The sequence below is a fragment of the Budorcas taxicolor genome, chromosome 14 (genome assembly GCF_023091745.1).
Source record: "Budorcas taxicolor isolate Tak-1 chromosome 14, Takin1.1, whole genome shotgun sequence".
Classification (NCBI taxonomy): domain Eukaryota; kingdom Metazoa; phylum Chordata; class Mammalia; order Artiodactyla; family Bovidae; genus Budorcas; species Budorcas taxicolor.
In genome coordinates, this window is record NC_068923.1 from 14,277,120 (window position 1) to 14,381,003 (window position 103,884).

General features: G+C 58.3%; 3 protein-coding genes across 10 annotated transcripts; 2 read left to right on the forward strand and 1 right to left on the reverse strand.

Annotated features, from left to right (window-relative positions):
• Positions 1-17,924: 17,924 nt before the first annotated feature.
• On the reverse strand, positions 17,925-21,170 carry GRINA (glutamate ionotropic receptor NMDA type subunit associated protein 1). The gene is made up of 7 exons (XM_052651794.1): positions 21,033-21,170; positions 19,654-20,041; positions 19,461-19,573; positions 19,193-19,393; positions 18,948-19,076; positions 18,706-18,849; positions 17,925-18,626 (listed from the first exon to the last, which is right to left on the reverse strand). The coding sequence occupies exons 2-7, from the start codon at positions 20,015-20,017 to the stop codon at positions 18,477-18,479; spliced, it is 1,101 nt and encodes a 366-aa protein (XP_052507754.1). The 5' UTR covers positions 20,018-20,041; positions 21,033-21,170; the 3' UTR covers positions 17,925-18,476.
• Positions 21,171-23,949: 2,779 nt separating this feature from the next.
• PARP10 (poly(ADP-ribose) polymerase family member 10) lies at positions 23,950-30,773 on the forward strand. The gene is made up of 10 exons (XM_052651831.1): positions 23,950-24,305; positions 24,383-24,637; positions 24,708-24,944; positions 25,020-25,594; positions 25,715-25,936; positions 26,055-26,151; positions 26,341-26,982; positions 27,071-27,204; positions 29,944-30,115; positions 30,206-30,773. The coding sequence occupies exons 1-10, from the start codon at positions 24,128-24,130 to the stop codon at positions 30,550-30,552; spliced, it is 2,859 nt and encodes a 952-aa protein (XP_052507791.1). The 5' UTR covers positions 23,950-24,127; the 3' UTR covers positions 30,553-30,773.
• A 1,691-nt stretch (positions 30,774-32,464) lies between these two features.
• PLEC (plectin) lies at positions 32,465-85,014 on the forward strand. 8 transcript variants are annotated; one of them, XM_052651983.1, is made up of 33 exons: positions 32,465-32,666; positions 62,295-62,356; positions 62,646-62,660; positions 62,744-62,833; positions 63,635-63,712; positions 63,793-63,885; positions 64,700-64,866; positions 65,493-65,608; positions 65,681-65,787; positions 65,868-65,987; positions 66,066-66,161; positions 66,349-66,476; positions 66,707-66,800; positions 67,258-67,412; positions 67,488-67,758; positions 67,847-67,924; positions 68,013-68,174; positions 68,326-68,430; positions 68,616-68,711; positions 68,914-69,039; positions 69,976-70,128; positions 70,206-70,360; positions 70,440-70,566; positions 70,733-70,916; positions 71,003-71,160; positions 71,268-71,446; positions 72,210-72,348; positions 72,449-72,805; positions 72,881-72,964; positions 73,120-73,224; positions 73,335-73,433; positions 74,224-77,604; positions 77,700-85,014. In XM_052651983.1, the coding sequence occupies exons 1-33, from the start codon at positions 32,471-32,473 to the stop codon at positions 83,910-83,912; spliced, it is 13,689 nt and encodes a 4,562-aa protein (XP_052507943.1). In that variant the 5' UTR covers positions 32,465-32,470; the 3' UTR covers positions 83,913-85,014. The 8 variants fall into 8 exon arrangements, with proteins under 8 accessions (XP_052507943.1, XP_052507944.1, XP_052507947.1 ...); XM_052651987.1 differs by lacking the exon at positions 32,465-32,666 and adding an exon at positions 34,186-34,326; XM_052651989.1 differs by lacking the exon at positions 32,465-32,666 and adding an exon at positions 56,699-56,848.
• The last annotated feature ends 18,870 nt before the right edge of the window (positions 85,015-103,884 follow it).

Genomic DNA, 103,884 nt, shown 5'->3' on the forward strand with positions numbered 1-103,884 from the left:
GCAGGCATGACAGCCCATGCAGAGGCCCTGGGTCTGTGTGCTCCACGGAAGGGACCGCAAGAGGCTGGCTGAAGTGATGGGCCGGAGCAGGGGAGCTGCTGTGTGTGCGGAGGAGGACAGAGGGCCCAGACTGTGATCAGGCCTGGTGGCCGTGGGGCTGTTTATCTTCATCCTAAGGGCCTTGTGAAAGCTTGAAGGGCTTTAAGAAGGGAGTGTGGGGATGGACTGGAGAGAAAGCCGCTGAGTCGAACACAGTAAGGAGGCTGCCACAGTTACCCAAACAAGTAACGCAGGTGGCTTGAACACGGGTGGCGCCAAGGAGCAAAGTGGATGGGGCTGAGAAAATTTCGGTGGGTACTGGGTGGACTGGTATCCAGCATGGGTGTGAACAGGGACAGCACCACAGTTGCTGGTATGTGTGCTAGGGCCGCTGGTGACACCAATCGAGAGGGAACAAGACCAGGTTTAGAGCAAAGACCCCGAATCAGGTTTGGAAGTGCTGCTGAGAGTGGGTGCCGTTGAAGCCTCCAAGGAGTTCATTCAAGGAGGCAAAACTTCCTGCTCCAGTCCCACGGGAGAACCTGCGGTGTATGCTAGAAAGATATCATTTGGGGTTCATCAGCTTTTAGACAGCAATTGAAGCCACGGGAGTGGGTGAGGTCACCCAGAAATCAGTAAGTCAGAAAGGCAACAGGCTTTAGGCCTCCTGTGCCTCAAAGAGCAGCACAAGCCTGCAGCGAGCACAGGACAGAAGTGCCGCGGGGACTCGCACTCCCCTCAGGCTCAGCAGGAATTCTCTGCAGACAAAACTTCAGTGTTTTCCCACTCACTTATGCTGAGTCAGACACCCTCTGGTGTTGGGCCACTGGCTTTTGCACAGTTTGTCCCCATTCAGATTTACCTCATTAGATTCTGCTCTGTGTGCCAGCTTGGCAAGGCCCTCAGGGATCTTTGCTCCCATCTTGGCTGAGGATGCTTTGTAGGTTTAACAAGCTTCCTTTTAAAGCCATCTTCTCAAGAAGATGGTTGAAGAACAGGGGGATTTATTTAACCTGGAGCCTTCTGTCTGCACCCCCTTCACTTCCCATACCTCTTGTGGGGAGGGGTCAGTCGCATGTGGCCAGCGCACATCGAGCAATACCAGCCACGTGATCATTTCAGTCCTGTTTAACCGCAGGGTCTGCGAGCTTGCAGTCACATGCTGGTGCTGATGGGGAGCTCCTGGGAGGGATCTGCCCAGTCTGTGCCCTAGAGGGTCAGCTGGCTTCTGACTACCAGCACCCTCCAGTACTGCTGACAGTCCTAACACCCCCCACCCCAGGCAGATGGTACAGACACCTCCTCCTCTGGGCGAGGTGCCGAGGCACCACCCTCCAAGCGCCTGGGCTTTTCAGGTCCCTACGACCAGCCCATGCTTCCTACTTTTTCTCAGCTGTCAGACAGGTTGGGGTTTGGGGCAGACTGCCGAGTCTGGCCTGCTCTTCCTGCCTCCAGCCTCAGCCTCTCTGCACAGCTGCCAAGAGGTCTTTCTGACCCTCTGTTGGATGCAGGCTCCACTTGGGGAAGACAGGTGCTGTTGTGGGAGGACGAGGGTCACAGCACATACTGCTCTGCCCCCCTGAGCGCAGGACAGGGCCCAGAACACAATAGGTGCTCAAGAAACACACAAACTTTTTTCCTCTTTTCTCAAAGAATTCCCACCATAGAGCTGGAGAAGGCACGTTGGCTAGTGGTAGAAGCAGGCCAGGTGCTAGCTGAGTGTCTGAGGACGAGCCTCTGGGTTTCTGAGGGAACGGCTGCCCTTCCCTGCCTCTAGAGGCCTGGGGAGGCAGTGGCCTGGGAAGAGCAGGGGACCCTGCGCACCAGCCTGGGGTCCTGCCAGCCAGAGTCGGGGAGAGAGCCTCAGAGGAAAGCCTCTCCAGGTGCCAGTTAGAGGCAGAGTGTTCTGGGAATGAGACCTTGGTCACCAACGCGGGTCATCCCGTCACCCCTTGTAAAGAAGGGAGTTAGAGGCCAGGACGGGCAGGAGGGCCCTGTCAGGCCCTGGAGCCCGGCAGCATCTCCTGCAGGGCCCTCTGTGCCTTTTACGAAGCATCATCTGAGGGCGGCCAGGAGGAGGAGGGCGGGGCAGCGTTACAGAGGGGAGGGGCTGGGGACCAGGCTGCTGGGGATGTGTGTGGTTGGGGTTCAGGCCCTCGGACTCCAAAAGCCTCAGCCCAGACCTGTGTCACTCCTCACTCTGACCCTCGGTTGATGTCTGCTCCTACTGCAGACCCCAGCGTGGGAGCCCGCCTCAGGTCCTGCCGTCCGCAGCATCAGAGTGACTGCGCCAGGCCTCGGCGTGGCCGCGTGGCCCCAGCGGCCCCCATCTGGGTGCCTCTATCCCTTCATCTGTCCTGACGGGCGATGTGCTACCTCCTCCCCCTGCTGTGTGAGGCCCGAACGAGGTGATGTGTGTAACACAGCAAGGGCTGTGTCTGGCGCAAGGGAAGAGCTAACTGCATTTTCTCATCAGCCCAGAGATCTTGACAGCCTGTCAGATGCCAGGCACGTTGTGGGGATAGCAGGGAGCAAACAAAGAACCTCTGCTCTCTCTGGCTCCATTTCCATGGCCAGGAGCTGCCCAGGGCAGGGCAAGCCTGAAGCTGGAGGGGGAGGGGGAACCCCAGGCTCCCTGGCCCTGTTCCTTGACTGGTGGGCACCCTCAGAGCCTGGGAGGGGAGACAGAGGGGCGTGGAGGTGGGGGACCCTAGCCGAGGACCGCCTGCCAGTAAGAGTAAGGGGTGACTGTGGACATGCGGCCTGTTGAAGCCTCAGCCCCCAGTCAGCCAGCTCGTGACGCCGTCTCGTAAGGCTTCTGTCAGGACCGTGCGTTTGGTTATCTGGTCCACTGCCGGCATCGCCACCATCTCTCACCGCTGCAGGGAACCCAGCAGAAGCCTGCTGCCTGCTGGCAAGCGCGTGGGCTGCTGACTGAGAGAAGGAGGTGAGGGTGGTGGTGATGCAGGGTGGGAGGAGTGATGTGGGGAAGGCTGAGCAGGTGGAGATGAGGCCTGCAGTGCAGAGAGGTCAGAGGGCCTCTCTGACAGGCAGCTCTTGGGAGGAGACTGGAGGCGGATGTGGGACAGGAAGTGAGGGTGTTGAGGGCAAAACCTTCCTGATGGAGGGATGGCCAGTGCAAAGGCCTTGGGCATGCGAGCAGCTGTGGTGCACTTTTGAAGACCAGCCAGCAGGCCTGCAAGGTGGAGGGGAACGAGCCCTGAAGACAGAGGTGGCCACGTAGAGACAGAGACGAGGTGTCGAGGGGAACACAGGGACTTTGGATCTTACACCTGGTGAGATGCTGAGGCTCGGAGGGTTTTGAATGGAAGAAGGAGCTTAATAGACAGTCCACATGATTATATGACCTGGGACTGGGGCTGCAGGACCCTCGTCATTGTTAGGTCCTCGGGCCCACTTCCAGCGCTTCCAGAGCTCTAAGTGAGCCCTGCAGAGCAAGTTCATGGGCCCTGCCTGGCCCTGCCACCTCCCTCGCTCCTCAGCCTCTGGGTAAAGTCCAGACGTCTCCGCCTGCCTGCACCTCCCCACCCGCACCTCACACACACCGACTTCTGCTTGCCACACGCCTCCCCAGCCCTTGCACAGCTCCTGTGAGCCATGTCCATCCCTGCTCCGGGTGCCTCTGCGACAGGCCCTGGCCAGCCCTGCAGCTGAGGGCAGATCCTCTCCGAGCCCTCAGCTCAGCCCAATCTGAGTAGAACCATCGGGGGCCTTTCATCAGGAGTCTCTGTGAGCTGGAGGGAAGTGACAGGGGACAGGGCCGCCTGGTTTTAGGCCTGAATCTGGAGAGCAGTGTTTAAACCTTCACTCGCCTTTGACCAGCTAGCTGGGAGAGACACCATGAGGTCATGGCAGGCAGGGCTGTCACCTTGGGAAGTGAGTTTGTCTTAAAAGTCAGATGACGCAGAGGTGAGGTCAGGGCCTGCATGTAGGGCTCGACATCTGGTTGCGGTGACAGACTTTGGACACTTGGGGTCTTCATCTGCCTATGCTCAGGGCTCGCAGAGGAATAGCTGCTGTAAGGGGAGCAACCTGAGGCCAGCAAGCACACACCAGGCTGCTCTGATAAGGTCACCAAGCTGAGGGTCAGACAGTGGGATTGACACAGGATTAGAGCCCAACCCAGGGGCACTGGCCATCCCCGTCATCTGCCACTCAGGCCTCCTTGCCCTTGGCCTGGAGGCGTCCCCAGCTCCCATGCTGGCAAGTGAGCCCTGGGTGAGGCTCTGGGTCAGAGGTCAGCTTGTTCAGCGTCACCTGGGCTCTGGCTGGATCTGGGTGGCACACTTGCCCCTACTTCTTCCTGTGATTTTTTTGGCCAGCCCTTACTGCCTGCTCCAGTATCCTTGCCTGGAAAATCTCGGACTGAGGACGGAGGAGCCTGGTGGGCTGCAGTCCATTGGGTCACAAAGAGTCCAGCACGACTGAATGACTAACACTTACACTTACTGCCTGGTCCTAGGAACATGTCTCTTCTCTCTTCCCTTCTGCAGTGGACGAGAAGTAAAGACTTTCCCAAACCAGTTTCCTCAGAATCTGCCATGGAGTCCCGGGTTTGTGACCTGAGCCCCTTTCTAGAGCTAGGCTCGTTTGCTTGGTGATGATGACGGACACCTACTTAGGCTGATCAGTGTTCATCCTCCCTGCTCCAACCCTCTCTCCCTAGCATCTTCCACCACAGCGCTTCTGGCCAACATCCCTCAGGTGGGAGACTCTGATCCCAGGACCCTGTTCAGCCTGTGTGGGTCCTTGAGCCACAGCCTGAGGAATTTCATGATACAATTTTATGATGTAGTTGTTGTTGTTATTAGTCTCTAAGTTTTGTCAGACTTTTTTGCAACCCTATGGATCACAACCCACCAGGGCTTCTCTGTCCATTGGGTTAGTACCCTTGGTTCAGCTGGATCTCTTAGTCTGTGGTGTTACTGAAAAAATCTGGTTATAGGAGGGAATCCTAAAAAAATACAGTTTTGCTAAAATGCTTCTTTTGAAAATGTGAATTTGTTTCAACATGATTGATATATTTGGGAACAATTTGAACAAAGGCAGATTTATTTTTCTCTCTTTTTGGCTGCACTGTGTGGCACGTGGGATCTAAGTTCCCTGACCAGGGATCAAACCCATGCCCTCTGCAGTAGATGCATGGAGTCTTCACCACTGGACCTCCCGGGAAGTCTCAAACTTCCTTTGTGTATGTGCAATTTTGTTTGTGAGAAATAGGTGAAAATAGAAAGTAAAAACTGCACCCAGCTGAATGGACCACAACCACCTAGAGCTGTGCAGGACACACACCTCAGACATCTGCCAGCTGCTTCAGTTCACCAACCAGCACCGTGCTGAGCCATACCCCTACATCTGTGTTACAATTTCCCATCCGATTTCAGACACTTCACAATAACCCACAAGCCACAACCTTTCCCCCACCCACTTCTGTAAACTGGCTTCACATCTTCTTCAAGGTAAACCCCACATTTATTGTAGTATTCCTGTATTTCTTAACCACGTAACGTAAGTAAACCTGTGCTGTCATTTTTATCATGTTGTTAAGACTTTTCGAGTGTATCGTTGGTGACATTTCTGCGTACTGTGCTTCTAGCCCCGTTTTCCTCAGAAGCTTTGTGGTGTTTCTTGTGCTGGTTGGACACGGCGGGGCTGCTGGTGGACTCTGGTGGTTCCTCAGCCCCTGGAAGCCACGGCCTGTGAACTGGCACTCAGCATCCTGCCTGCTGCCTCCCGCCGTCTCCGGGATGGAGTGCTCCTCCGGGCGGCCGGGACACTCTCCCAGGCCCCTTGAGAGAATCACCGGTGGGAGGACTAATTCTTTTTCTGGGGGTGTCACCTGCACCTTGAGGGAGCCCTCCCATTGCCACCGTGCTTCCACACTGGACCCAGACAGCGCTGTGTGCTCTCTAATGCACAAGGCACCCCAACAAGGATGAGATTTATTGAGCTGTGTGCCATGTACCCTGCTGGGCATCAGGTGACTGTGGTGGCACCACATACATAATGGAAAATTACAGTAAGTGGGGCACACAGACCAACAGGCAGACAGAGAGCACACGGCAGGCGAGGTCTTAACTGGGGACGCTGAGGCAAAGGCCGTCTGGCCCTGGTGGGGCGTCAGGGGCTCATCCCAGAGGAATGAGTTCTGAAGATCTCATCTCTCAGAAGGAGCCAGGTTAGTGGGCTGTTGGCTAGGGGCAGGAAGGGGAAGGTGCAGAGGCCTGGAGTCCAGGCAGTTTGGTGCAGCTGAGGTGTGCAGAGGAGGAACTGGGGGGTGCTGGGGGGTCACCAGGGGCAGACCACTCAGGGCCCTGAAGCCCCTCAGAAAGCATGGACTTTATCCTGGGTTGTGGGGGATGGGGAAGGCTGTACCTTTGAAAGTGTGTGTGTTGGCTTCCTCAGCTGTCACGTGGACAGTGTGGTGTCAATACCAAAATGTTGAGCCCTCCTGGGCTGTGCTAGGCAGTCCAGCACCACATTTGTTCTTCCCAAACTGGGAAATGTCCCTGTGAGAAACTACATCTTCAATGAGCAGTCAACAAAGAATATTTTAGTTTCAAATGTACTTTTAATTATTGTTAATTTTGAATTTAGTTACTTTGTGGTCAGAGAACAATTCATTATAACATTGTTCCATGTAGCTGTCATTCTTTCATTTTGATATGTACAATAGTTTATACATCCATAATCTTGTCTGTGGAAGTTTGGTTTGCTACTATGAACAGACACCGTGAACTTTCTTATACATGTCCTCAGGTGTACATGTGCAGAAATTTATCCTGGACATATCTAGGAGTAGAATTCTGGGTTGTAGAAATGAAAGTTTCCAACTTCACAAGATAATGTCAAATTGATTTGCTGTTTGACTTACTTACCAGCAAAGTGTGAAGTGATCCAGTTGCTGTATATCTTCTCCAGAACTCAATATTGTCAGACTTCTTGATTTTTTTCCAGTTGATATCGACTGATATCTCATTGCAATCTTGATTTCATTCAACAAGTCAACAAATGTCTATTGAGTGCTTACTCTGTGCCTGGCACTGCTTTAGGACTAGATTTGCAATCCCTTGATAATTTACGAGATAAACGTGTCATCATGTTTCATGGCCATTTGTGAGATACACATTGCCAAGTCCATCAGGGGGTCTTCTTAGTCTATTAAATATCCAGCCCCACCTTCAAGATGACCAAAGACCACCCTTGGAAACATCTGTTCAGACATGCAGGGAACACAGATGGCCAGCAGTAGGGCTACATTATCTTTTTCTAAAGCAATCATGGAGTGATCTTTTTAAAAAGTATTTGTTTATTTATTTGGCTGCACCAGGTCTCAGTTGCAGCACACGGGATCTTTAGTTGAGGCAGGGAAACCCTTAATTGCTGCATGTGGGATCTAGTTCCCTGACCGAGGATCAAACTTGGGCCCCCTGAACTGGGAGCATGGAGTCTTACTCTCTGCATCACCATGGAGGTTCCCAGGGAGCAATTTATATAGCCATCAAGACTACATGTTTGGATCTTAGGTGCTAGCCCACACACAAAGGGATGAGATCTGCACTGGGCAGGGCTTCCAAATCCTATGCTTCACAGGAGCCATATGTCTTGCAACAGTTGCATAGACCTAGCTTCCAGAGTCTCCACAAGGGAGACTCTGCTTCAGGAGTCACTTTCCTCCAGGAAGCTCAGGGTTATGGCTTCTCTCAGGCATTCATGGTTCATTTCTAGTTTCTCCCTGTTGACACGCAGCTTCCAATAGGGGTGACTGTTACCATAAGCAGTGTCCCTAGTTAAATCATTAACACTCTACCTGTATCTGGTTACCAGGGGACATAGCTAGACAGTTAACCAAAGGTCAAATCTCAAGCAGAAGAGGAAATGGTTTGTTAACCTTTTGCTCACATTCATTGGAAACAAACAAGCAAACAAACTATTGAGGTGCAATTCTCACACAATAAAATGTACCCATTTTAAGCAAACAGTTTGATGAGCTTTGAAAAACTATGTACCGTGTGATCACCACTACAATGAGGTATAGAATTTTTCTGTTACCTCCAGAATTTCCCTGTGCTTTTCCCTAGTAATCCTCACTTCCCATCCCTGGTCCTCACAGGTTAGTCTTCTCTGGAGGAGTAATCAGACAGTGTATGTTCCTTTGTGTCTGGTTTCTTTCATTAAGCCTGATGTTTATGAGAGACATCCTTGTGGGTGTCTGCATTACTAGTTTGTTCCTTTTTCTGGCTGAGTAGTATTCTACTACTCACAATGACTGTATTCCTTTACTTGTCCATGGACATTTTAGTCTTTTTTTTTTGTTATTATGAATAAAGATTCTATGGACACTTGTATAGTATATAAATCTTTGGATAAAAATATAGGAATAGAACTGCTAGATCATACAATTCAGTTCAGTTCAGTCGCTCAGTCGTGTCTGACTCTTTGCAACCCCCATAGACTGCAGCATGCTTCCCTGTCCATCACCAACTCCCGGAGTTTACTCAAACTCATGTCCATCGAGTCAGTGATGCCATCCAACCGTCTCATCCTCTGTCATTCCCTTCTCCCTCTGCCTTCAATCTTTCCCAGCATCAAGGGTCTTTTCAAATGAGTCAGTTCTTCACATCAGGTGGCCAAAGTATTGGAGTTTTAGCTTCAGCATCAGTCAGTCCTTCTAATGAATATTCAGGACTGAGTTCCTTTAGGATAGACTGGTTTGATCTCCTTGCAGTCCAAGGGACTCTCAAGAGTCTTCTCCAACACCACAGTTCAAAAGCATCAATTCTTCGGCACTCAGCTTTCTTTATAGTCCAACTGTCACATCCACCAGGGTTCCCTGGTGGCTCAGAGGTTAAAGCATCTGCCTGCAATGCAGAGACCCGGGTTCAATCCCTGGGTTGGGAAGATCCCCTGGAGAAGGAAATGGCAACCCACTCCAGTATTCTTGCCTAGAGAATCCCATGGACGGAGGAACCTGGTAGGCTACAGTCCACGGGGTCACAAAGAGTCGGACACGACTGAGTGACTTCACTTCACTTCACTTCTTCACTGAAGAAACTATAGCTTGGACTAGACGGACCTTTGTCAGCAAAGTAATGTCTCTGCTTTTTAATATTCTGTCTAGCTTTGTCATGGCTTTTCTTCCAAGGAGCAAGCATCTTTTAATTTCGTGGCTACAGTCACCATCTGCAGTGGTTTTGGAGCCCCCCAAAATAAAGTCTGTCACTGTTTCCCCATCTATTTGCCATGAAGTAATGGGGCTAGATGCCATGATCTTTGTTTTTTGAATGTTGAGCTTTAAGTCAGCTTTTTCACTTCCTCTTTCACTTTCATCAAGAGGCTCTTTAGTTCTTCTTTGCTTTCTGCCATAAAGATGGTGTCATCTGCATATCTGAGGTTATTGATATTTTTCCCAGCAATCTTAATTCCAGCTTGTGCTTTATCCAGCCCAGCATTTCACATGATATACTCTGCATATTTCTTTGCATTGATCACTGAGGAAGGCTTTCTTATCTCTCCTTGCTATTCTTTGGAACTCAGCATTCAGATGGGTATATCTTTCCTTTTCTCCTTTGCCTTTTGCTTCTCTTCTTTTCTCCGCAATTTGTAAGGCCTCTTCAGACAACCGTTTTGCCTTTTTGCATTTCTTTTTCTTGGGGATGGTCTTGATCACTGCCTCCTGTACAATGTCACGAACCTCTGCCCATAGTTCTTCAGGCACTCTGTCTATCAGATCTAATCCATTGAATCTACTTCTCACTTCCTCTGTAGGGGATTTGATTTAGGTCATATCTGAATGGTCTAGTGGTTTTCCCTACTTTCTTCAATTTAAGTCTGAATTTGCCAATAAGCAGTTCGTGATCTGAGCCACAGTCAGCTCCCAGTCTTGTTTTTGCTGACTGTATAGAGCTTCTCCATCTTTGGCTACAAAGAATATAATTAATCTGATCTCAGTATTGACCATCTGGTAATGTCCATGTATAGTCTTCTCTTGTGTTGTTGGAAGAAGGTGTTTGCTATGACCAATGTGTTCTCTTGACAATCTCTGTTAGCCTTTGCCTGCTTCATTTCGTACTCCAAGGCCAAACTTGCCCATTATTCCAGGTATCTCTTGACTTCCTACTTTTGCATTCCAGTCCCGTATGATGAAAAGAACGTCTTTTGGGGGTGTTAGTCCTAGAAGGTCTTGTAGATCATCAAAGAACCATTCAACTTCAGTTTCTCCGGCATTTACTGGTTAAAGTATAGACTTGGATTACCGTGATATTGAACGGTTTGCCTTGGAAACAAACAGAGATCATTCTGTCATTTTTGAGATTGCACCCAAGGACTGCATTTTGGACTCTTGTGGACTATGAGGTCTACTCCATTTCTTCTAAGGGGTTCTTGCCCACAGTAGTAGATATAATGGTCGTCTGAATTAAATTCACCCATTCCAGTCCATTTTAGTTCGTTGATTCCTAAAGTATCAATGTTCACTCTTGCCATCTCCTGTTTGACCACTTCCAATTTACCAGGATTCGTGGACCTAACATTCCAGGTTCCTACGCAATATTGTTCTTTACAGCATCGGACTTTACTTCCATCACCAGTCACATCCACATCTGGACGTTGTCTTTGCTTTAGCTCCATCTCTTCATTCCTTCTAGAGTTATTTCTCCACTCTTCTCCAGTAGCATATTGGGCACCTACCGACCTGGGGAGTTCATCTTTCTGTGTCTTTTTTCTTTTGTTTTTTTTTTTTGCCTTTTCATACTGTTCATGGAGTTCTCAAGGCAAGAATACTGACATGGTTTGCCATTTCCTTCTTCAGAGAACCATATCTTGTCAGAACTCTCCACCATGACCCGTCCGTCTTGGGCGACCCTATGGCTCATAGTTTCATTAAGTTAAACAAGGCTGTGGTCCATGTGATCAGTTTGGTTAGTTTTCTGTGATTGTGGTTTTCATTCTGTAAATATCTGTTATAAACTGCCACATTGTTTTCCAAAGTGGTTACACTCTTTTACTTTTCCACTGGTAAATGAGAATTCCAGTTGCTCTGCGTCTTTGGCAATATGCTAATGTAAATCTTTTAATTTTAGCTGTTCTACTGAATGTAGAGTGGTATTTCATTGTAGTTTTAAATTGCATGTCCTTGATGGCTAATGATTTTGAAAACAATTCATGTGCTTACTGGCCGTTTGCATATCTTCTTTTTTATATGTAGTTTTTAAACTTGATATATTGTATTTTCATTTTTATTCAATTAAGGAAATTTTCCCTTTTTTTTTTTTTTTGGCTTAGAGGCTTGCGGGATCTTAGTTCCCTGATAAAGGATCAAACCTGCACGCCCTGCAGTCGAAGCACAGAGTCAACCACTGGACTGCCAGTGAAGTTCCTGTGTATCTTCTTTTACAAGCTTCCTAAAATTTTTTGCTCATTTAAAAATTAGGTTGAGTGTCTTCTAATTACGACATTCCCTGGTGGCTCAGAGGTAAAGAAACTGCCTGCCAATGCAGGAGAGTGGGTTGGGAAGATCCCCTGGAGAAGGAAATGGCAGCCCACTCCAGTATTCTTGCCTGGAGAATCCCACGGACAGGGAGCCTCGTGCACTACAGCCCACCGGGCTGCAGAAGAGTCAGACAGGACTTACCGACTGAACAACAACAACACTTGTACGTCTGGATACAACTGTAACCCTTTGCAAATACATGTATTGCAGATATTTTCTGCAAGATGTGGCTTGTCATTTTATTTCCTTTTCAAGAGCAAAAGCTTTTAAGTTTATCAAAAATTTTTTTTAATGGTCTGTGCTTTTTGTGTCCTATTTAGGAAATCTGTCTACATTTTATCTACATTTATAATTTTAGCTTTCATATTTAGGTCTATGGTCCATTTCAAGTTAATTTTTGTATCTGTTGTAAGGTAAGGGTGGAGGTTCTTTCTCTTTAATATCGATATCTAATTGTTCTATTACCATTTGTTTAAAGAAATGTGTGTAGTATATTTCTGGATTTTCTATTCTGTCCACTGATCTGTGTGTCTCCCTTAGGACACTATTATACTGTCTTGATCATTACAGCTTTACAGAAAATTTTGAAATCGGGTCCTCTAACCTTGTTCCTTTTCAAAACTGTTCCGGCTTTTTGAAGTCTTTCATGTTTCCGTATATACTTAAGGTGTTTGTCGATGTCTACAATAAAGCCTGATAGGATTTTCATTGGAATTGTGTTGAATTTCTAGATCAATCTGGAAAGAACTGATATCACTATTGAGTCTGATGCATGAACCTGGTACATCTCTCTATTTATCTTTCAAAATCTCAGAAATGTTTTGTAGTTTTCAGTAGACGTGCATTGCACACATTTTGTTGTTTATCACTGTGAAGAAGCATAGCAGACCTGAGATTGCCACCCTCAGAAAGGTCTGCTTGGCCTTGGTCATCTGGGAATTTGATTTCGGAGAGTTCCCATAATTCTCCGAACTGATAAACTGATAAGAATGGGTCGCTGTGCCCAACTCTTGGTTCAAACAATGTGGCTTATGCTGAGCTTGTGATTTCCTTCTGAGAGTCTGGAATTTGGGTTGCTGCTGGGCAGAGGGCGCCTGTATGACCAGCCCTCTATGAGAAGCTTCGGCACTGGGTTTCTAATATGCTTCCTTCATAGACAACCTTGCACACGTGTTGTCCCAGCTCATTGCTCAGAGAATTAAGTTCATGCTGTATGACTCCACAGGGAGAAGACTCCTAAAAGCTTGCACTGGGTTTCCTTCACATTTTGCCCCAAGTCTTTTTTCTATGCAGATTTTGCTTCATATCTTTTCTGTGTAATAAATCATTGCCATGAGCAGGAGTATAGCTGAATCCTGAGTTCTAATGAATCAGCAAACCTGAGAGTGATCTAAGGGGGCCTCTGCCATAATCTCTATGCATTCTATGGTTTTGTGATGTACATATAGTTTTAATTTTTTATGTTTGTGGCTATGTATAGTTTATGATTTTTTATTGTTGACCTGAATCCATGACCTTGCCAAACTCTTTTGTTAGTTCTAGTAGGTTTTCGGTAGATTTCTTAGAATTTTCTATGTACATGATCATGTTGCTATAGATAAACACACCTTTTCTCCTTGTCCTATTGTGCTGGTTGGGGCCTCCAGTATAATATTTTGCTGTTGTTTTTGAGGAAACCTTTAGACGTCTTTATTGCTTGCGGGGCAGGGCCTGGGTATGGGCAGTCAGCTTCCTCCTCCCCATCGCAGGGGTCCTGTGGGTGGTACTGTGCTTCCAGGTGCAGAGGGTGGCCCGCATGGTTGCAGACAGTGGTCCGCGTGCTGGATTCCTGCTTCACAACGACCTCGCCACTGTCTGTCCTGTGGAGAATCCACCTGTTGTAGTGCAAGGTGGCTCAGGGCCACAGATGATTGGGTTCTGAGCCAGGCGTCTGCTGGTTCCTCTTCCTCAGGGGGCTGCAGCAGTTCGGCGAGACCATCCATGCTAATGCAGGGACCTGGTGGCAGAAATGGTGCCCGTGTCTAAGAGTTCCCTTTTTATAAGGACACCAGTCATGTTGGATTAGGGGCCACCTTACTCCAGCACAACTGTATCTTTTTTTTTTTTCCAAATAGAAGTATAGTTGATTTACAATGTTGTGTTAGTTTCGGGTGTACACCAAAGTGACTCAGTTATACATGCATAATGCGCACGCGTGCTCAGTTGCTTCAGTCATGTCCGGCTCTGTAGCCCGACTGTAGCCCACCAGGCTCCTCTGTCCATGGGATTCTCTAGGCAAGAATACTGGAGTGGATTGTCATACCCTCCTCCAGGGGATCTTCCTAACCCAGGGATCAAACCCGCGTCTCTTATGTCTCCTGCATTGGCAGGTGGGTTCTTTACCACTAGGGCCACCTGGGAAGCCCCTCAGCTCTCTGGGGTCAAACCCTGTTTCTGGATTGTTCACATCCTTGATTCCTGGTTCACCTTAAGAAGCCACAGATGGCTCCTCAGCAATCACCGTGGGGGTGGCGGCATCTGCTGGGCCGCAGGCATCGCGTTCCCTTTTGGGAGCCCTCACTCACATTTGGAGGCCCGAAATAGCTGATGGCTGTGACATTTCTTGCCCACCAATATGGCAAGAAATCTTTCATTTCACAAGGCCTTCTTTAGTAGCATAGATGGGAGTTGAGATGTTTAGCTGTGTGTGTGTGTGTATGTGTGTGTGTGTGTGTGTGTGTGTGTGTGGTGGGCGTTGTTTGAATATGGGGAGTTCTTCAAGGTCCCCAGTTCCTGACAAGCCTGAGACAAAGCAGAACCCAGGAACACAGAACGTTTTGGCGGCAGATGGGCCAAGCCATGCTGATGCCTGGGGCGCAGTGTCTGGGCTCGGTGGGGAAGGGCTGCCTGGGGAGCTGCAGCGCCTGCCATCAGTGCCTCCCCTCCCAACGCCCCACGCCCCCCAGGCCAGGCCCTCACTGTGGGCCTCGCTGATTTTCCTGCCTTTACTCAAACCACTTCCAGGCTCTTCACTGGAAGGTCTCAGTGGTTCATCCCTGCATGCAGAAGAGTTCGAACTCGAGCTCTGTATCCACAGCTGACACACTGAGGGCCACTCGACCCTCCACTATGCTCTCACCTCCTTGCTCTTCCACCTGCTCCCCCAGATAGGCCTCCGGAAGTTTCCTGGGCTTTCAGTTCTGCTGCCTGCACTCCTCAAGTGCTTCCCACTGATGCTGATGCTGACCAGAGTCCAGAGTCTGTAGCGCTCCTGCCTGGTCCTGGGGCAGTTGGTGCCTGGGCGGCTCACGCCGCATAGAGTTCCCACTCCTTCCATGATCTACGCCGATGGCACACCCACTCTGGACTAGATGCTGGCCTGAGTGTCAGGATGCGCAGGTTGCGTGCCTGTCCTGAAGGCTCCTCCAGCTCCAGAGGCTGAGGGCAGCACTGGTTAGCAGGGCAGGCGGCACAGGGCAGCTACGGGCTGCTGAGCGCGTGGGGGCCTGTGCTGCCCACACGGTGCTTTTCGAAAGCGGGCGCAGTGATGATGCTGAGACTCTGTGTCCTTTAATCTTTCTTTAAAAAATATGGATTAATTTGGCTGTGCTGGGTCTTAGCTGTGGCGCAGGGACCTTTGGTTACTGTGTGGGAACCCTTAGTTGCTAGATGTGGGATCCAGTTCCCTGACTGGAGATGGAACCGCCTGCACTGGGAGCATGGCGTCTTCGCCTCTGGAGCACCAGGGAAGTCCCATGCATCGTTTAATCCGAAAGCACGAATGGACTTACTGATCAGTCGTGTAAATAAACATTTTGTTTGAAGAATAAAGTAGTCCTCCTCAAGGCTCCAGAGGAAGCCCACCGACACCCTGTTGTTGGGTGTCTTGCACAGTAAGACAGGCTTACTGTGTATTTGTTGGGGGGGCTGGGGGGTGCCCAGGATGGACTTGTTTTGGTGAACGGGGTGGGGCAGTTGTCCTGAGACTGTGTATCTCAACAGCAAGTTTTTGGAAGGAGGACAGACCAGGGGCCAGCTAAAGCTGCCCACTTTGAAGAGCCAGCAGGTGCTCAGATGAGGCAGGACAGGATGCACACAGTAGGTCTTCTTTATGGCATGGACGATGCCTGCATCTGGCTTATGTTCAGATGTGACGACAGAGGAGTCTTCTCTCTCGACCTGATCTGGCACAGAGGGGCCTGGTCTGACCTGGTCTCGTGTGAATCTGCATGTTCTACAACGGAGACCACCACGGCCGTATCTGAGTGCACCAGGCCAGCTCTGGGAGCTGGGGGCTGCCTCATGTCACCTGAACAGTCTCTCTGGCCGACCTCACCCCTCCTGTGGCTTCTTCACACTCACCCACCCGGTTAGACATAAGCTGCCCCATATCTCCTTCCCAGCGGCAGCAGACACAGCAGACAGCAGGCCAAACTCCATTGGCTGAAATGCCCTGCCCACCTCAACTGGGCCCCTGTGACCCCTTTGTGCCATTGCCAGCCGCCTTGAGCCCTGCTCCTTTCTGCCATCTTGTCTGCTTCCTCCCTGTGCCTATTGGAACCCAGCCCCTCTTCTGGACACTCTCTCCCTGGACTCATCTTCCTGAGCACACACTCAGCAGTGGGTCCTGCCAGTCCCTTTCGCTGGCAGGGCAAGCTCAAGGCCTCATCCGTGTGCACCCCTGACCTCCCTTCCCACAGTGGCCCAGCTTCCAGACCTCGGCCCTGCCCACAGCTCTGGCCCCTGATGGTCTCCGGGAGCCTCCGCCAAGGCTTCGTCTAGCCAAGGTTTTGTCCTTACATTCCCTGAGCAGACACTGGCCCTGCACACTTGGCTTGGGGTTCATTCCTTAGCTGCCTCTCCTGCCTCTGTGGGGTTCAAAGGCCAGGAACGCTCTCCGGAGCAGGTGTCTGTACACTTGGCTCCTGCAGGCAGGGAATCCTGGACGAGGAGCCGCACACCTGCTCCAGGAGAGGTAGGGGAGGGAAGCGGCGACACCTGCCTGGCACGTGAACAAAGCCGAGTGCCTGAGGGTAGCAGTGGAGCAAAACTGCTGTGCGCGGTAAGCTGGACTCTGGGAAGGCAGTGTGCAGCCCACCCAGGGAAGTGGGGCCTGCCTGCGGCTCAGGCCGAGTAAGGTCCATCTCGGGTTGAGGGGCGTGGGGACAGCGGAAGGCCAGCTCAAGCAGCCTTCAGGGAACGTGGACTTCATGCCGCCAGCCGCCATCAGGCACGTGGTGTGGTCCGTGTGTCGCAAGCATGCCTGGTGGCGGGCAGAGACTTGGTAAGGGTGAGCTGTCAGCCGAGCACAGGAGGCCTCGGGGAGGGGGCCTGGGCAGGGAGCGGGTGGGGAAGGATGGACGAGGGCAGAGGGGACACTTGTCTCTGGCCTGGGGGGTCCGTTGGACGCTGATGGGGCTTACGTGGGAGTGGCAGGGGCAGTGTAGGCCATGATGAGCTGCCTGTGGGCGTGGGGTGCTGGCTTAGAGCGGGCTTCCCTTCAGAGATGCTGGGGTACTGGCTCCGGTTAATGGGCCAGGTTTAATGGGGTGGCGGGTAGGAGCTGGGGAAGCCCTGGGGGAGGGGTCTCAAGCCAAGTGGACAGCAGGTCCCATGAGCAAAGGCTGGTCAGGAGTGTCCACTGGGCTGGGGGCTCAGGAGGGCTCAGGGCCGTGGAGGGACCCCTCTGTGAGGAGGGCGGGGATAAGGGCAACTAGCTGACGGCTGGTGCACATGTCAGAACCGGGGCAGCAGGGGTAGGCTCTGGAGCGGGGACAGAGACAGCCACAGGAGGCCATGCAGGACCAGCTGGGGCTGAGGCCACGGAGGGGCAGGGTCTGGAGAGACTGCTGGAAGGTGCCAGAGGCAGGCCAGGGGGCCTCAGGGTCTCCATTCCGCTTCGCCCTGGGGGCCTGGTCTGCAGGTGTCTGGGTGGGCGTGCAGTGCCACCTGTCAGGTGACCGCTGATGGGCTCCCGGGGGCCTTTCAGAGCCAGAGGAGCAGGACAGTCCTGCCTGGAGGGGGCTCAGTGACCCGTGCCACTGCCCCTCAGGCCCGGGGTGGGGACGGTGAGGTCTCACAGGACCCTCTGTCACACCAGGCAGGTCCCAGGCATGGGTGGCAGATAGCATGTGATCTGGGAGCCCCAGGTCCCATCCATTAGCCAGGCCTCCTGGCACAGCGCTCAGGACATGGCTCGGAAGGCTGCGAGGAGGTGGAGGCGTGGAGAAGCTGCTGCCCTCACCCTCCGCCAGAGCCAGGCCCGGCCAGCAATGCCTGTCCGGCTCCTGCCTGTCCGGCTCCTGCTCGCCACCTCACTCTGTCGACGCCCAGACCCCTCCCTGCCTTGGGGAGGAAGCGGCAGTGGCAAGAGTGAGGAAGGGAACACAGAGCGCAGAGGGTCCCGTTTATTGGAATTTTACAGACAGTAGAATGAGAGGAAGGCACCCTCCTGACCTGGACTGTTCCCTCCTCTCTGCCCTCAAGGGCTCAGCACAGGGACGAGACCCTCACCCAGCAGGTCCCCCAGAGGGCAGCACTCCAGTGGGGGGGTGGGGGAGGCTGTATGCCGAGCCAGGGAGCAGGGGCAGGAGGGGAGACGTGCACCCTCACCTCGTGGCTCCATCGCTCGCCCCCGAGGCCTGGTGTTGCCCCCAGACCCTGGAGTGGGCTGGCAGACAGGGCTCATGCAACACTGGGTGGGCGGGAGGGGGCACGGAAACCCAGCCCCGCTGCCCTGTGGCGGGGTAGGACGGCTGGAAGGGGCCATGCTGGCCGTGGCGGGTCCGGACAGAAATGTCTGCAGTGTACACACGGGAGGGTCGAGGGGCTCCCTGTCGCAGGCAGCACACGGGGACGAGAGAGGGGAGCTGAGAGGAGCTGCCACGCTGGGGTAGGGACCAGGCCGGGCATGCCACCTGAGGGGCCCCACACGAGCGGGCTCAGGCTACTCCTTGGCACGGCCAATGATGGTGAGGATGTACAGGAAGATGTTGATGATGTCCGTGTAGAGGTTCAGTGCAGCAAACACGTACTCCTCCGGGCTCAGGGACAGCTGCTTGTTCCCCAGCAGTAGCTGAGTGTCCACTGCCAGGAACTGGGGGTGACAGGGTGGCCGTGTCGAGAGACAAGCCCCCCGCCCAGCCCCCCGCCCGGGCCTCAGCCCCGTCACTCACGCAGGTGAACAGCAGAGCACCCAGCGAGGCGTACACGATCTCCAGGACGCGGCTCCGGATGAAGATGCAGAGGATGGCGAACAGGATGAGCACCACCACGCTCACCAGGAGCACCCCCACGCAGGATGTGAAGTCATAGCGGGTCTGTGGGCACAGACGCGTGCAGGGGGCACCGGCGGCCGCTGCCCCAGGGCACCTCTGGGCCCCAGGGGTCAGCAGCCCTGCCCCGGGGGGCCCCTCACCTGCATGGAGAAGATGACCACTGTGAAGCAGACAGTCGTGGTGATGCCTACAGCCATGATGACCGCCTCGGTGTTGTAGAAGCTGGCAATCATGCCCACCATGTAGGACAAGCTGACAGTCAGGATCGACTGTGGGGAGATGGCGTGTCAGCACTCAGAGCCGCGGCCCCTCCCACCCCGCCCCACCCCCTCTGTTGCTCCAAAGCCTGAGACCTGGGGTGCTGAGGCAGGGCCCTGGGAGTTACCAGCGCAACAAGGTTCCAGGGGTGCTTCCGCCGGAAGTCCCCACAGCAGCTGAGGACAATGAGAGAGACGAAGAAGACGGCATAGGAGACGTAGTAGGTCCAGACGTTCTCCCGGACAAAGCCCTTCACCTCCCCGACGAAGGTGAACACAGCCACAGTGGACAGGGTCACAGACAGCTGCAGGGTCAGCACCAGGAACACCTGGGGAGGGAGGTGGCTCAGAGCCCCGCCAGCACAGCTGCCCACACCCCCAGCCCCCGAGGCCCACCTTGCGGATGAAGGCCTGGCGAATGCTCTTGTCATCCCAGTTGGTGGCAGGGAAGTCCTGGTTGTCATAGTAGGATGGGGGCCCCTCCTCGTGATAGTTCCCATGATGAGGTGCTGAGGAGCAGGACGGGCAGTCAGCACCCCTCACTCATGTGGCAGCCCCTGCCCTCGCCCTGCCCTGCCCGGATACTCACAGCCAGGGTCCTGTGCTGGGAAGGCCTGTGGCTGTCCGTAAGGGTTGGGGGGAAAGGGGCTCTGCGGATATGGCCCCTGCGGGTATCCCCCTGGTGGGTAGGGACCCTGGGGGTATCCCCCTGGGGGGTAGGGGCCCTGGGGGTAGCCCCCAGGGGGGTAGAGGCCCTGGGGGTAACCACCTTGGGGGTAGGGGTTGGGGCCCTGGGGATACCCTGGCTGGCCATAGGGGGATGGCTGGAATGCGGCCTGTGGGTAAGGGGCCCCTGGGTAGGGTGCCATGGAGGGCTGGGGCCCTTCTGGATATCCAGGGTTGGGGGGAGGATAGCTGTCCCCAGACACCAAGAAACTCTTTTCATGGGACATGGCCTCAGCTTCTGTGGTCTCCCCCTAGAGGACGGAGAGAGAACAGTTAGCCTGCCGCGACAGAAGCCAGCCAGGAGCCCCACCTGCTGCCGGGAACCAGGACGGAAGGAGCGGGATTATGACCTCTGCCCCAGGGCAGCGGGGAGTCCCAAGCCGGGGGTCAGGAGAGGCGGGTGGGGGCCGGCTGGCTGCGCTGGCGGCTTCAGCAGGGGCCGCCACAGACCGACCCCAGAGGGGGAGAAGGGGAGGGACGAGGGAGTGACTTTGTCAGCCTCGGGATTCTGGGGCTTCCGCGGTGTCTCACAAGCACCTCGAGGGGCCCTGTCACCGCTGCTGGCGTCTTCGGGTCAGAGCTCATCCTGGGTGTCGGCGGGGGGCGCGGTCGGGGAGGTGTGGGGGTGTGCCCGGACCCTCCCCTTCACATCCCGCCCCTTAAGCAGCTTTAAGGGGCCAGGGCAGGCGGCTATTTCTATCCCAGGAAATCCTCACGCCATCTGTGATCAACCAGAGCCCTGAGCCCCTCTCCCAGAGCAGGGCCCGACCGTCCCTCGCTCCCGGGTGGGGGCAGCAGGCCTGGATCGGCTGCCGGGCTGCCTGCCGGCGGGGTACGCCAAGAACAGCGGGTTGCGGGGGTGTGTGGGGGATGGAAGAGACCAGAGGGCGCGCAGGGGAACAAAGCGAAGCGGACGTGGGGGCGAGGCGGGCGGCGGCCAGGGACCCCGCACCGAGGGCGGGGTGGGCCCTCTTGCCCGTTTGGGGGGCGCTCGAGCGGCGGTTCCACTGTCGCAGCGGCGCGCCGCCCCCGCCCGCCTGCCCGCGCGGGGTCCTCCGGCTCCCCGCCCCCGCCGCCGCCGCCGCCGCAACCCCCTCCCCGGCCCCTGCGGGCCGCGCGGCGGCTGGACCGACAGACTGACCCACCGCGACGCCTTTCGGCTGCGCAGGACTCCAGCGGGGGTGGCAGCGGCCGGCCGGCTGAACCGGTAGACACGCGGCTGTGTTAGGGCCGGGGACTCACCAGTCGCGGGGCGCCTCAGGACGCTGCGCCCACTGTCCGCTGCGCGGCCGCGGGGTAGGCCACCGCTTCGTCCGCACTCGCAACCGCACCCGCACCCGCTACGCTGCCGGCTCGGCTGGGCCTGCGCCTGCGGCTCGGGAGACGCAGCGGGGCCGTGTGACGAGGCGGGGCCGCGGGCGGGGCCTGGGGCGGGGCCGCGGACGGGGCTCTGCGGGAGGGCGGCACCTCCCCGGATGGATCCCGCCCCATTCCGCCGCCCTGCTGGTGTCTTGCTCGCGCTCGTCCACCGAGAGTTGGGCTTGGGCTCTGAGAGCTGTAGACCTGGAGGCTGACACCTGGCCTCTCCAATTTAGGTCAGAGTCGAGAAATTTATTCCTAAATTTGAGATTTGCTGAGTTTTGACTAGCACTCTCCATCCCTCCTTGACCTTGAAACCCCACTTTCCATTTCATCCAAGGCTATCCCAGATCAAGAGACCTGATTGTATAATTTCTCAGTCCTCTCCGTTAAGCTAGTCTAGGTCCCTACTAGATCATTTATTTTCACTTCACAAACTCACAAACAGTAAGGGTGGCGTTCTTAGCCCTATTTCTCTGCTGAGGGACTGAGGCTTAGAGATGCCCCAGAACCGGAGGTCAAGTTAACTTCCGTGGGCTTCAGTGGTCTTGAGAAGAAGCACTGCCTGCCCCAGTCAGGGACATCCCCTGGGGTGCTGTCTCCTGGAGTCCCTGCAGGAGTGCCTCTCCCCTTGGGGCCTAGGAGTCCTACTATACTTTCTGGACTCCTGGATGGTTGGCCTCTCCCAGGCCTGGCAGTGGTTCGGAAAGGCTCTGTCCTGTGCATGGGATGTGTTGGTTCCATGTTGAAAAACTGACCCCAACGTGGGGAAGCCCTGATCTGTGCCTTTGCACATGTCCTTGGCATAAATACCCCATCATGGCTTATTTCGACTGACCACCAGTTTACAAACTGACTCACAAAGATTCCCCCAAATTGAACAATGTTGTCGTCATGATGTGAGTTGTTCCGGCACACTGCCACCTGGGGTAGATCCTCCACAGTAGGTATAGGTATAATAAGTAAATTATACATTGTGTTAGAAGGCAATGAGTTCCAGTCCAGTTCAGTCACTCAGTCGTATCCGACTCATTGCAACCCCATGAACTGCAGCATGCCAGGCCTCCTTGTCGATCACCAACTCCCAGAGTCTACCCAAACTCATGTCCATTGAGTCTTGAGTCGGTGATGCCATCCAACCATCTCATCCTCTGTCGTCCCCTTCTCCTCCTGCCCTCAATCTTTCCCAGCATCAGGGTCTTTTCAAATGAGTCAGCTCTTCGCATCAGGTGGCCAAAGGATTGGAGTTTCAGCTTTAGCATCAGTCCTTCCAATGAACACCCAGGACTGATCTGCTTTAGGATGGACTGGTTGGATCTCCTTGCGTCCAAGGGACTCTCAAGAGTCTTCTCCAACACCACTGTTCAAAAGCATCAATTCTTCGGCACTCAGCTTTCTTTATAGTCCAACTCTCACATGCATACATGACTACTGGAAAAACCATAGCCTTGACTACATGGACCTTTGTTGACAATGAGTTCCATGAGAAGACAAAGCATAGAGCAGGCAGGGGTGACTTCAGGCTTTGTACAACTAGAAGTTAATACAATTTGAGGGTCCTTTTTAAAGAAAAAAAACTAAAAATGACAAAAGTGAAGTTGAGGTCAGGGCTTTAGGAGGGTCCTTGAAGACTTTTAAGTTCAAGTTAAACCTGCCACCAAGAACCTAGTAAGGTGAGTTGGGGGGAGGGGTGGCCAGGTGGCTCTGTGGGAAAGGCTGGTCTAGAAGAGGGAAGGGCCAGTACAAAGGTGTCAAGGAGGGAGGGTCTGCTGCACTGGATGACGGAGCGTGGGGGATACAGGGGCATTCAGCCAGCAGGGACTGGGGCCTGGTCAGTACAGCCTGACAGGTCTTCCAAACGACTTTGGCTTCATCATGGTCCAATCTCTAGCAGCTGTTGGTGTGACTTTTAAGGCGCTCTGTTGAGGTTGGACGGTGCGATAGGGCAGGAGTGGCAGAGAGAGATCAGTTCAGAAGTCAGACACGTGATCTAGACGAGAGATGACAGGCTTGGACCAGGGTGGGGGCAGCTCAGGGTACAGGCTGGACAGGCCCTCAATCCCTTGCAGAAGTAGCAGGGGTTAAGGGGAGTTTTTGTGGCTGAGGGCTAAGTGGGAGGTGGGGGTGGAGAGCACTGTGGACACAACTCTTCCAGAGGCTGGAAGCCAATGAATACGGGCACCAGGGAAGGGGTGACTGGATGGCAAGAGGGAGTGTGGGTTCTAAAGGTGCAGCCAGGCGAGAGGCATGGCAGTGCCTTGGGCCAGCAGTGATGGGGACGTACCCCTCCAGGGTCAGGAGCTGAGCTGCTTGCCTTCGCCAGGTGGGAGGTCGGCCACCTTTGAGTTGTTGAGGGGTGAGTGCAGGTGCAGGCGCCAAGGTTGCTGGGGAGAGTCGAAAGCCAGCCTTAGCCAGACCCAAAGTCTCTGCAGTGGGGGAAGGGAACACAGAGGCTTGAGGTCTTTGAGTTGGGGGCAATGACTCAAGAACCCCGGCGTATTTACCAGGGAGGGTGATTGGCCGTCTTGAGGTTCACAGGGAAGGGCCAGTGGGAGTGGAGGACCTCCAGAGGCCACTCCCCCCATCCTGCAGCCACTGGGCTGGGGTGGGACAGACGACAAACGGACGGGACTGGTGGGCGGAGGGCCGGAGGGGCGGGGCGGGGGCGGGGCTGGAACATCCTGCAGGAGGAGCCTGAAGAGGGAAGCACCTGAAAGGCCACACTCGCACAGCACTGCTCGCTCCTCCCTTCCTGCAACAGTTTCGCTTTTGCTTTCCTGTCCCAGGGTGTGGGGAGGGAGTCCTGGCTGAAGGCCCGGGTTGGGGCAGCTCAGGCTGGGGTCGAGGAGCGTAAGTGGGGGGATGTAGGTCGCCTGCACAGTGAAGGGGACGTCAGGGAACGCTACCAAGGGACCCGGGCTGCGTGAGGTGGAACGGTGGGGCTGCTGCCTACCCCCTCTTCTGGCCCCAGGGTGGCGATGGGAGAGGCGGAGGTGGAGGCGGGAGCGGCAGTGGAGCTCAGTGGTCTGCCCCCCAGCGTCCCAGACGAGCTGCTCACGCTCTACTTCGAGAACCGGCGAAGCTCTGGGGGTGGGCCTGTGGCGAGTTGGCAGAGACTCGGCCGCGGGGGCATCCTCACCTTTGAGGAGCCTGCAGGTGAGGGACCGACGGAAAGGGACAGCCTGGGCCCCTCTGGCCGCTGGCCCTGACCAGCACGCTCCCCTCGCCCACAGATGCCGCGAGGGTCCTGGCCTGGCCAGAGCACACTCTGCAGGGGGCTCGGCTGAGCCTGCGGCCAGCCCCACCACGCGCCTCTGCGCGCCTGCTGCTCCAAGGATTGCCTCCTGGCACCAAACCCCAGCTCCTGGAGCAGTACGTCCAAGCTCTGCTTTGTGCCGCCGGGCACCCGGAGCAGCCTTGCCACACCTTGGCCAGTCCCCGACCAGATCGTGCCCTGGTGCAACTGCCCAAGCCCCTTTCTGAGGCAGGTAAGAGGCGGGATTGGGGCGGCCTGCCTGTTAGGGGAGGCACCTGTGCTGACTTGCATCCTCCCCGCAGAAGCTGGCGTCCTGGAGGTGCACGCCCGGGCCCTGGGCCTGGAGGGGGCTGAGGTCTCCCTGGCCTGGGTGCCCCAGGCCCGGGCAGTGCGTGTGGTAGGAGGTGACCCCCCTGCAGACCTGCTGCTGCTGGAGCTGTACCTGGAGAATGAGCGCCGCAGCGGCGGGGGGCCCCTGGAGGGCATGCGCAGCCTCCCAGGGCACCTGGGCACCGTGGTCTCCTTCCAGCACTGGAGGGGTGAGTGGGGCAGGACAGGGCTGTTCCCCACCATGGCTTGGAGCCCTGATGACCTGTTCTTTCCCTTCTTCCAAGTGGCCGAGCGGGTGCTGCAGCGGGACCACCAGCTGCAGGGCTCACAGCTGAACCTTGTCCCCCACTACGATGTCCTGGAGCCTGAGGAGCTCACTGAGGACGCCGGCGGAGGGAGCCACCCAGGCGACTTGGGGCCTGGGGCCCCCAGGCACATTCTCCAGGAGGCAGGAGGACCAGCAAGGGCACAGCATTATGCTGGGGATGTCACACTGGGCTCTGAGGAGGCGTCAGGGCAGTCAGGAGCTTCTCTGAGCACAGGCCCTTGTTTGGACAGCTCGTCGCTGGCACGGGCCAGGCCAGTCAGCTCAGGGTCTTCAGAAGAGGAGGGACCGGGGAGCCCAAGGACTGTGGGGTCTCCGGACCCAGTGGAGATCGCCATGCGCTCTTCAGAGCAGGTGGCGTCAGTGGGCTTGGGGCCCGCGGGGTCACCGAGGCAGGAGGGCCTGGTGGAGACGGTGCTGGCAATGGAGCCGGGAGCAATGCGCTTCATTCAGCTCTATCATGAGGACCTTCTCGCCGGCCTCGGAGACGTGGCTCTCTTCCCGCTTGAGGGCTCAGATACGACTGGATTCCGGGTAAGCAGCCCCTGAGGAGTTCTCACCTTTAATCCTCCTCTGCTACTGGGGGCTCTGGGTGCCTTTCCTGTGCCCTAAACTTGCCAACTGCCCCCCCACCCCCGCCCCACGGTCCTGCAGCTCTGCGGAGCCCTGGCCCCGTGCCGGGCAGCCGAGGAGTTTCTGCAAAGTCTGCTGGGTAGCGTTAGCTGTCACATGCTAAGCCTGAAGCACCCAGGCAGTGCCAGGTTCCTGCTGAGCCCAGAGGGGCAGCACCTTCTCCGGGAGCTGGAGGCACGGTTCCAGTGCGTCTTCGGGACAGAGCATCTGGCTGGGGCCGTCCTGGACATGGATCTGGAAGAGGTGGACATGGAACCTGCCCCGCCCTCCCCTTGTTCCCCCCACCAGGCGCTGCCTCCACCCTTGCTCAGACGCCTTGGGGGGCAGGTGTCCTGGGAGCCTTGACACTCTCTCCCAACAGGTGGGCCCCACTGAGGCCCTGCAGGCCCTCCCTGGCCTCTCCTCCACCCCGTGGCCTCCAGACGATCCGGACAGTGACCAGGAGAACTCAGGCCTGGGTAGGGATCCCTGAGGGCCCGGGACATCCCGCAGCCTTTCTTGACCTCTGGCAGCTCTGTGCTGCTCTGCACTGCGCCCATCGGCTGAGCGGATACCCTCCAACCCCTGTCTCCATCTTCCTCCCGGCCCCTGACTGCCCGTCCTGGCTGGGCTCGACCCTTGACCAGGTGCCTCTCCCTGCCCCCCAGAGGAGGTCCGAGAGCTGCTGGCCACCCTGGAGGGCCTGGATGGCGAAGACTGGCTGCCGCTGGAGCTAGGGAAGGAGGAGCCTGAGGGGCAGCCAGAAGAGGAGGTGACACCCTCCAGGTCTGGGGAGGGGCCCTCGGCCCCCGGCACGAGAGAGTCTGGGCGGCTGCAGGAGGAAGCCGAGCTACAGCTGGCGCTCTACCGGTCCCTGCAGCCGCGAGGCCAGGGAGCCGAGCAGGAGGAGGCTGCGCTGCAGCAGGCCCTGGCCCTCTCCCTGCTGGAGCCGCCCCCCCTGAGAGGGGAGCAGGAGCTCCTCTGGGGCCAGGGCCCGGGTGGCTGGGCCCAGCTGGAGGTGCACGCCGCCTTTGAGCGGGATATGGATGAGCTGGACCGGGCCCTGGAGGCTGCCTTGGAGGTGCACATCAGGGAGGAGCTGGTGGGGGCCCCGGGCTGCGTGCTGCCCGCGGAGCTGTGTGCCCGCCTGGAGCGGTGCCATGGCGTGAGTGTTGCTCTGCACGGTGGCCACATCGTCCTCCGCGGCTTTGGGGTCCAGCCTACCCACGCGGCCCGCCACCTGGCAGCACTGCTGGCTGGCCCCCGGGATCAGAGCTTGGCCTTTCCCTTGGCAGCTTCTAGCTCCACGCGTGAGTCCACAGGCTGGGAAGGGGCGAGGAGGGCAGGGGCCACCGGTGCCCTGGGCATGGCCTACAGCCTTTCTCCTTCCTGCCTCAGTGCCACAGCAGAGGCCGAAGGAGCCCCTGGGCAGGCTGGAGCGTCTCGCTGAGAGCAGCAGTGAGTTCCAGGCGGTGGTGCAGGCTTTCTGTGACACGCTGGACACGGCCCATGGCAGGATCCACGTGGTGCGGGTGAGGCCACTCTATCTTGCCGCCTCTGGTCTCCGGACTCCTGGCACATTTTGCTTTGCAGAGCCCGTGGCCAGGGAGACAGAAAGCTGTGGAGGTTGGGGGTCCCAGCCCGGGTCCCCACTCTGCCAGTGACAGTCAGGTGCAGAGCGTGAGGTGCTGGCACCATCTCGTGGCTTCTCTGAGGATTGCTCCTTCCGCAGACTGCACCTCTGGGGGCTCCCCTGCCCGCCATGGGGGTGGCTCCAGCAAGAAGAGGGCTGGCTGCAGCCTCCTCCTGCATTCACTTGTAAAAAGTGGCAGCTCTGAGCATGGTCTTGTTGCCAAAAAGGCTGGGAACTACTAGTGGGGGGCCAGGAGGAAGGAAAAGGAGGCTGAGAAGGAGAGGCTGCAAGGCAATGGGGTGGATGATGGAGGCAGTGGCGTCCCGAGGGCCGGTGGGGTCAGAAGGAAGGGCTGAGGAGGAAGCTGAGCCAGGCTGGTTGGCTCTGTGAGAGCAGTGCCCGGAGACAGGATAACTGAGCACGAGCTGGGCTGCACACTCAACGGCCAAGGGGCCGGAATCCGGGGCCAGCCGAGAGCTGGGAAGCCAGGTGGCCCCTTTGACTCTTGAGGCACCGAGCTGTGGGTAGGTGGGCCTGGGGTGGGGTAGCAGCATCAGCAGCCTGGATCTGGTCGGAAATGCAGAAGCCCAGGCCTTCCCTAGCCCTGGCCCGGTCAGCCAGCAGCAGCACCACCGCTCTCCTGGTTCTACTGCTGTAACTCCACAGGGAGGACTCTGCTTCCATTTCTGGACTCAGCAGCCATCACCCCTGCCCTTTGCGGAGGACAGACCTCCTGCACTCGGGCCCCAGGCTTCTCTTGAGGTTCAGCTGGTTGCCTGTGCAACTTCTTCCAGCAGGACCTCTGTGACTCGTGTGGTCCGCTTGAGTCTTTTCTCCACTTAATTTTAGAGACTGTCTCTTGTCTCCCTCCAGAGAAGATGTGGAGAATGGACTTCCCTTCTCCCCGTCATTTCTTCCCTCTTCCATCTCACATTTGGTCAGTGACGTTATTTTTATGTTGGCAAGGTTGACAAACCAACATCATCAGTTCAGTTCAGTCGCTCAGTCGTGTCCAACTCTGTGACCCCATGGACTGCAGCATGCCAGGCTTCCCAGTCCATCACCAACTCCCGGAGCTTGCTTAAACTCATGTTTGGGCCTTAGGTTGATCAATATGATAATGAAAAAATATTTACCGCTGGACCAGAGAGGGCAAAGGGGAAGGAAAAACCTAGTTATTAAAACCATGTTGCCTGAAAGAGAATATTCTAGGAGTCAAGGGCAAATGGCCATTAATTTCATTTACTCTCTGCGTTTTTCTTTGGTGCTTGGCTACTGAGTTTCTCCTGGTGACTCTGTCACCCTCTTGCATAGATTCCTTTTCTGTTTAGTAGAAGTATCTCCTTGAGTGAGTAGTAAACACCTTGGACTTTTAAATTTATTTTGCCTTTTGCAACTACATACTTGATATTTTTTCAAACAAAACATGCTGTGTTTATTAAAATATTTCTATGAACTTAAGCACAGCTGATTCTTATGTGCCTTAATCTGTCCTTATTTTGTTTGCACCATAAATAGTGTGGCTGGGTATAGCAATCGGGATGAAAATATATTTTCCTTCAGATGTTTGGAAGACTTAACTCTTTTTCTTTCCTTCTCAAAATTTTTTTGTTCTTGGAAAGCTAAGAAAAAAAAACGAACAAAACCCTTCTGTGGCCTCTTAGCATCCAGTATTAGTGGTGAGAAGCCCAGTATGAGAATGTGAGATTTTCTCCACTTTTGTATATCGACTTTGGTGTATGTGTGTGTGTGTGTGTGTGTGTAGTCTTGTAGAGTTTCCTTTCACTTTGAAGACTGATGTTTTCCCAGCAGGTAGGGGCCATGGGTGTGCCTTTCCCATCGTCCTTGGCATTTCTTTCCATCTGAAGATGCCGCCTTCAGCTCAGAGAAACTGTCTTCCATCATGCCCTTATTTGCTCCCGGCACATCCGGCGTCTTCTTGTGGAGTTCCTACTACTGAGATCTTAGACTTCCCGGCCCCTCTCCCGCATCAGTCCTCTCATAGTTCCCAAGTCTTTCTTTAGCTCTGCACTGAGTCACTTCCTGATCTCTATCTTCATCTTATTATTTAGCTTACCCACTGGATGCAGTTCAGCAATTCCATGCTTAATGTAAGAACACTCTAATTTCCAGACTGTTTCTTTTTCACAGTAGGTAATCTTGTTTCATGGATACAATATTCTTTTGCATCCCTCTGAAGTGATGAGAATTTCTTAAGAAACTTTTTGGGTCCCTGAGTCAGCTCCTCCTGGTTGACTACCAGGTCGGTCACCAGGTCTCCCATCGCTGGGAAGTCTGGGATATCTCCTGGCATTGAGGGTGAAGTCCTGCCTGCAGTGCAGGCACCGGGCTCAGCCTCTCTCTGTAGAGGCGTGGCTGTGGGTGCTGGGTTTTGGTTAGTGGATGGGTTGTCCACCTGCAGCCCCCTCGGAAGCCCTCTGGTGCCACTTGGGGCCCTGTGGAGGTGGCGAAGGTCAGCCTCATGTGGGCTACTGAGTAGAGCATGGCAGGAGCTGTGAGGTCTCCCCAGGCTCTGAACTCCTCCAAGAGGGCTCTTTGGGGCTCAGCCCTGCTGGGTGGCCCAGAGGTACAAGTAGCCTGGCTCTGACTGATCCCACCCCCCAACCCCCTGCCTCAGGTGGAGCGAGTGCTACACCCACTGCTGCAGCAGCAGTACGAGCTGCACCGGAAGCGCCTGGAGCAGTGCTGTGAGCGGCCGGTCGAGCAGGTCCTGTACCACGGCACGGCGGTGCCCACTGTCCCCGACATCTGTGCGCATGGGTTCAACCGCAGCTTCTGCGGCCGCAATGGTGAGGCCTGGGTCCCTGCGGGGGCGGAGGCTCTGCTCCCTGGAACCACCCTGAATGCCCCCCCCAACCCCGTGCATTGCCCCCCCGCAGGTGCGCTCTATGGACAGGGCGTGTACTTCGCCAAGCGTGCCTCCCTGTCGGTGCTGGACCGCTACTCGCCCCCCGATGCAGAGGGTCACAAGGCAGTGTTCGTGGCACGGGTGCTGACCGGTGACTACGGGCAGGGCCAGCGCGGGCTGCGGGCACCCCCTCCGCGGCCCGCCGGGCACGCGCTCCTGCGCTATGACAGCGCGGTGGACTGCCTCCACCGGCCCAGCATCTTCGTCATCTTCCACGACACCCAGGCGCTGCCCACCCACCTCATCACTTGCAAGCACAAGTCCCGGTTTCTCCCCGAAGACGCCCCTGCGCCCCTGAGCACCTCCCCAGCCACCTGACCCTAGAGGCCCCCCTCGGCCCGGCCTCCCGCTCCCTATTGCCCCGCACAGCCCTACCGCCCCGCCTCCTGTCGTGGTGCCGTGTCCCCCCTTGGGCAGGGTTCCCCCCACCCCGGCTTGGGCCGGGCCGACCACCAGGGGTCAGCAGAGCCCGGGTGGAGGGTGGCCGGGCCAGACCTCGCCCGAGCGCGACTGTGTCGTTTGAATAAATGTGCCTGTGAAACCTGGCGGGGGCCCTGCTGGAGCTCTGGGTCCGACCTCTGTTTTGAGGGTGGCTAGGGGCGGGGCCGAGGCAGAGCCGCAGCGACTGGGCGGCGGAGGCCGACCCGGCGCGCCCCCGAGCGACCCCGCGTCGCCCTAGTGTCACGCACGCTCCCCTAACGGCGTCTCCTTGGCGACGGGCGGCCCTCTGCGCGCGGGGAGTGAGCTGTGCCCGGCGGCGGAGGCGGGGTGGGGGGCGCTGTCCCAGAGCAGCCGCGCTGGCGCTCTGGCCCCGCCGCCACGGGGAGCACTGGCCCCGCAAGCACTCGGGCGCCAGGACCACACGGGCGACGCTCGGTTAGGGGCCGGGGCGGGGCTCTGGGCTCGCCCCGCCCGCACAGCCTGCGCAGCTTTCCCGGCACCGGCAGTCCGGCCGCACCGGCCGAGCCCAGCGGAGCTGAACCATCGCGCAGGTAAGACCTGGGCCCGGACGAGGAGGCACGCGGCGGGCGGGATCCGCGGGATGGGGTGGGGGCAGCCCGGAACCAGAGGCTGCGTCGAGGCCCTTCCTCCCTCGGGAGGATGCCACCTCCGCGCGCGGAGACTGCGGAACTGGACGGGCGGTGCCCGGGGTGTGGGCAGGAAAGGCTGCCGGCGGGGTGCGGCTGGCGGCGGGGCGCCGGGCGGGGGGCTGGCCGGGAGGCAGGGTGCGGAGGGGCTGTGCAGGGTGGGACGGGCCGGGGCGGGGCGGCCCCCAGCTCGGTGCCCGGCGTCTCCTCCCAGCACAGAGCCCACATTGTGCCCCCGCGCCAGCTCAGCCCCGCCAGGACGGAGCCCGGTTCACCTGCACGCCCGCGCGTGGGGCCCGGGCGCTGAGGGGCGTGCGCGCGTCGGTGCCGGTGCGCTTCTGCGGCCCCGGCTGGGCGTGTGCGTGCCGCGCAGGGCGGGCTGCTGGAGCGGCGGCCCAGGCTTCCTCCCAGCCTCCCTGTAGCAGAGCTCCTGCGGCCCACGCCGATGCGGCTTCAGCTATTTATAGGGCTTCACTGCGGAGACCGAGGTGGGGCTGCGCTGGGGTGGGGGTAAGGCGACGGGGAGCCCTGTTGGCTCGGACAGCTTGGAGGTAGAGCTAACGTCGCCGGCTTGAGGTCTGGGTCCTTCCCTGAAGGCCTCTGAGGGGAGGGGCAGCAACCAGTGGTTCCCCATGGCCTGTCTTGTTTGCTGATCGGAGGATTAGGGGAGACAGGGTCCAGGTTTGGCACAGAGGAGCCAGAGGCCAGTGTCGGTGTGATGGGGGTGGAGGTTGGAATCAGTGGCCTCTGAGGGGGTGAGCCCCTGGGCAATGGTGTGGAGGGGCCAGTGTTAGGGTGACTAAGACAAGGAAGCGGCAGTGAGTGTTGGGGGGTGTCAATATCTCAGTGCTGCAAGGAGTGAGGTCAGTGTCTTGGGTGGGGGGGGGTCACTGTGTGGGTGTCTGAAGGATGAGCTGGAGAGGTGAGGCCAACCGTGGTTGGCGGGAGAGGGTGGTCCGTCCTGTCGGGGTTGAGAGGGTTCAGCGTGTGGACGAGGCAGGACGTGGGAGCGGTGTGGGTGTCAGTGTCCAGGTGACAGGGCGCCTGCGGTGGGTCCCTGTTTAGGTTAAGAATGTGTAGGTCAGTGTGGGGCAGTGTGCCCCCATACATAGAGGTGTGATCCCCTCCTGCTTTCTCTCCAGGAGGCCATGTCGGGCGAGGACCAGGAGGTTCGGGCAGTGGTTGAGGATGGCTCCAACAACGGGGGCAGTGGCTCGCCCAGCCCTGGGGACACGCTGCCCTGGAACCTGGAGAAAACCCAGCGGAGCCGGCGAGGTGGAGGTGGCCCCGGAGGAAATGGGAGTGTCCTGGACCCTGCCGAAAGAGCAGTCATCCGCATTGCAGGTAACGCTCAGGAACTCGGCCTGTCCGGTTCATCAGCTCTCGCCCGTTGGCTGAGCCCCTGCTGTGTGTTCTGCGCGGGGCTTCAGGAGTCGGAGAAGAGGCCCGGGGCGGCTTGCAGGGCGGAGCGGGCCTGTCGGTCCCGAGTGACTGCGGGCAGCACAGCGCCACCTGCTGGCCGCGCCCGGTCAGCTGCACGAGGCCGGAGGTGGAGCTTGCGGAGGGCGCCTTGCCGCTCTCAGGACGAGCCCTCAGGCCCCAGTGATGGTGACACTTCCTTAGGTTGCTGGGGCAGAGCCGCCTCCCAGGGAGTAGAAGCATGTAGGGGCAAGACAGGAGGGACCACCTGGTTGGTGGAGCCCCAGCCCCTCCCTGAGCCAAGATCCGGCCTGGCCTCCAGTAGCTGTCATCCTGGAGGAGAAAGGGGAAGGTCCGGGGCAAGGACCCTGACCGTGTGGGCTGGCAGCAGACAGCGGCTGCGCCCTCTGGGAATTAGGTGACGGCTTGTGCTGCGAAGGGAGGAGCCAGCTGGGGGTCTCCAGGTCAGCCACGTGGGCAGGACAGAATGATGATGAGGGGGTGGAGGGGGGCGCGGCGGGCGGCACCCCTGCAGGAGGCCAACGTGGGTGGGAAGAGGCCAGGAATCCCAGTGCTGGGCGGGACGGTGTAGGCGGCAGCGAGGGACGTTGTGGGTGGGAGCACAGGGACAGCTTGTGGGGATGTGGGGAGCTGGAGGGTGCCGCTGCCCGGGGCCTTGTGGGCGCGGCTGGACCGCGGTCTTTTTCACATGTCACATCTGGATGCGAAGGAACGAGGCCCTCTCACTCAAGGGAAGGTGAATCCTGAACGTGCTACCGCAGCCCGGACCCCGGCGCTGTCAGCGCCCCTACCCCATCCTTCCGTGCCGTCCCGCGAGCCCTGGAAGCCAGGGGCTTCTGGACACGGGGTGCGCAGCGTTTGCAGCTGGAGGAACGCTGCCGGGGCGTTCCGGGGGAGGGCGTTTCTCAGCCCTGGGAGAGGGGGCTTGCCAATCTGATGGGTGGCAAGGACATTGTCTTTTTAAAAAATCATATTTTCTTCTGTACATTCCTGATATCAGCCCTTTTATTCGTAATTTTTAAATGTTCTTTTTAGCTTAAGAATTTCATACCGAAAACACTTGATTTCCCAGGTTGCAAGGGAAAGCTTCTCGGTAGCGGCGGCGGGGGCGGAAGCGGGTGGGCGCGCCAGGGGCGGCCAGGTGAGCTCGCTGGGTCTGGCGGCCAGCGAGGAAGGGGGCCCCTGCCAGGCCAGGCACGCAGATTTCGGGATGTCGTTGGGCAGGCGACCGGGTCGGGGGCGGGAAGGGGGTGTGCGCCCCGCCGGGAGGAGCGCGGGGCGGAGACTAGGAGCCTCCGACGCCGGGAGGCGCCGGGGCTCGCGGCCGCCGCTCCCCCGGGCCCCGCCCGCCCGTGGGGCATCCTGGGTGCGGGGCGGGGCGGGGGCGGCTCCTTTAAGCGGCGCGCGCGGCTGCAGGGGCCGAGTGGCCGCCGGGGACTGGAAGCCCGCTCTGCGCCGCAGCGCCCGGCTTGTCCCGCGCCCGCCGCCGCCATGGCCGCCCTGCCGCCGCCCGACGAGCAGGACTTCATCCAGGCCTACGAGGAGGTGCGCGAGAAGTACAAAGGTACGGCCGCGGCCCCCGCCCACCCTGCGGGCTGCCTGCCGGCCGACTGGCCGGCCCTGACAGGTCCTCCGGCCCGGCCGTCCGGCCTCTGACACCTCGTCTGCGGGGGTCGTCCCGATCGGAGCCCAGACCCCCGGCTCTCCCCACAGCCTCACTCGACCGGCGCGGCCGCCGGCAGCGCGCTCGGCAGAGCCCGGTGGTCATGCCCTTAATAGGGCATGGTGCGGCGCGGGCGGGTGGAGTGGGCCGCCCTGGCCAGTGTCCTGTGTCCGGCGTCCGTGCACAGCAGACACGTGGGTCAGTCTAAGCTGTCCCCTACCCCTCGGCTGGGCGCGTCCTCCAGGAGCGCGGGTGGCCGCCTCTGTCTGGCAGTGGGTCGCATAGCTGCTGTCTTTCCTCACCTCCCCAAATTGGTGAGCACCTAGGCTGCTGCCCAGCCTTGGCAGGGACCCGGCGATGCCCCTTTACTGTCCGCTGGGGAGCAGCTGTGGGCTGGGGAAGTCGGGTCAGCCCCTTCTTCCTCTTTACAGGAGTCCCCTCTGGGGCTTTGGCAGACCTCTGCCCCTGCTCCACCCGCCAGGGGCCCCTGGGTCTGCCCAGGCCTCACTGCTGTCCGCTGCCCGCAGCCCAGCTCCCTGGGGCGTGAGCTCTGAGCAGGCATGGGCGCAGCTCTGAGCAGGCATGGGCGCAGCCCTGGCCCCTGGCCCACAGAGGCTCAGCAAGGGTCGAGGTGGGGCGCTGGGCAGTGCTCAGCCAGAGCAGGTCCCAGCCCACACGGCTGGTTAGGCTGGCTCTGACCCCAAGGGCAGTTCAGGGAGAGAGGTCCTGCTGGGACCTTGCCTGGAGCCCTGGGCAGCCTCTGTCCACCCACTGACCTCACCCAGGCAGGGGAGGTTTCACCAGGCCCTAGGCTCATCTCTGCTGGGCGGTCGTCCACTCATGGCTGTCCGGGCCCTGGCTGGGTAGACATGCTGCGTGCTTCCTCCACCAGCACTGTGGCCGACCTGCTTCCCTCTGTGACCAGTCGCTTGGGCTGGAGACAATGCTGTGACTGTGAGCTCCTGAGCCTGCAGGGAGGGAAGGTGCATCTTGGGCAGGCTGGCCTGGCCCAGGGGCGTCCGTCTGGACACGTCCAGGGCAGGGGGCAGCCGCCCACCTGGGCCGCAGCCCTCCTGGCAGGCCCCAGGACGGAACTGTTCATGAATTGGCCGCTCTGAAGGAAGTGGGGACGCCGCACAGAACGAACAGCGCTCTGTCCAGCACCTTCCCGTGTGGTTCCAGAGCCTGTCAGGAGGTCAGGCTGAAGTGTCCCGGCCTGAGAAGCCCTGGCCCGCTGCTCCTTGGGGTGGTGCCCATCTCTCAGGAGTGAGGCCTGACAGGACCCTGTGGGCTTCTAGGACTGGCGTGGAGCTGCCTTGGCCGTGCCTGTCCCGGCTGGCCTGGTTGCTGCCCGCGGGTGCAGGGCGCCTTCCTGAGGTGGCCAGTGCCGTGGCTCAGCTCTGATTGCGGCATGGGCCTGGGGCAGCTGAGAGCAGCGAACTGGGGGAGCAGGTGTGGGGGCTGCTGGTTGGGGTAGGGAAGGCTTCTGGGGGACCTGAGTCCCTCAGCTCCTGGCTTGAGCCATGGGAACGGGCAGGGGGCTGGGCTGGGCCCCGGCTGGTCAGGGCCACGGCCAAGGCCCGAGGATGGTTTCAAGGAGGCAGAAGAGGCTGGGCTGTGGGCTGCGGGCCTGTCGGCTGTGAGCCCCTCGGACCCATGGAAGCCTGAGGTCCTGGCCCATCCGCCCCCGGCGTGGAGTGCTGCTCACAGCGGAGAAGAGGGGTGAGGCCTGCTGGGCTGGAGACAGGAAGGAAGGGGTTCCCCTCCGGGGGCACAGTGAGCACTAACATGCTCGGCCCTCAGGGACTCCTGCCCAGCTCTGCACACCCGCTTCTGGTCACTCTGGCCGGGGAGGGCCTGGCGCCGCCTACCTTGCCTCATCCCCGCTGGCATTCGCCCTGCCCCCACCCTTGCCCTGTTTGCCCTCTTGGACGCACCTTCCCCATCTGCCTCCAGAATCCAGCCTCTGCAGTGACCTTCGTGCCCTCCCTGGACCCCAGGGCACCTCCCTGTCCACACTGGACCTCACTGTCCACACTGGATGTGTCACTCCCCTGGAAATCCCCCACGCTCCCGCTCCCCACAGCGTCCTGCTCCTCCCAGGGCCTTCTCCACTTCCTGTCTGCCGGCCCCTGGCTCCAGGGCAGATCCCCACAGGGCTGGAGAGCCAGGCAGGGCTGGGGGAGGCTGCAGAGGCCTGTGGTCTCTGTGGGAGGGCAGGGAGGGGGAGTTCAGGTGATGCAGGCCAGGCTGTGGGGGGAAGGTATATGGTGAAAGAGCCCCCCAAAGCCCCGTGGCGGCCCTTTGCATGTGGGTCCAGAGGCCTGTCCAGGCAGATGGGACACAGAGTCCAGGACAGGGAGTAAGTGGTCTAGCCAGGAGGGTCTGGGCAGCCTGTAGAGAGTTCAAGGCTGTGTCTCGGGGCTGGGAGCCTCAGTGTGGATGGGGGGAGGGGGGCTGGAGGGTGCCTACCAAGCTACTGCGGTGGTCCTGGAGGGGGCACGGACGTGGAGCGGGGAGGGCAGAGGTGAGCAATGTCGGCGGGGCTGTTTGTGGGGGCAGGTCCTCCAGGCAGGGCTGGGGTAGGGGGTCTGCTGGAGGCACCCCCGGGAGACCGTCGGCTTAGAGAGGGTGGCACTGGGAGGCGGCGACAATGGTGTGGGGAGTGTCCTTGAGTCCGCAGGACGTGTGCCTGGCTGGTGGGGTTCCCTCACCTCCCTGTCTGGCCCGTCACGTGTCCCACCCTGTCCCATCCTGGACTCGGCTACCTGTGTCCCTGGCACCAGCCCCAGGCTCTCAGCCAGGACTCAGGGCGCTTGCAGGGTGAACAGGTGATCGCATGGGGTGTCATCTTTGGTGGCCAGAACTCAGTGGGCAGGATTGGGGTCTGGCAGTTATTTGGGACTCATCGGAGAGGGCTTTTGGTCTGTTTATGGTCAAAAGCTAAAAACAGACAGAAAAGCACTATGAGAATATAAAGAAAAAAGGTGAAAGTCTCACTTTGGGTCCCTAGTCTCACTGGCTGGGGTGACCATAGTGTGTGTGTGAGTGAGAGAGAGAGAGAAAAACAGAGAGAGAATTCAGTGGTTTTAGCAAATTAATAGACTTGTGAAGTCATTCGCACCATTGATTTCAGAACATTTACAGTCCCCAGCCCCTGGCAAACACTGATCTACTTTAGGTCTCTGTGGATTTGCCTGTGTAGGACATTTCATATTAATGGAATCATCCAACTTTGTGTCTGGTTTCTTTCATGTGGTGTAATATTTCTCCCATGTCATAGTGCGTGGTTCTCCATTCCTTTTTATGGCGGTATGATATTCCGTGGTGTGGATAGACTACGTTTGGTTTACCTCTTTCTAGGGTGATGGGTCTGGGGGCTGTTTCCACCTTTGGCTATTGTGAATATGCTGCTGTGAACACTTGTCTGCTGGTTGTTGTGTGGATGTATGTGCTTATCTCTCTTGGGTATATACCAAGGAGTGGAATTGCTGGAACATGTGTTAATTCTATATTTAACGGTTTGAAGGACTGCCAGATTGCTTTGCAAAGCAGCTGCACGGTTTTGTGATCCCATGAGCAGCGTGTGAGGTGTCCAGTCTCTTCACATCCTCACCAGCACTTATTATCTGCTATTAGGGATCCCCGGGTAGCTCAGACGGTAAAGCGTCTGCTTGCAATGTGGGAGACCCCGGTTTGATCCCTGGGTGGGGAAGATTCTCTGGAGATGGAAATGGCAACCCACTCCAGTATTCTTTCCTGGAAAATTCCATGGATGGAGGAGCCTGGTAGGCTACAGTCCATGGGTCACAAAGAGTTGAACACGACTGAGCGACTTCACTTTTGATTATAGCCATTCAGTCCTAGTGGGTGTGAAGTGGTTTCTCTTGATTTTGATTTGCATTTCCTGATGATGTTGAGCATCTTTTCTTCTGCATATTGGTTATTTCTGTGTCTTCTTTTGAGAAGTGTCTGTTCAGAGACTTTATCTGTGTTTACCTTAGTTTTTTTTTTCTTTTTATTATTGAGTTGTTAGTGTTCTTCATGTATTCTAGATATAAGTCCCTTATCAGAGGATTTGCAAAAATATTCTCTGATTCTATGGGTTGTCTTTTATTTTTTTGATGATGTTCTTTGAAGCACAAGAGATTTTAACAAGTCCAATTTATCTATTTTTTTCTTGGTTGCTATGCTTTTGGTATCATATCTAAGAAACTGTTGCCTATTTCAAAGTTACGAAGATTTATATGTATGTTTTCTTCCAAGAGTTTTATAGTTTTTGCTCTTACATTTTGTTCTTTTATCTATTTTGATTTTTTGAATATGGCATGTGGTAGTGGTCCAACTTTATTCCTTTTTTTTTTTTTTTTGCCACACAGTTTGCTGATTCTTTGTTCCCAAACCAGGGATCAAAGCCAGGGCCTCTGCAGTGAGAGCGCTGAGTCCCAACCACCGGACCTCCAGGGAAGTCCCCCAACTTTACTCTTTTGCTTGTGGATATCCAGTTGTCCCAGCACCATTCACTGAAAAGATTCTTCTTCCCCCACTGAATGGTCTTGGCACCCTCATGCTTTTTAATGGATACAGTACTAAGCATTCCATTATGTGGAAGTACCTCATCTTATTCATCTGGTCCCTTTACATTTGGACAGTTCAGTTCAGTTCAGTTGCTCAGTTGTGTCTGAATCTTTGCGACCTCGTGAACCGCAGCACACCAGGCCTCCCTGTCCATCACCAACTGCTGGAGTTCACCCAAACCCATGTCCATTGAGTCGGTGATGCCATCCAGCCATCTCATCCTCTGTCATCCCCTTCTCCTCCTGCCCTCAATCTTTCCCAGCATCGGGGTCTTTTCCAATGAGTCAGCTCTTCACATCAGGTGGCCAAAGGATTGGAGTTTCAGCTTCAACATCAGTCCTTCCAATGAACACCCAGTACTGATCTGCTTTAGGATGGACTGGTTGGATCTCTTGCAGTCCAAGGGACTCTCAAGAGTCTTCTCCAACACCACAGCTCAAAAGCATCAATTCTTTGGTGCTCAGCTTTCTTTATAGTCCAACTCTCACATCCATACATGACTACTGGTAAAACCATAGCCTTGACTAGACGGACCTTTGTGGACAAAATAATGTCTAAATGTCTCTGCTTTTGAATATGCTGTCTAGGTTGGTCATAACTTTCCTTCCAAGCAGTAAGCGTCTTTTAATTTCATGGCTGCAATCACCATCTGCAGTGATTTTGGAGCCCAGAAAAATAAAGTCTGACACTGTTTCCACTGTTTCCCCTTCTATTTCCCATGAAGTGATGGGACGGATGCCATGATCTTAGTTTTCTGAATGTTGAGCTTTAAGCCACTTTTTCACTCTCCTCTTTGACTTTCATCAAGAGGCTCTTTAGTTCGTCACTTTCTGCCATAAAGATGGTGTCATCTGCATATCTGAGGTTATTGATATTTCTCCCGGCAATCTTGATTCCAGCTTGTACTTCCTCCAGCCCAGCATTTCTCATGATGTACTCTGCATATAAGTTAAATAAGCAGGGTGACAATATACAGCCTTGACGTACTCCTTTTCCTATTTGGAACCAGTCTGTTGTTCCATGTCCAGTTCTAACTGTTGCTTCCTGGGCTGCATACAGGTTTCTCAAGAGGCAGGTCAGGTGGTCTGGTATTCCCATCTCCTTCAGAATTTTCCACAGTTTCTTGTGATCCACACAGTCAAAGGCTTTGGCATAGTCAATAAAGCAGAAACAGATGTTTTTCTGAAACTCTCTTGCTTTTTTGATGATCCAATAGATGTTGTCAATTTGATCTCTGGTTCCTCTGCCTTTTCTAAAACCAACTTGAACATCTGGAAGTTCATGGTTCACGTATTGCTAAAGCCTGGTTTGGAGAATTTTGAGCATTACTTTACTAGCGTGTGAGATGAGTGCAATTGTTTGGGCCTATCATTAAAAGTGATTGTATTTTGGGACTTCCTTGGTGGTCGGTCCAGTGATTAAGAGTCCGCCTTCAAATGCTGGGGACTCGAGTTCGATCCCTGGTTGGGGAGCTAGGACCCCACATGCCATGGGGCAACTAAGCCTATCCACCACAACAAAGATCCTGAGCGCTGCCACTGAGACCTGATGCAGCCAAATAAATGAAGAAATATTTTACAAAATGATTGTATTTCTAACTTGGCCCCTGGTGTAGATGACCCAGCAGGGCTTTCTCCTCTTGTCTCTTCCTCTCCCCTCCTCCAGGGGAGCTTGGGTCATGAATTAGCTGGGGAAGGGTCTTCCCAGCTGGATGGTCAGCGCTTGGCAGGGACTGTTCCTGCTGCCCTAGGGCCAGGAAGGAGGAGCGGGCATCTGCTACCCATATGCATCCTGGGGTGGGGTGCATCCGGAGCCCGTGCTGCAGGGAGGAAGGGCCTGGAAGGACCCCAGAGGCTGGGAGATCTTGGGCAGGATGGTGGTCAGGTGGGCCGGGGGCAGCATGGGGGCTGGGGGCCGTGGAGTGGGGAAGGCGTAGTTGGGGGTTCTACCCCCTGCTTTGGGTTCCTGTGGCTGCCGTAACAAATCGCCACAGTCTGGGTGGCTTAAAACAACAGAAGTTTTCTCTCACAGTTCGGCAGGGCCGAGCACCCCCAGAAGCTTTGGGGCAGGTTACTTTCTGGCCACCCTATCTTCCAGTGGCTGCATCCCTGCAGTGTTGCCTCCATCTTCAGCATGGCCTCCCTTGCAGCTTCTCTTCTGTCTCTTGTAAGGACACTTAAGACTGGACTTAGGTCTTCCTGATAGTCTAGGATGATCTCATCTCAAGAATCTTAACTAAGTTACAACTGCAAAGACCCTGTTTCCAAAAGTACCTTTCATGGTTTCTGTCTGTTTTTGGAGCCACCGTTCAGTGCACTGCCACCTGCCTTCTGAAATTCATGTCTGTCATGTGCAAAAGACATTTGCCTCTCCCATCATCCCCAAGAGTCTTACAGCCACAACACTCAGTCCAAAATCTCACCTAAATCTCATCCAAAGCCCCACGTCTCATCTAACTTGTCTGTATCAGGTATAGGTAAGATTCTGCATACGGTCCATACTGGGGTGAAACCCATCTCAATTTGTGGACCTGTGAGCTAGAAATCGAGTTGTATACTTCCAAAATATAATGTTGGAGAGGCATAGAGTAGACAGCTCCACTCCCAAAAGGAGGAAGAAAAGATAAAGGGGTCACCAGTCCCCAGCAAGCCTGAAACCCAGCAGGGCAAGTTCCAATATGGCTGAAGACCTGAGAACACCCATCTGGGGCTTGATGCTTTGCTCTCTGTACCTTCATCTCTGCCGGCCTCTGTCTCTGGGCCCAAGGCTCTGCCCTTGGAGTCATCTTTTGCTTTAAAAAAAAAAATTCTATGTATTTATTAGACTGCTCTGGCTTAGTTGCAGCATGTGGGATCTAGTTCCCTGACCAGGGATCGAACCTGTATTCTCTGCATTGAGAGCTCGGAGTCTTAGACACAGGACCACCAGGGAAGTCATGATTTTTCCCTTGATGGGCGGCATATGTTTGAAGCTGAGTAGCTGCTCTGTTGCCCCATTTCCTGCCTGCAGAACCTCTGAATTCCAGCATCTTTCCTTCATCCTCTTCCATCCAAGCTGGCAGTGTTTCTGCTGATACAGCACCCTTTTTGACCGTGTGGGTCTCCCGTGTACGTCACAGGGACCCATACCATCAGGGAGGAGGCTCCTCCTTCCCAGGAGGCCCCTCTCTGAGCCCAGCTTGTGCTGAGATGGTTATATCTGCTAGTCAGACATCAGCTCTTTTCAGAGGACGACTGTCCAGTCACGTCGTTGGCTCTCTCTCCTCACATCGAGACTCCCTGCAGCCGCCTCTCCTGAACCTGGGTGGGCGTGAAGTTCCCGGGTCACCAGCACAGGCTGTCTTCCTGTTTCACAGTTCCTTCCACGATTGGCGTCTTTCCTCCTGCACTTTCCTGTAAGGAACAGATAAAAGCCAGGTCACATCTCCCACACTTGGCTTGGAAACCTTCTTAGCTAAAGATGCAAGTTCATCTCTTGCAAGTTCTACTTTGCACCTGACACTGGAACTCAGTTCAGCCAAGTTTTTTTGCTGTGTTTAATAAGGATCACCTTTCCTCCAGCTTCCGGTGATTTGTGCTCAAGGCAATCTAGGCTTTTTCTACCATACTCCTCAAGTTCTCAAGCCTCTTCTGTTACCCAGTTCCAAAACCAGCGCCCCGCTTTTAGACGTTTGTCACTCCTGGTAAAAATATCTTCATTAGTTTCCTGTGTCTGCCATAACAGATGACCACAAACGGGTGGTTCGGAACAGCAGAAACTTCCTCTCCCCTCTGGAGGCTAGAAGGCCAAAGTCAAGGTGTTGTCATGGCACTGGCTTCTCTGGAGGCTCCAGGGAAGACCCTGCCTGCCTCTGCCTCTTCCAGGGTCTGGTGGCTGTGGCGTGCCCTGTGGCAGCATCCTTGCAGCCTCTGCCCCTTCTTCACGGGCCTGTCCTCTGGGGATCTCTTTTCTGCCTCTTATAAGGGCACTGTCATTAGATTTAGGTTCCACCCAGATATGCCAGGGTGATGTCGTCCTGATATCCTGAACTTAATCACATCTGCAAAGACCCAATTTCCACTTCAGGTCACAGTCACGGGCACTGGGGGCCTCTACATGAGCACACCATCTGGGGCTGCTGGTCAGCGCCTTCCCTCCAGGTTGCCTGCAGTTGGTGATTGGTGTTCTGTAAAACCTCCACAGCTTTATGTTTTATGCTTGTTTTTAAGAAAAACGTGCACAGTATTTTATAGTATAATTTAGTTTATGTATAACTTTGTAATCTAATATTGTGAAGTATTTAGGTGCAAACATAATTGCGGTTTTGGACTCTGAATTTTAAATCATTATAACTAAGATCAAACACATCTTTATTAATCAAAATAGGAACCATTACAATCAACACATTTTTGCCAACAAGAAATAAGTTTATTTCTATAGTGTAAAAATCCATGCTTCGGGATTCAGTGAACTCTTGGAAAGCATTTTCTGCCTCCTTCTGGCTGTGGTAGCGTTTTCCTTGCAAAAAGTTGTCAAGATGCTTGAAGAAGTGGTAGTTGGTTGGTGAGAGGTCAGGTGAATACAGAGGATGAGGCAAAACTTTGTAGCCCAATTCATTCAACTTTTGAAGCTTGGTTGGTTGTGTGATGTGCAGTTGGGTGTTGTCATGGAGAAGACTTGGGCCCTCTTTGTTGACCAGTGCTGGCTGTGGGTGTTGCAGTTTTCAGGGCATCTCATCGATTTGCTGAGCATACTTCTCAGATGTAATGGTTTTGCTGGGATTCAGAAAGCTGTAGTAGATCACATGGGTAGAAGACCACCAGTCTCTACCATGACTTTTTTCTGGTGCAAGTTTGGCTTTGGAAAGTGCTTTGGCGCATCTTCCTAGGCCAACCACTGAGCTGGTTGTTGCCAGTTGTCATATAAAATCCACTATTTGTCACTCATTACAATCTGATCAAGAAATAGTTTGTTGTTGTTGCCTAGAATAAGAGAAGATAATGTTTCAAAATGAGGACTTTTTTTATTTGCGATCAGCTCATGAGACACCCACTCATTCAGTTTTTTCACCTTTCCAATTTGCTTCAAATGCTGAACGACCTTAGAATGGTGAACATTAAGTTCTTTGGCAACTTCTTGTGTAGTTGTAAGAGGATCAGCTTCGATGATCTGGCTCTCAGTTGGTCGTTGTCGTTGTCAACCTCCGATGGCTGGCCACTACGCTCCTCATCTTCAAGGCTCTCATGTCCTTTGCAAAACTTCTTGAACCACCACTGCTAACCACTGTACGTTGGTTAGCAGTTCCTGGGCCAAATGGGTTGTTGATGTGGTCTCCTCTGCTTTACAACCCATTTTTAATGCGAATAAGAAAATTGCTCCAATTTGCTTTTTGTCTAACTTCATTTCCATAGTCTAAAATACAGATAAACAGCAAGTAATATGTTACTAGCAGAAAAACAAAAAGGGAGAAATGCACATTAACACGATGTATAGCATAGTCACGTTTATTTAAGAAGGTATTCCAATATCAAACAGCAAATGTCAACAGTGCAAAAAGTGCAATTACTGTTGCACCAACCTAGTGTTTTAGACACGTGTAACTTCTTTTTATTTAATGTTACAACAAATACGATCCTTCTGTGACATTAGTTTGTGATTTGCATGGTAATCATATCCTCTTTATTTTGTGCTATTTCTGTTTTTGTGTGGCAGGTGTACTAAGGGACATACGAGGCGTGTCTCGGGCAAGGGGAGTGGGTCCTGCACCGCTGTGGTGTGTCAGCGGTCAGCGGAGGAGCGTGCCTGGGCTCAGGCACACATGCCACCTGCTGGTCTCAGCACCGCCTCACTGTTGTGTCCTTGGGCAGCTTCCCGCTCAGGACCGCATCCTATTGAAACTGATCTCCTCCCATGGAACAGTAGGTTTGGTCTAGTTCAGCTTTTTTGCTGCTGGAAACTGCTGCATAGAAGAGCTGTGTCGCAGGATCGTGTGTGTCTATGGCTGTTGTTAGAAATGGAATTTCTGGGTCAAACCAGCAAGATTTAAGCTCCAGCTGCACCATGGTGCCGTTTTTTGTTTTTGTTTTTTCACCTATCAGATTGGCAAAATTCCAGAACCCCGGTTTCTGGATTGTATTAGTGAAATGGTGGGAACCAGGCCAGTGAAAATGTCTATCAGGCCTAAAAACCGCAGTGCGTGAAACAGCAGAGGATGGGGGCAGTGCCTGAGGGAGGGTGGGTGTAGACCTGCAGCGGGGGACCTCCAGACAGTACAGGCAAAGGGTCACTTTTTGTGTTGAAAGGGGGAAAACCAAGAATCATGTTTGTATTTACTTGACTTTTCCCCATAAAGAAATTTCAGAGATTTGAAGAGGAAGCCAGTCCTGACTGTGAGTCGCATACTGTGTGCAGGGCAGGGAGGGGACGAGATGGGGGCACTTTTCCCTGTGTCTGGGGAATAATTCCTATTCAAACACAGTATTTTTACAAGGTCCTAAGGTGTCTGCTCTGGAGTAGGAAATAGTAACCCCCTCCAGTATTCTTGCCTGGAAAATTCCATGGAGAGAGGAGCCTGGCGGGCTACAGTCCAAGGAGTCGCAGAGTCAGACACGACTGAGCGACTAACAACACACAAAAGGTTGTCTGCCAGGTTCTGCAGTGCCTGAGAGGGCTCACTCCCCCCACTGCCTACCTTGCACCCCGAGTCAGGGCTGCAGACAAACAGCAGCACCTCGCCGATCTGATATGAAATCACGTGAGCAGGTAAACGAGGCAATTATTAACAGAGTTGGCGTGCGGGGTCGGCGTGCCTGTCAGGAGCGCAGCTCTAGCTCAGGCGCAGTGGTCCTGTGGGGTCAGACCCCTGCACTGGGAACGTGAATCTGCTGTGGATCTGGGTCTTTCTTTGTGCTTTTGGGACTTTATCCATTTAAGTCCTGACAGATTTTTATCAGTCCATGCCAGAGAAGTTTATATCGTGCACTGCGAATGCAGGGTTTCTCCCACCCTCTTTTTCTGTCTCTCCATTGTTAGCCTATAAGAAATCTCTCCAGTCTTTCGAAGGATGTTGCAAGCTGGCCGTTCTAGTGGGCGCCTTGTTGGTTCTGACGGGTGGTCGACGGTGCTGGTTTAGGTGCTAAGGAGGCAAAGGACACTTGTCATCACTCTGTAGTCAGAGTGGCGTGTATACAGTTTCCTTTCCTCATAGGCCTGGATCCACCTTGCCAGCAGCTGAGCCTGGAGGCTTGCTCTGGCCTCTGGCCGTGTGGCTTTGGGGACATCCCAGCCACCATGCTGAGTTTTATCGCCCAGCTGCTCCTGCTTCCAGTACTTCCCACAGGGGAGGCCTCTGGGGCAGTGTCACTGTCAGACTCAGATGGAAGTCTGGTCTCCTGTTAACAGCTGGCCTTCCCCACCCATGGTTCAGCCACTGGGCACTTTAGTAATTTAAGGTTCAAAAAGTAAAACTTGAATTTGCTGTGGGTGGTCTTTACATAGGATTTACATTGTAGTCACAGTTATCTATGTGCTCCCAGTGGCTCTGGCTCAGACAGTAAAGAATCCGCATGCGTGCAGGAGACCAAGGTTTGGTCCCTGGCTCGGGAAGATCCCCTGGAGGAGGAAATGGCAATCCACTCCAGTATTCTTGCTTGGGAAATCCCATGGACAGAGGAGCTTGGCAGGCTAGTCCGTGGGGTTACAAGGAGTTGAACATGACTGAAGGGACTGACACTATTCATGTAGCACTTGCTCTGTATTAGCCTATATGTAAACACTACTTCAGTTTTTATAAGGGACTTGAGCATCCAAGAATTTGAGTGTTGGCTGGAGTTCTGGCAACAGTTCCCCTCAGACCCTGAGGGACCCCTGGACCTCCTTTCCCAATTTATTGGGCCACTTTGTAAAAATCAGAAATCTCAGTGAGTTTTTATGAGTTGTCAGCAATTTTGAGATTGATACATAGGTTTTCTTCTTTAATCTATTACTGAGGTGAACCTGTTACTAGAGTGCTCTGTGTGATTACGGGGGAACCCTACATAGTAGAAGCCGTCTGTGGCTATCACCTGCCAACCAATCACTAGTGAGCTGCTGCAGGGCAGGCTGTCCCCGGGTGGGTGCAGTGTGAAGCTGGGGAGCGCTGGTGGGGAACAGGGACTTGAGGGCAGGGAGGGCCTTGGGAGCAGCGGTGGTCTGGCTGGCAGGCGGGGTGTGTGGGGGTGGGGTCCTCCTTGCCTCTGGCCCAGGGCCACACCTGCCAGGGTCTCAGGAGACTCGGGGGGCACTTTGTCCCAGACACAAGGGCTGGGAAGGAGGGGGCCTGGCTGTGGTGGAGGAGCTCAGCTCAGGTCCCAAGGACCACAGGGGTGTGAGCTGCTTCTTTGCTCATCAGCCTGTGCCTGTGGGTGCTGCTGGCTTTGCCCCTGTGGTGTCATCATGTGCCCCCCAGTCCAGACCCAACAGGCGGCGGGCCTGTAGAAGGAAGGGTGGATGCCTGAAGGTGGCAGCCCGCCTAGGGAGGATGTGGGCCCCCAGGGAGGAGCTTTGGGTAAGGATGGAGGGAAGACTGGGGTGTAGGCCTGTGGGAGACCGGGGTGCCTGTGCCCCACAGCCCCACACAGAGGACCAGGGTGGAGTGGGAGGCGCTTCCTGGGGCTGACCTTAAAGCGGTGTGCCCGCGGCACCATGAATGAGGCCGAGCTCATCCCACTGGGCAGTGCCAGCGAGGACATTCTCCCCAGGGCTCCGGCAAAGACGCTCGGTGTCCAGGAGGCTGATCCTGTCAGCAGTAGGGCTGGTGGTGGGGACCCCGCGAGATGTGCTGGGACCCAGACAGTTGGTGGCAGATGGACAGACCAGACGGTGGAGCCACCAGGACTCGCAGGGCTGACCCACCACGGGATGACCCCAGGGTGCTGGCCGGAGCTGCTGGGTGGTGGGTGGTGGGTGGTGGTGCCTCCAGGGAGGGAGGAGGAACCCTGAGAGACAGGAACACCCTGAGACAAGCCCGGTGGGGACCTCACAGTGGGGAGGTGGGAGCTGGCTGCCACTTGGGGGGTCACGTCACCCAACGGGCTGAGGTGATCCAGAGGAGCATGTGGGTGGAGGAGGGCCCCCAGCTGAGGGAGAATGGGGAGAGCATGGCAGGTGGGGAAGTGAGCCGTGATGAAGGGCCTGTTCTGCCCAGTGGGACCCATCTTTGGGCCTCATGTGGGGCGCTTGCTGGGGAGATGGCCAGGAGGTCCAGACTGTTGGGCCTCTCTAGCAAGGAGTGAGTGGCCATGATTTCGAGGTCAGGAAAGCCACGTGCAGGGGAGACTAGGAGGGCACTCTGAGGGTGGCCAGCAGTGAGGGTCGGGAATGTTTGTGGGGGCTGGGCCTGCCAGGCGCGCCTGGATCTAGCTTGCTGGCCTGGCAGTCTGGCTGGGGTCAGCGGGGTCAGGCGATCGAGAGCTGGAGGCTGGAGGGGTGAGGGCTGCGTCCATCGGAGCAAGTGCAGGCGGCCAGGCCCTGCGTATTGATTAGCCGAGGCTCCGCCCTGGCTGGAAAGCCCCGCCCCGCACCTCCTGGCTCCTCCCCCAGGCTGCGGCTCTGGCCTGGGCAGTGCAGTGCGGGGCTGGACTCTGCGTGGCGGCGGCCGCGCCGCCCTCAGCCCCAGCGGAGACATGGACCCCTCGCGAGCCATCCAGCAAGAGATCAGCTCCCTCAAAGGTGCGGGCCAAGGCGGGGGGCCGAGACAGGTCATGGGGTTTGTGGACCAAGCTGTGACCTCTGCCTGGATGCAGTCCCCACAGAGCAGCGGTCGGAGTCTGCAGCTCTGGGGGCAGCTTTGGGAGTGGGGAGCTGGAGCCCCAGGAGGCCCGGCCCATGACCCACCGGGCCTGCAGCTGGTGCGAGGTCCTCCCGAGGCTGGCTGGGAGGGCTCCAGCCGCAGCCCCGTAGCCTCACGGCCCCGCAGCCCCGCAGCCCTGCAGTGTGTCGCGGGGGGGGGGGGGGGGGGGGGCGGGGCGGCTGCGGCGGCGGCGGGGGCGGGGCAGAGGCGGGAGCTGGCTTCTGCCGGCGGTCGGGTCGGCACTTTCTCCTCCAGCACTCTCGTGTCCCCGCCCAGCTCGTCGGCCTGCCCCCAGCGTCCGAGGGGACCCGCCGGGCCTAGGGGATCACTGGGGGGAGGCGCCAGGCGGGCTGGCCCCGGGCAAGTGCACACTGCGGTTCTTTGTTCTGGGATGGGGGGTGCTGGGGGCTGCCAAAGGGCGCCGACTGGTTGCCCTGGAGACCCGGAGGGGCCTGGAGTGGGGTGGAGGGGGCCGCCCTGTCTGCCCGCCTGGGCCCTCCCTTTGCTGAATCAGCGGCTGCGGTTCCCGCAGTGTGGGGGATGGGCAGAAAGGGCCGTTCTCCCAGCCCTGGGACCTCGGGGGCGCGGGGGGGGTGCGCTGGGAGTAGGGCCGAGGGAGGTGTGCCGCAGCCGGCCGCGCGGGCCAGGCTGGGAACATCCTGCCCCAGGTCCCTCTGTGCTCCTCCCCTCAGCCGGCGAGGCCGAGCTGGTGGGCGGGAGGGGGACGCCCCTTCGCGCCCCGCCCCCTGTCTTGAGCAAGGGTGGGGGTGACGGGGCTGAGGCCAGAGCAGGGCTGTGTGGGAGGAGAGACCTTGGTTTGGGGGCCTTGGGTGCGGCTGGAAATCATTTTGGGAGGTGGGATGCTTTGGGGCTGGTTTGGTGGGGTACTTGGGGGTTGAGGGGGTTAGATCGGAGAATCAAACTAAGAAAATGTGCGTTGGGTGTCGGGGTGGCTGGGAGGGAGAGGAAGTCAGCGTGGGGCTATGGGGTGGGCAGGGGGAGCGCTGGTGGCCTCAGGGAGGGCTGAGGGACAGGCCAGGAATGGCCTTCCTCCAGCGCAGGGCCGGGCCGGGCCGCTAGCCTGAGTGCTGGCCTGCACCCACAGCTCGTGTCGGTTCCGCAAAGTCCTGGTGGCCCTCGGGGCGCGCGGGCGCCGCTCGGCAGAGAGGCACGGCAGCTGCCCACCCCGCGTCCTCCCAGCCGGCGCCCCGCCCTCCCTGAGCCAGAATCCGGCCGCGCTGGGCCCCTGCCCGCCGGCGGAGGGAGAGCCGCAGAGAGCCGGCGGGAAGGGCTGTGGGCACAGTTGGCTGTGCCTGCAGTTTCCTCTGCCACAACTCCGGGCGCGTGTGCGTGTGTGTGTGTTGGGAGCGGTTCTGCAGTGCTATGGCAACGGCCTCAGAACCCCGCCCCCACCCGCCGCCTGATTGCCGCCTGCTTGCCGCCTGCTCGCCGGAGCCTCCCACCTCAGGATCCCCCCACCTCCGTCCGATTTCTAATCAGTTCCCGGGTTGGCCTTGCTTGGTGGGAATGGGTGTGTCTGCTTGGTGGAGCGGGCAGCCCCAGGTGGGAGAGTTGGGGTATCGGGTGGGATGGGGAGGCGCGGCGTGTCTGCGGTTGGAGGCTCAGCAGCGAGGCCTGGGGGGGACTGATGGGTGTGGCCAGGCCAGGATCCAGGGTCCTCACGTGGAGAATACGGTCCCCTCCCAACTGCTGGCCCCCCATCACTGGGGCCCCCAGACCCTCGTGTAGCTGGGCTCCCATGCATCTGTCCAGCTGGCTCACAGGAGGCTCTGGGGGGTGAGAGGGGCTTGGAGGGGGCGGACTTGGTGACTTTGATTCCTTGTAGCAGCTGAGAGCTTCTGGCCTCTGACAGCTGGCCTGGGGCAGTGGGGGGTGGAGGCCCCACTCTGAACCCCCCTCCCCCCCCCCCCCCGCCCCATTCCCTGCTCGGACTCCTCTGGACTCGGAGCTGACTCCATGCTCCTGGCCCACCCTTGATCTGGCCCGGCATGGCAAGTGTTAAAAAGGGCCGCCAGTATCTGGGTCTGACATTTGGCGGTGGGGGCTCTGTCCCTTAGCCTGCCTGATGGACAGCAGCCAGTGGTGCCTGCAGCCTGCCTGTCAGTGTGCTGTAGCAGCTGCCCCTGCCGTGCCCCTAGACCCCTGACCCCAAGACCCCAGTTCTCCTCCTCCCTTCTCAGACCCCGGACCCCTCAGCACCTCCTCTCTGCCCCCCAAGACTTCAGCCCTCCTCCCTTAGACCTGGAGCGCCCCCTGCCGGGACGGGCAGCACCCTGTTCAGATCCTTGTGACTCCTGAGGCCCTGAGACCACACCGCGGCCTGAGGACCCTCCTGTCCTCTCTCCTTCCGCTTCCCTCTGCCACCCTTTGGACTCTGGGTCCGTGGCTGCTCCCGCCGGCCCGCCCTCCCCCGAGTCTTAGAACCTTGAAGGAAGTGTTTAGAAACTGATGTAATTACTGACGTGGAGCCGCGGGCCGGCTCTGCGGGAGGGGGCCTGCCTGGGGGGGGGTGGCCCCTCTGCAAGGTTCCCCCCCACCCTGCGAGGGCCCCTGTTGGTCGAGGGTGGGAGGGGCCGCCCTTGCTGCTGAGTCAGAGGGGGCCGGCCTGGGCGTCCTGAAGGGCGGGCGGGCGGGAGGCTCCGGGCGGGAGGCTCGCGCAGGCGGTGGGCAGGCCGCAGTGCCGGCAGGAATCGCACGGAGCCAGGGAGCCTGGCGCCGCGAGCTGTTAGCCGGGAGCCCGCGCCCTCGAACTGAGCGCTCCGCCGCAGCCTGCCTGCCCCGGGGCCCATCTCCTCACTGTGTTCAGGGCGTCTCCTGGCCTCTTCTCTGGGCCCCGCCCGTGCCCTCGGCTCACCGACACCCGCAGCCATGGTGGCCGGCATGTTCATGCCGCTGGACCAGCTGCGGGCCATTTATGAGGTGCTTTTCCGAGAGGGCGTGATGGTGGCCAAGAAGGACCGGCGGCCCCGCAGCCTGCACCCTCACGTGCCCGGCGTCACCAACTTGCAGGTCATGCGCGCCATGGCCTCCCTGCGGGCGCGGGGCCTGGTGCGGGAGACCTTCGCCTGGCGCCACTTTTACTGGTACCTGACCAACGAGGGCATTGTCCACCTGCGCCAGTACCTGCACCTGCCCCCGGAGATTGTGCCTGCCTCTCTGCAGCGTGTGCGCCGCCCCGTGGCCATGGTGATGCCCGCACGCCGCACCCCCCATGTGCAGGCCGTACAGGGTCCCCTGGGCTGCCCGCCCAAGCGGCCGCTGCCCACCGAGGACACTGCCCGAGAGGAGCGGTGGGTCTACCGCCGGAAGGAGCCTGAGGAGGGGGCACTGGAGCCCCCTGTGGTGCCTGCCACCACCCCAGGGACCCTGGCGAGGCAGGGGCTGGAGCCTGCCTTACCCACAGGTAGCTGCACCCTGGCCCCAGCTGGAGGGCGGGGGTGTGGGGGCCTGGGCCTGGTGGGTGGGGGTGCGGGGCCTGGGCCTGGTGGACGGGGTGGGCAGCAGGTGTGCAAAAGCTCTGCTCCTGCCAGCAGGCGGCGCTCTCTCCGCCTAGGCACTCTTGCCAGTGGATCCAGGGCTCCTCCTCCTGGCTTGAGGATCTTGGGGTGGGTAGGCCAAGGAGGAACCCATGGGTTACTGCCACCCATAGCCAGGCACACCCTGGGGCTGGGGGTGGGGCTCGCGGTTCTCGGACTGGCAGGACCAGCTGTCGGCACAGCCCTGGCTGGCATCCTGGGCCCTCTCGCCAGCATCACCCTCGTCCTGTGCCCTGCCTGCCCCCTCCCTGCCCCAGGGATTTGTCTGCTCCAGGCTCTCTCTGCAGGGGGTGGGGGCGTGCAGAGGGGGTGCTGGGATGGGACAGGGTACAGCCGCTCTCCAAGTGGGGATGACTGCCTGGTCTTTCTGAGCCGTGGGTTTGTCCAGCGGGGGTGACATCTGCCCCCCGGTTGTGTGGCACAGATGTGATATGGTGGCTGGGTGCTTGGTCAGCCTGGGGTGGGTGACAGCCTAGCAGGCAGCCCTGGGCCGGGACAGGAAGAGCAGACTCGTGGCCGCAGCAGTGCAAGACTCTGCCTGGGGTCTAGGCGGATCCATCCCAGGGAGACCTGGGTCCCAGGGGATGGACTGGGTCCTGTCGTCCCAGGGGCTGGCACCTCGCGCTGTGCCCCGCACTGTGGCAGCCCCCTGTCCCTAAGGACCTGTGCTGCACCACCCAGGTGGGCAGAGGGTCGCGGGCAGCTCAGGCTCACACCTGTGCTTCTGAGCTCACCGGCCTCCGTGTTGAGTGGGGGTAGCGGATCCCCAGCATAGGGTGGACTCCATGCCTCTCCAGCTGGGGAGGAATGTGGTCTCTGGGGGTGGGTGGGGGCCTGGGGTGAGGCTAGCACGGTGGGCAGGAGTTTTGCCAGGTGGATGAGTGGGGGGTCGGGGACCCAGGCGCAGGCCCGGGTTGGGCCTGGACCCACTAACTAGGGCCCAGGCGTGGGAGCCCATCTCGGGGAGTTTGGGAGGTTGTGGGTGGCGGGGCTCACCACGTGGCCTCTCCCACGCCTGTCAGTAAGGTGACCGTGTCCCCCACCAGAGACAGTAGTACTGGGCTGGGCGGCGGTCAGCTCTGACAGCACCTGATGGAGTCTCCGCGCGGCCTCCTCCCTGACCGTTGCCTTGATGGGGCCTCTGCCCCATTCTGGTTGGCAGAGCAGACCCTCCCCCTTCCTGGGTCGTGGGTGTGGGGAGCATGGACCCCTTCCTTTTATCTCCTTCCTTCCTTGTCTGTGGCCTGGCTGGGCTGGTGCTGGGCTGAGCGGCTGGGCTGGGCGAGCAGTTGGCTGTGGGCCAGGAGGGGGGACTGGGTGTGGCTCAGCGAGCAGGGGGGAGCGCCCCCAGCCCTGAGGGGTGACTCAGTCTTCCCTTCCCGGCCGCAGCCGCTGCCGCCGGTGGCAGCTCAGAGTTTCCAACAGGAAATGAGTTCCAGCTCCAGGCTGAGTCAGGGCCGGAGGGCGTGGGCTCCCCCTTCCCCGAGGTCCTGCAGGCTGAGCGGGATCTGAGCACCACCCTGGGCACAAGAGGACGCCCAGGGCACCTCGGATGCTGGGTGGGGCGGAGGGCTTTGGCCAGGTCTGCAGGGGTCCTGGTGGCTTGGCTAGGAAGCTTCTGATGACATTGGGAACTGTCAACTTCTCAGAGTTTTAAACATTATCAAGTGGGGCTTCCCTGGCGGTCCAGTGGCTGTGACTCTGCGCTCCCAAGACAGAGGCTGCATTCAGTCCCTGGTCAGGAAACTAGGTCTGACAGGCCCCAGTGGAAACCTGGCACAGCCAAATTAAATGAAGAAATAAATACTTTAAAAGTTATCCAGCGATGTGCCACACAGACCCCTCACTTGCTCACAGCATCGCCCCTCTGGTCCATCTGCAGAAGGGCAGGTCAGCACGTGGGCCCAGCCGCCACACTCGTCACAGCGGCCTTGCTCAGGTGGACTGCCTCTGCCCGGCCAGCCCTGGCCAGGGAGCTGCGGACCCCTTCCCCCGTGCCCTGGTGGTCTGCTCATCCGTGTGGAAAGGTGTCCACTTGCTTGTTCCGCCACTTACCAGTCAGTCCCAGGCTGAGTCCCTGGCTGGACGCCCCCAGCATGTGGGATGGATGGGCTGGGTGAAGAGCGAGTGGTCTGGGAGGGCCCCTGTGAGAGACGCCCTGAGCTGAGCCCTGACCAAGGAGGACAGCGCTCAGAGAGCTGCCAGGAGGTCCGACAGGGTTCCTCTGGGGTTACTGGAGACATGGACCTGGGGGAGTGGGTTTCATACATGAATTTCATTTCTCAATGAGCCTGGCTCAAAATTCAGAAAGAACTAGAACTTCAGTAGAAAAGAAGTGTCGTCCGAACACGCTCAGCCCTGTGCTCCAGCAGCCTCTATGCTGCGGGTGCAGGTGCCCTGCAAGGCTGGCTGCTCCTGGCCATGCCGCGCACCTGACTGTCCCACGGGCTTGTCCGCAGGCGCAGAGCCCTGCCGCTCCCTTTCACGGCACGTGGCGCCCCTGCCAGCCCTCCATTAGTCTCCAGTTTTGTGTCCGGTTGTCTGTGGGGAGACCCGTAGAACTCTGGCAGGTTTTCTAAGCAGGTTACAGTACGATTAGGTTTGTCTTTTACCGGGTCTCGCAGTGGCTGGGCAGTCCAGCAGCACGGAAAAAGTGCAGAGGTTGGTACTCAGCTATGTCCCTTTGTCAAGGCTGAAGGCCTGGAGGCTGAGGCAGAGGAGGGGTCTAGGAGGGGCTGGGGTGGTGCAGGCTGCTGGGGCTGGTGCTGGGTGGGGAGGCTGCCGGGTGGGTGGGCTGGGCCGGCAGGCAGAGGAGGGCCCTCCAGTCACACCTGAGGGCTCAGGGATTGCAGGCGGGCTGGTCTGACCCGTCGGTCCACTGGGCTTCACTCTGCCGGGCTCTCTGACTAAGGGGTGGCCATGAGGAGGAGCCAGGCTCCCAGAACTGGGTGGGGAGGCCAGGGCTCTGGCGAGCCCTCCCTTTGCCTCCCACCCTTTCCCTCCTTCCTGCCTTCCCTTCCTCTCCTCTCTGCCGCTCCAGAGCAGCCGGCTCATGGTCGGCAGCTATGGACAGGTACAGCATGGAGGAGCTGATTCAGCTGGGCCAAGGTAGGGCAGGGTTGGGCCAGGGTGCAGGTCTTCAGAAGGGAGGGGTCCAGGCCTCCAGCTGGGGCTCTGCTCTCCCCACCAGCCTGTGGCCGGGGCCCTGCAGGGGCAGGACTGTGGATTCCAGATGAGCATGGCTCTGTCTAGAGATGCCGCCTGTGGTGTGTCTGGGGCGGGATGGACGTGTCTCGGGGTGCCAGGCCTTGCCCCAGACTTCCATGACTCCAGGAGCTGGTTCCCCCTGGTGTTGGAGCACGGAGTCCTCTGAGGAGGAGCCCAGCCCTGGCCTTCACAGCTGGCCCCTGCAGGCCGGTTTCCTTCAGAATTGAGTTTCTGAAGCATGGGGTTGATGGGCAGGAGGCTTGGGTGGGCCTGGCCCTCCACCCCCTCCCCGTTGCCCCTGGCCTCCCCACGTGGGCCGGGGCACCCCTTCCCTGGCAGCCAGAGGCCAAGTGTGGTTTGCTGTGCTCTGCTGCCGGCTACCCACATGTTCCAGGCAGTCGACCAGGGCTGAGGTCGCGGCCTTGCATGGCTGGGTTGTTCCTCGCTGGTTCTGTGCCTCAGTTTCCTCAACTGTGTGGTGCGGTGATGCGTGGGCTTACTCCTTGGAGTTCTCAGAGGGTCAGACTAGACTGGCCCCTGCGGGCTTCCTCCATGGGGTTCTCAGAGGGTCAGACTTGACAGGGAGGAGGGGGCGGGACCGCGACCTCCACCTGCTGTTTCCTGAACGCACCTTGGCCCTGGGATGTCTGAGACCCCGGGCTTCCAGGGTCTGTGTGGGCCTGGGGCCGGCACCTGAGCGTCCTGGGTTGCTGGGGAGGCCCGGCCCGACCTGGCCTGAGACCTGACCTTGGGAGGCCGTCCTGCCCGTCCGTCTGGGCCAGGTGTTGTTTGGTGACCTGCCAGGGGAGGGGGTGGTGGTGCTTGCCAGGGTGGCCTTTCCCAGTGCTCCCCCACTGCTGTCCATGCCCGAGGGGTGGGCAGGGCGGGAGCTGCATGCCTTTCAACAAGGACAGGAGCCCCCAGGCTCGAGGGCCACCCTGCTCCCAGGTGGGCCCCGACACCCAAGGCTTCCCCTGTTGGACTCACCGTGGGAGCTGGCCTGGCGCTGGTGCCCTGGCTCCGCACGTCATGTTCTAAGTCAGGACAGATGACGGGCCTGGCCTGCCCTCCTGGGATATTTATATCCGCGGGCCCCCTGCCCACCCCCCTCCCCCACGGACACAGCTCTGCTGACAGCAGCAGCGCCGTGCCCTCCTCCACGCACCTCTGCGTTCGCTGCCGCCTCCGAGGGGCCTGTGACCCTCCCGACACCCAAACCTACTCGCTGTCGGACCCGTGGGCCCCGCGCTGTCCCCAATGAAGATCGTGCCGGGTAGGTGGGGCTGCCTCTGAGAGCCCAGCGGGCGCTGCGGGGCCCACCCCCTCCCTGTCTGCTGTCCGCGGCGGGGCGGGGGGCGTCGGGTCGCCCTGTCTTTGACAACGGTTGAGTCCGCTGCGAGCCTGGAGACCAGCAAGGACCGGGGCGCTGGCAGCTGTCCCCAGGGGCACCCTTGGAGGCAGAATGGGGTGCTGGGCGCCACGGTCACCCGCTGTGGGGGCGGGGGAGGCCCGTGTGAGGCCGCGAGGGCCCGGGCTGGGCTGGGGGTGGGGGGGCTGCGCTCAGCCAGGCGTCCCCGCAGGCCCCTCCTCCTGGCGGGTGTGGCCGCGGGTGAGCAGGGGTTAAGGCTCCGCTAACCTTGAGCGTGCGAGCGGCGCAGGGCCCGCGGAGCGCCGCCGCCGTGGGAGGTGGGGCGGGTGGGGAGCGCGAGTGGCCAGAGCGGGAGCGCAGTTGGTGCGGCGGCGGCGGCCGACAGTGGTCGGGCGGTCCCGCAGGGGGCAGTCCCCGGTCCCGGGCACCCCCAGCCGTCCTCCACTTCCTCGGGGAAGGAAGAGGGGCTGCCCGGCTTGGAGTAGCCCTTCCGAAGGGCGGCTGCGCCTGCCGAGCGCGCAGGCCGGCGCCTCCAGAGCCATGGAGCCCTCGGGCAGCCTGTTTCCTTCCCTCGTGGTCGTGGGCCACGTCGTCACCCTGGCCGCCGTGTGGCACTGGCGCCGGGGACGCCCGCGGGTGCAGGATGAGCAAGGTAAAGCCGATGGGTGGCCGCCACCCCCGGGGCTGCTGTTTCTTGCCGCCAGCCGGCCAGGGGGCTGAGGGCGGGGCGCTCGAGGGGCCGCCTCTCTCCCGCCCCTGAATTTCCCTATGCCCTCCCCTTCCTGTCCTGGAGGCTCGCGCGGGCACTTGGCCAGACAAGGTGTGGACCCCAGGCCCCGCACCCTGCGCTGAAGACCCCGCCTGCTTGTCTGGGCAGGGCCGGGACTCTGCCTCCATCAGCCTGGAGCCTGCTGCTGGGCAGGGCGTAAAGGGAGGGCTGGGGGAGGTCTAGGCAGCTGGGGAGGGGGCGGCAAGGGGCAGGGGCTTTCCTAGGCCCCTCCCTAGCAGCCCGTATGGAGTGAGCACAGGTGACTGTCTACACAGAAACCGCAGCTGGCAGGTGCAGGCGTCCTGGGGACTGAGGTGGGGCCGCCGCAGGAGGTGGGGCTGCGGGAGCTGGACAGGTGCCTGAGCGCCCTTGACCAGGGCCCAGTAACGCCTCGGGACCTGCGGCCGGGCTTACGCTGCCCTCCCCCGGCTCCAGGTCACCCGCTCGAAGCTATAGCCCTCGGCAGTGGCTCCTGGCCCAGGACTGGGTGGAGCCTGCCTCCACTCCAGTGAATGAGCAGGGGACTGGGGTTCTGGCCAGAGGGACGGCCCCACTGGGGACCTGCAGGGCGGCCCGGGCGATAGCCTGAGGCGGGGAGGCTTGCCCTGGGTGGGGGTGGCCAGGGCCACCCCGGTGGGCCTACTCTGCGGGAGCCTGGCCGAGGTCTGAGTCCGGATGGGGCTCCTAGGCGTGGCTTTGGGGGCTGGGGAGGGCCTGGTGACTCAGCTGCCGGGTTCAACAAAACGGTTCAATAAAATGCTCAGGTCAGCGCTCCCCGCCTCGGTTTGGCCCTCCCTCCCTCAGCTTTTGTCTCCTGTGCCCACGTGGGCACGGGGTACCCCTTCGGCCGCTCCCTGGTCCTGCTGCCCTCGGCGCCCCTTTTCGATGCTTCTGCTCAGTTCTCAGCCCCCTGCTCCGCACACCCGGCCTTTCCCGCGAATCCTGCGGGAGCCGGAGCTCGTCCCGGGAACGCCAGGCTCGGGCAGTTCCCAGCCTCTGTCCTGGGGCCGCAGCCTCCCCCGCTACCCCCAGGACCAGCCTGGTCCTCTCCCTCCAAGCGGGGGCGCGGCTTCCAGGTCCCCGTGGGGCGGGGCGGCCGCCGGGGGCAGGTTCTCAGCGTCCGGCCCGGCGGGGGAGGGTGTGGCGTGCGAAGCCGGCGGCCTCGCGCGTGGGCCGGGGAGCCGACGCACCGTCCTGTTTGCTGTCCGCAGGGCGCCCGGGCTCATGGCTGCGCCCGGCACACGGGGGGCGGGCGTCGCTTTCGCCGCGCAGAAGGAGGTGGTGCTGGAACGGCCGTGCTGGCTGGATGGGGGCTGCGAGCAGGCGCGCAGGGGCTACCTCTACGGGCAGCTGTGCTGCGTAGGTGGGTGCGGCTGGAGGGGCGGTGGTGCCGGAGGGGGCACCCGTCTCCGAGAGCGCCCGGGAAGGCCGCGGGGGCCGGGGGGCGGTGCCTGGCCCAGGCGCAGCCCCGCCCCCAGGCTCGGTGCGGAAACACCTGGGGAGGAAGGCGGGGTGGAGTCCCCTCTGCCCCCGAGATCCCTCCGGAGAAGAGGGTGGGGAGTGGGGCGGGCCGGCAGGCCGGGGCCGCGGGTTCCGGGCTCCGGGCTGTCGGCAGTCTGCCCGCGGGAGGTGTGGGGTGGGAGGGGCCGGGGCGGAGTTGCAGTCTCTGCGCCGCCCTGTGCTCTCGGCTTCGGCTCCCTTCGTGTCTCCAGGCTTCTTATCCTGGGAGCGGCCCCACTAGCCGTAGATTCTTGCCTTAGTTTCCAAATCTGTGAAAGGGGGCAAAGGTACCCTTCAGAGGGCCACGAGCAACTCTGCGGGACACTGGCCTCGTGGACAGGGCAGGAGCAGCAGTGCTGGGGAGGGCCAGCCGAGACGTGCAGCAGCCTGGCCTATGGGCGCGGGCCGCGGGGTTGGGCCGGCCGGGGAAGGGTGGGTGGTCTCTTGACTTGAGGGCCTGAATAGGATGCCGGATAGGATGGACGGGGAAGGGCGCGTCCTACAGCCAGGGGTGAGGGACTGGCCGACAGGGCCGCAGGGAGCGCCTGAGAGGACACTCTGAGATCCCGGGGAGGGGGGGTAGGGGAGGGTGGAGGTCGGGGGGAAGTCTGGAGGCAGCAGGGTGTGCTGGGGAGAGGGAGCCGGGCTTGGGAGGTGGAGGTGGAACCCTGTCCTGGACAGCAATCCAATATCCTTGGAGCCTCTGAGTGGCCGAGAAGACGCTGGAGAGGGGCTGGGGCGGGGGACTCCCCCAGCTTGCCTGGCAGTGGGTGTGAGCCATCCTTGGTGACCCTACACTGGGGTGCTGGCCAGTGTGGGTCTGATGTGGGATCCTGGAGCACCTCTGGGAGGTGAAGGGCTTGTGTGTGGGGCCTCTCCGGGCCTTGCATAGAAGGGGGGGGTCTGTCCAGACTCGGGGAGCGAGGTGACCTGCGGCAGGGACCCTGAGGTAGGGATGAGGGTAGTCAGCTCCACCTGGTCGGGGGCCCCCTACCCCCTGGGGTGTGAGCGACCCCCCCACCCCGTGGCCACAGAAGGGCAGCGGCTGGGTGGGGTGAGCCTTTCCTGGAAACGAGGCCCGAGGCACCATGGGGGTGGGGCTCCCAGCTGGATCGCATCAAGCCAAGTCTCCGACTGGAAAATTCTGTGGTCAGGGCGGTGCATTCTTTCCTGCAGTGGCTGGGCAGCTGGGCAGTCCCTGTGCGGCCAGGGCCCCAGTGTGCCAGACGAGAGGGAGCCGGGCCGCACCCCTGAGCCCTTTGTCCCACCACCTTTACAACCTGAGTGGCTGATATCTGTGTGCCCCGCCCGCCTGCAAACAGCCCCCCACCCAGGCTGCCCCCAGTGCCCTAGGTGTGGCTTCCTTGCCCATGAATCACCCCTCCCCTGACTCACTGGCTAGGCCCCCTTAGGGTGCTCCCCTCTGACCTGGGCCCCCCCCACCCCCCCACTCGAGGCAGAGTTCCACAGCTCAGGGCTGGGCGGTCCTGCCTGGTGAGTCAGCGCTCAGCTATGCGCCCCCTCCTGCCCCGCGGAGCACTCTGCCTTCGGATGGGGGCACTGCTCCAGGACAGGCTTGGTGGGCCGCTTGAGAGGGGCCCAGCCCTCACTGGAGCCTGGTGGCCCTGGAGCCGGGGTATAGATGGGATCCTAGCAGGGTGTAGGGTGTAGGGCATGTAGGTCTCTGAGGGGTGATTTAGGAGGGCTTCCAGGGAAGGCAGCCGGCCCCCCCAAGCCAGGTGTCACTCCCCTTGGGGGTCCCTCCTTAGAGCCCATCCGCCCGGCAGTTTGGGCAGGCATGGGGCGGCCCTGGGTCAAGTCTGAGCTGGTGTCCGCCTCAAGATGCGTGACCTTGGGCTCCCTGGCCCAGTGGCACTCAGGCACCCCTCCCTGAGGGGGCCCCCTTTGGAGTGGCCCTGGGCACGGTGTGCGGTTCCCTGTGACCCGACACTTGTCTGTATGTCGTGAGGTGCAGGTCCCCTGGCACCCGGGTTCCTTCAGGGGCTGCTGCAGGCAGGGTGGGTGAGGAAACCCCTGGGTTTCCTGTTTCTGCCCGGCTGTAGGTGTGGCTGTGGGGGAGGGGCTGCCTTCCTGCTTCCCGCTGGGACACTCCTTCTCTGGGGGTGTGCAGGCTGGGGTGGGGCTTCGGGGGCGGGGACAGCGGCTAGGGAGTTCTGCGGGCAGGGAGTGGCCCGCACTGGGCTCCAGCGGAGCTGAGCGACCAGAGCCCCAGAGCCCACCGAGTGAGTGTGCCGTGCCTGTGCTGAGCACCTCTGCCGTGGTGTGCCCCGCGGCCGTGAGCGCAGCACCTGGGGTGGGCCAGAACGCCGAAGGGGCAGGGCGGCACCATGTCTCAGCAGCGGCTACGGGTGCCCGAGCCGGAGGGCCTGGGTCACAAGAGGACCAGCTCGGAGGACAACCTCTACCTGGCTGTGCTCAGGGCCTCAGAGGGCAAGAAAGGTAGCGGGACTCCACACCGCCAGGCGGGGCAGGCGCAGGACAGGAAGGGCCCAGTTCCTGCCTCAGGAAGCCTGGCATTGGGTGGGGTGGGGCCCAGACTGTGAGGCTCTGAATTTAGGGGACAGACTCTGAGACCAGCATTGGCCCAGGTGCAGAATTGCTGCGGGGCCAGCCAACCATGCCCAACACAGAGAGGCTGGTGGGGGTGTCTGGGCCTTGGGTGGTGGGGGTGGAGGGCTCTCCATGCCCCGGGAAAGGCCCGCCATCCTGTGGGGGAACAGAGCTTCCCCTCACCCAGCCCTGCCTAGTCTGGGTCCAGGCCTGCTTGGGCCCCCGGAGGCGGCCTGTGTGGGGGTGTGGGCAGGCCAGGACTTGTGTGCTGTGCCTCCAGGTGTGGCTGCCAGCTCCAGACCCTCCCATCTTGGGAGACCTAGCAGTGGGCACCCGCGGGCCTGGCCCCCAGCTTCTGTCCAGGACTGTCTGGGGCCTTGTTGGGTGGGGGGCAGTGTGAGTCTGAGGCCCTCTTCAGTGGCACCAGCCACTGTGTCTGCATGGCGGTCTCCTCCTGGGGGCTTGCGGGGCTTCTCCCAGGCCCAGGTAACCTGGCCTTGTCTTTCCCAGATGAGCGGGACCGTGTGCAGAAGAAAACCTTCACCAAGTGGGTCAACAAGCACCTCATCAAGGTTGGTGGTGTGTGCACACACGGTTGTGAGCGTGTTTGCAGGAGTGCCTGCGTGTGTGTATGTGTGTGTGTGCAGGGTCGCGGGGGTGGAGGAGGATGCCCTGGCCGTCCAGCCCAAACAAGGGCTGGAGCCCCCTCTGCGTCCACGCGCGCGGGCCCCCCTTTCTGCCCCGGGGGCCCACCTCCCACCTCTGAACCTGTCCTTTCTGTCTGCTTCCTCCCCTGGCTCGCTCATCTCCTGTCTCTTTCCTCCTCTTCCTCCTCCTCCTGGTCTCTCCTGGTCTCTCTAGCACTGGAGGGCAGAGGTAGGTGCCTCCTTGGGGGCGGGCGTCTTCTGTGGGCCCCTGCCTCGAGCCTTCTGGACCAGCCCCACGCTCTGTCCGTGCAGGCTCAGAGGCACATCAGTGACCTATATGAAGACCTCCGTGATGGCCACAACCTCATCTCCCTTTTGGAGGTGCTCTCCGGGGACAGCCTGGTACGTGTGTCTGCCTGCCCCTCTACGACCCTGCCTGCCTTCCCTCCTGGGGTCTCACCGGTGACCCCCCCCAACTCTGTGTCCGGCCTGGCCTCAGCCCCCCCGCGCCTCCTGGTCAGTGTCCATCCTGGCCTGGGAGCCGCCTGACCCCTGTGCCTGAGCACACGGCCCCGCTGCCCACCATGCTCAAGCCTTGACACTGTAACCTCATGCTCTGCTCTGCTTTGGTTTCTCTGCTGCTTGGACTCTGAACTTTGACCTCTGCCCTTTACCCTTTGCCCTGCTCTGGCCGGACAGCCAAGAGAGCGGGACGTAATCAGGAGCTCGCGCCTGGTGAGTGGATGTGCCCGCTGGCCACGGCAGCACGTGGGCTCCAGGAGCCCGGCTCACCTGGCTGATGGTGCTGGGGTGGGCAGATGGCCCTGCTTCGAGCTGTGCAGCAGCCCACCTGCCACACTGTCCGGGGCCGGAGACCCATAGGGGCTGCCACCGCTGGGCAGAAGGACCCCTCCCCCAAACCACTACCCTCTGCCGGTGGCTTCCTGGCTATTGTGTCCTCCCCGCCCCCTCCTTCCTTCCCGCAGCCTGGCCTTGGACTTCCCAAACCTTTGCTGGGCCAGTGTCCCCCCCTCCCAGTTGGGGTGGGTGACCCAGGATAAGGGTCATGGATGCCGCGGGGGCTCAGGGGTGCTGACCGGCGTACCCTACCTCCCAGCTGTGGTGGGTGACCCGGGGTGAGGGTCGTGGATGCCGCGGGGGCTCAGGGGTGCTGACTGGCTGACCGGCGTGCTCCCCTTGCAGCCGAGGGAGAAGGGGAGGATGCGCTTCCACAAGCTGCAGAACGTGCAGATCGCCCTGGACTACCTCCGTCACCGCCAGGTGAGGCACCCACCTGGCCACAGGCCCCGGCCCCTTCTCCGGCTGGCTTGTGGGTGTGACCAAGGCCCGCTTGCTCACAGGTGAAGTTGGTGAACATCAGGAACGATGACATTGCCGACGGCAACCCCAAGCTGACCCTCGGCCTGATCTGGACTATCATACTGCACTTCCAGGTAGTGCAGCCACCCACCTGACCCTCTGCAGCCTCCAGAGTCTGCAGGATGGGGCTGGCACTTGGGGCCTTCCTGTCAGCCTGCGCTGCAGCCCTGTGCTAACTCCATGGCCTGAAGGCCCGGGCCTCTCCAAGGCCTGCCTGTCCCTCGCCCTCTGGCCCTGGCTCTCCCTACAGAAGCACGCGTTCTCTGCTCTGTGTGGCCTCCCGCCACGGGGAAGGTTCTGGAGAGGCACCCGTTGCTCAGGCTGACTCACCCACTGCCTGCCCAGCCGCACAGGAAGCCGCAAATCTGAAAGCTGGGCAGGCAGAGCCTGGCTGGCACGGCAGCTGAGTCATACAGGCGGGCAGACCAACAGTCAGATAACTGGGAACAGACAAGCTGGCAGACTTGGGCCCAAAGGACTGGACTGAGTGCAGGGCCAGGCCTGGGCTGCAGCCATACCTGCCCAGTCCCAGGACCCAACCCTCGCCTGCAGCCAGAGAGGCCCTGACCACCCCCACCCCGCCACACACACACACCTCATGACAGCCTTCTCTAGGCCTGGGGCTTCTGGGCGAGCCCCTTGCACGCGCCCTCCACCAGCTCTGATCCTGCCTTGTGGGGTGCAAGGTGTAGCTGGGCTGAGGGAGCGCAGGGCACCCACATTGTGGCAGCTGCTGCCTGGGGTGGTGTGGGCTTATGATGCTGAGGGGTAGTGGGTCCCAGTGGCTCCTTGACATGGGCAGGACACACTTGGCCTCTGCTGGCCGGTGGCTCATGTGCGCTGACGGGGCTGTGCCTGAGCCCCACCTCCTGCCCACTGTGTGGGCAGATCTCAGACATCCAGGTGAGCGGGCAGTCGGAGGACATGACGGCCAAGGAGAAGCTGCTGCTGTGGTCCCAGCGCATGGTGGAGGGCTACCAGGGCCTGCGCTGCGACAACTTCACCTCCAGCTGGCGCGACGGCCGCCTCTTCAACGCCATCATACATCGGCACAAGTAGGCCGCCAGGCGGGGCGGGGCGGGGCAGTGTGTGCGGCGGGCGGGGGTGCCAGAGTCCCTCGGCCGGGCGACTGCAGACATGCTGGGGCGAAGGGGACGGCGAGAAGGTGTGTGCTGCGCACGGGGAGCCGCTGCCTGGGGAGATGGGCTCTGCTGCCAGCTGCTTCCCCAGGAGGCCCAGCCTGGCCCACACCCTTCCCACTGCCTCCTGGCCCTTCCCAGTTTCTTCGAGGCCAGAGGACCTCAGGGCTGCTGGTTTTCACAGCCATGAGCACTGGCCCCACACTGATGCCACAGAAGAGGCCTGAATGGGGTCAGTTCTTGGGGGAACCTCAGCCTCCACCCAGGACCCCAGGGCCTGGTGGACAGGGTAACTGCAGGGAGCCCCACCCTGGGCCCCAGCACCAGGCAGGCCCCAGGAGCTCCTGGGGTCGGGGCCTGCACACGGGCCGCCTGTGTGGGAGGGACTCAGTGCCGTGTGGGGGTTGCTTCTCAGGGTGAGTGTGGGCTGGGGGCTCTGTGTCCCGGGGATCTACAGAGGGTCTCTGCATGCTGACCTTCCCAGAGGGCCTCACTGCTCCCATGTCCCTGCCTGCCTGCCCCACCTGCCCCTTTGCCCCCAGGCCCATGCTCATCGACATGAACAAGGTGTATCGTCAGACCAACCTGGAGAACCTGGACCAGGCTTTCTCTGTAGCAGAGCGGGACCTGGGGGTTACACGTCTCCTGGACCCCGAGGGTATGTGCCACTGCCCCACCTCCCCTCCCTGCTCCCCACCACCGGCGCCCCTCTGACCCCCCTCCCTCGCAGACGTGGATGTCCCTCAGCCCGACGAGAAGTCCATCATCACCTACGTCTCGTCCCTGTACGACGCTATGCCCCGTGTGCCGGACGTGCAGGATGGGGTGAAGGCTAACGTGAGTTCCAGCCAGCAGGGCCGGGGGGGCAGGGGATGAGTGGCCCTGGCGGCCCCTCATGCCTGTCCCCCTCCCACCAGGAGCTGCAGCTGCGCTGGCAGGAGTACCGGGAGTTAGTGCTGCTGCTGCTGCAGTGGATCCGGGCACACACGGCCGCCTTCGAGGAACGCCGCTTCCCCTCCAGCTTTGAGGAGATCGAGGTGGGTTTCCCTGCTCCGTGGGGTCCTGTGTCCACTGTGGGCACCCAGGTTTGGCTACTGAAACCCCCTCGTCCCCAGATCCTGTGGTGCCAGTTCTTGAAGTTTAAGGAGACGGAGCTTCCGGCCAAGGAGGCGGACAAGAACCGGTCGAAGGGCATCTACCAGTCTTTGGAGGTGAGGGGGACCTGGAGATGAGGGAAGCCGCCCAGGAGCCTGGGGCCTGGGGGCCCATCCAGCAGTCTTGGCCTGCCTCCTCACTAAGCTGGGGCCAGGGCTGCTTTAGGGCGGGTGGGCCCGGGGCCTAGGTGGCTTGGCACCCCCATGCTTGCTGGCCTTGGCCTGAGCTTGGCCCTGCCCACAGGGAGCGGTACAAGCAGGCCAGCTCAAGGTTCCCCCTGGCTACCACCCGCTGGACGTGGAGAAGGAGTGGGGCAAGCTGCACGTGGCCATCCTGGAGCGGGAGAAGCAGCTCCGAAGCGAGTTTGAGAGGTGGGTGGGGGTGGGGTGGGGCGGGCGGGTGGAAGCCACCCGAGGGTGAGTCACTGCCTGGGGAGGAAACCCCCACCCCCGGACTGGGAAACCCACACTGAGGCCAGCTCAGCTGTGGGCCGCAGGCCGGCAGGGAGGCCCAGAGCAGGAGGGAGCTGTGCTCCGAGGCGGGAAGCCTGGTGGGCGATCGCCACTCACGGAGGGGGGGCTGTGCTTGCTCTCGACCGCAGACTGGAGCGTCTTCAGCGCATCGTGAGCAAGCTGCAGATGGAGGCTGGGCTGTGTGAGGAGCAGCTGAACCAGGCCGACACCCTGCTGCAGTCGGTGAGGGCTGGGCCTGGGCAGAGGGGCTGGACGGAGGGAGGGAGGGGCCCCAAGCCCGCCCCGCCCTGCAGCCGCTGCTCCTGCCTCCTGGCATGGGGCCATCTCTGACCGCTAGATTGGGCAGAGCCGGCTCCTGGGCACCAGGCCCGCCCTGAGCTGCCTGCTGGCTGGATGTGGCAGAAGGGGACCCAGACTGCGGGCCCTGGGCTGGGACTCTCAGGGAGGACTTTCCTGGGGTGGGTGATGGGTGACAAGACTGAGAAACACTTGGCTCTGGGACCCAGTAGAGGCCTTTGCACTTGACCCTGGTCCCCACAGAGAACTGGGCCTGGGGGTTTGGCCAGAAGCCTTAGTGACATGTACAGTGCTGGCTGGGGAGGAAAGGGAAAGGACGGGCTGGGCCTGAAGGCGGGGGCTCAGGGTGGCCAGACTCTGAGTGAGGGCGATTGCCTCGTAGGATGTCCGGCTGCTGGCTGCAGGCAAGGCACCGCAGCGGGCGGGTGAGGTGGAGCGGGACCTGGACAAGGCTGATGGCATGATCCGGCTGCTGTTCAACGATGTGCAGGCCCTCAAGGATGGGCGGCACCCTCAGGGCGAGCAGATGTACCGCAGGTGGGACTCGCCCCTCCAGGGCCTGCGGTAGGCAGCCCTGTTCTGTGACCCCCCTGACCCCTGCCCTGCCTGCAGGGTGTACCGCCTGCACGAGCGTCTGGTGGCCATCCGCACCGAGTACAACCTGCGTCTGCGGGGCATGCCACGGCACCCTGAGCTCGAGGACTCTACCCTGCGCTACCTGCAGGACCTGCTGGCCTGGGTGGAGGAGAACCAGCGCCGGGTGGACAGTGCTGAGTGGGGTGTGGACCTGCCCAGTGTGGAGGCACAGCTGGGCAGCCACCGTGGCCTGCACCAGTCCGTCGAGGAGTTCCGGGCCAAGATTGAGCGGGCCCGCACGGACGAGGTGAGCGGGCAGCGGGTGTGAGGGTGGTGGACGGAGGGAGTGGGCAGGTCCTGGCCGCCGCAGGCCTCACCCTGCTGGTCTCCCTCAGGGCCAGCTGTCCCCTGCCACCCGGGGTGCCTACCGGGACTGCCTGGGTCGGCTGGACCTGCAGTATGCCAAGCTGCTGGTGAGTGGGGGCCAGGTGGGAAGTGAGTGCGGGGAAGGGTCCCTGGAGGAGGCGGCAACTGACACAGCCCCCGCCCGCCTGCCTGCAGAACTCCTCCAAGGCCCGCCTCCGATCCCTGGAGAGCTTGCATGGCTTCGTGGCGGCCGCCACCAAGGAGCTCATGTGGCTGAGCGAGAAGGAGGAGGAGGAGGTGGGCTTCGACTGGAGTGAGCGCAACAACAACATGGCTGCCAAGAAGGAGGCCTACTCGGTGAGGCGGGGCCCCTCGGTGGGTGGCCAGGACCCCTCGGTGAGGTGGGGGTCCTCCGTGGGTGGCCCGCCCAGGCCCCGGGAGCACTCGGTGGGAGCCAGGGTTCCCAGTGCTGTCTTGGCACTGCCCCTGAGGCCCCTGTCCCTGTCAGGCCCTGATGCGTGAGCTGGAGCTGAAAGAAAAGAAAATCAAAGAGACCCAGAGCACTGGGGACCGCCTGCTCCGGGACGACCACCCTGCCCGGCCCACAGTGGAGGTGGGAGGGGCCTGCATGGACCTCTCCAGGCGCCCCTGAGGGGAGGGGCAGGGCTGGGGACCCACCTGGTCATCGCTGGTGGGGGCGGGGCTGGAGGGCCCCTGGTTGGGGCGGGGGGAGGGGGGGCTGGGGCACCCTGGCCCAGGAGGCGGGCGGGGCCTGACGGGCCGTGTGCTGTGTGGCAGTCCTTCCAGGCAGCCCTGCAGACCCAGTGGAGCTGGATGCTGCAGCTGTGCTGTTGCATCGAGGCTCACCTGAAGGAGAACACCGCCTATTTCCAGGTGAGGCCTGGGCCCAGCCCACTGCAGTGGCCTCGAGGGGGTCCCTCTACCGGGCTGCAGTTGTGCACTGGGTCCGTGCACTCTGTCTCACTGACCTTAGTCAGCGCTGTCCCCAGGCATTGGCCTGGTCCCTCGGCCTACACTGGGGCAGCCGGGGCGGGGGCTCTGACCCTCTGCTTCTGACCCTCTGCTGCTGCCCCAGTTCTTCTCAGATGTGCGGGAGGCCGAGGAGCAGCTGCGGAAGCTGCAGGAGACGCTGCACAGGAAGTACACCTGCGACCGCTCCATCACCGTCACACGGCTGGAGGACCTGCTACAGGATGCCCAGGTGAGCCGCTCGGCCGGCCCAGCGCTGTGCAGCGGGTGAGGGGCAGGTGCGGAGGCCCGGGGCGTGGCCGCTGGGGCTGGAGGGCAGCCACAGCTGAGGGCAGTCCAGGGCTGGGGACAGCACGCGGGGTGGCAGGCCTGCTGTCCGGGCTGATGCTCGGGGAAGGTCCCTCTGGAGGCAGAGGGTGGCGACTGGAGGCACCAGCAGAGGTCGGGGGAGGTCGGATGTGGGGAGGTCAGCATAGCGGGATGGGTGTGGGTGGATGAGAGCTTAGTGGCAGGGGCCTGGCGTGAGGGTAGGTGGCTGCCCAGAGCTGGTACAAGAGCCGACCTTGGGGCTGCAGGAGCGAGTAGGGGCCTGAGTTAGCTGCTGCGCTGTTAGTCCCCCACTGTAGGAGGCCCACCGGCATCCCGAGCCAGACAGTCTGGGGCAGGTGGGGCTGAGGTGGACACAGAGGCGGCCGAGCATGGCACTCAGGCCAGGCGAGACAGAGGAGGGGGGCTGGGGGCCCTGCTGGCCAGGGGTCCTGCATTGGGACAGGCGCAGGCAGCTTCCACTGGACTCTGACCCATAGCCTAGGGTGGTCCTTGGTCCCTCAGAGGGGCTGAACAAGAGGAGGTGTGCACCCTTCCACAAGCACCAGGGAGGGCAGAGGGGAGAGGGAGAGGATGATATGGCACCCTCCCCAAATGACGCAGCTGTGCTGGGGGTGGGGAGGGGCACTCGGTCCTGCCTAGGGAGGAGGGCATCAGTGGAAGCCCAGGGGTCTGTCCTGGCGAGTGCCCAGCCCTGCCACATTCCAGGGACTGTGGGAAGGAACCCCTGGTCTCAGGACATTGTGGGGCAGTGGGGGGGCGTGTATGCATTTCCTGGGGCAGGCACGGGGGTCCTCACAGACGGTCTCGGACCCCCTCTACCCCCGCCCCACTCCCGCAGGATGAGAAGGACCAGCTGAACGAGTACAGGGGGCACCTCTCAGGCCTGGCCAAGCGGGCCAAGGCTATTGTACAGCTCACGCCCCGCAACCCCACCCAGCCCACACGGGGCCGCGTGCCGCTGCTGGCTGTTTGCGACTACAAGCAGGTGGAGGTGAGGGCCTGGCCTGGTGGGCGGGGCCATGGAGGGGGCTGGGCGTGGCCGCACAGTGATGGCTCTGGCTGCTGCAGGCGACGGTGCACAAGGGCGATGAGTGCCAGATGCTGGGCCCCGCACAGCCGTTCCACTGGAAGGTGCTCAGCAGCTCCGGCAGTGAGGCTGCCGTGCCCTCCGTGTGCTTTCTTGTGCCCCCGCCAAACCAGGAGGCCCTGGAGGCTGTGGCCAGGTGCGTGGTCCTGGGCGGGGCGGCCGGCTGGGTGGTAGGACAGCTGACTGGACACCTCTGACTGTGCCCTGCCTGCCAGGCTGGAGGCCCAGCACCAGGCCTTGGTCACATTGTGGCATCAGCTGCACACGGACATGAAGAGCCTTCTGGCATGGCAGAGCCTCAGCCGTGATGTGCAGCTCATCCGCTCCTGGTCCCTGGTCACGGTACGGTGGCCCTGCCGGGTGCTCAAGGCTGGTGGGGTGTGGGGCGTCTCTGCATCTACACTCACCCCCTGGTCCCTGGTTGTGGTACGGTGGCCCCGCTGAGCGCTCTGGGCAGGTAGGGTGTGGGTCTCCTCGCGGCCATGCTCACCCCCGCCCGCCCGCCCAGTTCCGCACGCTGAAGCCCGAGGAACAGCGCCAGGCCCTCCGCAGCCTGGAGCTGCACTACCAGGCCTTCCTGCGGGACAGCCAGGACGCCGGCGGCTTCGGGCCTGAGGACCGGCTGCAGGCCGAGCGCGAGTATGGCTCCTGCAGCCGCCACTACCAGCAGCTGCTTCAGAGCCTGGAGCAGGGTAGGTGTGGGCAGCCTGGGGGTGGTGGGAGGCTCGTGGGGGGCCGCCTGCGGTTGGGCAGCGTGCGAGCGGGATGTGTTCCCCAGGTGAGCAGGAGGAGTCGCGCTGTCAGCGCTGCATCTCAGAGCTCAAAGACATCCGGCTACAGCTGGAGGCTTGCGAGACGCGCACGGTGCACCGCCTGCGGCTGCCACTAGACAAGGAGCCAGCACGGGAGTGCGCCCAGCGTATCGCCGAGCAGCAGGCAAGCCCCAGCCCCTCCCCCCACTGCACTATGCCCCGCCCCTGGCTCCCAACGGTGCTGCCTGTCAGGCTCCTGGGCTCAGCTTGCCCCTTGCTCTGTCTCCTCAGAAAGCACAGGCGGAGGTGGAGGGGCTGGGCAAGGGGGTCGCCCGGCTCTCTGCCGAGGCCGAGAAGGTCCTGGCCCTGCCCGAGCCGTCCCCTGCGGCCCCCACTCTGCGCTCAGAGCTGGAGCTGACCTTGGGCAAGTTGGAGCAGGTCCGCAGCCTGTCCGCCATTTACCTGGAGAAGTGAGTGCGCTGGTCAGCAGCCGGGGTCGGAGACCGACGGGTCTTCAGCAGAGCGGGAGGGTGCGGACAGGCTGATGGGCTGGGTGATGAGGCCTTGATGAGGGTCCGCTGAGGGATAGCAGACGCGGATCTGGCCGGGGTGTCGCAGGGTAGCAGGAGGGGTTCTGTCCTGGCGTGCCTGCGGCTGGCTTCCCGAGGACGGTCCGAGGGGTGAGAGCAGTTGGAGGAGGACTGGCACCCCCGCCCACAGGACACCGGGAGGTTGGGGGGGTCACTAAGATGTGGAAGGCAGGTGTGCAGAGGCAAGGGGCGGGCACATGGGGAGCCTAAGAGGGTGAGGAGTGCTGGGGGGGACATGTCCAGCGAGGGTCAGAACCCGGCTTGGGGGGCACTGACAACCTCAGGGGAGGAGCTTCTTGGTGGAAGGTAGGGTCAGGTGGGCCGTGGGTGACACAGCAGAGACCCAGGGTGCTGAGAGGTCCCCCTCCCCCTCCCCCACAGGCCCTTTCCCCATCCCCCCCATGCCCCTAGGGAATGTGGAGTCCTCCCCAGGACCTCTCCCTCCTCCCCACCCTCACTCCCAGACACGGACTCCTTTACCCCCCGCTGTTCGTTTCAGCATACACATTCATGTGGCTTGTAGATTGTTTTCAGAAGCTTTGTGGGAACCCCCCATGCTCAGTCCCCCATGAGCCTCCCTCCAGGACCTGGCCTTGGTCCTCAGCCTCTCAGCCTGTTTTCATGAGGCCCTGCTCTCCCCTAGGCTCAAGACTATCAGCCTGGTGATCCGCAGCACGCAGGGGGCCGAGGAGGCACTCAGGGCCCACGAGGAGCAGCTCAAGGAGGCCCAGGCTGTGCCCGCCGCCCTCCCAGAGCTTGAGGCCACCAAGGCTGCGATGAAGGTACTGCCGCCAGCCCGCGCCCCGCCGCCAGGGCCTGATGGCGTCAGGGGTGGCAGCCAGGGCCTCAGGCTGAAACGGCTCCTCTGCTCTGGTCCAACAGAAGCTACGGGCCCAGGCAGAGGCACAGCAGCCTGTGTTTGATGCCCTGCGGGATGAGCTGCGGGGGGCGCAGGAAGTGGGTGAGCGGCTGCAGCAGCGGCACGGCGAGCGGGACGTGGAGGTGGAGCGCTGGCGTGAGCGGGTCACCCAACTGCTGGAGCGCTGGCAGGCCGTGCTGGCCCAGACTGACGTGCGGCAGCGTGAGCTCGAGCAGCTGGGCCGCCAGCTGCGTTACTACCGGGAGAGCGCAGACCCGCTGGGCGCCTGGCTGCAGGACGCCAGGCGGCGGCAGGAGCAGATCCAGGCCGTGCCACTGGCCGATAGCCAGGCCGTGCGTGAGCAGCTGCGGCAGGAGAAGGTGGGCCCGGGCAGGGCGGGCAGGAGGGGTGGGCGTGGGTGTGCCCCGTGATCCCTGACCACCCTGACGCCCCAGGCCCTTCTGGAAGAGATTGAACGCCACGCGGAGAAGGTGGAGGAGTGCCAGAGGTTCGCGAAGCAGTACATCAACGCCATCAAGGTGAGACTTTGTGGCCTTGGGCCCCGGGGGAGATGTGCAGTGGGGGGCGACCTCTGGGGGTCCCTCAGCTAAGGCTGTGCTGGGCAAAGCCTGTGGGCAGGTTCAGGGGCCGGGTGGAGCGGGCAGAGCTGGCAGCCATTGGTGTGTCTCTGCAGGACTATGAGCTTCAGCTGGTCACGTACAAGGCGCAGCTGGAGCCGGTGGCCTCACCAGCCAAGAAGCCCAAGGTCCAGTCAGGGTCCGAGAGCGTCATCCAGGAGGTGAGGCTGAGGGGCAGTGGGGCTGGTGGGTGGGCAGAGCCAAAGCCACGCAGGGCCTGGTGGGCTCTGGGCAGGGGCAGGGCTGACTGTGGGTGTCCCTCTGCCCCCAGTATGTGGACCTGCGGACTCGCTACAGTGAGTTGAGCACGCTCACCAGCCAGTACATCAAGTTCATCAGTGAGACCCTGCGGCGCATGGAGGAGGAGGAGGTAGGGCTGCCAGGGTGGTGAGGCCGTCCCGCAACCCCCCAGATGTGGTCCCTGGGACGTGTCCAAGCGCACCTGGCACAGCACGGCCCACCCCCCGTGGCCTGGCGCTGCACGGCTCTCCCCGCGGTGGCTGGCGTGTGCCCCAGGGCGCCCCTGGCTCTGTGTGTCCCTTCTCGGGGTTCTGCATTGGCCTTTTCACTTGGCCGCCTGCTCTGCAAGGACTCAGGCTTGTTCGGTCATGGGGGCCGGGAGGGGCGTCACGGAGAGGCAGGGCACTGGCCTGTCTGTCTTCTCCCGCCCCCCGCAGGGGAGCCCTCTGTCTGGCCCACCTGCAGCCTCTTCCCTGAGCCGAACTGCAGACTGCTGGGTCTACATGATGCCCACACTGGCCGCCTGCCCTGCTGGGTCGGGGGTGCCAGAGCAGGCCACGGGCATCAGCAGTGCTCAGGCAGGGCTGTGCAGTAGTCGTGGTTCCTGGACCCTGCAAACCTCTTGCTTTGCTTTCTCTCTCTCTCCGTTTGTCTGTCTCCATCGCCTGTCTGCGGGAAGAGGGGAGGACGCCTGGGTCTCCTTCCCTGGGCTGGTGAGCACTGTGGGGCCAGGCTGCGCTCACTGCCCCAAGTGCCCCGGGGGGGGTGCACGTGATTCCCCTAGGCCAGGTCATGACCTGTGTCCTCCCCCAACCCCTGCACTGCGCTGAGCTGTGGTGGCACTGAATTGCATCCCAGGAGCAGCCACGGCATGCTCACCGCTGTCTCTGGTTCTCTCCCTCTCTCTGCCACGGCCGCAGAGGCTGGCCGAGCAGCAGCGAGCGGAGGAGCGGGAGCGGCTGGCTGAGGTGGAGGCTGCACTGGAGAAGCAGCGGCAGCTGGCTGAGGCCCATGCCCAAGCGAAGGCGCAGGCGGAGCGTGAGGCCCAGGAGCTGCAGCGGCGCATGCAGGAGGAGGTGGCACGCCGGGAGGAGGTGGCAGTGGATGCACAGCAGCAGAAGCGCAGCATCCAGGAGGAGCTGCAGCAGCTGCGGCAGAGCTCGGAGGCGGAGATCCAGGCGAAGGCCCGGCAGGTGGAGGCAGCCGAGCGCAGCCGGCTGCGCATCGAGGAGGAGATCCGAGTGGTGCGCCTGCAGCTGGAGACGACGGAGCGCCAGCGCGGCGGGGCGGAGGGCGAGCTGCAGGCGCTGCGGGCGCGGGCGGAGGAGGCTGAGGCACAGAAGCGGCAGGCCCAGGAGGAAGCGGAGCGCCTGCGGCGACAGGTACAAGAGGAAACCCAGCGCAAGCGGCAGGCTGAGGCTGAGCTGGGCCTGCGCGTGAAGGCCGAGGCCGAGGCGGCAAGGGAGAAGCAGCGGGCCCTGCAGGCACTAGAGGAGCTACGGCTGCAGGCTGAGGAGGCGGAGCGGCGCCTGCGGCAGGCGGAGGCAGAGCGGGCGCGCCAGGTGCAGGTGGCGCTGGAGACAGCGCAGCGCAGCGCCCAGGCCGAGCTGCAGAGCAAGCATGCCTCATTTGCTGAGAAGACAGCGCAGCTGGAGCGCACCCTCGAGGAAGAGCACGTGACCGTGGTGCAGCTGCGTGAAGAGGCCACACGCCGGGAGCAGCAGCAGGCGGAGGCCGAGCGTGCCCGCGAAGAGGCCGAGCGTGAGTTGGAGCGCTGGCAGCTGAAGGCCAATGAGGCGCTGCGGCTGCGGTTGCAGGCAGAGGAGGTGGCACAGCAGAAGAGCCTGGCGCAGGCCGAGGCGGAGAAGCAGAAGGAGGCGGCAGAGCGGGAGGCACGGCGGCGCGGCAAGGCGGAGGAGCAGGCTGTACGGCAGCGCGAGCTGGCAGAGCAGGAGCTGGAGAAGCAGCGGCAGTTGGCGGAGGGTACTGCGCAGCAGCGCCTGGCCGCCGAGCAGGAGCTGATCCGGCTGCGTGCCGAGACAGAGCAGGGTGAGCAGCAGCGGCAGCTGCTGGAGGAGGAGCTGGCGCGGCTGCAGAGCGAGGCAGCCGCAGCCACGCAGAAGCGTCAGGAGCTGGAGGCCGAGCTGGCCAAGGTGCGGGCTGAGATGGAGGTGCTGCTGGCCAGCAAGGCGCGGGCCGAGGAGGAGTCGCGCTCCAGCAGTGAGAAGTCCAAGCAGAGGCTGGAAGCCGAGGCTGGGCGCTTCCGCGAGCTGGCAGAGGAGGCTGCACGCCTGCGCGCACTGGCGGAGGAGGCCAAGCGGCAGCGGCAGCTGGCAGAGGAGGATGCGGCGCGGCAGCGGGCAGAGGCTGAGCGGGTGCTGTCCGAGAAGCTGGCTGCCATCAGCGAGGCCACGCGGCTCAAGACGGAGGCGGAGATTGCGCTTAAGGAGAAAGAAGCCGAGAATGAGCGCCTGCGGCGGCTGGCGGAAGACGAAGCCTTCCAGCGGCGGAGGCTGGAGGAGCAGGCAGCCCAGCACAAGGCTGACATCGAGGAGCGGCTGGCGCAGCTGCGCAAGGCGTCCGAGAGCGAGCTGGAGCGGCAGAAGGGGCTGGTGGAGGATACGCTGCGACAGCGGCGGCAGGTGGAGGAGGAGATTCTGGCCCTTAAGGCGAGCTTCGAGAAGGCGGCCGCCGGCAAGGCGGAGCTGGAGTTGGAGCTGGGGCGCATCCGCGGCAACGCAGAGGACACGCTGCGAAGCAAGGAGCAGGCAGAGCAGGAGGCAGCGCGGCAGCGGCAGCTGGCCGCAGAGGAGGAGCGGCGGCGCCGGGAGGCTGAGGAGCGTGTGCAGAAGAGTCTGGCAGCTGAGGAGGAGGCTGCGCGGCAGCGGAAGGCCGCGCTGGAGGAGGTGGAGCGGCTCAAGGCCAAGGTGGAGGAGGCGCGGCGCCTGCGCGAGCGCGCGGAGCACGAGTCTGTGCGGCAGCTGCAGCTGGCGCAGGAGGCTGCCCAGAAGCGGCTGCAGGCGGAGGAGAAGGCGCATGCCTTTGCGGTGCAGCAGAAGGAGCAGGAGCTGCAGCAGACCCTCCAGCAGGAGCAGAGCGTGCTGGAGAAGCTCCGCAGCGAGGCCGAAGCTGCCCGGCGCGCAGCTGAGGAAGCGGAGGAGGCACGCGAGCGAGCCGAGCGTGAGGCAGCGCAGTCCCGGCAGCGCGTGGAGGAGGCGGAGCGGCTGAAGCAGGCAGCGGAGGAGCAGGCGCAGGCCCAGGCGCAGGCGCAGGCTGCTGCAGAGAAGCTGCGCAAGGAAGCTGAGCAGGAGGCGGCGCGGCGGGCACAGGCGGAGCAGGCGGCCCTGCGGCAGAAGCAGGCAGCTGACGCGGAGATGGAGAAGCACAAGAAGTTCGCGGAGCAGACACTGCGGCAGAAGGCCCAGGTGGAGCAGGAGCTGACGGCACTGCGGTTGCAGCTGGAGGAGACCGACCACCAGAAGAACATCCTGGACCAGGAGCTTCAGCGGCTGAAGGCGGAGGTGACGGAGGCCGCCCGCCAGCGCAGCCAGGTAGAGGAGGAGCTGTTCTCCGTGCGTGTCCAGATGGAGGAGCTCGGCAAGCTCAAGGCACGCATCGAGGCGGAGAACCGCGCCCTTATACTGCGCGACAAGGACAACACACAGCGCCTCCTGCAGGAGGAGGCCGAGAAGATGAAGCAGGTGGCGGAGGAGGCCGCACGACTGAGTGTGGCGGCTCAGGAAGCGGCACGGCTGCGGCAGCTGGCGGAGGAGGACCTGGCTCAGCAGCGGGCCCTGGCAGAGAAGATGCTCAAGGAGAAGATGCAGGCAGTACAGGAGGCCACGCGGCTCAAGGCTGAGGCGGAGCTGCTGCAGCAGCAGAAGGAGCTGGCCCAGGAGCAGGCCCGCCGGCTGCAGGAGGACAAGGAGCAGATGGCTCAGCAACTGGCACAGGAGACGCAAGGCTTCCAGCGGACCCTGGAGACTGAGCGGCAACGGCAGCTGGAAATGAGCGCAGAGGCAGAGCGGCTCAGGCTACGCGTGGCGGAGATGAGCCGGGCCCAGGCTCGCGCGGAGGAGGATGCCCAGCGCTTCCGAAAGCAGGCAGAGGAGATCGGCGCAAAGTTGCACCGCACAGAGCTCGCCACACAGGAGAAGGTGACGCTGGTGCAGACGCTGGAGACCCAGCGGCAGCAGAGCGACCGGGATGCCGATCGCCTGAGGGAGGCCATTGCGGAGCTCGAGCGTGAGAAGGACAAGCTCAAGAAGGAGGCTGAGCTGTTGCAGCTCAAGTCTGAGGAGGTATCTTGCGGCGGAGGGCCGGGACCTGGGGTGGGGTCTGCTCTGGGGAGGGTACGCCCGGCCCGGTCCCTGACCGCCCCCTACCCCCTTGACAGATGCAGACGGTGCAGCAGGAGCAACTGCTGCAGGAGACTCAGGCCTTGCAGCAGAGCTTTCTCTCCGAGAAGGACAGCCTGCTGCAGCGCGAGCGCTTCATCGAGGAGGAGAAGGCCAAGCTGGAGCGGCTCTTCCAGGACGAGGTGGCCAAGGCACAGAAGTTGCGGGAGGAGCAGCAGCGACAGCAGCAGCAGATGCAGCAGGAGAAGCAGCAGCTGCTGGCCAGCATGGAGGAGGCGCGGCGGCGGCAGCACGAGGCTGAGGAGGGCGTGAGGCGCAAGCAGGAGGAGCTGCAGCTCCTGGAGCAGCAGCGGCAGCAGCAGGAGCAGCTGCTGGCAGAGGAGAACCGCCGGCTGCGTGAGCGGCTGGAGCACCTGGAGGAGGAGCATCGGGCCGCACTGGCCCACTCTGAGGAGATCACCGCTGCTCAGGCGGCAGCCACCAGAGCCCTGCCCAATGGCCAGGACGCGGCCGACGGCCCAGCTGCAGAGCCAGAGTATGCCTTCGAGGGCCTGCGGCAGAAGGTGCCGGCCCAGCAGCTGCAGGAGGCGGGCATCCTGAGCACAGAGGAGCTGCAGCGGCTGGCACAGGGCCACACCACGGTGGCCGAGCTCACACAGCGGGAGGACGTGCGCCGCTACCTGCAGGGCCACAGCAGCATCGCCGGGCTGCTACTGAAGCCTGCCAATGAGAAGCTGACCATCTATGCTGCCCTAAGGAGGCAGCTGCTGAGCCCGGGCACTGCTCTCATCCTGCTTGAGGCCCAGGCAGCCTCAGGCTTCCTCCTGGACCCAGTGCAGAACAGGCGGCTGACTGTCACTGAAGCCGTGAAGGAGGGTGTCGTGGGCCCTGAGCTGCACCACAAGCTGCTGTCGGCCGAGCGCGCAGTCACCGGCTACAAGGACCCGTACACCGGGGAGAAGATCTCCCTCTTCCAGGCCATGAAGAAGGACCTCATCGTGCGCGAGCACGGCATCCGCCTGCTGGAGGCCCAGATCGCCACGGGCGGCGTCATCGACCCCGTGCACAGCCACCGCGTGCCCGTGGAAGTGGCCTACCAGCGCGGCTACTTCGATGAGGAGATGAACCGCGTCCTGCAGGACCCCAGCGACGACACCAAGGGCTTCTTCGACCCCAACACGCATGAGAACCTCACTTACCTGCAGCTGCTGGAGCGCTGTGTGGAGGACCCTGAGACAGGCCTGCGGCTGCTGCCGCTCACAGATCAGGCTGCCAAGGGTGGTGAGCTGGTCTACACTGACTCGGAGGCCCGGGATGTGTTTGAGAAGGCCACTGTGTCAGCGCCATTTGGCAAGTTCCAGGGTAAAACAGTGACCATCTGGGAGCTCATCAACTCCGAGTACTTCACGGCCGAGCAGCGGCGGGACCTCCTGCGGCAGTTTCGCACGGGCAAGGTCACTGTGGAGAAGATCATCAAGATTGTCATCACTGTCATCGAGGAGCACGAGCAGAAGGGCCAGCTATGCTTCCAGGGCCTGCGCGCCCTGGTCCCTGCTGCCGAGCTGCTTGAGAGCGGCATCATCGACTGGGACCTCTTCCGCCAGCTGCAGCTGGGCGAGCGCTCTGTGCAGGAGGTGGCTGAGGTGGAAGGCGTGCGGCGGGCCCTGCGGGGCTCGGGTGTCATTGCAGGCGTATGGCTGGAGGAAGCGAGGCAGAAACTAAGCATTTATGAGGCTCTGAAGAAAGAGCTGCTGCAGCCGGAGGCAGCCGTGGCCCTGCTCGAGGCCCAGGCTGGCACCGGGCACATCATCGACCCTGCCACCAGTGCACGGCTGACTGTGGACGAGGCGGTGCGCGCCGGCCTGGTGGGCCCTGAGCTGCACGAGAAGCTGCTGTCGGCTGAGAAAGCTGTGACTGGCTACAAGGACCCCTACTCGGGGCAGAGTGTGTCCCTGTTCCAGGCCCTGAAGAAGGGCCTCATTCCCAGGGAGCAGGGCCTGCGTCTACTGGATGCCCAGCTGTCCACAGGAGGCACCGTGGACCCCAGCAAGAGCCACCGTCTGCCCCTGGATGTCGCCTGTGCCCGCGGGTACCTGGATGAGGAAACCAGCACCGCCCTCTCAGCACCCAGAGATGACGCCAAGACCTACTACGACCCCCGTACTTGGGAGCCGGCCACCTACAGCCAGCTACAGCAACAGTGCCGCCCTGACCCACTGACAGGACTGAGTCTGCTGCCGCTCTCGGAGGAGGCAGCCCGGGCCCGGCAGCAGGAGCTCTACTCTGAAGTCCAGGCCCGCGAGGCCTTCCAGAAGGCCACTGTTGAGGTCCCTGTGGGCAGCTTTCAGGGCCGGGCAGTGACCATCTGGGAGCTCATCAACTCAGAGTACTTCACGGCCGAGCAGAGACAGGAGCTGCTACGGCAGTTCCGCACGGGCAAGGTCACCGTGGAGAAGATCATCAAGATCGTCATCACCATTGTGGAGGAGGTGGAGACCACGCGGCGTGAGAGGCTCTCCTTCAGCGGTCTCCGTGCCCCAGTGCCAGCCAGCGAGCTCCTGGCCGCCGGCATCCTCAGCAGCTCCCAGTTTGAGCAACTCAAGGACGGCAAGACATCAGTCAAGGACCTGTCAGAGCTGAGCTCACTGCAGACCCTCCTCCAGGGCAGCGGTTGCCTGGCTGGCATCTACCTGGAGGAGTCCAAGGAGAAGGTGACCATCTACGAGGCCATGCGACGGGGACTGCTCAGGCCCAGCACTGCCATCCTCCTGCTTGAGGCGCAGGCGGCCACGGGCTTCCTGGTGGACCCTGTGAGGAACCAGCGCCTGTACGTCCATGAGGCTGTGAAGGCTGGTGTCGTGGGCCCAGAGCTACATGAGAAGCTGCTGTCAGCCGAGAAGGCTGTGACCGGGTACAAGGACCCCTACTCGGGCAGCACTATCTCCCTCTTCCAGGCCATGAAGAAGGGCCTGGTCGTCAGAGAGCACGGCATCCGCCTGCTGGAGGCCCAGATCGCCACGGGCGGCATCATTGACCCCGTGCACAGCCACCGCGTGCCTGTGGACGTGGCCTACCAGCGCGGCTACTTTGACGAGGAGATGAACCGTGTGCTGGAGGACCCCAGCGACGACACCAAGGGCTTCTTCGACCCCAACACGCACGAGAATCTCACGTACAGGCAGCTGCTGGAGCGCTGCGTGGAGGACCCCGAGACGGGCCTGCGGCTTCTACCACTGAAAGGGCCAGAGAAGGCAGAGGTGGTGGAGACCACGCGGGTGTACACCGAGGAGGAGACGCGTAGGGCCTTCGAGGAGACACAGATCGACATCCCCGGGGGCGGCAGCCATGGGGGCTCCACCATGTCCCTGTGGGAGGTGATGCAGTCCGACCTGATACCCGAGGAGCAGCGGGCCCAGCTGATGGCCGACTTCCAGGCCGGCCGTGTGACCAAGGAGCGCATGATCATCATCATCATTGAGATCATCGAGAAGACCGAGATCGTGCGCCAGCAGAACCTAGCGTCCTACGACTACGTGCGCCGCCGCCTCACGGCCGAGGACCTGTACGAGGCCCGGGTCATCTCGCGCGAGTCCTACAGCCTGCTCCGGGAGGGCACCAGGAGCCTCCGCGAGGTGCTGGAGGCCGAGTCTGCCTGGCGTTACCTCTACGGCACGGGCTGTGTAGCTGGCGTCTACCTGCCTGGCTCCAGGCAGACCCTCCCCATCTACCAGGCCCTCAAGAAGGGGCTGCTGAGCGCTGAGGTGGCCCGCCTGCTGCTGGAGGCGCAGGCGGCCACGGGCTTCCTGCTGGACCCGGTGAAGGGCGAGCGGCTGACTGTGGATGAAGCTGTGCGGAAGGGCCTGGTGGGCCCCGAGCTGCATGACCGGCTGCTGTCGGCCGAGCGGGCCGTGACCGGCTACCGCGACCCCTACACGGAGCAGACCATCTCGCTCTTCCAGGCCATGAAGAAGGACCTGATCCCTGCTGAGGAGGCCCTGCGGCTGCTGGATGCTCAGCTGGCCACGGGCGGCATCGTGGACCCACGCCTGGGCTTCCACCTCCCGCTGGAGGTAGCCTACCAGCGTGGCTACCTCAACAAGGACACATATGACCAGCTGTCAGAGCCCAGTGAGGTGCGCAGCTACGTGGACCCCTCCACGGACGAGCGCCTCAGCTACACACAGCTGCTCCGGCGCTGCCGCCGTGATGAAACCAGCGGCCTGTTCCTCCTGCCACTCTCGGAGGCCCGCAAGCTGACCTTCCGTGGCCTGCGCAAGCAGATCACGGTGGAGGAGCTGGTGCGCTCGCATGTCATGGATGAGGCCACTGCGCAGCGGCTGCAGGAGGGCCTGACCTCCATCGAGGAGGTCTCCAAGAATCTGCAGAAGTTCCTCGAGGGCACCAGCAGCATTGCTGGTGTCCTTGTCGACGCCACCAAGGAGCGGCTGTCGGTGTACCAGGCCATGAAGAAGGGCATCATCCGGCCCGGCACAGCCTTCGAGCTCCTTGAGGCCCAGGCGGCCACTGGCTACGTCATCGACCCCATTAAGGGGCTCAAGCTGACCGTGGAGGAGGCTGTGCGCATGGGCATTGTGGGCCCCGAGTTCAAGGACAAGCTGCTGTCAGCTGAGCGTGCCGTCACCGGCTACAAGGACCCCTACTCCGGGAAGCTCATCTCCCTCTTCCAGGCCATGAAGAAGGGCCTCATCCTCAAGGACCATGGCATCCGCCTGCTGGAGGCCCAGATCGCCACAGGCGGCATCATCGACCCCGAGGAGAGCCACCGCCTACCTGTGGACGTGGCCTACCAGCGCGGCCTCTTCGATGAAGAGATGAATGAGATCCTCACCGACCCCTCGGACGACACCAAGGGCTTCTTTGACCCCAACACGGAGGAGAACCTCACTTACCTGCAGCTGATGGAGCGCTGTGTCACCGACCCCCAGACGGGGCTGCGGCTCCTGCCCCTGAAAGAGAAGAAGAGGGAGCGGAAGACGTCCTCCAAGTCCTCAGTGCGTAAGCGGCGCGTGGTCATCGTGGACCCCGAGACGGGTAAGGAGATGTCCGTGTACGAGGCCTACCGCAAGGGCCTCATCGACCACCAGACCTACCTGGAGCTGTCGGAGCAGGAGTGTGAGTGGGAGGAGATCACCATCTCATCCTCGGACGGTGTGGTCAAATCCATGATCATCGACCGCCGCTCGGGCCGCCAGTATGACATCGACGAGGCCATCGCCAAGAGCCTCATCGACCGCTCGGCGCTGGACCAGTACCGCGCTGGCACACTGTCCATCACTGAGTTTGCTGACATGCTCTCGGGCAATGCTGGCGGTTTCCGCTCGCGCTCATCCTCCGTGGGGTCATCGTCCTCCTACCCCATCAGCCCGGCTGTCTCCAGGACCCAGCTGGCCTCCTGGTCCGACCCCACAGAGGAGACAGGCCCTGTGGCCGGCATCCTGGACACCGAGACCCTGGAGAAGGTGTCCATCACAGAGGCCATGCACCGCAACCTGGTGGACAACATCACGGGCCAGCGGCTGCTGGAGGCGCAGGCCTGCACCGGGGGCATCATTGACCCCAACACTGGCGAACGCTTCCCCGTCACTGATGCTGTCAACAAGGGCCTGGTGGACAAGATCATGGTGGACCGCATCAACCTGGCCCAGAAGGCCTTCTGCGGCTTCGAGGACCCACGCACCAAGACCAAGATGTCGGCCGCCCAGGCCCTGAAGAAGGGCTGGCTCTACTACGAGGCGGGGCAGCGCTTCCTGGAGGTGCAGTATCTGACGGGCGGCCTGATTGAGCCCGACACGCCGGGCCGCGTGCCCCTGGACGAGGCCCTGCAGCGTGGCACAGTGGACGCCCGCACTGCCCAGAAGCTGCGTGACGTCAGCGCGTATTCCAAGTACCTCACCTGCCCCAAGACCAAGCTCAAGATCTCCTACAAGGATGCACTGGACCGCAGCATGGTGGAGGAGGGCACGGGGCTGCGGCTGCTGGAGGCTGCCGCCCAGTCCAGCAAGGGCTACTACAGCCCCTACAGCGTCAGCGGCTCCGGCTCCACCACCGGCTCGCGCTCTGGCTCGCGCACCGGCTCCCGGGCTGGCTCCCGTCGCGGCAGCTTCGATGCCACGGGCTCAGCCTTCTCCATGACCTTCTCCTCCTCATCCTACTCCTCCTCGGGCTATGGCCGCCGCTACGCCTCGGGGCCCACGTCCTCCCTGGGGGGCCCCGAGTCCGCGGCAGCCTGATCCCTCCTGCTCCCTGCCTCCCGCTCTGCATGTGGCCTCCCGCCCAGGCGCTGGGGTCTCTTTAACATTGAAAGGTGTCTTCCTCCCAAGCGGTGCCTCAAGTTTAACCAAAAAGACTAGACTAACGTATTAATATATATCTGCTGTCCAGACAGCCTGTCTCCCGGGGACGGGGCCAGTCCAGCCCCACTGACCACTCCACCCCCCGGGTCTCCCTGCTCCTCTTTACCTGCCACTCACCACAGCCAGGTGCCTTGGAAGGTCCAGAGGTGGGCCCCCCAACTCAGCCCTCCCATCTCCCCAGGGGGTTCCGTCTGGGCGAGCTTCCCCCAGCCCTGTAGACCAGCCCCACCCAACCCCCAGCCCAACCTGCCTGGGCAGCGGACGCAGCCCCTAGCAGCAGGGCCGTTGGGACCAGCGCCTCTATGTCTCCAGGACTGACCCGCTCGCTCTGCGCGGGCGGCAGCGAGTCCTGGTCACCCTCCTCTCCTCGGCTGCTCAGGAAGCCCCTTCCCCACGGGAGGGTGAGGTTCCCGAGCAGACCCAGCCGGCCCAGGCCAGGCCCCTCAGACCCCAGGCCTCTGGCTTCAGCCTTCCAGCCTCAGCTCCCTAGTAAGTGCCTTCTGTGTCCCCCTTTGCACCCCAGGCCCCAAGGACCCAGACCTGGGGTGGGAGACAGACCCTCCTGGTGAAAGGCTTGCCACTGCCCAGCTCTCAGGCATGCCAGCCAGGTACAGCGGGTCCCCCATAGGTTTCTGGCCACTGTGGGCCCAGCGCCCCCCAAGGCCTGTGGGACACCCCTCCCCCGGGTGCTGACTGCCTGCCTTTCCCAGGGAGCCTCAGCCCCCGAGTGGGCCCGGGACGCGGCCAAGGCGGTCCGTGCCAACCAGGCCGCCCCGCCGGTGCCACCCGCTCCTACTCCATCACCCCGGGCCCTGGTGGCTCCACCCCTGCCTCCACCCTCTGACTGAGCTTTGCATGTTCCACTAACCCAGGGAGGTGGCGGGTGGAGGCTCTCAGCTTCGGCTGCATCTGAGGGCAGAACACTAACCTGACCATGGCGGGCCTGCCGTGCTCGCCCGAATAAAAGCAATTCCAACCACCCTGTGGTCCTGTGTCCTTTCTTGTCCAGAGCTCAGTGGCTTGTAGGGTAAGGATGCTGCAGCCCCAGGCTCTGAGCTTGGCCTGGGTGAAGACACTGGCTGGAGGCCAGGCACTCAGAGAGCGCTGCAGGCTGAGGGACCCAGAGCACAGAGGAGGTGAGGCCCGGCCAGCAGGGGTCTGCCTGTGCAGCACCCAGGCTGGATCTGTGACAGGCACTTACACCTGAGGTGAGGTCCGTCAATCATTCACTGACTCTGCCCCCTGGGTATGTGGTCCGGTTTGGCCAAGGGTAACCGTCCAGAGCAGAGAAGGCAATGGCAACCCACTCCCGTACTCTTGCCTGGAGAATCCCAGGGATGGGGGAGCCTGGTGGGCTGCCGTCTGTGGGATTGCACAGAGCTGGGCATGACTGAAGCAAATTAGCAGCAGCAGCAGCCATCCAGAGAAGGGGGCAGTCGTGAGCACAGGTGGCGGTCGGTTGGCAGAGCGTCAGCATCTCCGCCATGACCTCCCCTCCATGCCCCTGCTCATCATGTTCAGTTGATTCCAACTTCTCCAGGATTCGTTCTGGGAGAACTTTAAAGAGGAGGGTGAATGGGTCAGCCATAGCCCCGCTGAGGTCCTGCCTGAGCTGTCTGCCTACTCTGCTTGGGGAGGGCCAGTCCCTCATCCCCAGGAGTGATTCCTGGTCCCACGCCTTTGGGCTCTCCTCTCTTGCCCACTTGCAGTTAAAACTGAGCCTGTCCCGGGCATCAACCCTTCCTCTGCGTGTTTGTCAGGGGTCTCCTGGCCAGGACGGTGCCCACTGGCCCGGCTGGCCTCCCATGACAAACAGCTGTCGTGCTGGGTAGCCGCTGAGGCCGTGAGTTGAGGGAGCCCCCACCCTGCCCCGGACAGCTATGTCTTCCTTCGCTGACCAGGACCACGAGGGTCTCACTGACAGGTTGCGGGGACAAGCAGCACGCGCCCCAGCGGGTCCCGGGCCTGTAGGGGGTGGGCTGTCTCAGCCTCCCCTCTTGGGGTCCTTGGCTTGAGGTCCCGCCCACATGCCATCCCACGGGGGTCAGCTGTGCCAGGCCAGCAGCTTCCAGAAGGCCTGGCATCCTGTGGCCCTGGATCCGTGCAGCCCCCCTTGACAGAAGTGGCTCTGAGGTTCGAGGGGATGTTTCAAGGGACCTGGGGGCGACTGAGAGGCAGGGCAGCGAGCTGAAGTGGCCATCCGCCCCTTGTTGCTAGCTGGTCTCTGGTTGCTGTTGCCTCTGGGGTCTTCCTGGGAGGGTGCTGCGCACAGTGAGAGGGGCTGGGCCCGGCTGGGTGGGGCACCTCACCAGCCTGCATGGGGCCACCTCAGTGGGAGCCCATAGCCAAGCCGCGCGGGTCAGCCCAGTGTCTGCTCTGCCCGGCGCTCCTAGCAGACATTGGCGTGACCTCCCCCCCGTGTCCACCCATGCCTTGTCCACTCCTGCTCCCCTCAGGCCCTGATCCGCCAGCCAGTCCATGCCGCCCAGGAGCCACTCTCCGCTCCTCTCGGGGGGCGGGGGGAATGGGGTGGGGGGAGCACGCAGTGCAGCGCTGAGGCTCCAGCCCGGGCTTTCCTTCGCTGCGGTCAGCCCAACACACCATGCCCGCCATGGTGGGCCAGGCCAGGCTTCCTCCTCCAGTCTAGTCGCAAGGACCCCCTGCAAGACTGTCGTCTAGCGGTAGTGGTGAGCTCGGGGGTATGGGCCACCTGCCCATGTCGCCCCCTGGCTCTGCGTGAGCCTGAGCTGGTGTCCACCCCGCTCACCCCAGGCCCTCAGCCAGCCACCCGGCTTTGTGTCGGTGTGTCTGTCATGGGGAGTCAGCTGTGCAGACCCACCAGCCTCGGGAGCATCCTAGGACTGGCCCTGGGGAGACCACACGTGCTCCATCCTCACTTCCAAGCCAAGGCTCCCCTGGGCCTCTCCAGCGACCCCAAGTCACAGCCTTGCTGCCCGTGTTCTTTTAAGGGTGGCACAGGGCAGGATTTAACCCTGACCCGTGTCCACCATATCTGTGAGCTCCCCAACCTAGCACACAGCCTGAGCGCCATCCACCCCAGGTGCCAGGACTGCCAGCGTCTACCCCTCACAGGAGATGAGCAGGTGGGCGTTGCAGCCCCAGGCTCCGCTGCGGAGGGTGCTTCCTAAGACCACATCTGACACCAGCTGTCTCAGGTCAGTTCTGAGACGCAGAGCCCGAGATGGCGATCCAGGTGCTCCTGGTGGGGTGGGGGGCTCCCAGGGAGGGTGTAATGAGAGAATCCGGTAGAGCCACTGGGTGAAGGTGCGGTCTCTGCAAAGCCTCCGGCGGCCTGATCCTGGGGTCCCAGGCCTCAAAGAGCTGTTTCTCCAGCGACAGGTTGTCTGGGCTGATATCCCCTGCCTCCCAGCCATGGGCTGTGGGCTGCCCTGGGATGGGCACCTTGAGTGGGGCAGCTCTCGCTGAACAGGCTGGTGCGAGTCCTTGGCAGCTGGGGATGGGCATGCCCACCCCCAAACAGGCCCTGAGTGGATCGCCGGCTGCACCTGCTCCAACAGATCCAGATCCCGAGGAAAACCCTCCGCCTGTAACTCTTCCAGCTGAGACCTCAGGCACATGAATCCTCAGGTGAGCAATGAAGCCACACTCCAGCGTGGGGGCGACACTGCCCCAAGGAGTCTGCTGAGCCTACCCAGCCCAAGCCTCGGTCCCAGCAGACCCTCGGGAGCGGGGCACGCCCTGGGCTGCACAGGCTGGCGCTGCGTGACCCTCACCTCCCCATGGCTCTGCTTAGCGAGCACATCTCTGCGCACTCCCCACCACAGCAGATGCTGGCAGGGGAACCTCCTTGGATCAGGAAAACCTACCGCTGCATGTTTGTAACTTCAGGTCTTCGTCTTGTGCTTTCTGGGGAAGCCCACGCTGAGAAACATTAAGTCCCTGGCCCCAGGTTGCTGTGTCTGTGCCTGGCATGAGCAAACACAACCTTCTCTAGGCATCTTGCCTCCAATGTCTTGCAGAATTCCCACAGGTAAAACCCAGTCTTTAAAACACCATCTCACAATTCAAAATTGTAAGACAAGTGAAAACAAGCCATGATGAACAAATTAGCATAACCAAAAGCAGAATTAGAACCCAAAAGACTTAGAACATTGGAATTATTCAATAAAGAATATATATTGATAGTAAGTGTGTTGAAAATGACTATGAAGTGAGAGAGAATTTATAAGTGAGACTTATTGATTGTAAAGGAGAAGATTGTAAATGAATTTAGATGAACTACTAGGAATGAAGGGCTTCCCTGGTGGCTCAGCTGGTAAAGAATCTGCCTGCAATGCAGGAGACCTGGGTTCGATCCCTGGGTTAGGAAGATCCTCTGGAGAAGGGAAAGGCTACTCACTCCAGTATACTGGCCTGGAGAATTCCACAGACTGTATAGTCCATGGGGTCACAAAGAGTAAGACACGACAGAGCAACTGTCATTCACGGAGAATGAAACATAAAACATTTAAAACTCAATGGATTTATTCAACAATGGATTAGACATAAGTTGAAGGATTTTAAATTCGAAGATAAATCTGAATGAATGACTCAGAATTCATCCCAGGTAAGGGCAATGAGAAAGAGGATAGCAGACAGCTTATAACAAAATATTCTACACTGGTCTAACTTGTAGTTCTAGAAGAAGATTTCAAAACACACATGGAGATAATTTTTGAAGAAATAAAAGCTGATAATTATTTTCCAAATTAACGAAAAACATGAATCATTATATTAAAGAAGCACAGTAACATTCAATCATGGCAAGTGACATATTTGTATCAAAACACACCAACACAATTATAGAGAACTAAAGACAAAGAACATTTTTTATTATTACTTTTTAGCCATACCATGTGGCTTGCAGGATCTTAGTTACCTGACCAGGGATTGGAATCGGGGCCATGATAGTGAGGGCATCGAGTCCTAACTACTGGACCACCAGGGAATTCCCTGAGGAAAAATTTAAAAGCAGCCCAGAGTAAAAAAGAGATTACTTACAAAGTGATGACGTTTAAACTCATTAGCAAAAGGGGGAATCTTCTTAAAGTGCGGGCCATGCATCCTGGATCTTCTGGAAATGTGGCTCTGGGGGTCTGCCGCAGGCCCACTGGGTCACAATCTGCATTTTAACAAACATGCACTTGAACGCCATTTAAAATTAGCTTTCAAAATAGAGTTCAAGATGTACAAAAAAAATAGTGATAATACAGAAAGTTCCCATATATTCCACACTCAGTTTTAACATCTAGTAACATGATAAACATGTCACAATTAGTGAACGAATATGTTATTGTCACTTAAAATTTGTATTCTATTCAGATGTTCTTATTTTTTACACAACGTTCTCCTCTTACAGGACCTCTCCTGGATACCACATTATATTTAGTCATCATATTGCCTTAGGCCCCTCTTGGCTTTGACAGTTTCGCAAACTTTCTTTGAGGCAGTTTTGAGGACTGGCTATGCATTCCCCACACTGAAGCTTGAGAAACACAGGGCTAAATGTATGCCAGTTTTTACCACTTAAGAAATAAGGTGAATAACAACAACAAAAAGGAAATAAGGTGAATAACAATGTCCCCCCTTTCCACTTCTATTCAGCATTGTGCCTAGCCTGGACAGTAAAGCAAAAATGAAACAAAAGCAAGATTGGAAAGAAAGCAGTAAACCTCTATTTGCAGATGACATGCTCTTCTATATAGAAAATCTTAAGAAATCTGCTAAAAAACTATGAAAGCCAATAAACGAGTTCAGCAAGTTTGTGAGATACAGATCAATATACAAAAGCCAATTATATTTATATACATTTATAATAATCTGAAAATTAAGAAAAGCATTCCATGTAAATAGTATCAGAAAGAGTAAACTTGGGAATAAATTTAGCAAAAGTCATGAAAAATTTATATTCTGAAAATTACAAAGCACTGTTAAAAAAAATTAAAGAACTAAATAAATAGAAAAACATCTCATTTTCACGGATTGGAAGATTTAATATTGTTCAGACAACAGTACTCAAATTGATCTGCAAATTCAATCTCGATAAAAATTCCACCTAGATTCTTTGCAGAAATTGACAGATCAATCCTAAAATTCATACGGATATTAAGCAATTCAGAATACTCAGTGCAATCTTGAAAAAATGAACAAAACTGGAGAAATCACACTTCCCTTTCAAATTTACCTCAAAGCTACAGTAACCCAAACTATGTGATATTGGCATGAGGACAGACATATAGTTGAATAAAAGAGAACAGAGAGTCCAAAAATAAGCACATATTACCTTAGTTCTATGGTTGTGATTATGGTCCACTGATTTTTTTACAAGGATGCTGTTCTTTTCAGTAGGAAAAAGAATAGTCTTTTCAACAAATGGTGCTAGGAAAACTGGGTATCCATCTGTAGAAGAGTGAAACTACACCCCTACCTCACACTGTACCTATAAATTAACTCAGAATGGATCAAATACCAAACGTGTTTTAGAATAAAATGTAAATATTCATGACTTTAGATTAGACAAAATTTTTTTTGTTTTTCTTTTGACCCTGCAGCATGCTGGATCTTAGTTCTCCAAACAGGAATCAAACCCAAGCCCTCTGCAGTGCAAACGCAGGATCTTAACCACTAGATGGCCAGGGAAATGCCCTAGGCAGTAAGTTTTTGATATAACACCAAGCACAAACGACCAATGGAAACAACAGATAAATTTGACTCTATAGAAATTTAAAACTTTTATATATCAAAGGATATCATGGAGAAAATGAAAAGAAAATTCATAATGTGGGAGGAAATATTTAGATATCTCATATAATCTGAGAAGGATCTTGAATTCATAAAGAATACCTACAACTCAATAATAAAAACACAAAAGTCCAATTTTAAAATGAGCAAAGGAGCTCGACAGACATTTCTCCAGAGAAAATCTGCACGTGTCCAAAAAGCATATGAAAAGGCGCTTAATGTCATCAGCCATCAGCCAGAGAGATGCAAATCAAAACTACAGTGAGATACAGCTTCCCAGGCAGTACAATGGCTGTGATAGAAAAGAAAGACAATAGGAGAGGCTGTGGGGAAACTGGGACTCTTAGACATTGTCGGTGAAAATGTAAAGTACTACTGCAGCTTTGAGAATCAGCAGCTTCTGTCCGTTTCCCAAAAGTCAAACATAAAGTCACCATGTGACCCAGCAATACCCCTCCTACACATCTATCCATGAAAAGTGACATTGTCCACACAGAAACTCATTCACAGGTGTTCACAGAAGCCAAAAAGCAGAAGCATGCCGAGTGTCCATCAGACGATGATGGAGAAATAAGAGGTAGTCAATCCACACAGTGGAAGATCACTTAGCTAAAATGAAAACAGAGCACTAATATGTGCTACCCCATGCATGAGCCTTGAAAATATTATGCTACGTTACAGAAGCCAGTGATAACAGACAACCTATAGTATGAGGCCATTTATGAGAAATGTCCAGAATAGGTAAGCCCCACATGCCAAGAGGCAAAACAAAACAAACAAACAAAAATACCTACAAAACATTTCTGAGAGAAATTGAAAAACTCACCTGTGGAGAGACAGACCTTGTGCACAGATGGGAAAACTATACCGCTGAGATACTTCTTTCCAATCCAGACTGCAGAGTCAATGCAACACATCTCAATTCCAGCAGTTTTTTTGTTTTTTAAAGAAATTGACAAGCTAATCCTAAAATTCATATGAGGATGCAAGGGCAAGGGTGGCCCAGACAAGCTTGAAAAGGACAAGCAAATTTGAAATACTTGCACTCTCTGACTTTAAGACTTACTGTGAAAAAAAAGTGAAAGGACTCAGTTGTGTCCAACTCTTTGTGACCCCATGGAATAGTCCATGGAATTCTCCAGGCCCCACAGGGATCGAACCCGTCTCCCATATTGCAGGAGGGTTCTTTACCATCGGAACCACCAGGGAAGCCCAAGAATACCAAAGTGGGTAACCTATCCCTTCTCCAACGGATGTTCCCAACCCAGGAATCAAGCTGGGGTCTCCTGCATTGCAGGCAGATTCTCTCCCAGTGGAGCTACCAGGAAGCCCTACTTACTGTAAAGGTATAGTAACTGAGACAGTGTGGAACTGATGTCAACATACATCAATAAAGCCCAGAAATAGAATCTTCTGGGCATGTATTGTCATATGATTTGAAGTAAAAATCACAAAACTCAGTCAGTGGAGCAAGGGTCATCTTTCATCAAATGATGCTGGAGCCACTGGCTGTCTACATGCAGGAGACGAATCTCACACTGTTACAAAAATGAACTCAGAATGGATCATAATTGGGATCTAAAGCCACAAAAATCTAAGAGGAGATATGTGATAAAAATCTTTGTGAGCTTTCGGTTAAACAAAGGGTTCTTAGACATAACACCAAAAGCATGGTCAATAGAGGACAAAATTGAAAAGTTAGACTTCATCACATTAAGAATTTATGGGAATTCCATGGCAGTTCAATGGTTACGACTCCCCAGTTTCACTGCCGAGGGCCTGGGTTTGATCCCTGGTTGGAACTAAAATCCCGCAAGGCAAGCCAAAGCCGCGTGGCCAAAAATAAAAAGCCACAGACTGGGAAATGATACTCGTAAGTCACATCACTATAGAGAACGTGCATCCGGAATATATTAATACAAAGACCTCTCAACACTCAATATAAAGGAAGCCATCCCAGCCTGAAAATGGGCAGAAGTTTTGAACAGCCACTTCAGGGATGAAGACGCAGAAATGGTGAACAGCACATGGAAGGGTGCTTGGCTTCACCTGTCGTCAGGGAATACGAATTAAACCTGTGATGACAGAACACCACACACCCACTAGAAAACCTGAAACAAGGCGAGTGCTGGTGGAGAGGTCAGGCCACTGAAGCTCTAATATGAAGCTGGGCGGGGGAAGGTGGATGCTTCACCACTTTGGAACGTCCCTTCAACCAGAATATTCCAGCATCTACCGCAGTCCGACATATTCACCCAGCAGGAAGCAACGTGTCCATGCAGAGACTTGGATATTCAGAGCAGCCTTACTGGTAATGGCCCCAAACCACAGGGTAACCAGATGTTCATCCACACGTTGGTGGGTAAACACACTGGGCTGTGCACACCAGGAGAACAGCGCAGCGGTGAAAGTTCACTCCTGATACCTGCAGCGCCCTTGCTGCCTCTCAGGACACAGGCTGAACGAGAGCTGGACAAGAAAGCACATGATGTTTGATCCCATTTACACAAAGTTCTGGAAACACACATAACTCAGAGCGATGGGAAGGGGCTCAATGGCTGCCCGGGGCTGGAGGACACTTGGGGGCACAGGCAGCTGACAGTCAAAACGTACATGTCAACAACCCCTGGTGCCCAGCGTTTTCACAAACAGGTCTCTACAGGGAGACTCTCACACAGGCCCAAGGAGACGAGGCCAACGTGCCTCATTCTTGGATGGAGATTAAAGTTGGAAGAAAGCCACTATCAACAAAAAGTTAAACAGTCAATCTGAGAAAGAAATGGAAACTTATTTGAGCCAAATGTGAGGATTATAAGCTATAAAGAGCATGTCAGAAAACTCTGAGAACTGCTTCCTGGTTAGAAGTCGAGACACAGGCTGTGTAAGTTGTTGTATATGAGCGGAGGGCTGCACCTCAGACGTATTATTGACAGTTTCCCTAATCCAGGTCTAAGCACATCCCAGTGGGTCACGTGACCCCTTAGAAGCTCAAGGAGGAATGTTATCTTTTAGGGAGTTGTCTCCTTGGTGCTGGAGAATGTTGCTCTTTGCGGTTGAGCAGGTATTTCTGCTGCTGGCGGAGTTTTGGTGGGTGTGTAATGCAGATACGTGATGCACCCTGGGGGAGAGACTTCTTTAACTTTTTCTTTTCCTGCCATGAAGTGTGAATTGGATTTCACACCATGTAACCCAAGTTACTTCCAGCAGGTGAGATATTCACATATTGGAATAAGCAGAAGTTAAAATGAGAGAGAAAATGTGTGTTTAAAATATCAGACATCAGTAACGTGTAAAATGGAAGCACCCCTGGCTTAACACGTGTTAACCCACAAGGGTGTGGATCTTGGTTCATTCTGGACTTGGTTAAATAATCATGTTACAAATGGAAGAGAGATCCTTAAAAGAACGGAAGTACAGAGTCCTGGCCAGAAGCAGGGCAGAGGAGGAGCCTCTGACAAAGGGGTCCTTCACAAAGAGGCAACCCCCACAGATCCAGGCCAGGGACCACTGAGAACGTGTGTTATTTGGCAGACAGAAGACAGCCTCTCAGGCGGCTCTGGGGGACAGCTGCGGCGAGGTGAGGGAGGAGCCAGGATTTATAGCACTTATTGCAACACAGACCTGGCAGTCAGAACATCAAAAGATACTGTTCATTAAAGAAAACCAGACGACTCAGGTTTCTCTCTATGTGTGGGAAGATGCGAGCGGCGGGGCTCACTGAAACCATTCCTTTCATCTGCACCTCGGCTCCTTGGGCCCAGCCTTCTCTGCTTGCTCACCTGGGTCCCCGCAAGCTGCTTCATGGGGCAGGTGTGGCTGCCAGCTGCCGGCTGTTGCTGCCACATCCTTTGTTTACTGATACATCGGGGACATTCTGTGTGACCTTCTTCACCCACCCTTATTGCAGAACCAGTTTCTCTTCTCCTGTTTCTAAGGGAGTTTGTCTGCTGTTGATTCGCCTGGTTCTTCAAGGTCCCCGGGTGACTGCATATCACAGATTTCATTGTCGAGACAGCGGACCCCAGCCAAGGAGCAGGCAGGCACCCAGTAGTTCTGGAAGCCCAGTGGGCGTCATACTCTTGCTGCTGGCAAGCCTGGCCTGGCCAGACTGCTGGGCTCCAGTTGGTCTAGGAATGGCTTGAGCTGTGCCCAGACGTAGCCAGAGTGCTGGCACCCTCGGGAGCCCCACCTTCGGGGCTGAGGCGGAGCCATCCCCCACCTAGAGCTGTCTGTCCTCCAGGCCGAGCCCTTTGGGGACCCCATGCGCTGCTGGCAGAGGGCCTGACCTGGGGCAGGGGGAGCCCAGCCCAGAGGCAGCCTCACACAGCCCTGTTCAGTGAGGAGCGGACCGTCTTGTCAACAAAGGGTCCTGGCAAGACAGGGTGTCCCTGTGCAGGAAGGAAGTGCAATGCTCACCTCACACCGTATACAAAACTTAACTCAGAGTGGGTCAAAGATTTAATTTTAAGACCTAATACTATAAAGTCTTCTCTAGTGGTCCAGTGGCTAAGACGCAACACTGCCAGTGCAGAGAGCCTGGGTTTGACCCCTGCCCAGGGAACTAGATCCTGCGTGCTGCAGCTGAGACCTGGTGCAGCCAAATCAATAAATATATATATATTAAAAACCTGTTAAACACAGAATAAAAAAGATGCATGACTTTGGATCTGGCAATGACTTCTTCGGTATGACACCAAAGGTATAGGCAACAAAAGAAAAAAAACAAGGGAAATGAGACTTTATGAAAATTTAAAAATTTTGTTTATCCAAAGACACTATTGGCAGACTAAAAAGGCAACCCAGAGAATGGAAAGACTCTTTGCAAGCCACATACCTGAGAAATGATTATAATTTAGAACATGTAGAGAACTCCTAAAACTCAACAGGAACAAAACAAACAACCCAGTTCAGTAATGGACAAAGGATTTGAACAGACATCTCTCTAAAGAAGAGGTAGAAGTAGCCAGTTGTTGTTCAGTCACTGAGTCGTGTCCAACTCTCTGTGACCCCATGGACTGCACCACGCCAGGCCTCCCTGTCCGTCACTAACTCCCGGAGCTTACTCAAACTCATATCCATTGAGTCAGGGATGCCATCCAACCATCTCATCCTCTGTTGTTCCCTTCTCCTCCTGCTGTCAATCTTTCCCAGAGTCAGGGTCTTTTCCAATGAGTCAGTTTTTTGCATCAGGGGGCCAAAGTATTGGAGTTTCAGCTTCAGCATCAGTCCTTCCAATGAATATTCAGGACTGATTTCCTTTAGGATGGACTGGATGGATCTCCTTGCAGTCCAAGGGACTCTCAGGAGTCTTCTCCAACACCACAGTTCAAAAGCATCAATTCTTTGGCTCTCAATGTCATAACATCGGGATACAGAATCAACATACAAGGACTCACCTCCCCACATCCATCCGAGCCCTGCAGGGGGCAGTGTGCTGAGGGGTCAGAGTCTCACTGCCTGCTCCTGCAGGGACAGCCTCACCTGAGGAACCACAGCCAAGGGGAGAAGGGTGGGAGCTGGAAGCGGCTCCCCTCCTCATCCTGACCTAAACTGAGGCCGCTGGACGCAGACGGTGGAGACATGGGTTTGCCCTCCACCCCCTCTCCAGGCTGGCGCTTCCCACTCTCCACCACCTCCAGGGTTCTGAGAATGGAGTGTGGCCACGGCTACACCAGGGTTGAGGGGCCACTCCGGCTGGTCCTCTGGGATCAACTCTATCTTCAGGGATGGTCCAGGCCAGGTAGCAGGAGTGGGGAGATCTCCGGGGTTGCTTGAGCGACCACAAGAGCCTCTTCTCTAAGGAGGCAGGGCGGTCACCTTTTTGATGCAGAGAATTGCAACTCATTTTCACTGTAACTATTCAGTCATCTCCCGCAATTGATGGCAAAGTGGGTGTTTAATGGAGAGTTTTGAGCATTCTTTGGCATTGCCTTTCTTTGGGATTGGAATGAAAACTGATCTTTTCCAGTTGTGTGGCCACTGCTGAGTTTTCCAAACTTGCTGGCATGTTGAGTGCAGCACTTTCACAGCATCATCTTTCAGGATTTGATAGCTCAACTGGTATTCCATCACCTCCACTAGCTTTGTTCGTGGTGATGCTTCCTAAGGCCCACTTGACTTCACATTCCAGGATGTCTGGCTCTAGGTGAGTGATCACACCGTCGTGGTTATCTGCGTCATAAAGATCTTTTTTGTACAGGTTCTTCTGTGTATTCTTGCCACCTCTTCTTAATGTCTTCTGCTTCTGTTAGGTCCAGACCATTTCTGTCCTTTATCGAGCCCATCTTTGCATGAAATGTTCCCTTGGTATCTCTAATTTTCTTGAAGAGATCTCTAGTCTTTCCCATTCTATTGTTTTCCTCTCTTGCTTTGCACTGATCACTGAGGAAGGCTTTCTTATCTCTCCTTGCTATTCTTTGGAATTCTACGTACAGATGGGGATATCTTTCCATTTCTCCTTTGCCTTTCACTTTTTTTCTTTTCTCAGCTATTTGTAAGCTTTCCTCAGACAACCATTTTTCCTTTTTGCATTTCTTTTTCTCGTGGATGGTTTTGATAACATCCTCCTGTACAATGTTGCGAACCTCTGTCCACAGTTCTTCAGGCACTCCGTCTATCAGATCTAATCCCTTGAATCTGTCCCTTCCACTGTATAATTGTAAGGGATTTGATTTAGGTCATACCTGAATGGTCTTGTGGTTTCCCCTACTTTCTTCAATTTAAGTCTGAATTTGGCAATAAGGAGTTCATGATCTGAGCCACAGTCAGCTCCTGGTCTTGTTTTTGCTGACTGTATAGAGCTTCTCCATTTTCGGCTGCAAAGAATATAATCACACTGATTTTGGTGTTGGCCATCTGGTGGTGTCCATGTATAGAGGCTTCTCCTGTGTTGTCGGAAGAGCGTGTTTGCTATGACCAGTGCATTCTCTTGGCAAAACTCTATTAGCCTTTGTACTCTATTGCCTCTGAACTCCAAGGCCAAATTTGCCTGTTACTCCAGGTATCTCTTGACTTCCTACTTTTGCATTCCAGTCCCCTATATTGAAAAGGACATCTTTTGGGGGTGTTAGTTCTAGAAGGTCTTGTAGGTCTTCATAGAACTGTTCAACTTCAGCTTCTTCAGCATTACTGGTTAGGACACAGACTCGGATTACTACAGTAATTGTAGTATTGAATTGTAGTATTGAAACCCTATTGAATCGTTTGCCTTGAAAACGAACAGAGATCATTCTGTCATTTTTGCGATTGCACCCAAGGACTGCATTTTGGACTATTTTGTTGACTCTGAGGGCTCCTCCATTTCTTCCAAGGGATTTTTCCCCACAGTAGTAGATAAAATGGTCATCTGAGTTAAATTCACCCATTCCAGTCCATTTGAGTTCACTGATTCCTAAAATGTCAGTGTTCACTCTTGCTATATCCTGCTTGACCGCTTCCAATTTGCCTTGACTCATGGACCTAACTTTCCAGGTTCCTATGCAATATTGTTCTTTACAGCATCGACTTTACTTCCATCACCAGTCACATCCACAACTGAGTGTTGTTTTTGCTTTGGCTCCGTCACTTCATTCTTTCTGGAGTTATTTCTCCATGGATCTCCAGTAGTGTATTGGGCACCTGCCGACCTGGAGAGTTCATCTTCACTGTCTTTTCTTTTTGCCTTTTCATACTGTTCATGGGGTTCTCAAGGCAAGAATACTGAAGTGGCTTGTCATTTCCTTCTCCAGAGGACCACGTTTTGTCCGAACTCTCCACCAGGACCTGTCTGTCTTGGGTGCCCCTACACAGCATGGCTCATAGTTTCATTGAGTTAGATAAGGCTGTGTCAAAGAATGCTCAAACTGCTGCACGGTTGCACTCATCTCACACGCTAGCAAAGTAATGCTCAAAATTCTCAAAACTAGGCTTCAGCAGTACGTGAACCATGAACTTCCAGATGTTCAAGCTGAATTTAGAAAAGGCAGAGAAACCAGAGATCAAATTGCCAACACTGGTTGGATTATCAAAAAAGATAGAGAGTTCCAGAAAAACATCTCCTTCTGCTGTATTGACTACACCAAAGCCTTTGACTGTGTGGATCACAAAAAACTGTGGGAAATTCTTCAAGAGATGGGAATACCAGACCACCTGACCTGCCTCCTGAGAAATCTGTATGCAGGTCAAGATGTAACAGATAGAACTGGACATGGAACAATAGACTGGTTCCAAATTGGGAAAGCAGTACATCAAGGCTGTATATTGTCACCCTGCTTATTTAACTTCTATGCAGAGTACATCATGAGAAATTCTGGACTGGATGAAACACAAGCTGGAATCAAGATTGCCGGGAGAAATATTAGTAACTTCAGATATGCAGATGACACCACCCTTATGGCAGAAAGTGAAGAAGAACTAAAGAGCCTCTTGATGAAAGTGAAAGAGGAGAATGAAAATGTTGGGTTAAAACTCAACATTCAGAAAATTAAGATCAGGGCATCTGGTCCCATCACTTCATGGCAAACAGATGGGGAAACAGTGTCAGAATATTTTTGGGGGCTCCAAAATCACTGCAGATGGTGACTGCCGGCATGAAATTAAAAGACGCTTGCTCCTTGGAAGAAAAGCTATGACCAACCTAGACAGCATATTAAAAAGCAGAGACAGTACTTTGTCAACAAAGGTCGGTCTAGTCAAAGCTATGATTTTTCCAGTGGTCATGTATGGATGTGAGAGTTGGACTGTGAAGAAAGCAGATTGACAAAGAATTGATGCTTTTGAACTGTGGTGTTGGAGAAGACTCTCGAGAGTCCCTTGGACTGCAAGGAGATCCAACCAGTCCATCCTAAAGGAAATCAGTCCTGAATATTCATTGGAAGGACTGATGCTGAAGCTGAAGCTCCAATGCTTTGGCCCTCTGATGCGAAGAACTGACTTATTGGAAAAGACCCTGGTGCTGGGAAAGATTGAAGGTGGGAGAAGGGGACGACAGAGGATGAGATAGTTGGATGGCATCACTGACTCGATGGACATGAGATTGAGTAAGCTCCGGGAGTTGGTGATGGACAGGGAGGCCTGGAGTGCTGCAGTACATGGGGTCGCAAAGAGTCAGACACGACTGAGGCTGAACTGAACTGATTACTAGTAGAGTTTCCAGCAGGTGGCAGCACAGAGCCTCCTGCTCACAGTCTCTGACTGCAGCTTGCTTTCTTTTAATCTTTAAATTACCATCCTCTATTACTTAAATCTTTTTAATGGAAATGTAGTTGATTTAAAATGCTGTGTCAGCTTCAGGTGTACAGCCCAGTGATTCAGTGACACAAAAGTGTGGGATTTATTCCAGCCCCTGACAGGAGGGCAGCGTGGTGTCTGATCTGGGAGGCTCCATGCTAATTGGCTCCTGAGGAAGACACGGTCCAGTTGCCGAAGGGCCGGTGCTCTGACGTCTGGAACCAACCATGCTTCAACAGCGGGTACCACTCGGCCAGAGAACTGAGCAGTGCGCATCCTGAAAAAAATCACCCACTGGGGATGTTAAACACGGGACTGTGGCCTGAATCCTGTCCTCAAATACAGCAGCCACAGGTGCAGCGCATTTGGAAACTTATTAAATACATATTCTTCCAAATGGTGACATTTTAAGAAATATAGAGCCTGGGTACCTTGTTATATATGATGCTTAGAAGTTTATGTATTTTGCTTTTGCTTCAAACTCTTTGCATAGGAAAAAAATCAACTGATGAGTGTGGATGGGGACAAAGCGTTCATCCATAATTGTAGTAAACATGAAAATGTGGTCTGCACAGCAGTAATAACAGTGAGCATGGAAAGATTTTAGAGTGTGGAAAAGGTAACAATCTATGCTACAGAACAGACACCATACGAAAAATTTAGGCCATGTACTGTGATTGACTGCTCAGATACAGGCCTCTTCCATTTAACGGCAAGAGACTATTCTCAAGAATTAGATATTTTCCATAAAGATATCAGCTGGAAGTCTACATGGGAAAAATTATAATGTAACTAAAAGCCAGTAAGTACGCAAAACGTGTAAGTGAAGCGCTTCCCAAACACGGGCATGAGCATGGATGTGAACACGCCTGTCTGCAGGGGAGCAGCCTCTCATGGCCCCAGCTCACCCCACCATGCACACAAGCAGGCGCCGACCCCCGAGCTTTGCGTGACACCCTGGCAGGATGGCGATCACCTAGCCATCATGTCTGAGATTTCATCAACATTCCCCCCGCACGCCATTCTGGTAAAGTTCTTTTATTGATTCAGGGTGCTATTCATAGAAAATGTCCCTGTGTAAATATTGCTAGAACGAGAACTCCTGTGGAGTCTAGGTATTAAAACCAGAACTGTTCAAGGGTGGCCATGTTACTGGGGGGGGGTCCCTGGGTCTGCAGCAGGTGCGGCTTTGGGTGCGGCAGAGGAGCATCTGGAGCACACAAGATAAGGGACAAGGCAGGCAGTTTTCACTTGGCAGAAACTGTAGGAAAGTTTCATAACGTGACGCCAGATCACTTACGACAAGGCAGCGTTCAGCGCCAAGGCAACTGCTCCTTACTAACCGGATGAACTGCAAGACCAAATGACTAAGGTGGGGTAGGTAGGTGCAGGGCTGTGAACGGAGGAGGGAGTGCTGTGTGCTCACTTGTGCCAGCTCTGCACCGTCCAGTGCACAGAGGGCCACACTGCTGCCTCTCGTGGTCAGCGGGACCGTGTGACCAGTGTTGGCCAACGGGGTGTGAGGGGACGCGGCACGTGGCCTCTTCACACCAAAGCATTTAGCTGCTGTATAAGACCTTCCAGAGTTCTCTTTCCTTAAGCCAGAAAGACCAGAGATATCCAAGAGTGGTCATCTCATCAGCCCAGCTCCTGAAGTGAAGAGGGCAGGCAGAGCCCCAGCAGCCCCGAGCCAGGCAACATGAGAGAGGACAAGCATCCATGCACACGTGAGATGGTGAGCACCACTGGGTGCATACACAGGATGGAATATTATTCAGCCTTCACAAAGAATGAAATCCTGATGTATGATATGGCATGGATGAAGCTTCAAGTCACCATGCTGTGAGAAATAAGCAGACACAAGAGGACAAACCACGAAACTAAAAGACGCTTGCTCTTTGGAAGGAAAGCTATGACCAACCTAGACAGCACATTAAAAAGCAGAGACATTACTTTGCTAACAAACGTCCATCTAGTCAAAGCTATTGGTTTTTCCAATAGTCATGTATGGATGTGATAGTTGGACTATAAAGAAAGCTGAGTGCTGAAGAACTGATGCTTTTGAACTGTGGTGTTGGAGAAGACTCTTGAGAGTCCCTTGGACTGCAAGGAGATCCAACCAGTCCATCCTAAAGGAAATCGGTCCTGAATATTCATTGGAAGGACTGATGCTGAAGCTGAAACTCCAATACTTTGGCCCCCTGATGCAAAGGACTGACTCATTGGAAAAGACCCTGATGCTGGGAAAGATTGAAGGCAGAAGGAGAAGGGGACGACAGAGGTTGAGATGGTTGGATGGCGTCACTGACTTGATGGACGTGAGATTGAGTAAGCTCCGGGAGTTGGTGATGGACAGGGAAGCCCGGCATGCTGCAGTCCATGGCGTCACAAAGAGTCGGACACAACTGAGCGACTGAACTGAACTGAAGAGACAAGCATGGTATGATTCCACTTAGACGCGGTCCCCAGGATGGTTATTCATAGAAGCAGAGCGTAGAGCAGTGGGAACCAGGGGCTGCAGGAAGGGAGCATGAGGAGTTAGCGTCTGATGGGCGCAGAGTTTCACCACAGATGATAAAACAAACATCCTGGAGACGGACAGTGGTGGCAGTTACACAGCAATGTGGGCATACTGAATGCCTCTGAGCTGTACATTTAAAAATGGTTAAAGTGGCAAATTTCACATTATGCATATTTTAACACAATAAAAAAATTAAGGGATCAAATAGAAATTATGGAGTTGAAAAGTATAATCACAGGAATAAAAAATTCACTCAAAGCGCTCAACAGCACATTTGAGCAGGCAGAAGAATCACTGAACTTGCAGACAGGTCAGTTTAGATGATCCAGAATAAGAAACAGAAAGAAAAAATTTTAAAAATGAACAGAGCTAAAGAGACCTGCAAGGCACAGCTCAGACTCCAAAATACCTGGAATAAGAGTCCCAGGAGAGGAGCGAGAGAAGGGGAAGAAAGAAGATACGAAGAAGGAATCACCAAAATGTCCCAAATTCGATTTTTTAAAGACATTAATCTACACACCCAAGAAGCTCAACAATCTCCAAGTGGGATAAATCTAAAGAGATGCAAACCTGTATACATATTAACTCAACTGTTGAAGGGAAACACACAGAGAGTCTTCAAAGCAGCAATCAAAGTGACTCACCGCATACATGGGCTCCTCAGCAAGAGTCACATCCCTAGGGCTCCCCGGTGGTCCCGTGGTTGAGAATCTGCCTTCCAATGCAGAGGACTTTGCCTTTCAATCCCTGGTCAGGGAACTAAGATCCCACATGCCTCGGGGCAACTGAGCTCACACGCCATAACCAGCAAATTGAATCCACCAGCACATAAAAAGGATTATACGGTGAGTAAGTGGAATTTATGCCAAGAATGTAAGGTTTGTTCAACATGTGCAACTTAATCTGTGTTACAGTCACACTAAATAAATAAGGGAAAGAAAGCCACATGATCACCAATAGAGGCAACAAAAGCATGAGAAGAAACCTGACCTCCATTCATGACAAAAACAACCAACCAACCAGATGGGAATGTTCTCCGCCTGATAAAGAGTCTCTAAGAGGGACCCACAGTTGACATCACACTTCATGGTGAGAAGCCAACAGCTTTCCCACTGGGATCAGGCGGGCAAGGATGTCCACTTCACCACTTCTCTTCAGCACTGCTGGAGACTCCAGCCAGACAGTTAGGCAAGGAAAAGCCAAAGGCATCCTATTTGAAAAAGAAGATGTGAAACCATTTTTATTTGCAGATAACATGCTCTGAAGTACAGAAAACCCTAAAAAATTCACCAGAAATCTACTAGATTTAATAAGTGAGTTCAGCAAGATTGTAGAATTAAGATCAATAAACAAAAGTCA

Excerpts from the sequence above, each read along its gene's own strand:
- PARP10 (XM_052651831.1), top strand. The coding sequence starts at position 24,128 with ATGGGAGAGGCGGAGGTGGAGGCGGGAGCGGCAGTGGAGCTCAGTGGT. Across the intron at positions 27,205-29,943 it reads GCAGGATCCACGTGGTGCGG|GTGGAGCGAGTGCTACACCC; the intron begins GTGAGGCCACTC and ends CCCCTGCCTCAG. Across the intron at positions 30,116-30,205 it reads CAGCTTCTGCGGCCGCAATG|GTGCGCTCTATGGACAGGGC; the intron begins GTGAGGCCTGGG and ends GCCCCCCCGCAG.
- PLEC (XM_052651983.1), top strand. The coding sequence starts at position 32,471 with ATGTCGGGCGAGGACCAGGAGGTTCGGGCAGTGGTTGAGGATGGCTCC. Across the intron at positions 65,609-65,680 it reads ACGTCTCCTGGACCCCGAGG|ACGTGGATGTCCCTCAGCCC; the intron begins GTATGTGCCACT and ends CCTCCCTCGCAG. Across the intron at positions 77,605-77,699 it reads TGCAGCTCAAGTCTGAGGAG|ATGCAGACGGTGCAGCAGGA; the intron begins GTATCTTGCGGC and ends CCCCCTTGACAG.
- GRINA (XM_052651794.1), bottom strand. The coding sequence starts at position 20,017 with ATGTCCCATGAAAAGAGTTTCTTGGTGTCTGGGGACAGCTATCCTCCC. Across the intron at positions 19,077-19,192 it reads CCTGGAACCTTGTTGCGCTG|TCGATCCTGACTGTCAGCTT; the intron begins GTAACTCCCAGG and ends ATCTCCCCACAG. Across the intron at positions 18,627-18,705 it reads GTGCTCTGCTGTTCACCTGC|TTCCTGGCAGTGGACACTCA; the intron begins GTGAGTGACGGG and ends TGTCACCCCCAG.